This window comes from Saimiri boliviensis, chromosome 11 (genome assembly GCF_048565385.1).
Source record: "Saimiri boliviensis isolate mSaiBol1 chromosome 11, mSaiBol1.pri, whole genome shotgun sequence".
Taxonomy (NCBI): Eukaryota; Metazoa; Chordata; class Mammalia; order Primates; family Cebidae; genus Saimiri; species Saimiri boliviensis.
This window is the reverse complement of record NC_133459.1, coordinates 92192542-92336304: the sequence shown is the minus strand read 5'-3', so window position 1 is coordinate 92336304 and position 143763 is coordinate 92192542. Positions and strand designations below refer to the sequence as shown.

The 143763-nt window shown below is 45.5% G+C and overlaps 2 protein-coding genes and 1 pseudogene across 3 annotated transcripts; 1 reads left to right on the top strand and 2 right to left on the bottom strand.

Annotated features, from left to right (window-relative positions):
* Positions 1 to 46030: 46030 nt before the first annotated feature.
* On the bottom strand, positions 46031 to 46425 carry LOC101041425 (large ribosomal subunit protein eL31-like; annotated as a pseudogene).
* A 23599-nt stretch (positions 46426 to 70024) lies between these two features.
* On the top strand, positions 70025 to 103566 carry PHGDH (phosphoglycerate dehydrogenase). 2 transcript variants are annotated; one of them, XM_039460937.2, is made up of 12 exons: positions 70025 to 70315; positions 79345 to 79496; positions 81635 to 81700; positions 85001 to 85055; positions 85154 to 85252; positions 93217 to 93349; positions 93877 to 94025; positions 95728 to 95880; positions 99185 to 99317; positions 100854 to 100984; positions 101860 to 102097; positions 103234 to 103566. In XM_039460937.2, the coding sequence occupies exons 1-12, from the start codon at positions 70058 to 70060 to the stop codon at positions 103386 to 103388; spliced, it is 1722 nt and encodes a 573-aa protein (XP_039316871.2). In that variant the 5' UTR covers positions 70025 to 70057; the 3' UTR covers positions 103389 to 103566. The 2 variants fall into 2 exon arrangements, with proteins under 2 accessions (XP_039316871.2, XP_074237280.1); XM_074381179.1 differs by lacking the exons at positions 101860 to 102097; positions 103234 to 103566 and adding an exon at positions 101682 to 101853.
* A 3957-nt stretch (positions 103567 to 107523) lies between these two features.
* HMGCS2 (3-hydroxy-3-methylglutaryl-CoA synthase 2) lies at positions 107524 to 131350 on the bottom strand. The gene is made up of 10 exons (XM_039460938.2): positions 131177 to 131350; positions 126326 to 126780; positions 122022 to 122147; positions 121282 to 121446; positions 119116 to 119281; positions 116537 to 116707; positions 114492 to 114598; positions 113460 to 113585; positions 111175 to 111286; positions 107524 to 107998 (listed from the first exon to the last, which is right to left on the bottom strand). The coding sequence occupies exons 1-9, from the start codon at positions 131278 to 131280 to the stop codon at positions 111180 to 111182; spliced, it is 1527 nt and encodes a 508-aa protein (XP_039316872.1). The 5' UTR covers positions 131281 to 131350; the 3' UTR covers positions 107524 to 107998; positions 111175 to 111179.
* Positions 131351 to 143763: the final 12413 nt, after the last annotated feature.

Here is a 143763-nt window from a genome sequence, read left to right as displayed (position 1 = left end):
CCCCACCTCCTCTTCTTTTCTCCAGGAGCACTGTGGCTTCCTCACCAGTCTTATTGTTTCTGATCAACTAAGAGGATATGGCTTCAGTGAAGGAGAAAAGGTACATCTATTTGTTCAATACACATTTATGGAGCATTTACAGTGCTAGAAATACCGCAGTGAATAAAACATGGTTCCTACTCTCAAAGAGCTTATAGACTCGAGTTGACCAAACAGGTAATAGTAATCATATTTAATAACAGAATCAGACTCAAATATTCCAGTATTTGCTGACTCTGATATTGTGTGCTAAGCCTTGTTCCATATCTTTGTACATAAAGCCTTTAGTCATTCAATACTCTTTTTTTTTTTTTTTTTTTTTTTTTGAGACGGAGTTTCGCTCTTGTTACCCAGGCTGGAGTGCAATGGTGCGATCTCGGCTCACCGCAACCTCCGCCTCCTGGGTTCAGGCAATTCTCCTGCCTCAGCCTCCTGAGTAGCTGGGATTACAGGCACGCGCCACCAAGCCCAGCTAGTTTTTTTTTTTTGTATTTTTAGTAGAGACGGGGTTTCACCATGTTGACCAGGGTGGTCTCGATCTCTGGACCTCGTGATCCACCCGCCTCGGCCTCCCAAAGTGCTGGGATTACAGGCGTGAGCCACCGTGCCCGGCCAGTCATTCAATACTCTTAACAACCTTATGAGACAGGTACTATTGTTATCACCCTCACGCAATTTACCTTCCTTGCCCATTTCATCTTCTAGTTGGCTCAGAACCCAAGCAGTGTAGCATCAGTGTCTGTGCTCTGACCTTCTTCACGTTAACTGCTTAATGACAATCTAATGTGATAAATGACCTGATATAGACACGCTACGTTACGGGCGCGGTGGCTCAAGCCTGTAATCCCAGCACTTTGGGAGGCCGAGGCGGGTGGATCATAAGGTCAAGAGATCGAGACCATCCTGGTCAACATGGTGAAACCCCGTCTCTACTAAAAATACAAAAAAGTAGCTGGGCATGGTGGTGCGTGCCTGTAATCCCAGCTACTCAGGAGGCTGAGGCAGGAGAATTGCCTGAACCCAGGAGGCGGAGGTTGCAGTGAGTTGAGATCGCGCCATTGCACTCCAGCCTGGGTAACAAGAGCGAAACTCCGTCTCAAAAAAAAAAAAAAAAAAAGAAAGAAAAAGAAAAATGTCCAGGGTGCTACCGGCACCTACCATAGTCTTAGGAGTGAGGAAGCATGTTCTGAGAAAGTTGCTAGCTGGGCCTGGAAGCGGGAGGAGTTAGGCAGGTACAGATGAAGGAGGGAAGCAATTTGGCGAAAGATCCTAAGCCTAGAAACAGCTTGTCACTCAGAAGAGCTGCAGAGCATTTTGGAAGGCCAAAACGGGGCCAGGATGAGGGGGTGAGGGTGAGGGTGGGAAGGAGTAAAAATAAAGTTGGCTGTTTTAGAACTTAACATTTTACTGCTAGAAGAAATTGCATAGACACGGCAATCGAGCCAAGTTCCAGAAAATCCTGAATTTAAATATTACATCCCTTTTAAGGCAGGCTGGCCTTTTTTCTTCAAACCCAAACCAGAATCATTTTTTGGACTTGTGGATTTACTTAGGTCATAAGTCTTACAGAAGTAGTTCTTATTAATTGCGTGGCGTTTGATATTCAACCATTCATCTTTGTTGCAAGAAATAAAAGCATGTTAAATTATATAACACTATCCCATAAATGAGTTAATAAAATGATTGAACTATCATTCTATTCGACGTATTTTTTACTGAGCACTGCTATATATCAGGCCTAGTGTATGACACTAGAGGACGCATCAGTGATGAAGGAGACAGGTAAATCCTGAGCATCTCAGTCTGAAAAGCATGCTATTCATACTTCTAGAATATACAAGAGTTTTAATCCAAACATCTAATTTTAGAAATGAAGAAAACGAAGAGGTTAAGTGATTTATCCAAATTCATGCATCTCCGTTTAGAGACTTGACCCAGCGTCACACGCTGGCGGGCCATTACTCTCTCCAGTAACATCCCACTCCCTCATGTATTATGAACCATAGATTCGAGAGAATTGTTTGACAAGAAGTCAAAGAGTCTCGTAAGTCAGAATTCTCACTGGAATATTATTTTGACAATCTCATATTATCCTTCACTAGTGAAATAATAGCCTACACGTGTCCAACATTGTCCTCTTCGAAAAAATGTTTTCACACTCATTATCTCATTTGAGCTTTGGGTGGCCCTATGAAGTAGATTCTGAAGATATTAATATCCACATTTTACAGATGCAGAGGCTGAGATTAGAGAGTTTCAGTGACATGAGCATGGTTACAAAGCGAAACCAGACTAAGGGCAGACTCAGCTTCCCCAAGCCTCAATTCATGGAGGCACTAAAACATTACTGGAATTAATCAGGGATTCAGTGTTATTTAACCCAGGTTTCTACTGACACTCGAACACAAGTGATGAAATGTAAATTAGTTCTACTCCCACTCAAAAAGGAAGTGTCTTTGGATGGAAATGTAACAACACTTCTAGGCCTACAGATTTGTCTGTGATACATACATGCCTGTTTCTTGGTGCAATTAGAGTCCTGTCCCAATCCCAAAAAGACCCAACGCTGGCAGCTGAATTCTGAAGCTGAACAATGTGTGGCATAGCTCGAGGAAGAAGACGTTTTTTAGACTATTAATTTTAATCCCTTTAGTATATCTTCTATCCAGGTCACCTAATTGGACAATTGAAATGAAAACTGAAGAGAGAACAAAAGCTACAGAACTGTGGCAAATGCTTTACTGCTGTGAGAGCGAATACATAAATAAGTAATACAGGAGAAACTTTAAAAACGTATTTCTGTGTATAGATTCTGCAAGTGATGTGTGAATACATTTTTGCTGTTAAGGAATTACCATTAAGTATTTAGATTAAAAAGTAAAGCTCACTTTGCTATTCTGTTTTTGTTTTTGTTTTTTTTTTTTTTTTTTTTTTTTTTGAGACGGAGTTTCGCTCTTGTTACCCAGGCTGGAGTGCAACGGCGCGATCTCGGCTCACTGCAACCTCCGCCTCCTGGGTTCAGGCAATTCTCCTGCCTCCGCCTCCTGAGTAACCGGGATTACAGGCACCCGCCACCATGCCCAGCTGATTTTTTGTATTTTTAGTAGAGACAGGATTTCACCGTGTTGACCGGGATGGTCTCGATCTCTCGACCTCATGATCCACCCGCCTCGGCCGCCTCCCAAAGTGCTGGGATTACAGGCGTGAGCCACTGCGCCCGGCCAGCTGGTAACTATTAAGAACGTAATATAAAGGCCGGGCGCGGTGGCTCACACCTGTAATCCCAGCAGTTTGGGAGGCCGAGGCGGGTGGATCACTAGGTCAAGAGATCGAGACCATCCTGGTCAACATGGTGAAACCCCGTCTCTACTAAAAATACAAAACATTAGCTGGGCATGGTGGCGCGTGCCTGTAATCCCAGCTACTCAGGAGGCGGAGGCAGGAGAATTGCCTGAACCCGGGAGGCTGAGGTTGCGGTGAGCCGAGATCGTGCCATTGCACTCCAGCCTGGGTAACAAGAGTGAAACTCTGTCTCAAAAAAAAAAAAAAAAAAAAAAAAAAAAAAAAGAACGTAATATATTCTAGAGACTGAGCTAAAAGTCTTAAGGGTATTTCCTCCTTTGCCTCTTCTATCAATCCAATTAAGCACTTATTACTTTGTTCATTCTACCTATGAGGACGCTGAAGCTTAGAGAGGTTCAGTGATTTGTCCAAGGCAGACAGCCAGTGAGTAGGATTTTCCGACCCGGGCCTGCCTCCAGAGCTCATGCTATCAGTCACCTTGCTGTCCTAGGAAAGGCACTGTTAGCTCACAAGGCTGAAAGGAAAGCTAATGCTACATTTTTTTTTAACCCTGTAAGTTAAAGAGTTAAAAATAGAGGTGAGATGCTTATTTCCTCACACTTTTTCTTGCGTTTGTTTTCATTGCATCACGTCTTGTACCCCCTATTCAGATGCCGGTCTCGTGCTTTCAGTTAGATGCTGAGTTGTGTGGAAGGGCAAAGCAGGTTTATTTCAACGGAAGAGTGTTCATTCATCAGATTGACCCACTATTATACAACAGCAATGCAGATGACACACTCTGCCAGGGTGTGGAGAGGGGTGTGCACAGTCCTCAGTCTCAGGAAATTTACAACCGCCTTTGAAAGGGAAAACATGCCTGTAAAAAGATCATCCAAGGCAGGAGATGATAAGCACTAAACCACCAGCTATTCATGTTGGAGGAGGGAGAGCGTGCTTCTCAGCAGGTGGCCGAGGCAGAATTCCTGGAGGACAAGGCCGGTTCGGAAGACTGAGAGAGCTGTTTATTTTGGGGTAGTGGAATCGTAAAATGAATCACAGAGAGAGGAAGTGAAAAGTGTGCTTGGGAACACCAACAGCACCAGGTTGACTTTAGCAAGGCCCGCAAGGGGAGGGGCAGGAGATGGCGCAGGAAATGCAAGCTGGAATTGGACTGTGCAGATCCTTGAAAACGATGCACAGCCGCTTAAATTCATTACAATAAATGAGATTCACAACATAAAACACCAGGCCTACAAAATAAACCGAGGAGTTTTGTGTGCAGCAATAGCAGAAAGAGCGAGAGCTTTGGAAATAAGGTCAGCCTGAGTCAAATTCTAGCTCTGCCATTGATTAGCAGTGTGACTTTAAGCTACTTAATTTCTCTGAGTTTCAGTTTATTCATCAGTAAAATGTGAATACTTCCCATCTCACACAGCTGTAGAGCGGGGATCGGCAAACCGTTTTTGCAATGAGCCAGATGGTAAAGATTTTAGTCCATGGACCATGTAGTCTCTGCCATTACATGGCGAAAGCACATTGACAATTACATCGACAAAAATGAGCATGGCTGTGTTCCAATAAGACTATTTACACAAAGTCAGCTAGGTGAATTTGACCTTTGGGCCTTAGTTTACCAATCTCTGTTACAGAAGATGAAATGAAATATCTATAAAACATCTAGCACAAAATAGATTTTCAATAGGCATTCCAACCTTTGACCGTTCCTTTTGATCCCCCTATAAAGAGGCTTCCATCTCCATTCCCACATGTTGTAGTGGAAACTTATGCATATGTTATCACTTGTTTGTCTGTGGTGGTGGCCGTAATATGCCATAAAAGTGTATTTCAAAACCAACAGTTTTCGAGGTTCTTAATAGTATTATTGGCTGGCGCTGTGGCTCACGCCTGTAATCCTAGCACTTTGGGAGGCCGAGGTGGGTACATCACCTGAGGTCAGGAGTTCAAGACCAGCCTGGCCATCATGGTGAAACCCCCACCTTAAAAAAGAGTATTATTTGCTAAAGGCATACAGAAAAGGAACGCTTGCTATTCATAACCTTATGTGAGAACCATGTCCAGTTTCTGGGCTGAGAGGCTATGAGGCAACATGCTCTGTTCCGTTTCCTCAGTTAAGAAAAAAGCACTGAAACTCCCCACACTGAATATGGAATAGAAAGGTGTAGGAAATTTGGAGTGAAAGGGAGCCCCCTCATGGAGCTTTACAAAAACTCAGCTGAATTCTGTTTCACTCCTCCAACTAGGATTAACCAAGATGAATTTACCTTGTGAGCAGTTTACTCTTTCTGAGCCTCCCATGTTCTCTCTCTCTCTCTCTCTCTCTCTCTCTCCTCTCTCGACAGGGTCTCATTCTGTCCTACAGGATGGAGTGCAATGGCATGATTATGGCTTACTGCAGCCTCGAACTCCTGGGCTCCATTGATTCTCCCCCCTCAGCCTCCTGAGTAGCTGGAACCACAGGTGTGCACCATAATGCCTAGATAACTTTTTTTATTTTTAGCAGAAGCAAGGACTCGCTATGTTGTCCAGGCTGGTCTCCAACCCCTGACCTCAAGTATCCTCCCATCTTGGCCTCCCAAAGCGTTGGGATTATATGCATGAGCCACCGTGCCTGGCCATGTTACCTTATTTGGTCAATAACTGCGTTGTGAGATAATTTTGCTCCTGAGGAAACTGAAAAACAAATAGTTATGAATCGAGCCAAGGCTGCACTTCATAAGGCAAAGCAATTGAGAGAGAGCAGGCTAGGTGTTGGAGGTGGACACAGTGGAGAGGCTTACCAGGACCAATAGAGGGATGCTTTGCCCGGCCCCACGATTTTATATAGGACCTGTTGCCAACACCATAACACACTGAAATACAGTAAGGTATCATCAGCCCTTCTCACTGAAGCCTCTTGCCCTGCAAAAGAGTTGTAATTGAGCTTGCTAAGCTCTAGACACAGCAGCCCTCCAGCTGGTAAGCCAAGCTAGCCAACAGGATGACCTAATGGCTCTTTACCAACAACACTGTCCACTGGAGTCACAGGACACTCATCTGCAACTGGCTCTTCGTCATCCCCTCTCCCCCCGCCAGTAAATCACCTCGTTAGTTGCTGAATGAGGCTTGTTGGCTATGAGACCACATCCTGGGCTCTGCATTGCAGCAAGTATAAAGTCACCCAGGAATCCTCTGTCATCACCTAGGAATACTGAAAGCATGAGGATAAGAAGTGAGCCCGACCATGCTGAGGAAGAAGAAACTGGTTTTTGTTCCATGGAGTAAAACCTCAATAAATTGGCCATCTGATTCCTCTGTGAACTGTATAAATAACAGAATTTGTAAGGTAAATTAAGAGCAAAATCAAGACTATGGTATGAAGTATTTTATTAGCTCAAGAAAACAGACAGATCTGAAGCAAACTCAAGTACAAATCCTAAGGAGTCTTGTTCCTTAAAGCAGTAATTCTCAAACTCAGCCTCTACTTATGTAAAGAGGAATTTTTTTAAACTGAATTTGAATCAAATATTGGCATTTCTCCAGGAAAAAAAAATAAATGGGAAAATTTTCTTAGTTCTATCTATAATTGTTTACCATGTACTTATACTAAATCTAATGTGAGCTGGGCATGGTGGCTCATGCCTGTAATCCTAGCACTTTGGGAAGCCGAGGTGGGTGGATCACCTAAGGTCAGGAGTTCAAGACCAGCCTGGCCATCATGGTGAAACCCCACCTTTAAAAAAATAAAAATAAATAAAAAATAAATCTAGTGTGAGCACTAAAATATTCTTTTAGTGAATATTTAACATAGCAGGATTTTATTATATTTTTATATTTTTTATTTTATTTTATTTTTGGTGAAGACTACTTTCACTTCAGACTGTTCTTTACCTGAACATGTTTTTGTTTTGTTTGTTTTGTTTGAGATGGAGTTTTGCTCTTGTTGCCCAGGCTGGAGTGTAATAGCGCCATCTTGGCTCACTGCAACCTCTACCTCCCAGGTTCAAGCGATTCTCTTGCCTCAGCCTTCAAAGTAGCTGGGACAACAGGCATGTGCCACCATGTCTAGCTAATTTTGTATTTTTAGTACAGACAGGGCTGCCCCATATTGGTCAGGCTGGTCTGGAACTCCCGACCTCCGGTGATCCACCCGTCTCAGTCTCCTAAAGTGCTGGGATTACAAGCGTGAGCCACCACGCCCAAACCTGAATGTGATTAAGGACCAGTAAGATCAACACTACTCACAGAGTGTTATCTAAGAACAACAGGCTAGCTAGTATTTCATTATTCTTGAGCTTTAATGACAAAACAAATTTCCAACTTGAATGCAGTTTTGCTAGACTAGATCAACCTCTTACTTATTTCACTCCGTAGGCCATTAGAATAAGAATTTTCTCTCCATGGTTGACACCCGTGCTAAAGAATTGGGCCTTCCACCTGGTCTCAGGATCTCTCCTGATGGCTCTTCAGAATATTCAGTGCCCAATTTCCTCCCTCTGGTGCTGATTTCTCGTAATCTTTACCATAGGGCTGACTCCCTTGTGAGTCTTGTCTTTATGTAAGGGACCTAACCTGGGAAGCCAGCAGACGAGAACTGGTTAGAATTGCTAAATATGTTGGCTAGACACATTGGCCAGGAAGAATTCGGTCTGCCATATTTAGGTTAGAATCTTCAATTGATTTGGGTCCAAGTGTTTTTTGTTGTTGTTTGTTTCTTTGTTCATTTTAATTCTCAATTTCTCAATTTTCTTGTCCAGGCCTCACCAATAGGCTTGCATGCGGACATGAGCAACACTGTCCCTGAAGGTCCTGTGTGTGCTCTGGGCATATAAGCCTCCTAACCTCTATGGAGAATTGGGAAAAATGAAATCGATGTCCAGCTGTCTCTAGTGGGGCCCATTCTGGGTCCCAGAAGCCAGATTAGTAGGGCAACCGATCATCCTGGGTTGCTGGGACTGAGAAGCTCATGGGAAACTGGTAAAGTCCTGAGTAAACAAGGCTCAGTTGATCACTTTGCTGGTTGGAAACGACTATAACCTTGTCTGTAATTGAGGTTCAGAGGTCTACTGAGGTATCTAAAGAACTGGAGAACCCTGAGGGATGCAGGACACTAGGGACTCTCAGGGGACTCTCAACTGGTCCCCCAAGAGCAGATGACCAGGAATAAAGAAACATATCGAGGTCGAGTCAACCAAGCAGAAGCATCTGGAGTTAGGGGAGCAGGCACTCCAGGCAGAATGCCCAGTGGTTGGTATCACTACCCTTCCATGCAGTCCCCCTTTGTTCCCACAGTACCAGTGAGCTCTGGGAGGGAACGGCAGTGGTAGAAACGCTATAGAATAGTATCTAAGAGCCCACATGGCACAGCTGAGGAAGTCCTCTCGGGAAGAACTGGACATGTGGAGGTACTGGCCAGAGAGAAGAGGGCAGAGGAGACTGGGAGACAGAGGTGTCAAGAGCAGGACAGGAATGGCAAGGCCAGCACCGGAAATGATGAAAGTGACAGCAGACAACAGAGGGGAGGATCCACGGAGCCCCTGATTATACATGAGGCAGAGATCACCAAAAACTGATGGCTCCCTGAAATTATGTATTTCTGGGAATTCTCAGAAATAGCTGGAGAATTGAACACTGAAAAGACAAAAGCCTACTTTCTGATCAGCAGTTATGGGCAGCATAAAAAGCTGAAATTTGAGTTATTATTGCAAACATGATCCTGGGCTATAATTACATAAAACTGCCTAGTAAACATACAGACTATAATTACATGAAACCATTTTATGTAAATTTCTATTAAAATAAAAGTACATAGAGAAAAGCACACTAATTACAGGTCCATGGCTTACTGAATTTTTTCAGAGAGAACGTACCTGTGTACCCAAGATCTAGATTAAGAAACAGAACATTGCCGGGCGCAGTGGCTCAAGCCTGTAATCCCAGCACTTTGGGAGGCCGAGGCGGGTGGATCACAAGGTCAAGAGATCGAGACCATCCTGGTCAACACGGTGAAACCCCGTCTCTACTAAAAATACAAAAAAAAGTAGCTGGGCATGGTGGCGCCAGCCTATAATCCCAGCTACTCAGGAGGCTGAGGCAGGAGAATTGCCTGAACCCAGGAGGCGGAGGTTGCGGTGAGCCGAGATCGCACCATTGCACTCCAGCCTGGGTAACAAGAGCGAAACTCCGTCTCAAAAAAAAAAAAAAAGAAAAGAAACAGAACATTAATATCATTCCAGAGGCCCACCTCAGGCCCTTCCCAGTCACTGCCCTCTCCCAAAGTCAGCAAGTATCCTGATTTATAACAACATACAATAGCTGTTGTGTTTGTCTGTTTTTGAACTTTGTATAAATGGCAATATATGCAACTCTTTCATTTGCCTTTTTTCACTCAACATTATGAGATTCATTTTTATTGTTTTGTGAGGTCGTCATTTATGTTTTGTTATTGCTGTACGGAACCCTATTATGAAAATACCACTATCTATTTATCCATTCTACTTCTGTTGGGCATTTGTGTTATCTCCAGTTTGAGGCTCTTGTGAATAGTGCTGCCGTGGACATCCTACTATGTGAAATTTGGTAAATATATGATGCATTTCTGCTAGTTACACACCTAAGAGTGGAAATGCTATGTCGTAGAGCATAGGTATGCTCAGCTTTGAAAGATACTGCCTAACAGTTTTCTGAAGTGATCATGCAATTTATATTCCCCCAAACAAAGTTTGAGAGTCTCAGTTGCTTTACGTCTTCTTCAACACTGTCTTTCTTTCATTTTGGCCATTCTAGTCAGTGTGAATTATACATAAAACTTTTAAATTTTGACCAGGCCCAATGGCTCACACCAGTCATCTTTTTTTTTTTTTTTTTTTTTTTTTTTTTTTTTTTTGAGACGGAGTTTCGCTCTTGTTGCCAGGCTGGAGTGCAATGGCGTGATCTCGGCTCACGGCAACCTCCGCCTCCTGGGTTCAGGCAATTCTTCTGCCTCAGCCTCCCGAGTAGCTGGGATTACAGGCACGCACCACCATGCCCAGCTAATTTTTTGTATTTTTAATAGAGACGGGGTTTCACCATGTTGACCAGGATGGTCTCGATCTCTTGACCTCGTGATCCACCCGCCTTGGCCTCCCAAAGTGCTGGGATTACAGGCTTGAGCCACCACGCCCAGCTCACACCAGTCATCTTAACACTTTGGGAGGCTGAGGCAGAGAACTGCCTGAGCCCAGGAGTTCAAGACCAGCCTGGGCAACATGGCGAAACCTAGTCTCTGCAAAAAACACAAAAATTAGTGGGGCATCATATCACATTCCTGTAGTCCCAGTTACTCGGGGTGCTGAGATGCGAGGATGACCTCCCTGCAGTGAGCTGGGACTACAGCCTCAACCTCCGCTGCACTCCAACCTGGGCCACAGGGCAAGAGCCTGTCTAAAAAACCGAACAACAACAACAAGCCTTATGTTTTATTTTCAGGTGTGCCAGATCCCCTGGCTCCCAATTATTAAGATTTTGTTTTGAATGTGGGCAAATGGAGTCCTCAACATAAACATCTCAACGGATTCTCTAATTCTGAGGAAGTTAAACACCTTTCTAAGAGATCTGACTTAAAGAAAAATGCATTTCCTTATTTTCAGGGTTTTAGGATGCTTTACGTTCTGAATCCAAGAGCAAAAACAAAGGTAGATATAAGGGTAGCTATACAAGAATGTTTTCTTTTCCTCCTGAACTGGTTCTTTTTTCTTTTCTTTTCTTTTCTTTTCTTTTCTTTTTTTGAGAGGTCTCACTCTGTCACTCAGGTTGATGTGCAGCAGTTGGCGCAATCTCGGTTCACTGCAACCTCTACTTCCCAGGCTCAAGCAATCCTCCCACCTCAGCCTCCCAAGTAGCTGGGATTACAGGCATGTGCCACCGTGCCTGGCTAATTTTTCATATTTTTGGTAGAGACAGGGTTTCACTATGTTTCCCAGACTGGTGTTGAACTCCTGAACTCAAGGGATCGACCTGCCTCAGCCTCCCAAAATGCTGGGATTTTGAGCCACCAAGCTGGCCTTCCTGAGCTGGTTCTTTAATACATTACAGTGAGGCTTGATGCTTGTACATTTTCTGATAGATGCATGTTGTCTCTTCAGATCTTTGGCCACAATAGCATAACATATGAACCTTTCATTTAATCTACACATCCCAAAGTAGAAAATATGATTGCTGGAGACCTGCAGGCGCTATTAGCAGGGGAATGCAAGGCTTTTCATGTATTTGATCTCAAAAGGGAAGAGTGTTTTCTCATAGACCATTTCTCTAGGGGCGGCTGTGGAAGGAATCTATCATAACCAAATTGCAGACAATAACGGAAATCTGGGGGTGGCATGGGAGTTTCTTTGATTTGCACCCTAGAGAATATGCAAAATATGCATGATTGGTTTTCTCTGTTTAATATCTCCCTTGGCCTAGGGATTGTGAATCCTGTAGGGTTATTTTTCCCTTTAAATGAATCATTGACCTAGCTGTCCCCAGTGTGTTAGTTAGCATACTTACATTGTGTAGTAGAGGACTGAAAAGATTGAAAGGGAAGGAGGGATCCTCAACTTCTATTAGTAACTTTCTCTGGTCTCAGTTGGCTTGAAAGAGAGAATCTCCCCCACTGGCCTGAAAACAACTTTTTTTAAAAACTAAAACTAAATGGTGCCTTTGCGCAAAATGGACTTTGTCCTTCAGGACTGATAACAGGTACAGAGCCAGATGCAGTATTGCATACCTATATTCCCAGCTACTCCGGAGGCTGAGATGAGAGGATCCTTTGAGCCCAAGAGTTCAAGACTATAGTGTACTATGATATCGGCTGTGCTCTCCAGCCTGGGTGACATAGTGAGACCACGTTTCTTTTTTCTTTTCTTTCTTTCTTTTCTTTTTTTTTTTTTTTTTTTTTTTTTGAGATGGAGTTTCACTAGAGTTGCCCAGGCTGGAGCGCAATGGCACAGTCTCTGCTAACTGCAACCTCCGTCTCCTGGATTCGAGCAATTCTCCCGCCTCAGCCACCAAAGTATCTGGGATTGTAGGCACCCGCCACCACGCCCAGCTAATTTTTTTTGTGTGTATTTTTAGTAGAGAAGGGGTTTCACCATGTTGGCCAGGCTGGTCTTGAACTCCTGACCTCAAGTGATCCACCCACCTCAGCCTCCCAAAGTGCTGGGATTACAGGCGTGAGCCACTGCACCTGGCCAGTGAGACCACATTTCTAAAAGGAAAAAAAAAAAAAAGAAAAAGAAAAAGAAGAAACCACAAACTAAAACACATGACTAGGTAAATGTGAAAGGACCTGAAATAAAACAGGAAAAAGGGGACCTGACAACTTTTAAGAATGTTATGTTATCATTGGTATTTTCCTCAAAATCACTTAAGTATCATAAAGCTTTGTGGGAAACTTGATTTGGCTGCAAAGAGAGAATTCAGGGCACACTCACCTCATCATTTTCTGAGGGGCTTCCTTTTAACAGCTCTTAATTTCCCCGATTATGTATCGCAGCCTTGTTCTTCAACCAGACTGTAATCCTCTGGAGGGCAGGCACCATTGATTCACTGAAACATTTTTGTTAGGCACCTGCTAGATGCTGGGGATGGTAAGATGATACTTTCTGCCATCGCACCTTCCTACGCCAGCCACCTGCCTGCATCCCTGACTAGAACCTGCTTGCCAACTCCTGGGAACTACACTCTCTTCTTCTAGAGGCTCCCTGTACTTTTTGCTGAGCCCTCATGATACCAACTATTTGTATGGACCAGCACCTGTTGCTTTCCTGAACATATGTTCTGCTTCATAGACCTTTTTTCTGACCCTTGGAACCAGTCTCCCACCCCCACTTCCAACCGCCCCTCTCCGTTAACGTGTCTTCTTTGAGGTTCTAGACTCTCTTAGGCTTCCCAGCCAACTCTTTTCTGGGCTGTCTTATTTCTGTCATATTTTCATTCCACAAATGTTCCTTGAGCTTCCACTTAGTGCCAGGGGCTGTCCCAAATAATAAAGACACAGACATGTTAACAGTTATCAGACTGCTAAGGAAAACATAGGCATGTGAATAAGTATGTATAAGAAAATGCAGCCAGGCGTAGTGGCTCACGCCTGTAATCCAAGCACTTTGGAGGCCAAGGCGGGCAGATCACCTGAGGTTGGGAGTTTAAGACCAGCCTGACCAACATGGTGAAACCCATCTTTAAAAAAAAAGAAAGAAAGAAAGAAAGAAAAGAAAATGCTATAAATGCCTCAAGAAATGTGTGTGTGAGATAGAGGGGCACCGAAGCGCAGGTGATCATGTTTTCTGTGAGATTAGGTGTAGCAGGTAAGATTTCATGATCAAACATTAGATAAAGTAGTTTCAATTAGATCTCTGCTTCTGCAACAGCTCTTGACCATTCTCACTTGACCACTCCACGTTGCTGGTCAGAGCTCTGGCAGAACTGGACAGAAGAGAGGGCAAGAAAGGCTATTTAAAGGTATCTAGCTAGGTCTTATCTCCAAATCGGGTCATTTGTTCTTGTATTGTTGAGTTTTAAGGGTTTATTATGTACCCTGGATACACACAATGAACTATTATTTTATTATGTGTTTTCCTCTAAATTAGTCTTTTTTTTTTTTTTTTTTTTTTTTTTTTTTTTTTTTTTTGAGAGTCTCACTCTGTTGCCAAGGCTAAAGTGCAGTGGTGTGACCTTGGCTCACTGCAGCCTCCACCTTCCGGGCTCAAGTTACCCTCTCCTGTTTCAGCCTCCCAAGTAGCAGGATTACAGGTGTGTGCCACCATACCTGGCTAATTTTTAGTATTTTTAGTAGAGACAGGGTTTTACCATGTTGCCCAAGCTGGTTTTAAACTCCTGGGCTCAAGCAATCCATCCTACTCAGCCTCCTAAAGCACTGGGATGAGAGGCGTGAGCCACCATGTCCGGCCCTTCTAATTTACTCTTGAGGTCTCTCTTAGAATACAGGCTGTGAACTCTAGTCTTGGGCTTTGGGGAATTTGGTCATGGCTGCCTACAGTGTACCTTCCGTGAGACACTTCTTTATCCTGGCAGATGCTTTTGTTGCTGTCTGATCTGTGTCCTGTTTATTCCTACCAAGATGGCCACTCTCTAGATGATCCCTGGCCAGTGAAGAAGTTAAATTTGGGTGTGTCAGTCCGGTGAACCAGGTGAGAGGCAGCACAACAAAATGCATGAAGTCGCAGAGGCAGTATATTACTCACAGGTCCCAAAGGGAGGCGGGCAGCACACCAATGAGAGTGGGGTGCCACCTGGTACAAACAAGCCCAACTTTATTTAAAATGGATACCAAGACAACATAAAATGATACGAATTCACTACCATCCCTTACAAACTGTGATTTGTAAATATTTTCTCCTATCATGTAAACTATCTTTTTACTTTCTTGATGAATTCTTTGAAACACACAGTTTTTTATTTAAAGAAGTCTAATTTTTCTTTTTTGTTATTGATGCTTATACTTTGAGTGTTGTATGTAAGAAGGCTTTGCCTACACCAAAGTCACAAAGATTTGTTCCTCTATATTCTCCTAAGAGTTTTATAGTTTTAGCTCTGAAATGTAGATATCTGGTTCATTTTAATAAATTTTTATAAATGGTGTGAGGAAGGGTCTAACTTTACTGTTTTACATGCAGGTACCTGGTAGTTTCTGCATCAATTTTTGAAAAGATTATTCTTGATCTCATTGAATTGTCTTGACTCCCTTGTTGAAAATAAATTGACTATAATTATAAGAGGTTATATGTGAGGATTCTGCACCATTCACTTATAAGTCTATCTTTATGCCAGCACCACACTGTCTTAATTATTATAGTTTTGTAGTAAGTTTTAAAATCAGGAAGTGAGGCTCCTCTAACTTTTCCCTTTTTTACAAGATTATTTTGGCTATTCTGGGTGCCTCACATTTCAACATAAACTTTGTGTTTAGTTTGTCAGTTTTTGCATACAAGCCAACTGGGGTTTTTAGGGATTGTGTTGAATCGATAAATCCATTTAGGGAGAATTGTCATCTTAACAATATCTAGTCTTCTGATCCATAAATGTGTTGTCATTTATTTGGATCTTCTAGAAGTTCTCTCAACAATATTTTACAGTTTTTTTTTCTTTTTTTTTTTTTTGAGACGGAGTTTCGCTCTTGTTACCCAGGCTGGAGTATAGTGGTGCGATCTCTGCTCACCGCAACTTCCGGCTCCTGGGTTCAAGCAATTCTCCTGCCTCAGCCTCCTGAGTAGCTGGGACTACAGGCGTGCGCCACCATGACAGGCTAATTTTTGTATTTTAGTAGAGATGGGGTTTCACCATGTTGACCAGGATGATCTCGATCTCTTGACCTCGTGATCCACCCGCCTCGGCCTCCCAAAGTGCTGGGATTACAGGCGTGAGCCACTGCGCCCAGCCTATAGTTTTTAGAGTACAAGATTTATCCTACTTTGGGAGGCTGAGGCTGGAGGATCACTTGAGCCCCATAGTTTGAGGCTGCAGTGAATTATGATCATGCCACTGTACTCCACCCTGTGTGACAGAGACAGACTCTGTCTCTAAAAAACAAAACAACGAAACAAAACAAACAAAAATGATTTAATTTTTTATTACTAAATTTATTTCCATTTTATAATTCTTATTTGATTGATGCTGTTGTCAATGGAATTATTTTCTAATTTTTTCAGGTTTTTTTTTTTTTTTGAGACGGAGTTTCGCTGTTGTTACCCAGACTGGAGTGCAATGTCACGATCTCGGCTCACCGCAACCTGGGTTCAACCAATTCCCTGCCTCAGCCTCCCTAGTAGCTGGGACTACAGGCACGCACCATCATGCCCAGCTAATTTTTTGTATTTTTAGTAGAGACGGTTTCATCTTGTTGACCAGGATGGTCTCGATCTCTTGACTTCATGATCCACCCGCCTCGGCCTCCCAAAGTGCTGGGATTACAGGCTTGAGCCATCACACCGGCCAATTTTTTTCAGATTTTTAATAAAGCATATAGAAGTACAATTCATTCTGTATATTAATCTTTTAATTTTTCTTTCTTTCTTTTTTCTTTTTTTTTTGAGACAGAGTCTTGCTCTGTTGCCAGGTGCCAGGCTGGAGTGCAGTGGTACGGTCTCGCCTCACCGCAACCTCCACCTCCCAGGTTCAAGCAATTCTCTTGCCTCAGCCTCCCAAGTAGTTGGGACTACAGGTGTATGTCACCACGCCCAGCTAATTTTTGTATTTTTAGTAGAGACGGGCTTTGACCATGTTGGCCAGGATGGTCTCGATCTCTTGACCTCGTGATCCGCCCTCCTCAGTCTCCCAAAGTGCTGGGATTACAGGCGTGAGCCACCGCGCCTGGTCTATTTCTTCTTTTTAGAGACGTAATCTTGCTACGTTGCCCAGGCTGGTCTCAAATTTGTGGCCTCAAGAGATATCGTGCCTTGGCTTTCCAAAGCACTGGGGTTACAGGCACAAGCTAATATACATGGCCCATTTGGTGTGTTAATCTTAAATCTTACAGCTTTTCTGAACTCATTTATTAGTACTAATAGTTTAAGTAAATTTCGTAGTATTTTCTATATGCAAGATCATGTCATCTGCAAATACAGATAGTTAGTTTACTTCTTCCTTTCTGATCTGAATGCATTTTATTTCATTTCTGTGCCTACTTGCCCTGGGTAGAATTTCCACACATTGTTGAATAGAAGTGGTGAGAGCGGACTTTCTTGTCTTCCTTCATTAAATATGGTGTTAACACATGCACACGTATGTTCATTGTGGCACTGTTTACAATAGCAAAGACCTGGAGCCAACCCAAATGCCCATCAATAGACTGGATAGGGAAAATGTGGCATATATACACCATGGAATACTATGCAGCCATCAAAAATGATGAGTTCGTGTCTGTTGTAGGGACATGGATGAATCTGGAAACCATCATTCTCAGCAAACTGACACAAGAACAGAAAACCAAACACCACATGTTTTCACTCATAGGTGGGTGTTCAATAATGAGAACACATGGACACAGGGAGGGGAGCATCACACACTGGGGTCTGTTGGGGGGAAATAGGGGAGGGACTGCGGGGGGTGGGGAGTTGGGGAGAGATAGCATGGGGAGAAATATCAGATATAGATGATGGGGATGGAGGCAGCAAACCACATTGTATGGACCTATGCAACAATCCTGCATGTTCTGCGCATGTACCCCAGAACCTAAAGTGCAATGAAACATATATGTATAAATATATATATACGGTGTTAACAACTGTGAGTTTTTCACAGATTTTTTTTTTTCTTTTTGAGTAGCTGGGATCACAGGCAGGCACCACCATGCCCAGCTAATTTTTTGTATTTTTAGTAGAGACGGGATTTCACCATGTTGACCAGGATGGTCTCGATCTCTTGACCTCGTGATCCACCTGCCTTGGCCTCCCAAAGTGCTGGGATTACAGGCGTGAGCCACCGCGCCCGGCCCACAGATTTTCTTTATCACGTTGAGGAAGTTCCTCAGTATTCCTATCATAAAAGAACGTTGGATTCTATCAAATGCTTTTCCTGCATCTATTGAGATGCCAGGGACCGGGCACGGTGGCTCACGCCTATAATCCCAGCACTTTGAGAGACCGAGGTGAGTGGATCACGAGGTCAAGAGATCGAGACCATCCTGGTCAACATGGTGAAATCCCGTCTCTACTAAAAATACAAAAAATTAGCTGGGTATGGTGGTGCGTGCCTGTAATCCCAGCTACTCAGGAGGCTGAGGCAGGAGAATTGCCTGAAACCAGGAGGCGGAGGTTGCTGTGAGCCGAGATCGCGCCATTGCACTCCAGCCTGGGTAACAAGAGCAAAACTCCATCTCAAAAAAAAAAAAAAAAAAGAAAAAGAAAAAAGAGATGTCATATGATTTTTGTACTTTATTAATGTAGTATATTACATTAGTTACATTTTGGATGTTAAACTGACTGTGTATTTCATGGATAGATCTCACTTGGTCATGGTATATAATTTTTTTTACGTGTTGCTGGAGTCAGGTTTTCAACTAAGGAATTTTGTGTGTATAATCATAAAGAATATTGGTTTAGTTTTAGTGTTGAAGAATGAGTTGGGAAGTATTTCCTCCTCTTTTTTTTTTTCTGGAAGAATGTGTAAATAATTGATACTGATTCTTTTTTTTTTTTTTTTTTTTTTTGAGACGGAGTTTCACTCTTGTTACCCAGGCTGGAGTGCAATGGCGCAATCTCGGCTCACCACCACCTCCGCCTCCTGAGTTCAGGCAATTCTCCTGCCTCAGCCTCCTGAGTAGCTGGGATTACAGGCACGCACCACCATGCCCAGCTAATTTTTGTATTTTTAGTAGAGACGGGGTTTCACCATGTTGACCAGGATGGTCTTGATCTCTTGACCTCGTGATCCACCCACCTCAGCCTCCCAAAGTGCTGGGATTACAGGCGTGAGCCACTGCGCCCGGCCTGATACTAATTATTTTTAAAAGTGTTTGCCAGACCATGAGAAAAGCTGAAAGGGAATATTCTGTGTAACCTGAAAGGGACAAGCTACCAGTGTTTCAGAAACTGATTTTTTAGTAGAAAAAAGCCAGAGTCCCAACTCAAATTTTAGGAGAATGTCTCAGCGTGTTGGGAAGGTTCTCATGAACAGTCTTTTCATAATCTGGCAAGAGAGATTGCAATTAGACATTGCAGCCCAACCCATTCATGAGCTTGTATATGAAAATCTTGACCAAAAATACCCGTGAATCAAAAGTGACCCAAAAAATCCCAAAGATACAGTAGGTTTATTTCAGGAATGAAAGGACAAAGTACTATTTTTTTTTATTTTAATTTTGCATTTAATTGACAGATCATAATTTTATGTGTTTGTGAGGTACAATGTTATGATACATGTATACATTGTGGAATGATTAAATCTGGCTAAAAACATGTTAATCACCTCACATGCTTATTTCTTTGTGATGAGAATGTTTAAAATCTACTTTTAGCGATTTTGATATAGACGATACATTGTTATCAACTATAGCCACCATTCTATGTAATAGATCACTGTAACTTATTCCTCCTAACTGAACTTGGTATCCTTTAACCAGCGTTTCCCTTTTCTCTTCCACTTCTCCTCCCTGCGCCCCGCTCTGATAACCGCTAGTCTCAACTTCTCTACTTCTATGACTTTTAGTTATTTATTTAATTAGTTAGTTTGTTAGTTTTGAGACACAGTCTCACTTTGTCATCCATCTGGAGTGCAGTGGCGCGATCTCAGCTCACTGCAAGCTTTTTTTTTTTTTTTTTTTTTTTTGAGACAGAGTCTCACTTTGTCACCAGGCGCCAGGCTGGAGTGCAGTGGCACAATCTCGGCTCACTGCAACCTCCACCTCCCGGGTTCAAGCAATTCTCCTGCCTCAGCCTCCGGAGTAGCTGGGACTACAGGTGTACGCCACCACATTCAGCTAATTTTCGTATTTTTTTTTTAGTAGACGGGGTTTCACCATGTTGGCCAGAATGGTCTCCATCTCTTGACCTTGTGATCCGCCCGCCTCGGCCTCCCGAAGTGCTGAGATTACAGGCTTGAGCCATCGTGCCCGGCTGGCTCCCAGGTTCAAGCCATTCTCCTGCCTCAACCTCCCGAGTAGCTGGGATTACAGGCACCCACCACCACACCCAGATGATTTTTGTACTTTTAGTAGAGAGAGCATTTCACCATGCTGGTCAAGCTGGTTTCAAATGCCTGACCTCAGGTTATCTGCCCATCTCGGCCTCCCAAAGTGCTGGGATTACAGGCGTGAGCCACCACGCCCGGCCAAGTTTGACTTTTTTAGATTCCACAAATAAGTAAGCTCATGTAGTGTCTGTCTTTCTGTGCTTGGCTTATTTCACTTAGCATAATGAAGAAGAAAGTACTACCAAACTATTAATATCAATAACCGGTCAAAAAAGAAAATCATACAAACTTAAATGATGCTGAAACAGCATTTGATAAAATATTCATACATATACACCATGGAATATTATGTAGCCATCAAAAACGATCAGTTCGTGTCCTTTGTAGGGACATGGATGAACCTGGAAACCATCATTCTCAGCAAACTGACACAAGAGCATAAAATCAAACACCGCATGTTCTCACTCACAGGCGGGTGTTGAACAATGAGAACATGTGGACACAGAGAGGGGAGCACTACACACTGGGGTCTGTTGGGGGGAAATAGGGGAGGGACTGCGGGGGGTGGGGAGTTGGGGAGAGATAGCATGGGGAGAAATATCAGATATAGATGATGGGGATGGAGGCAGCAAACCACATTGTATGGACCTATGCAACAATCCTGCATGTTCTGCGCATGTACCCCAGAACCTAAAGTGCAATGAAACATATATGTATAAATATATATATACGGTGTTAACAACTGTGAGTTTTTCACAGATTTTTTTTTTTCTTTTTGAGTAGCTGGGATCACAGGCAGGCACCACCATGCCCAGCTAATTTTTTGTATTTTTAGTAGAGACGGGATTTCACCATGTTGACCAGGATGGTCTCGATCTCTTGACCTCGTGATCCACCTGCCTTGGCCTCCCAAAGTGCTGGGATTACAGGCGTGAGCCACCGCGCCCGGCCCACAGATTTTCTTTATCACGTTGAGGAAGTTCCTCAGTATTCCTATCATAAAAGAACGTTGGATTCTATCAAATGCTTTTCCTGCATCTATTGAGATGCCAGGGACCGGGCACGGTGGCTCACGCCTATAATCCCAGCACTTTGAGAGACCGAGGTGAGTGGATCACGAGGTCAAGAGATCGAGACCATCCTGGTCAACATGGTGAAATCCCGTCTCTACTAAAAATACAAAAAATTAGCTGGGTATGGTGGTGCGTGCCTGTAATCCCAGCTACTCAGGAGGCTGAGGCAGGAGAATTGCCTGAAACCAGGAGGCGGAGGTTGCTGTGAGCCGAGATCGCGCCATTGCACTCCAGCCTGGGTAACAAGAGCAAAACTCCATCTCAAAAAAAAAAAAAAAAGAAAAAGAAAAAAGAGATGTCATATGATTTTTGTACTTTATTAATGTAGTATATTACATTAGTTACATTTTGGATGTTAAACTGACTGTGTATTTCATGGATAGATCTCACTTGGTCATGGTATATAATTTTTTTTTTTTTTTTTTTTTTTTTTTTTTTTTTTTTTTTTTTTTTTTTTTTTTTTTTGAGACGGAGTTTCGCTCTTGTCACCCAGGCTGGAGTGCAATGGCGCGATCTCGGCTCACCGCAACCTCCGCCTCCTGGGTTCAGGCAATTCTCCTGCCTCAGCCTCCTGAGTAGCTGGGATTACAGGCACGCGCCACCATGCCCAGCTAATTTTTTGTATTTTTAGTAGAGACGGGGTTTCACCATGTTGACCAGGTTGGTCTCGATCTCTCGACCTCGTGATCCACCCGCCTCGGCCTCCCAAAGTGCTGGGATTACAGGCTTGAGCCACCGCGCCCGGCCCCGGTATATAATTTTTTTTACGTGTTGCTGGAGTCAGGTTTTCAACTAAGGAATTTTGTGTGTATAATCATAAAGAATATTGGTTTAGTTTTAGTGTTGAAGAATGAGTTGGGAAGTATTTCCTCCTCTTTTTTTTTTTCTGGAAGAATGTGTAAATAATTGATACTGATTCTTTTTTTTTTTTTTTTTTTTTTGAGACGGAGTTTCACTCTTGTTACCCAGGCTGGAGTGCAATGGCGCAATCTCGGCTCACCACCACCTCCGCCTCCTGAGTTCAGGCAATTCTCCTGCCTCAGCCTCCTGAGTAGCTGGGATTACAGGCACGCACCACCATGCCCAGCTAATTTTTGTATTTTTAGTAGAGACGGGGTTTCACCATGTTGACCAGGATGGTCTTGATCTCTTGACCTCGTGATCCACCCACCTCAGCCTCCCAAAGTGCTGGGATTACAGGCGTGAGCCACTGCGCCCGGCCTGATACTAATTATTTTTAAAAGTGTTTGCCAGACCATGAGAAAAGCTGAAAGGGAATATTCTGTGTAACCTGAAAGGGACAAGCTACCAGTGTTTCAGAAACTGATTTTTTAGTAGAAAAAAGCCAGAGTCCCAACTCAAATTTTAGGAGAATGTCTCAGCGTGTTGGGAAGGTTCTCATGAACAGTCTTTTCATAATCTGGCAAGAGAGATTGCAATTAGACATTGCAGCCCAACCCATTCATGAGCTTGTATATGAAAATCTTGACCAAAAATACCCGTGAATCAAAAGTGACCCAAAAAATCCCAAAGATACAGTAGGTTTATTTCAGGAATGAAAGGACAAAGTACTATTTTTTTTTATTTTAATTTTGCATTTAATTGACAGATCATAATTTTATGTGTTTGTGAGGTACAATGTTATGATACATGTATACATTGTGGAATGATTAAATCTGGCTAAAAACATGTTAATCACCTCACATGCTTATTTCTTTGTGATGAGAATGTTTAAAATCTACTTTTAGCGATTTTGATATAGACGATACATTGTTATCAACTATAGCCACCATTCTATGTAATAGATCACTGTAACTTATTCCTCCTAACTGAACTTGGTATCCTTTAACCAGCGTTTCCCTTTTCTCTTCCACTTCTCCTCCCTGCGCCCCGCTCTGATAACCGCTAGTCTCAACTTCTCTACTTCTATGACTTTTAGTTATTTATTTAATTAGTTAGTTTGTTAGTTTTGAGACACAGTCTCACTTTGTCATCCATCTGGAGTGCAGTGGCGCGATCTCAGCTCACTGCAAGCTTTTTTTTTTTTTTTTTTTTTTGAGACAGAGTCTCACTTTGTCACCAGGCGCCAGGCTGGAGTGCAGTGGCACAATCTCGGCTCACTGCAACCTCCACCTCCCGGGTTCAAGCAATTCTCCTGCCTCAGCCTCCGGAGTAGCTGGGACTACAGGTGTACGCCACCACATTCAGCTAATTTTCGTATTTTTTTTTTAGTAGACGGGGTTTCACCATGTTGGCCAGAATGGTCTCCATCTCTTGACCTTGTGATCCGCCCGCCTCGGCCTCCCGAAGTGCTGAGATTACAGGCTTGAGCCACCGTGCCCGGCTGGCTCCCAGGTTCAAGCCATTCTCCTGCCTCAACCTCCCGAGTAGCTGGGATTACAGGCACCCACCACCACACCCAGATGATTTTTGTACTTTTAGTAGAGAGAGCATTTCACCATGCTGGTCAAGCTGGTTTCAAATGCCTGACCTCAGGTTATCTGCCCATCTCGGCCTCCCAAAGTGCTGGGATTACAGGCGTGAGCCACCACGCCCGGCCAAGTTTGACTTTTTTAGATTCCACAAATAAGTAAGCTCATGTAGTGTCTGTCTTTCTGTGCTTGGCTTATTTCACTTAGCATAATGAAGAAGAAAGTACTACCAAACTATTAATATCAATAACCGGTCAAAAAAGAAAATCATACAAACTTAAATGATGCTGAAACAGCATTTGATAAAATATTCATACATATACACCATGGAATATTATGTAGCCATCAAAAACGATCAGTTCGTGTCCTTTGTAGGGACATGGATGAACCTGGAAACCATCATTCTCAGCAAACTGACACAAGAGCATAAAATCAAACACCGCATGTTCTCACTCACAGGCGGGTGTTGAACAATGAGAACATGTGGACACAGAGAGGGGAGCACTACACACTGGGGTCTGTTGGGGGGAAATGGGGGAGGGACGCGGGGGTGGGGAGGTGGGGAGAGATAGCATGGGGAGAAAAGCCAGATATAGGTGATGGGGAGGAAGGCAGCAAATCACACTGCCACGTGTGTACCTATGCAACAGTCTTGCATGTTCTTCACATGTACCCCAAAACCTAAAATGCAATTAAAAAAAGAAAAATAATAATAAAATAAAATAATATTCCTGTAAAAAAAATTCATTCCGATAAAAGCTTTAAAAACTTACTCGGCCGGGCGCGGTGGCTCAAGCCTGTAATCCCAGCACTTTGGGAGGCCAAGGCGGATGGATCACAAGGTCAAGAGATCGAGACCATCCTGGTCAACATGGTGAAACCCTGTCTCTACTAAAAATACAAAAAATCAGCTGGGCATGGTGGTGCGTGCCTGTAATCCCAGCTACTCAGGAGGCTGAGGCAGGAGAATTGCCTGAACCCAGGAGGCGGAGGTTGCGGTGAGCCGAGATCGTGCCATTGCACTCCAGCCTGGGTAAGAAGAGCGAAACTCCGTCTCAAAAAAAAAAAAAAAACTTACTCATAGAAGAATGCTTCCTTAAAAATGTGAAAGAATACATACTTTAGACCAAGAGCCAACACTGTACTCAAAGGCGAATCATTGAAAGTTATCCCATTGTAATATCTATTATCGCTATTACTATTTATTGTCATTTGAGAAGTCCTGGCTAATACATTAAGATATGACACAAAAATAAAAAGGGTGACTTTTAGGAAGCAGAACACAAATAATTACTATTTACAAGTGATAGTATCCACTGGGAAACTCAAAGAAATAAACTGAAAAAAAAAAGTTAAAATTAATGAAAACAGAAAGTACAATGGCCAGATCCAAAGTAAATATAATTTAATAGTTTGTTTTACAAATAACAATACAACCCATTTTACATGATGTTGTGTGGTAGGCACTGGGCTAAGTACTTTACATAGACCATCTAATTTAACCTTCTTTTTTTTTTTTTTTTTTTTTTTTTTTTGAGACGGAGTTTCAATGGAGTGCAATGGCGCCATCTTGGCTCACCGCAACCTCCGCCTCCTGGGTTCAGGCAATTCTCCTGCCTCAGCCTCCTGAGTAGCTGGGATTACAGGCACGCGCCACCATGCCCAGCTAATTTTTTGTATTTTTAGTAGAGACGGGGTTTCACCATGTTGACCAGGATGGTCTCGATCTGTTGACCTCATTATCCACCCGCCTCGGCCTCCCAAAGTGCTGGGATTACAGGCGTGAGTCACCGCACCCGGCCTAATTTAAACTTCTTAAAGTCCTTCAGCCATTAATTGATGAAACTTTACAACAAATTTTATGAGGAATGTGTTACCATTATCTCCATTTTATAGAAGAGGAAATCGGAGCTTAGGGATACAAATTAACTTTCCTAAGGCCACAAAGCTAGCATCAAACAAAGCTAGAATCCACGAAGCCTCACTCTTCATTATATTATTTCATACCAATCATCAGTATTATTATCATGATTGATATTATTATATGGTGAAAGTGTTAAGTGTTGAGGCCATTTTTTTTTATGGGTGTTTCCCATTTCTGCTCATCTTGTGAGCAGAGGCCACACTGATGGCCTTCGTTCCTGCCTGTCTTCCAGGCTGTTTGTATAATGAATAGTCTTAGAAGCTAGAGATGGTATCTCTATCCAGAGCAAAGGACAGGTTTGTTTACTGTCCAGTATAATAAAGATACGGTCTCCCTTCAGGAAAAAAATCTTTAGAAATATTTTAAAAATAGAAAAATGCTCAGGGCTTTTCTCACGTAATGCAGGTTTCCACTGGAATAATACATTGCCAAGAATCACTAAACTTTTTTTAAAGAAGGAAAAAGAAAGTGAAGAGGAAGTACTTGCTTTACCAGATGTTAAATTAGTCATAAAGCTATAACCGCTAAAACAATAACTGTGGTTCTGGCATAAGAAAAGATAGGCAAATCGATGGAATAGAAGGAATAGCGGATTCTAAAACACAGAATCTCAGAAGCAGACGCTAAAACACCGAAATTAAAATATCATGAGGGAAGCATTGCAAATCAGTGGTGGAAGGCTGAACTACGGGATAAGTTGTGGCTCTAAAAAACGAGTTGGAGGTTTGGGGGAAAAATCAATTTCGGGATTCTAATGTATAAGACAATTAAATAGAAAGAAACACATCAAACCATTAGCAAATACAAAATACAAAAGCAACGCGTGGAAGAAAATAAAATCTCTGGATAAGGAAGAACATATAGAAATGGATTTCAGAATGTTTTAATTATCATGTTTTTGACCTAACAATTTAACTAAGAGAATGCAAACATGTTTCTTCTCCTGGATGCCATCTTTCTGGATTCTCTCACTCAGTGTGAGAGTTAGCTGATTCTTTCTCCTCCTGTTTCTCTCTCTCTTTAAATAAATCACTTTCTACGAAAAAAAAAAAAAAAAGGGGACTCCATGTTTGGGTCCCCTTCCAAGAACGTTCCCTTCATGGAAGCTGTTTTTCTCTGTCCTGGATTTCCCCTCTGGGGTCCCCTTCCACACTCTCTCGTGGAAGCCTGTCTTCCCCTCCTAAACTCCATCTCTCTCTATTCCCTTCCACTTAGTGCGAAAGCTGCTTTCCCTTCCATATTCCATCTTTCTGGATTCGCTCACTCAGTGTGAGAGTTAGCTGTTTCTCCTTCTCTTGTTTCTCTCTCTCTTTAAATAAATCCGTTTCTACAAAAGAGAGAGACTGAGAGAGAGAGAGAGAGAGAGAGAAAATGCAAACATCATCTTTATGGATCTCAGGCAACTGACTAGCTTGCTCATTGCTGCATTTGCAGATGGTGGAAAGTCAATGAATACTTATGAATTAAACAAAAAATGTTGCACCAAAACTTAAAGGTGTACGTTCAGAAAGGATGTCATAGCAGTCCCGCTGGCGTGAGTCAGCAGCCGGCAGTCACGCTGTGCCTTGAGATTTAAATGAAGGTCACCTGGGAATCCTAACCCGGTGGGATGTGCATTGCCCTGCCTGTGATGTCTGTGTTTTGGCCGTTTTACAGTTCTTTCTATCTTGCTCAGAGCTCTGGTGCTGTCTCAAGCCCACTTGCATCTCACCTCTTTTAGCCCATCTTGTCTTTTTTATTTGAACCTACCTACGTGTAAAATTTAATCCCCTTTCTTTACCATTCCATCTTCTCCAGACAAAACAAGACAAAGCAGAACAACCAAAACGGCTCCCAAACCATCGACTGTGGATTTTTACAACCACACAACTGACTCTTCAAAACTTAATATTAGACATCCTCATACATAAAGGTCCTTTGTCCACTTTCCCATGAAGACTTTCTCGCTGGCCACATATGTCCCATGGGCTCTGGTCTCCTGCTTGTCACTTGACCTTTTCTGTCCTCCTCAGGCATTTCCTGACATCTTATCAGTTCTCTGTTTTCAGGATTTTCCCATGGACTAGAGACAGTCAAAATGTCCAAGGGGGAAAAAAATCAAGCTTTTAAAGAATTAAAGTACGTTTTACTCACAATTCTTTTTTTTTTTTTTTTTTTTTTTTTTTGAGATGGAGTCTCACTTTGTCACCCAGGCTGGAATGCAATGGCTCGATCTCAGCTCACTGCAGCCTTCACCTCCTGAGTTCAAGCGATTCTCCTGCCTCAGCCTCCCAAGTAGCTGGGACTACAGGTGTGTGCCACCATGCCTGGCTAATCTTTTTTTTTTTTTTTTTTTTTTTTTTTTTTATCAGTAGAGATGGGGTTTCACTGTCTTAGCCAGGATGGTCTCGATCTCCTGACCTTGTAATTCGCCCACCTCAGCCTCCCAAAGTGCTGGGATTACAGGTGTGAGCCACTGCACCCAGCTATTCACAATCCTTATTGAGGACCACAGATTGAGGCCCATAGCCAGGGAGGAGTCTTTCTGGGTGGTGTGTAGACTCCTCTACAGCAGTGTTTCAGCCCATTGGTAGGTGTTGCAGGTTCAGTATGTGCAAACTCACATCTAAGGTTGGGTACAAGAGTACATTTGATTATAGTTTACTAAAGTACATTTGGTTCTAGGTAGTAGAAGCATTAAGACCAACCCCGAAGAGAGAGATCCAAGATGGCCAAATATTAGCAGCTCAGGATTGTAGCTCCCAGAGAAAGCGCACAGAATGAGAGGATGCCACACTTCCAGATGAATTTTTGTTGCCCACAGACCAGGAGATTCCCAGCGGACGAGCCCCATGGGTCGCCAGCACGACTCTTGTGGCTGGCATGGTGGTTTTGCCAGTGCCCCAGCAAGGCGGTTCTCGGTGCAGAGTAAATGGGACTGGATCCCCTTTTGGTCGACGTTTGGAGCTCCAGGAAGGCAAAGTCGCCCATTCAGCTGATTGAAAAAGGGACTCCAGCAGGAAGCCAGACCAGAGATTCCCGGGCAGGAAAGCACCACAAATCTTAATGCCACTGTTTTAACCGACACAGTGGGTTGCTCAGATTCTGGTGCTGGGAATCAACAAGTAGGAAGTCCAGTCAGAGACCTAATTTGAAAGTTGGCAATTACAAAGAGGACAGGTGGTTGAACTCACAATGATGCGAAGAAACCAGCGTAAAAAGGCCGAAAATACCTAAAATCAGAATGCCTCTCCCTCTGTAGGAGATCACAGTTCCTCATCCACAAGGGAACAAGGTCTGATGGAGAACGAGTGTGTTCCATTAACAGATTTAGGCTTCAGAAGGTGGATAATAAGGAACTTTTGTGAGCTAAAAGAACATGTTTTAGCCCAATGTGAAGGAACTAAGAACCTTGAAAAAAGGTTTGACGAAATGCTAATGAGAATAGACAATTTAAGGCCGGGCGTGGTGACTCAAGCCTGTAATCCCAGCACTTTGGGAGGCTGAGGCGGGTGGATCACGAGGTCAAGAGATCGAGACCATCCTGGTCAACATGGTGAAACCCTGTCTCTACTAAAAATATAAAACATGCGCTGGGCGCGGTGGCTCAAGCCTGTAATCCCAGCACTTTGGGAGGCCAAGGTGGGTGGATCACGAGGTCTAGAGATCGAGACCATCCTGGTCAACATGGTGAAACCCTGTCTCTACTAAAAATACAAAACATTAGCTGGGCATGGTGGCACATGCCTGTAATCCCAGCTACTCAGAAGGCTGAGGCAGGAGAATTGCCTGAACCCAGGAGTCGGAGGTTGCAGTGAGCCGAGATCGCACCATTGCACTACAGCCTGGGTAACAAGCGTGAAACTCTGTCTCAAAAAAAAAAAAAAAATAGACAATTTAAAGAGGAATATAAATGAATTAATGGAGCTGAAGAATACAATACGAAAACTCTGCGAAGTATGCACAGGTTTTAACCATCGAGTTGATCAAGCAGAAGAAAGGATATCAGAGATCGAAGACCAACTTAATGAAATGAAACAGGAAGACAAGATTAGAGAAGAAAGAGTAAAAAGGAATGAGCAGTCTCCCAGAAATATGGGACTATGTGAAAAGACCTAATTTACGTTTGATAGGTGTACCTGAATGTCATGAAGAGAATGAATCCAAGTTGGAAAATATTGTTCAGGATATTATTCAGGAAAACTTTCCTAACCTAGTAAGGCAGGACAATATTCAACTCCAGGTAATCCAGAGAACACCACAAAGATATTCCTCAAGTAGAGCAACTCCAAGACACATAATTGCTAGATTTACTAGGGTTGAAATAAAGGAGAAAATTCTAAGGGCAGCTAGAGAGAAAGGTCAGATTACCCATAAAGGGAAGCCTATCAGACTCACAGTAGACATCTCAGCAGAAACCCTACAAACTAGAAGAGAGTGGGGGTCAATATTCAATATCCTCAAAGAAAAGAATTTTCAACCCAGAATCTCATATCCAGCCAAACTAAGCTTCATAAGTGAAGGAAAAATAAAATTTTTCATGAACAAGCAAGCACTCAGAGATTTCATCACCACCAGGCCTGCTTTACAAGAGCTTCTGAAAGAAGTACTAAACATAGAAAGGAACAACCAGTATCAGTCATTCCAAAAACTTACCAAAACGTAAAAAGTATCTCTATAATGAAGAGCCTACATCAACTAACTGGCAAAATAGCCAGCTAGCATTAAATTACAATATTGAACTCTCAAATATTAATATTAATCCTAAATTTAAATGGATTAAATGCCCTAATTAAAGACACAGACAGGCAAATTCAATAAAAAGTCAAAACCAGTTGGTACGCTGTATCCAGATCTATCTCACAAGCAACGACACACAAAGAGTCAAAACAAAGGGATGGAGGAAGATTTATCAATCAAATGCAGAGCAAAACAAACAAACAAACAAACAAAAAAGCCGGAGTTGTAACTTTTGTCTCCGACAAAATAGACTTGAATGGTAACAAAGACTAAAAGAAACAAAGAAAGACATTACATAATGGTAAAAGGATCAATGCAACAACAGGAGTCAATGATCAGAAATATATATGCACCCAATATAGGAACACCCAGATACATAAGACAAGTTCTTAATGACTTATAAAGAGACTCGGACTCCTGCACAATAATAGCGGGAGATTTTGACCTCACATTGTTAATATTTGACGGATCAACAGATAGAAAATTAACAGGGACATCTATGATCTGAATTTAGACCTGGAACAAGCAAACTTAGTGAGTATTTATAGAATTCACCACCCCAGGTCTACAGAACATACATTTTTCTCAGTATCATATTACACCTATTCCGAAACTGACCACATAATTGGAATTAAAATCACTCTTATTTGCATAGTATCTCACAGACTTAAAATGAAGTATTGGTTGGTTGGTTGGTTGTTATTTTCTTCCCTTATTCCTTCCTGTCTCCGTTGTTAAGTACAATTATCGGCATAAAAGAGGTTTTTATTACCTATTTTTAGTTTGCATTCCAGCCTGGGCAACCGAGCAAGAATCCTTTTCTCTCTCCCCCTTTTTCTTTCTCTAGGAAAAAAATAAAAGAAAGAAAAAATAACCCCATGACATGTTATCATGTGTAAGAAAAGGCAAGGACTAGGGTCAATTAACTTTTAAGAAATACAGTGACTCAGGCAAGAGGCATGGGGGCTCACGAGCTCTATCCTGTTTTGTCTGTCAAAGTATCTTTCTGGAGAGCTGCTGGTCTCACAGCTAGGGACTTTGTGAAATGACACTGGCAAGCAGAAACCGGCAAACACTGCTCCTTCCGTTTGCTACTTTGCCTCATAGTATGCGGAACAATTCTGCTTTCTATCCCTCTCCATTCCTGGACCTTCTTTGCATTTCTAAAGCTCTGATCATATCTAGACTACTGGAAGAACCCATTAATTTGGCCTAAAGTTTTTTTGTTTTTTTGTTTTTTTAGATGAAGTCTCGCTCAGTAGCCCAGGTTGGAGTGTAGTGGCGCGATCTCGGCTCGCTGCAACCTCCGCCACCCGAGTCCTGCTTCAAACAATCTTCCTACCTCAGCTTCCCAAGTAACTGGGATTACGGGAATGAGCCACCATGCCCAAATAATTTTTGGGGTGTGTGTGTGTGTGTGTGTGTGTGTGTGTGTGTGTGTTTGAGACAGAGTTTCGCTCTTGTTACCCAGGCTGGAGTGCAATGGCGCGATCTCGGCTCACCGCAACCTCCGCCTCCTGGGTTCAGGCAATTCTCCTGCCTCAGCCTCCTGAGTAGCTGGGATTACAGGCACCCGCCACCATGACCAGCTAATTTTTTGTATTTTTAGTAGAGAGGGGGTTTCACCATGTTGACCAGGATGGTCTCGATCTCTTGACCTCGTATCCACCCGCCTCGGCCTCCCAAAGTGCTGGGATTACAGGCTTGAGCCACTGCGGCCGCCGAATTTTTGTATTTTTTTAGTAGAGTCGGGGTTTCACCATGTTGGCCAGTGTGGTCTTGAACTCCTGACTTTGTGATCCACCTGCCTCAACCTCCCAAAGTGCTAGGATTACAGGCGTGAGCCACCACACCCTTTCCCAACCAAGATTTATAAGTAAAAGGAAGCAATATAGATACTTGTTTTCCCTCTGCTATGAAATATGCCTTTCCTCTTCCAAGTGGCTACAGTTTGTGTTTTAAATGCTTTTTTTCATCAAGCTCTATTTGTAAAAGTAAGAAAATTTAAAATGGTCCAAATGATCACCAGTATAAGATACCAGGTTAAACAGATCATGATACAATCGATTGAAGAATGTAGTAGGTCCAGATGTTCTGAAACGGAAAGATGACCAAAATCTATTGTTAAGACACAACAACAACAACAAATGTAAGTTAAAAAGCAAGTTGCCTGAAGTATGCATAACATGAAACCATTTGGCAATGTTTGGATACATTGTCACAACCAGGCTGTGGCGGGGGCGGTGGTGAGGCTGCCCTCTAGTGGGCAGAGCCAGGGCTGCTGCTAATCATTTCTGCAATCCACAGAGCAGCTTTCCAAAGAATTTGCTGGCCCCAAATACCAACAGGTCTGAGATGAAGAAACTTTGTTCTAAATACACGCCAAACTCTTAACGGTGGTTATCTCCAAGAATTGAATGATAGACGAATTGTACTTTTTCTAAATTTTTAATCTATTTGCATTTCTTGTAACGAGCTTATAATCAGAAAAAAATGTGAAAAACTATGAACAGTTGGCAGAGCTTGCACATAAAAAAAATAAATATTTCTAATCAAATTACACAGAAGATGAGCAGAGAGGGAGAGAGCAGTGCCACAGAATCTAGGAGAAGAAAGACATCCCTTCCCAGGGTCAGCCAGTTGGGAGGGAACTCAGATAAGAATCAGCCCTTCATTCAAACGGAGGAATTCTTCCCCCGCCCCCCCCACCTCCCCCACCAAAGCACATCTCACCAACAGCCAGTTCATTCCTAGTCTCACCCTGCAGTGCTGTCCTCAGGAGATTATGGATGGTTGCAGGGGAGGGAGACAGGGCCTGAAAGACTGTGTTCCTCCTCGTCTGAACATCACACCCAGAGTCCAGGGGTTTGGGGAATGTAACTGTCAGGTGTTTCATAGAACATAAAAGTACACGTGAAATAGAAGCCATAGTGCTCTTTATTCTTCCTCAGGGCAAACTTCCCTTTTTAATTTTTGTGCAGCTGTTTTATTACACTGGAGTTTCTTGACTGCCATCTGGTGGACAGATTTTCGTCACCCAATCAGATGGTCTGCCTTCCGCACAAACATTTCAGTCACACTGTGCCGCTGTCTGGCAAGATCATGTCTTGTCTTCAATTCCCCAGCACTTTGTGCGGTTGACACGTGATAGGTAACCAGAGTCTGTTTGTTGAAATAGAAAACATTGGTCCATTAGAAGCTGGGAGTGAATATGGAACTCAAGTATGAATTGGCATTGGGCAGAAGGAGCTGAAAACCAGAAATAAGCTGTCCTGATTGTGAAGGGTGAGCGCAATGCCGGACTGACTAATAAAACCAACTCCAGGCCAAAGAGCGTTGGAGATTCCGAACAGGGTCCCCAAGGATACACGGAGGGCCCAGTGGAATTTTCCTGGAGCCTTCTGAATTTCTGCTAGGAGTGGACTCGGCCCTCTGCTCAGATGAGGTGCCGTGAGGTAGACAAAGGCTCTAATATGTAATTCCACACTTCCCCGGGCAAAGCAGAGAGTACAGTGGCCAGACCCAAAGTAAACTTGGGTACTTCCTCTTTACCCTCTTTTTTCTGCTTAAAAGAAATCCCAGCAATTCTTTCCTGTCATTCAGCTGTGCACCTCTCAATTCCCCAATAACACAATCCCTGTTCTGCAAAGAGTGGGACCCAGGATAGTCTGCACCTTCTAAAGGGGACAGCTGTCACCAAATGGTCCCAAGTGGGCACTTAAGGCCAGTGTTGCTGTGTTTTCAGACTTTTCAAAATAAATAGAAATCTTTACTGTCTTGTGAAATCCCTTAATTGGGAGCCAATATTGGCTCCAATTACTTTGGAAACACTCCGTGGGCCAACAGTTGTTTATGGCCAACAATTAGTGACCCATCAAAGAGGCTGTCTGGGCCGAGCGGGGTGACGGACGCCTGTAATCCCAGCACCTCCGGAGGCCGAAGTAGGAGGATCGCTGGAGCCCAGGACTTTGAGACCAGTCTGGGCAACATGGCAAGTCCCTGTCTCTACAAAATTTTAAAAAATTAGCTGAGTGTAGTGGTATGGGCCTTTGGTCCCACCTGCTTGGGAGGCTGAGGTGAGAGGATTGCTTAAGCCCAGAAGTTTGAGGCAGCAGTGAGCTCTATTCTTGCACTCCAATGTGAGTGATAGAATGAGACTGTCTCAAGAACTTAAAAAAAAAAAAAAAAAAGATTTCTAACTTCTTCCAGAGTTTCTTTTTTCTTATTTTTTTCTTTTTTTTTTTTTTTTGAGACCGAGTTTCGCTCTTGTTACTCAGGCTGGAGTGCAATGGCACGATCTCGGCTCACCGCAACCTCCGCCCCCTGGGTTCAGGCAATTCTCCTGCCTCAGCCTCCTGAGTAGCTGGGATTACAGGCACGCGCCACTATGCCCAGCTAATGTTTTGTATTTTTAGTAGAGACGGGGTTTCATCATGTTGACCAGGATGGTCTCGATCTCTTGACCTCGTGATCCACCCGCCTCGGCCTCCCAAAGTGCTGGGATTACAGGCTTGAGCCACCGCGCCCGGCTCTTCCAGAGTTTCTAACACACTGTGACTCTCACCTTGGCTCACATTTCTATATGGCTAATTTTCAAATAAGGTCAGTTGCTGATCTAGGTCAGCAAGAACCACAAGGTCAGGACTGTTCATTCTTTGAAGTTTCAGGTTAATCAATTTCTCTTTAGGAAAAGACCAAGACTTCTCTCTTTAGGTAAGGTACTTACCAGAGCAGCCCCTGCGCCCACCTGAAACTCACCTGAAAACAGCCATCTCCTGTGCTGCTTTCTGCTGCAAATCTCTGCAGCACCTTTTGTTTTATGCGTGGAAACTAGATGGACCTCCTCTGCATTCTGATCATTTCCCCATGGTGTGGTGTTTTCCCAAACTTTCTGTTTTCATAAAGTCTATGATGCTATGAGATTGATTAAACTCATTCCAATCAAGCATCATACGCTGAAGCTAGTGAATCACATTGCCAGCGGGCTTTAAAAAGAACAGGGTTGGCCGGGCGCGGTGGCTCAAGTCTGTAATCCCAGCACTTTGGGAGGCCGAGGCGGGTGGATCACGAGGTCAAGAGATCGAGACCATCCTGGTCAACATGGCGAAACCCCGTCTCTACTAAAAATACAAAAAATTAGCTGCGCATGGTAGCACACACCTGTAATCCGAGCTACTCAGGAGGCTGAGGCAGGAGAATTGCCTGAACCCGGGAGGCGGAGGTTGCGGTTGAGCTGAGATCGCGCCATTGCACTCCAGCCTGGGTAACAAGAGCGAAACTCCATCTCAAACAAAACAAAACAAAACAAAACAAAACAGGGTTGAATGTAGATCCTAAAGTATTACATAATATATTGCGAATAAGGATCGTGTTGAATCTATAAATATGAGGGATTTAACACATTGCGGTCTACATTCAACCCTGATATACACATATTTATATATGTAAAATATTTGGCTCCTTCACTTAGCCTTGCTGACAGTTGTGGGAAAGTTTCTAGAGTTGTCAGTCCCAAGTTTCTGTGAGAATCTGATCTAAGCAAATCAGCCTTGCCTCAAGAACAAAACAAAAAAAACCTCATAAACAAACAATTTCCCAAAGCCTGTACAGACACCCTTAGGCATACCTGGACCACAGGTTAAGAACTCCTGCAACGTCAGTGAGGGGCAAAGCGACTGCTCGGAGCCTGTAGGTCTCATTTGATTTGAAGGTGGCTTGTTAACCATAACCTGCTCCTACATTGCACCTTCCAGTAGACCTGAACCAAAACTCTAAAATACTATTTTTGTGCTCCCTTGGGAATTTAGGGCCCTTTTCATGTTCTCTGGGATGGTTTCTGATGCCAGTCAGTCCTCCGACACCAGCCGGGTATGTTACCAGTGGAAGATATCCTGGTTATCGGTGGCAAATTCTTACGTGTCTGCAGCAACATCAAGTCTTGCCTCCTCAGAAGAAAGAATTCAACTGAGGGGCATAAGGCAAAAAAAAAAAAAAAAAAAACTGAGGCAAGTTTCAGCATAGGAGAGGACATTTATTAAAAAGCTTTAGAGGCCAGGTGTGGTGGCTCACGCCTGTAATCCCAGCACTTTGGGAGGCCAAGGCGGGTGGATCACAAGGTCAAGAGATCGAGACCATTCTGGTCAACATGGTGAAACCCTGTCTCTACTAAAAATACAGAACAGGGGCTGGGCGCGGTGGCTCAAGCCTGTAATCCCAGCACTTTGGGAGGCCGAGGCGGGTGGATCACGAGGTCGAGAGACCGAGACCATCCTGGTCAACATGGTGAAACCCCGTCTCTACTAAAAATACAAAAAATTAGCTGGGCATGGTGGCGCTTGCCTGTAATCCCAGCTACTCAGGAGGCTGAGGCAGGAGAATTGCTTGAACCCAGGAGGCGGAGGTTGCGGTGAGCCGAGATCGCGCCATTGCACTCCAGCCTGGGTAACAAGAGCAAAACTCCGTCTCAAAAAAAAAAAAAAAAAATACAGAACATTAGCTGGGCATGGTGGCACGTGCCTGTAATCCCAGTTACTCGGGAGGCTGAGGCAGGAGAATTGCCTGAACCCAGGAGGCGGAGGTTGTGGTGAGCTTTAAAATTTTTTTAAAGCTTTAGAGCAGGAAAAGAAAGTGCTTTCAGAAGAGACACAAGTGGGCCCTGAGAAGGTCAAGTGCCCCATTTCATCATGATCCTAGGAGTGCATAGGCTGGCAAACTCTGGTATCTTGCGCTCCCTGTCCATGATTCTTCCTTAGGGTGGGTTGCCTGCATGCACAGTGCTGTCCTTACCCTTGGGAAGTGAGCACACGCAGTATGTTTAGGAAGTTGTATGCAAGCCCATCTGAGGCTTTCTTCCCTTTTCCAGTGGACTGCCTCCAGAAGGTCATACTCCACCATTTTGTCTCTTAATGCACATGTCCGGGAAGTTGCCTTTCTGGTGTCTGGAGTCAATCAACACTTTAGTGCAACAGGTGGGGACCATCAAGAAATGGCCTCTCTCTGGAGGCTGGCTGCCAAACTATCACTTTTAGAGAGGCAATGTGATAATCATCGAAGCTGACATTCCTGGTGGGTGGGGAAGAGCCCTCTCCTGCCCAACTCATGCCTGTCTAACTGCCGGTAATAGGTATCCAAAAATTCAATTATGACACTATCTGAAGTTAGTGCAGATGACACATATTAAGGTCTCAGTCCTGTAAGACTGTACCCACTTCAAACGCCAGTCTTATCTAGGCCAGGCCACGCATACTTCTGACCAACCAGCTATAAATCAAGCATTCCCAAGATCCCCTCCTCAAGTTCAATAATTTAGTAGAAGAGCTCACAGAACTCAGCAAAACAGTTTACTTACATTTACTGACTTATTATAAAGGGTAGAACTCAGGAACCACCAATGGAAGAGATGCAGAGGGCAAGGTATGGGGGTGGTGGTGAGGGTGGCACAGAGCTTCAATGCCCTCTCTGGGCGGGTCACCTCCCAGCACCTAGTAACTCTCTGAATCTGTTGTTCAAGAGTTTATAGAGCTCAGTCTCTATAATCCCATTTCCTAGAGGTCAGAGGGTGGGGCTGAAAGTTCCGACCCTCCAATCACTTGGTCTTTTTAGTGACCATCCTGTTCTGAAGCTATCTAGGGACCCCACCTTACGTTACCTTGTTAACGTAAGCTTCAGTGTGATCTAACAGGGCTCATTATAAATAATGGAGATAATCCTATCCCTCAGGAGATTCAGAGCTCTGTGGCAGGAACTCAGGAGAAAGATCAAATACATTTTAAAAATGCTATGACAGCTTCTCTGTGCCATCCAACTTGCTAAGATCACAACTGATCACTCAGCGTTCCCACCTCCAGCTTTCTGCTTGATTGCCGTCTCCTCCATTCAGGTGCATCTCCCTGTCTTCAACTGGATTAGGGTTGGGTTCAGGTCAGAACCAGGGTCCTTTTGGCATTGGCGATGGATAAACCAAGAGCGGGCGAAACCCTCCAAACCTGATCATTCTACCAGGTTGAAACCGACTCCAGTAGTAGGATGTCCTGGGAGATGCAGCAGGTAAGTCACCAGGCACGCGGGCAGTGCGGAGCCTCAGAGAAGCTTACCAGGAGAGCAGGCGGCATTAGAGAGGGCTGGAAGCAGGAACCTAGCCAGAGGACTGCAGTTCAGGGCCAGGACTTTCATCTCTGGAATTGGGAAGAGCAAGACAGAAAGCAGGGTTTGAAGCCAGGAGTTAAGGGAGGAAATTGACCCAGGGAAACAAAGCAAGCACCCAGTTACCAATGTTGTAGCACAGACGTTGTATTTGAAATAAGGAAGATGGGCATGGTAGTGAATGCCGGTAATCCCAGCTACATGGGTGGGGGGCTGAGGTAGGAAGATTGCTTGAGCCTAGTAGTTCAAAGCTAGCCTGTGCAACTCCATCTCAATAAATGAATAAATGCATAAATAAAATGTAAAATAGCCTGAGGACATACTCCGTAAACAAAGTACATCTAAGCAGAGCTAGCAGTAAGCTGGCTTGATTCCAGGTCAATGAGTTTAATCCTATAGTTCCTAACACTCTTCTTGGGGATCAAGACATCTGTGAATCAAGATGAACTAAACCTCTAGGTGAGGACGTGTTGGGTTTATTAGGGGACTTAGAGGTCTTCAGTGGATAGAGAGCCAGGCGGGAACTGAGAAGGATGCCACCACCAGCATCCTCATCTTTGTTAATATTTTAAATAACAATTAATATGAGAAGTCAGGGCTGAACATTTCCTGGGCCAGAGGCAGATAGTCCAGGAGTATTTTCTTCTTTTCCTTAAAGAAAGTAGAAAGACATCAGAGTATTGTGGTTATAACTGAATTTGGAGCCGGACTGCCTGGATTCAAATCTCAGTGCTGCTATGAGGTCAGCAGCCTAAAATTGGCTTTTTAAATCTCTTAAAATTGTCTTTAAATCTCTATATTACTCATTTAGAGATTAAATATAATTTCTATTATGTTATGGAGGCCAATAATAAAACACAGCTCATAGGGTTCTTATGAGTAATGAATGAATTCTATAAAAGTCCTTATGACAATGCCTGGCATGTAATAAACACTGTATGTGTTGAAATGTAAATAGTGATTGAAAACGTTTTATGACTCAGCCTGCCTCAATATGAGTCCTGAGTCTCAAGTGAAACCTCTGTGGACAAGGAGATAGTGAGGAAATTATCCAGAATGGAATAGTGCTAGGGTGACAGGAGGTGATAAACCCAAGACTCAGGCTCCTACTGAGACTTGACCCTAATATATTTGGGTCATGCTTTTCTGGAATTCAAAATGTGTGCCCAGGCCGGGCACAGTGGCTCACACTTGTAATCCCGGCACTTTGGGAGGCCAAGGCGGGCAGATCACCAGAAGTTCGAGACCAGCCTGGCCAACATGATGAAACCCCGTCTCTAAAAAAAAAAAAAAAAAAAAAAAAGTGTGCCCAAGAGCAAAGAATTACACTACACTCAATACATCAATGGGTAGAATCAACTATCTAGGAAAATTTATAAGGTGATGGAATTAACATTATTTGTCTCACACAATACGATCCCCTCGGACCTGCCAAATTTTAAGGAGGTGAAAAGAAAACACTAGATTTATCCCAATACCATTTAATCCCACTCGATCTCAGTTTCTCCAGGTTTAGAACAATATTCAATTTACGTTTGTATTCCTTACCAATAAGAGAAGGATTTTGATCCAACGATTCTGTGTTAAATAGCATGCCGTTAAACAGAGTAGCATTGAGTTTGTTATTAGGCAACATTTTCCAGAGAAGCAAAACCAATAAGGTGTGAATATATACATACAGAAAGAGATGATTATAAGGAATTGCTCATGCGATTATAGACTGGCAAGTCCAAAATCTGCAGAGGGGCTGACTACGTGGACATCCAGGAGAGCCAGTGGCACAGATGAAGCTGGAAGGCCGTATGCTGGAGAATTCCTGCTTGCTCTGGAAGGCCAGCCTGTGTGTTCTATTGGGCTGATTGGATGAGGCTCATCCACGTTACGGTCGGCAATATGCTTACTCAAAAGTTCATGGATTTCAATGTTAATCTCATCCATAAGCAACCTCCAAGTTTTAAATGTTAATCTCATCTGATAACATCCTCCAAGTTGACACAAAAAATGAACCATCACAGACTCTAAGCCACCTTCAAGACCAAAAATAATCTATTGTTCTTACATCCTTATTTTGAAGGAAAACAAACAAATTTAATACCTTTCCACTGTTCTTTTCTATTTTTTTAAGAGATAGGGATCTCACTCTGTCGTCCATGCTGCAGTACCACGGCATGATCATAGCTCACTGCAGCCTTGAACTCCGGGGCCCAAGTGATCCTCCTGCCTTAGCCTCTCAAGTAGCTGGGGTTACAAGTGCACACCACTGTGCCTGCCTCCACTGTTCCCTCCTAATACATACTTTTAGTGTACTTGTATTGGAAAAAGTGGACATTGTTTGGGAAAGAATGATAAATTCTTATAACAAAAGCAATTTTAATTATAAAAAAAATTTTTTTGCAATCTACCCATCTGACAAAGGGCTAATATCCAGAATCTACAAAGAACTAAAACAGATTTACAAGAAAAAAACAAGCCCATTCAAAAGTGGGCAAAGGATATGAACAGACAATTTTCAAAAGAAGCCAGATATGAGGCCAACAAACATATGAAAAAATGCTCATCATCACTGGTCATTAGAGAAATGCAAACCAAAACTATTTTGAGATACTATCTCACACCAGTTAGAATGGCGATTATTAAAAATAATCTGGAGACAACAGATGCTGGAGAGGATGTGGAGAAATAGGAACACTTTTACACTGTTGGTGGGAGTGTAAATTAGTTCAACCATTGTGGAAGACAGTGTGGGGATTCCTCAAGGACCTAGAAATAGAAATTCCATTTGACCCAGCAATCCCATTATGGATATATATCCAAAAGATTATAAATCATTCTATTATAAGGATGCATGCAAACGTATGTTCATTGCAGCACTGTTTACAATAGCAAAGACTTGGAACCAACCCAAATGCCCATCAATGATAGACTGGACAGGGAAAATGTGGCACATATACACCATGGAATACTATGCAGCCATCAAAAACGATGAGTTCACATCCTTTGTAGGGACATGGATGAATATAGAAACCATTGTTCTCAGCAAACTGACACAAGAACAGAAAATCAAACACTGCATGTTCTCACTCATAGGTGGGTGTTGAACAATGAGAACACATGGACACAGGGAGGGGAGCATCACACACTGGGGTCTGTTGGGGGAAAATAGGGGAGGGACAGCGAGGGGTGGGGAGTTGGGGAGAGATAGCCTGGGGAGAAATGCCAGATATAGGTGAAGGGGAGGAAGACAGCAAATCACACTGCCATGTGTGTACCTATGCAACAATCTTGCATGTTCTTCACATGTACCCCAAAATAAAATGCAATAAAAAATTTAAAGTAATAAAATAAATATAAAAATAAAAAACCAAGGCTGGTACTAAAGGGGATGGTACAACAGGAAGGTGCAAAGACATGAGTCCTGTATGACCTCATGGAGTAGGGCTGCCTACCAACTTCCCTGCTCATGGTGAGATCATTATGTGTCTAAGAAAAAAGTTTCAATTTTTTTTTTTTTTTTTTTTTTTTTTGAGACGGAGTTTCGCTCTTGTTACCCAGGCTGGAGTGCAATGGCGCGATCTCGGCTCACCGCAACCTCCGCCTCCTGGGTTCAGGCAATTCTCCTGCCTCAGCCTCCTGAGTAGCTGGGATTACAGGCGTGTGCCACCATGCCCAGCTCATGTTTTGTATTTTTAGTAGAGACGGGGTTTCACCATGTTGACCAGGTTGGTCTCGATCTCTCGATCTTGTGATCCACCCACCTCGGCCTCCCAAAGTGCTGGGATTACAGGCTTAAGCCACCGCGCCCGGCCTCAATTTTTTAAAGTACTAAATTTTCGAGACTTTGTTAGTAAATAATATAAACCACTGATGCCTGGGAATGGATGCTGCCATAAAATGACCTTAAATATATAGCATCGGCCGGGCACGTTGGCTCACACCTGTAATCCCAGCACTTTGGGAGGCCGAGGCGGGTGGATCACGAGATCAAGAGATCGAGACCATCCTGGTCAACATGGTGAAACTCCATCTCTACTAAAAATACAAAAAATCAGCTGGGCATGGTGACCCGTGCCTGTAATCCCAGCTACTCAGGAGGCCGAGGCAGGAGAATTGCCTGAACCCAGGAGGCGGAAGTTGCGGTGAGTCGAGATCGCACCATTGCACTCCAGCCTGGGTAACAAGAGTGAAACTCTGTCTCAAAAAAAAAAACAAAAAACAAAAAACATAGCATCTTCCAAGCAGTCAGGGATGGGCAATAAGAACAGAGAGTGTGGCCTAGAAAACTAGTGAGCCTTGTGGAAGGCAGACCACTGTCCCTTCTTTTCCCCCAGAGAAAGTTAATGTCTCTCTCAACTATGTTCCACAACACACATGAATTACTTTGGATGCCTAATTATTTCTGTATGTTTCCTCAGAACATTTACTTTATGGCGCTGTTTATCCCCGGGATCTAACAGGATGTCAGGCCCAGATACATGAATTGGATGCATAAGTGAGCAAATGCCCAGTGAATGAATGGTCAGGGAATTATTTTCTGAGACTTCACTAAATAGGATTGGCTATAAACACATGGCATCTCTAGAGATTGTGAGAACTTTTCCTTCCCTCTAAGTGGAGAGATTCATGTTAGTTGTTCATCAAGGTAAATCACCAGTGAGCCAGGGTGTCAAGACACACTGGAAATGACGTGTAATAAATTCTAACCTTTGCTTATTCACAATGTCCCTGCTGGCCAAGGGAACATTTTCTTTATTTGCTGCCTCAGATTTATTTCTATGAAAGAGGTCATAATCAAACTCCAGGAGAATGGTAAATTGCTATTGAGATGATATATAGGATACAAAAACATAAAAATAAGCCTTTGTTGAACCCCAAAATATTTTTATAATAGATCTATGTTTATTGTAGAATGTAAGAGATCCCAATGTCTTATTCTTCCTGTTCTTGTAATGCCTATGCTATGAGAACAGAAGGAATACATTATTCAGTAATTGTAGAACAAATAACTGGAGGATTGAATTCTGTATCACATTAGTTCTATTAAAACAATGAAGCTGCCTCCCTGTAATCCTGGGAGGCAGAGGCGGGAGGATCCCTTGAGTACAGAAGTTCAAAACCAATTTGGGCAACATGGTGAGACACTGTCTCTATTAAAAAAACTTTAAAAATTAGCTGTTTTTTTGTTTGTTTGTTTGTTTGTTTATTGGAACTCTCTAACCTGCAAACAAAAATAAACCAACAAAGGTTTATTTTTATGTTTTAACATGGGTGTAGTGGTCACCTCTATGGTGCCAGCTACTTGGGAGGATTGCTTGAGCCCTGGAGGTCGATGCTGTGGTGAACTGCAAAAAGCAATGATAATGTACAGAAATCAGAACAAAAGAAAAATTCATCTACAATCTTACCATCTGACAATGTTTAATTTTTTTTTTTTTCAAGACAGGGTTTCACCTATCGCCCAAGCTGGAGTGCAGGGGTGCAATCACGGCTCACTGCAGCCTCAACCTCCTGGGCTCAAATGATCCTCCTGCCTCAGTTTCCCAAGTATCTGGGACTACAGGCTGTTACCCCCATCTCAGCTAATTTTTGGATTTTTTTGCAGAGATGAGGTCTCATTACATTATGCAGGCTGGTCTTGAACCCCTGGCTTCAAGCAATCCTCCAGTCTTGGCCTCACAAAGTGCTGAGATTACAGGCATGAACTACTGCACCTGGCCTGTTTTAATTTTTATATGTTCTGTTTTACACTTTATATGTTTGTCTATATTTTTCAAACACTTAATGAAAAGAACTCATGCACACAAAACACGCACAGACAGGTTTTACGCGTATGCAGGCTAGGCCAGCCTGGGGGTAAATGTCAGGTCATACTAGCAGTAATCAGACAGTATTTCTCTGATTCTAGCCCTACTCATTCTGCAGAAATTCCAGTTCTCCTCACATCCTTCCTAACTAGTTCTTGAATTCTCAGGAACTAATCTCCCAGCGATCATGTGTCATCTCCAATTTTCCTCTCCTTTTAAGCTTCTCCCAGTTGCTCGTGCTGCTGCAGAAACCTCAAATGCTCCTGGGATCCTCTTCCATTTTTTCTTTCAGCAGCCTGGGAAGGCTGGTTGGACTCCTTGGTTAGCTTGCTTGTACTCCGTCAGCAAGTCCAGTGTTAGAGTCAGAGACCTGGGCTATCAAGCAGTGCAAACGTGGAGATTTTAATGGAGCCGTGCTTGTGGTTTTTACGGGCTTTTCATTGCAGTCCAAACTCCTTTGAGCATCTGGGAGTCCACGGTTTGAGGGAGAGCAAATTAAATGGCTGAATGGCTGACAATCTTTTTAGGATCACCTGTTTCTTTTTTGGTTGACTCTTTTCCTAAGCTGAGCTTATGATACTTGATTCTCTTCTTTTTTTTTTTTTTTTTTTTTTTTTTTTTTTTTTTTTTTTTGAGACAGAGTCTCACTCTTGTTACCCAGGCTGGAGTGCAATGGCGCGATCTCGGCTCACCGCAACCTCCGCCTCCTGGGTTCGGCAATTCTCCTGCCTCAGCCTCCTGAGTAGCTGGGATTACAGGCATGCGTCACCATGCCCAGCTACTTTTTTGTGTTTTAGTAGAGATGGGGTTTCACCATGTTAACCAGGATGGTCTCGATCTCTTGACCTCGTGATCCACCCGCCTCGGCCTCCCAAAGTGCTGGGATTACAGGCGTGAGCCACCGCGCCCGGCCCTGATTCTCTTCTTATAATGAATCTGTATTCAGTAGGTTCCTCAGTACCACATGCAAACATATGCCAGGCCTAAATGTTTAAAGACTTGCATGAACACAGTTTGAGGTGTCTGGGCATCCTAATACAATAGCATAGATAGAATTCTGGGTTTTGCTTTTTTCATTTCACATTGTGAGTGTGTTTGCAGGTTAGTGAGTTCTAATAATTATTATGTAAGTGGTTATATAAATATTATATAGCATGGACACGCCATCATTTACCTAATTGTTCTCTTAATTTGGACATTTATGTTATCGCTGATTTTTCTCTAGTTAAAAAATGTGAGTTGAGCAAGGACAAAGTAGGTGGTGTTGACTGTGTGCTTTACTTTGGAGACATATGTATTAGTTAAGGAAATCATTGCTTCTGTAACCCCTGAAATTTCAGGAGCACAAAACTCTAACCATTTATTTCTCAGCAATATGCCAATCCAGTGAGGGGTTCCTTTGTCAGCAATGTTGGGGAGAGTCTGCCCCCCACAATCATTAAGAGACCCAGGGAGTAGGGGCACCACCATCATTAGCACAGGATTTTCACGGTCTCTCTGGGCACCAAAATCAGCCAGCAGATGAGTAGGAGGGACAGCTTTGTGTGAGGGTTTTTTTAAATTAAATTCAACCATTTTAATGGTACAGTTTGATGAACTTTTGCTAATTGTGTATAGTTGTAGAAACGCCATGAAAATAAAAATATGACTTTCTAACATCCTAAAAATTTCCTGTTGCCCTTTTATATCTGATCCCCTCTTACAAACCCCTAACCCCAGGCAACTTTCTGTCAGTGCAAATGAACTTTGCCTGTTCTCTAATCTCATGTGATTGGAACACAAGATGTATTATATTGTGTTATGCTGTCTTTGTTCAGCGTAATCCATGTTGATTACTATATTCGTTCTTCATTGATTTTTATTGCTGTGTAGTATTTCATCGTATGGACACACAATCATTTATTTATTTGTTTTTGAAATTTTATAAGTTTATTTGATGTATTTGATGATCAGCCGTTAGTTCTCATCCACATTGGCTGTCTGTAGATTTTTGAAAGTGGTAACAGATACGTAGGTAAGCAAAGTATAGAGCTATTTAGTGAATCTTCATCCTCATTACATTTTCTGGACAACTGTACACAGATTCCATATGGGACATTCCTTACTCCTTTGGCCCAGACAGCTTTGTTGAGCGTGGTATCAATGTGCACATCTGGAGTTCCCATCTCCTTCAGAGCAAATTTCTGAACCTCTTTGAGTGCCCGTGGGGCACGCTTCTTAAAGTCCACTCCATGGATGCGCTTGTGAATGTGGATGGTGTCTTCTCGGGTCACCACCTCGTTGATGGCAGAACTGCCCTTTTTCTTCTCACCACCCTTTCTAGCAGGAGCCATTCTGTCGGGTCCGAGTTGGAAAGGAGCACAATCATTTATCAGTGGGTTTTGATGTTTGGATAAGCCCCAGTTATTGGCTATTATGAATAATGGTGCTATTATTTGTATATATGCCCTTTTATATACATGTATTTTAACATGCCCCGTGAGATTACCAGGTCATATTGCAAGTGTATGTTTAACTTCTAAGATGCCGCCCTACTGTGTACCAAAACTGCGGCACCATCTTGCCCTGTCACCAGCAATTACTGGGAGTTCTAGTTGTTCCAAATGTTGTCAATGCTTGAAATCGTCAGTGTTGTTAATTTTAGCCATTTCAGTGGATGTGTAGTAGAATCTTATTCATGATCCTAACTGGTGAGGTGAGCATCTTTTCACAGGTTTATTGGCTATTCGTATATTTTCTTCTGTGACATGCCTATTCAAAGATTTTGCCCATTTGAAAAATAGGGTTGTTTGTCTCACTATTCAGTTGTAAGAGTTCTTTAAATATTCTGGTACAAGCAAAGAGTGTATTCTTCTCTATTTTTTTAAAAAGCAAAATAAAGTTTTGTTCACTTTTAAGGAATATTTACTTAGAGAAATTTACATGAAATTAAAGAAACACCAAGCCCAGAGGCCTACTGGGGCTGGAATCCATGCACTATTTCTTTTGTAATTTTTAGAGCTGTTTTAGGAAATTGTTCTTGAGTCGGCTGGAGGCAAAGTGAAGAGTTATTGCTTTTTGTCTTATGTCCAGATTTGATAGGTGTTCTATATGAAACAGTTGGCCTTGCAGAATCTTACTGTATCATTACAGGAAATGTAAACTATGTTAGAGGTTTTAAGAGCCAGGACTAGAACTGGCTCTCATCAGTTCTGCTTACATCCTGTTGGCTAGAATTTAGTCACGTGACAACACCTAACTCCAAGGAAGGCTGGAAAATGTAATCTATCTGTGCCCACAGGGTCGTGTGCCCTGCAGAAGAACAGGGTTGGTGATCAGCCAGCACTGTCTGTTAGAAGGAACCTAGCTGGGTCTGGGAGGGCATAGAAAGAATATGGAGTGGCAGAAGTTTCGGCCCAGGGACATTGTAACTATTTCTAGATCCCTTTCATGATAAACAGTCATGGTATACCGATCACATTCTAGGTATTGAGCTATGATATCTGAGGCTATCATTTATTGAGCACTTACTATGTGTCAAACATAGGTAGACTCTGTAAATGTTTACTGACTGTTGAATGGACCTGATTTCTCGGAGTGGCCTGGGGAAGACTGCAGGCTATCTGATGGTGTGTTTGATGATGACTTCCCATGTTGCCAGCCCAGCAGAAGCAGGGTTGTCAGGAATGAGGCTGCTTGCAAAGCACTGCCAGGTCCCCTGAGGGAAGGGATCACCGGAGAAACAGAGCATAATTGGTGAACTCCAAACTTCAACAAACCAGTTTTTCCACTCTCTGGGTAATTATTGATGGGCTCCAAGGTTTGGGTAAGATGCTAACATGCAAGCTCTCTCTTTGTCTCTGCTCTGCGTCTACACCAAACTCATGACTATTTACAGCATTCCATTCTAGAGCTGTTCACAAATCAATGCTTCTGATTTTTAGTGAATGTCCTGCTTCCCTACATGGTGCTGCCAGATTTATTGGTAATCGTTCTTTGAGTACTAAGTGGATTGAAAACGCCGCATGTTATCATCTCTCTGTTGAAAGCAGCTAGACACAAAACATACATAATAATAACAGCCAGCACTGTTGGGCACTGTTGTTCACAAAGTGCATCCATGCACAATATTCTGTTTGGTCTACCCCCTCACATGATTCATTTGGATGACCAGCAGTAGAGCTATTTCACTTGTTCACATGCTTATTAGAGTAACACGTTCAAAGTTATTGAGCTTCCTCCCCATCCTACTCTCATTACAAAGGCAATTGACATTGAAATTGTCAAAAGACATTCAGTAGGGATGGCCAGTAAGAGAAGTAAAAGGACCAGACAATACATATAAGATAAAAGGCTGCTTAATATATTATAATGGAATGGCTATAAACACATCCACACCTGGAATCTTTCTCACATATCATAGATAAGACCTCACCACCTTATTGTGCAATCTATTCATTCATTGCTGCACTTTTATTTTTCCTGATTGTGCATACTCCTCTGCACAGCCAGTTCCTGACCTGGCTGATGTCCATTCTCCTGTATCATTAGTCATCGCTACTCCCTTAGAACTGATGCGCTGCAAATTACTAATCTTAATGCAGTTTCTTGGATATGTTGTGGTTTGTCATGTATTGATCCTTTTCGCTATCTTACTCCCTCTATACAAAGCATGATTTACTTACTAGATTGCTCAACTGGTCCCTGACATTGGAAGCTTCCTCAGCCCAGCCCTGCCTCCCAGCCAGCCAATCTGATTTCTGTTAAAGCATCTCGGAGCACCCTCTTCCGAAGTCCTTTTGACTTTCTTTTGTGATAGTGTTGTTGATTTACATGAGTATGTGATCCACCTACTGTGAGCTCCTTAAGGATGTAGATTTTTTCTTATGTGCATAATTTCTGGAATATTTTAATTGAACGATTAGTGTGAATAAACAAAAAGTTAAATAAATGTTCATACTACACACTTCAACACTTTCATTTGTTTGATTTGTATTTGAGGTACATTTTATAATCTTGTATAGATGGAGAAGCAAGAAGAGACACTGTAGCAAAGGAAAGATCAATAAATAAATTGGCGACGAGAAAAACAGGTTCGGCGACAATGGTTATAGAATAAGAGAAAGAAAATGGTCATCCTGTTTACTTCTTTTTATCAAGCATATACTCTTCAAACTTATTCAGAATAAAAAATGATGAATGGGTGTGGAATCATGTCTCTTGGTCCTCATTACTACACAATAATCACAAATAGTTGTTTAGGAAGTATGTTTTCAAAGTGTTTTCACATCTGTGTTTTTTCAGGACATGTTTACAACAACTCTGCTTTTCAGATGAAGATGCTGAGACACATAGAAGAGACGTGACAGATCAAAGGTCATATAGCCACCCTGGCCCAACTGAATGTATAACATCTCAGGTCTGTAGCTCAACATGAAGTCAAGTCATTGGAATGGTTTCTGATTACTGGATTGCCAATTTATACTTTATCTGCCAATCTAGTTTCCTCAGAGTCCCTGTTTGCCCTCTGCAGAATAAAAAACATATTGCTTATTGCTTACTGTGTATATTATACATTGTCTAATAAATGGTTATAGTTAGTTGAAGCAAGTTATTAATGAATATGTAACCTTGGATTTGATTCTAGAATTTACCAGTTATCTTGTCTTTTCTTCCCCTATTAATAGCCTGAGTCCCCTGTCAATCTCTAAATTAAAAACTTCTCCATAGCTGACTCTTCCAACCTAATCTCCTTTCTTTCCTTCTTAAACAGACAGACTAGCCTTCCTCTCTTCACTTCCACCAACCTCCTGTGCACATTGCTGCTTCCACACCTGTGCTCAGAACCTTCTGGACCAGTTCATTCTGCTTCACTGCCTGTTCTAGTCTATCCTTCTTAAGGTCCAGCTCACAGAGCCTTCCAGGACTGCTGACCCTCAGTGATCTAGCCCTCCTCTGAGCTAACCAGTTGACATGTTAGCTGGCCCACTCCACTTGGTTGGTACTTGATATTACTAATCATAAGAATATTATAGGCCGGGCACGGTGGCTCAAGCCTATAATCCCAGCACTTTGGGAGGCTGAGGCGGGTGGATCACGAGGTCAAGAGATAGAGACTATCCTGGTCAACATGGTGAAACCCCGTCTCTACTAAAGATACAAAAAATTAGCTGGGCATGGTGGCACGTGCCTGTAATCCCAGCTACTCAGGAGGCTGAGGCAGGAGAATTGCTTGAACCCAGAAGGCGGAGGTTGCGTTGAGCCGAGATTGCGCCATTGCCCTCCAGCCTGGGTAACAAGAGCCAAACTCTGTCTCAAAAAAAAAAAAGAATATTATGAGGCCAGGTGCAGTGGCTCAAGCCTGTAATCCCAGCACTTTGGGAAGCCAAGGCGAGTGGATCACGAGGTCAAGAGATCGAGACCATCCTGGTCAACATGGTGAAACCCCGTCTCTACTAAAAATACAAAAAAAATTAGCTGGGCATGGTGGCGCGTGCCTGTAATCCCAGCTACTCAGGAGGCTGAGGCAGGAGAATTGCCTGAACCCAGGAGGCGGAGGTTGCGGTGAGCCGAGATCATGCCATTGCACTCCAGCCTGGGTAACAAGAGTGAAACTCTGTCTCAAAAAAAAAAAAAAAAGAAAAGAATATTATGGCTTGTTTCAGTTTGTACATTTTCAGCATTCTTTACAGCTCATGGCAATAAATGTTTGCCAAGTGAAAGAATGGGTGTTGTGTTTTTCTTTAAATCTTCTAATACCAGACTCATCTTTAATTATCAATAAGTACCCTTTTAAGATCATCACAGGCCTTGGGCTCTTGCATCTGTAATCCTTAATGGATGAAATGGCCCTGCTCTTGATTTGAAAGTGGACTCACTTATTAGCATTCTAATTTGCAATTTTGAAGGTGGAGTTGCACTCTTGGGACATATTCAGAGTTTCCTACACTCTTCCCGAAACTTCTCTTTCCTTTTTACCACTCATTCTCCAAATAGAAGATAAACCCTTTGAGAGCAGAGCACGTACTTCATTTACTCTTAGATTCCCCGCAACACTACCAACCTTGTACCAACTTTCTATAGAATAAGAATGTGATCAGCACTTGTTAATTTAAATTAACGGCAGCGTTACATGCAGCCGCACAGTGTGGTGGGTTAAGATTGACCTTGGTGGCCGGGCGCGGTGGCTCAAGCCTGTAATCCCAGCACTTTGGGAGGCTGAGGCGGGTGGATCACGAGGTCAAGAGATCGAGACCATCCTGGTCAATATGGTGAAACCCCGTCTCTACTAAAAATACAAAAAAGCAGCTGGGCATGGTGGCACATGCCTGTAATCCGAGCTACTCAGGAGGCTGAGGCAGGAGAATTGCCTGAACCCAGGAGGTGGAGGTTGTGGTGAGCCGAGATCACGCCATTGCACTCCAGCCTGGGTAACAAGAGCGAAACTCCGTCTCAAAAAAAAAAAAAAAAGATTGACCTTGGTGTCAAAAGCCCTGCACTCAGTTCTACCGATTTCTGACTTTGGGCAAGTCATCTTTGTACTTGTTCACATGATTAGCATTACTGGGACTACTTCATTCCTTTGTATAGATCAAGATCTCCCTTTGGTATCCCTTTACTTCGCTAAAGGACTTCCTTTAAGATTGTTTTAATAGTGAAAGTATGCTGGTGGTTAATTCCTTCAGCATTTGTATGTCTGAAAAAGTTATCTTTATTTTTGAAAGGTGTTTTTGCTGGTTAGGGAATTCTTCTTGATAGACTATTTTCCCCTCTTTTCAGTACTTTAAGGCTGTTGCTCCACTTCCTTCTGGCTTGTGTTGATGAGAAATCTGCAATAATTCATCTCTTTCTTCCTCTATATTTGCCATTTTTTTTTTCTTGGTCTCTGGCTGCTTTTAAGATTTTTACTTTGTCCCTATTTTAATTTTAGATTTGATTTTCTTTTTAGTTACTTTATTATGTGATAGTTGGTATCTTTTTTCATATATTTTATGCTTGGGGTTACTGAGATTCTGGATTTGTTGATTTACAATTTTCAACACACTTGAAAAACTTTTGGCTACTGTTACTTCAATTTTTTTTCTCCTACTTTGTCCCCTGATCTCTTGGGGGACTCAATTGCACTGACATTAGGCCACTTGACATTTTCCAGGAACTCACTGATCATCTGTTTATTTTTCTCATCATTTTTTCTATGTGTTTCATTTTGGGGCATTAATATTGATACATCTTCAAATTCACCAGCCTTTTCTTCTATAATATCTAATCTTCTGTTACTCCCATCCAGTGATTTTCCATCCCAAACATTGCAGCTTCCATCTCTAGAAGTTCAATTTGAGTCTTTTATATATCTTTGATGTCTGTACTTAACATGTTGAATATTTCTTTTGGTATTTTAAATATATGAAATATGGTTTTCATAATCGTTTTTATGTTCTTGCCTACGAATTCTGTCATTTGTGTCAAGTTCTGGGTTGATTTCCATCTATTGATTTTTTTTTTCCTCATCATGGATCACATGTTCCTGCTTCTTTGCATGTTTGGTCATTTTTTTTTTTTTTTTTTTTTTTTTATGAGAGGGAGTTTCGCTCTTGTTACCCAGGCTGGAGTGCAATGGCGCGATCTCGGCTCACCGCAACCTCCGCCTCCTGGGTTCAGGCAATTCTCCTGCCTCAGCCTCCTGAGTAGCTGGGATTACAGGCACGCGCTACCATGCCCAGCTAATTTTTTGTATTTTTGGTAGAGACGGGGTTTCACCATGTTGACCAGGATGGTCTTGATCTCTTGACCTCGTGATCCACCCGCCTCGGCCTCCCAAAGTGCTGGGATTACAGGCTTGAGCCACCGCGCCCGGCCATGTTTGGTCATTTTTTAAATTGAATTCTATATCGAGAATTTTACCTTGTTGCATGATGGCTTTCATTGTATTTATTTATATGTATTTCTCATCTCAAGTTGTTCTGGGACATGGTCAAATTAATTGGGAACAGTTTGATCGTTTCAGGAATTTCCTTTAAGCTTTGTTAGACAGGAGGTAGCCGTGCTTAGCTTGGAGCTAATTTTTCCCTTTCACTGAGGCCAGGCCCAGTGGCCCATCAATGATGAGGCTTTTCGGTCTGGCTGGCGAGAATAGAAACGATTCCTGGCCCTTGTGAGCTTTAGAGATTGCTCTCTCTGATCCTTGCAGGTTTTTCCTTGGTCTCCAGTAGTGTCAATACACATGTGCCATGGTCAGTCTTAGCTGAAAACTCTGAGGGGCTCCTCTGCTGATCTCCAGAATTATCTCTGTTTTCACCTTTCTTCCCTCTGGCATTCTCTATCACACAACTTGATTTCCTTAAGTCATGGAGACCACTGGACTCCACCAGGTTCCCTCACCCCTGCCCTGTAGCCTGGAAACTCTCTCTAGACAGTAAGCTGGGGCAATCATAGGATATACCCTGTGTATTTCTTGTGATCTCAGAGATCACTACCTTTTGTCCCACAGTGACCAGTATCTCCAAAAACTATTGCTTCATGCATTTGTCCATTGTTTCAGTTGTTTTTTGTAGGAGGATAAACCTGGACCCTGTGACTCTATTTTGGCTGGAAGCAGAAGTCCTACACAGCTTGTTTGTGCCCTAATTTTCTCACTTTTGAGATGGTGTTGATATCAGTCAGTTTTGCGTGACCAAGTTAGTGAAATATATAATTCCTACATAAATATAAAATCTTACTTGAATAAATGAAATGTGCATACAAATAACTGTGAGAGAAGTTATATTAAAATTACATCAGTCATTTGTACTTTAGTGAGAACGTGTTTGTCAGAGCTTTTAGTGAAACAGATTCAAAGTTGACAGTAGAATTGCAGGTAGCCACTCATTTTTGCTCCAGGCCTTCTCAGTCCCCAAAACATGAGTGAGAGATTAGGGATCCAGTATAAAAGAGTGAGCCTAGATCATAGTAGGTTAGTCAAAGAATTATTCCAGATTGCTCTAAAATAATTCCAGATTGCTCTAAAATCTAATGTTAAGTAAGTGTGTGTGTGTGTGTGTGTGTGTGTGTGTGTGTGCATGTGTGTTTTTCAAAGTCTAACTCTATCATCAGGCTGAAGTGCAGTGGCACGATCTTGGCTCACTGCAACCTCTGACTCCCTGGTTCAAGCAATTCTCCTGCCTCAGCCTCCTGAGTGGCTGGGATCACAGTCACACAGCACTAGGCTCAGCTAATTTTTGTATTTTTAGTACAGACGGGGTTTCACCATGTTGGCCAGGAGAGTCTCAATCTCCTGACTTCGTGATCCACCCACCTCAGCCTCCAAAGTGTGGGATTACAGGTCTTTAAATGTTTTATTAAAACTCACTGAATGGGAACTGGAGCCTGGATAGAAAAGGATGTTGTCTTGGCCGGGCGCGGTGGCTCAAGCCTATAATCCCAGCACTTTGGGAGGCCGAGGTGGGTGGATCACGAGGTCAAGAGTTTGAGACCATCCTGGTCAACATGGTGAAACCCCGTCTCTACTAAAAATACAAAAATTAGCTGGGCATGGTGGCGCGTGCCTGTAATCCCAGCTACTCAGGAGGCTGAGGCAGGAGAATTGCCTGAACCCAGGAGGTGGAGGTTGCGGTGAGCCGAGATCGCGCCATTGCACTCCAGCCTGGGAAACAAGGGCGAAACTCCATCTCAAAAAAAAAAAAAAAAAAAAAAAAAAAAAAAAAAAAAAGAAAGAAAGAAAGAAAAGAAAAAAGAAAAGAAAAGAAAAGGATGTTGCCTCTTGGAGGACATGAAGGCTTGGAGAGAGGGCAACTGTGGACCTGAAAGTATGAGAAGGCAACCTAAAAAGAGAAAAGGGTAATTCCAAGATCAAGCTAAGGAATGGAGGGGAACATTTGCTGCCTGGAAAAGCAATAAATCTAGAAGAAATCGAAAAAAAGAAAGATGAATCCCTCCAGTACAATCAAAGCAAACAGTAAATGGGGACTTGGACTTAGACTTTAAAACTAATTTCATCCGTAGATATAATATTTGTATCCATATATTTGTATTCTAAAATTTCATGTGCACTGAGCTATGGAAGTATCTTGGACTTGATATGTGTTGAGGAAGCCTGTTTGTTGGAGTGGGGGTGTGGGATGCTAGAGGTTTTGCAGGAAAGCTTCTTTTGCAAGCGAGTATCTCTGTCCTCCACAGGTCTTTCTGATTCATTCTGAGGAATGACAGGAATGAACTGGGAGGACACGTTCTGCTTGGTGTCTTCTTAGAGATGCTCATTTTGTCTTGAATTCCATTTTCTATGCGAATGGCAGTTATCAAAAGAGTGATAGTACTAGGGCCCTCTTGTAACCCAGTCCTGCCTAAGATGCTAAAGGCATCAAGGGATCAAACTGCACCTTCTCTAGGCATTGATGACAATGGTTGAATCTCCAATGCTGTGGCAGAGAACGACACCTCAAACTACAGAAGATCCTTTCATCTGGATGCAACTTCCACATTCTTACATTCTATTAAGTGAAAGTCTGAATTTCCTGGTTCTTGCCCCACTTGACTACACAGCTGAGTTTGCCTCCTTTCTGTTTCTCTGAGGATGGTCACTGTGATGATACAAGGATCTCTGCCAGTGACACAGTCACCAGTCCTGGAGGCATTAGAATGACAGTCTGTGCACACCTGTGCATATCCTGCTCTCTAGATTCTGGCCACACTGGCCTTTCAGTTTCATGAACATTCCATGATCACTTCCCATTCTCCCAACCCCAAAGGCTCTTCACTCACACAGCTCTGCCTGGAGCACTCTTTCTCCCTTTGTGTCTCTTCCCCATGAAAGTTTCAGAGGGCTAGTTAATATCTCTGCTTTCTTCAGATTTCATCTGGATCTTCATTCCCTCAATGAAACCTTGATTCTCTTCTTCCTCCTTCTCCCACAAGCCTTGATTAAGTTCGTTTGTTAAAAACTCTCGAAGAACCAATTCTACAGTACATTTATCATAGATTACATATATATTCTCATCTGCATGATTATTTGATTAATTTCACTTTAGTCTGTCTCTCAGGCTCATTCATATTCTACAAGTTAATTTCTGTCTCGGGGTCCATTCATTCTCTCTAATAATCACTTACTATACCTCAAAAGAATTGCCTACAGGGCCGGGCACAGTGGCTCAAGCCTGTAATCGCAGCACTTTGGGAGACTGAGGCAGGTGGATCATGAGGTCAAGAGATCGAGACCATCCTGGTCAACACAGTGAAACCCCATCTCTACTAAAAATACAAAAAATTAGCTAGGCATGGTTGTGGGTGCCTGTAATCCCAGCTACTCAGGAGGCTGAGGCAGGAGAATTGCCTGAACCCAGGAGGCAGAGGTTGCAGTGAGCTGAGATGGCGCCATTGCACTCCAGCCTGGGTAACAAGAGCGAAACTCCGTCTCAAAAAAAAAAAAAAAAAAAAAAAAATAGAATTGCCTACATTCTCCATCTCTTCCCATTAGGTTATTGGGTAGTAATTTTCTTCCTATTTCACTGTGCTTATGCGCGTTAATGAGATGGTGTGCCTTTTTCCCCTATTACTCTTGTCTATTGTCAATTAACTTTAACAGACTTTGACTTGAACCTTCAGAGGGAAAATCTGAACTTCCCGTCAGTTGAAATAATGAATGGAGAAATAGAGACAATGCACTCCCTCACCTCTCTTCTCTCTGCTACCTAGGTGCACCTAAGCAACATTCCCGGTGTCTCAGGGACACCTCTTTAAATAGCCCTTTCAGATTTTGTGCCTATAATGCCAAACTCCAAAGACTAAATATCCAGCCTTTTGAGCTGGTTGGGGGATAGGAAACATTTCCTGTCTTGCTCAACGGTGGCCTCAGACATCCTTCATCGGTTAATCATTTCAGGAAATAGATACTTGATGATATGGTTTGGGTCTGTGTCCCTACCCAAATATAATGTCAAATTGGAATCCCCATGTGTTGGAGGAGAGGCCGGGTGGGAGGTAATTGAATCATGGGGCTGGACTTACCCCTTTGCTGTTCTCATGATCGTGAATGAGTTTTCATGAGATCTAGTTGTTTAGAAATGTGTAGTGCTTTCTCCCTCATTTTCTCTCTCTCCTGCCATCATGTGAAGAAGGTGTTTGCCTCCCTTTCACCTTCCACCATAATTGTAAGTTTCTTGAGGCGTCACAGTCATGCTTCCCGTTAAGCATGTGAGTCAAACCTCTTTTCTTCATAAATCATCCAGTCTCAGGTGTTCTTTATAGTAGTGTGAAAGTGGACTTATACAGTAAATTGGTACCAGAAGTGGAACACTGCTATAAAGATACCTGAAAACGTGGAAGAGACTTCGGACCTTGGCAAAAGGCAGAGTTTGGAACAGTTTGGGAGAGCTCAGAAGAAGATGAGAAGATGTGGGAAAGTTTGGAGCTTCCTAGAGATTTGTTGAATAGTTTTGATCAAAATGGTGATAGTGAAATGGATAATGAAGTCCAGGCTGAGATGGTCTCAGATGGAGATGAGGAACTTGTTGGGAACTGTAATGAAGGTGACCCTTGGTATGTTTTAGCAAAGAGACCAGAGACACTTTCCCCTCCCCTAAAGATCTGTGGAACTTTGAACTTGAGATAAATGATTTAGGGTATCTGGTGGAATAAATGTCTAAGCACCAAAGCATTCAAGAGGTGACTTGACTGCTGTTAAAAGCATTCAGTTTTTTTGTATTCACAAAGATATGGTTTGGAATTGGAACTTACATTTAAAAGGGAAGCAGGGCATAAATGTTCCAAAAATATGCAGCCCAACAATGTGATAAAAAAGAAAAGTCAATTTTCTGAGGAGAAATTCAAGCTGGCTGCAGAAATTTCATAATTAACGAGGAACCAAATGTTAATTGCTAAAGACAATGGGAAAAATGTCTCGAGGGCATGTCAGACATTTTCACAGCGGCTCCTCCCCTCACAGAACCAAAGGCCTAGGACACAGGGCACCAGGGCCTTGCTGCTTTGTGCAGCCTTGGGATTTGGTGCCCTGTGTCCCAGCCATGGCTAAAAAGGACCAAGATACAGTTAAGGCCATGACTTCAGAGGGTGCAAGCCCCAAACTTTGGCAGCTTCCACAGGGTGTTATACCTGAGGGTGCGCAGAAGTGAAGAGTGGAGATTTAGGACTGTCTGCCTAGATTTCAGAGGATGTATGGAAATGCCTGGATGTCTAAACAGAAGTTTGCTGCAGAGGCAGAGCCCTCATGGAGAACCTCTGCCAGGGCCATGCAGAAGGGAAATGGGAAGTTGGACCTTCCACACAGAGTCCTCACTAGGCATCACCTATTGGAGCTTTGAAAAGACGGCCATTGTCCTTTAGACCCCAGAATGTTAGATCCACCAGCAGCTTGCACCATGCTCCCGGAAAATACACAGACACTCAATGACAGCTTGTGCAAGGAGCTGCCAGGGCTGTACCCTGCAGAGCCACAGGCATGGAGCTGCCCAAAACCTTGGGAACCCACCCCTTGGGTCATTGTGGCCTGGATGTGAGACATGAAGTCAAAGGAGATCATCTGGGAGCTTTAAGATTTAATGACTGTCCTGCTGGATTTTGGACTGACAGGGGGCCTGTAGACGCTTTGTCTTGGCCAGTTTCTCCCATTTGGATTGGGAGTATTTATACAATGCCTGTACCCCCATTGTATCCTGAAAATAACTCACTTGTTTTTGATTTTATAGGCTCATAGGCAGAAAGGACTTCCCTTGTCTTAGATGAGACTTTGTACTTGGATTTTGAGTTAATGCCGGAATGAGTTAAGACTTTGCAGGGACTGTGAAGGCATGATTGTGTTTTGAAATGTGAAAAGGATGTGACATTTAGAAGGGGCCAGAGGCATGATGATATGGTTTGGTTCTGTGCCCCCACCAACATGTCATGTTGATTAGTAATTCCCACGTGTTGGAGGAGAAGCCTGGTGAGAGGGGATTGAATCATGGGGGTGCACTTCCCCCTTGCTGTCCTCACGATAGCAAATGAGTTCTCACAAGAGCTGGTTGTTTAAAAGTGTAGCACTTTCCCTTTCTCTATCTCTCTTTCTTGCCGCTATGTTAAGAAGGTCCTTGCTCCCCTTTTGCCTTCTGCCATGATTGTAAGTTTCCTGAGGCCTCCCAGGCACGCTTCCTGTTAAGCCTGTGAAACTGTGTGTTAATTAAGCCTCTTTTCTTCATAAGTCACCCAGTCTCAGCTAGTTCTTTTATAGCAGTGTGGGAAGGTGGGGAGAGTTCTCTGTTCCCAACCATGCTGTCTCACTTTAGGCTTAGCCAGGACTATCAGTATTTTTTTTGTTTTTGTTTGTTTCTTTGTTTTTGGACACAGAGTCTAACTCTGTCACCCAGGCTGGAGTGCAGTGGTGTGATCTTGGCTCACTGCAGCTTCTGCCTCTTGCCTCAGACTCACAGGTAGCTGGGACTGCAGGCATGTGCCATCATGCCTGGCAAATTTTTTTTTTTTTTTTTTTTTGGTATTTTTAGTAGAGATGGGTTTTTACCATGTTGGCCAGGCTTCTCTCGAACTCCCGACCTCACATGGTCTGGGCATCTCGGCCTCCCAAAGTGTTAGGATTACAGGCATGAAACACCACACCCAGCCTGACTACCAAGTTTTTGTTGTTATTTTTAATGCAAATTCTCTGGTTAATCACAGGTAATAGAAGAGGACTGTTCATTAATGATTTTCCAAAATTTCTGTTTATTTCACTGCGATTTAATCTTTCTGTCCTTGATGATATTTGTTCTTTTCATTTTACCTGCATTCCAGGTACATTAGTTTCTTATTGATACTATGATGAATCATCATGAATTTTGTGAGTTACAACAACACATTTATTGTCTTATAGTTCCAGAGTCCAGAAGTCTGAAATAAGTGTTACTGGGATAAAGTCAAGATGTCAGCAGGGCTGTTTCCTTCAGGAGGCTCAGACAATTCATGTCCTTACCTTTTTCAGTTTCAAGGGGCTGCCTGCATTCCTTGGCTTGTGGCCTCTTCCACTGTGTTCAAAGCACATGACTGCAGTTTCTCCTTCCATCATCATATGGATGTCTCTCTCACTCTAATTCCTCCTGTGTCCTCCTTATTAGGGTTCTTGTGATTATATCAGCACCACCCTCCTGGATAATTGCCCCCTCTCAAATTCCTTAACATGATTATATCTGCATAGTCTGTTTTGCCATATATGATAACCTTCACAGATTCCATGTGTTAGGACATGGGAGTCATTATTCTTCCTACTATACCAAGACTCACATTTATGAGTAAATTTCAATGCCTCGGATGATTTCCCAGGCAACACAAATACTTGACTTCTGCCTGCCATTAATATGACATTCAAGCCTTTTGTGTTGCTGTTTCTAAACTTAATATGTTTAGAGATCGAAGGACTTTAGATAACATTTTGAAAGAGTCAAAGAACAACACAATTAGAAGTTTAACTGAAGAGTTAAAAATGTTATAATCTCATTATAAAAAATGTTATAATCTCAACTTTAGCAGTTACCATTGTACAACTTTCATTACACCATTTTACTTCTTTAAATTGTAAAATTGGGATAAATACAACAATGTGTCTCAGATGTATCATCTATTATATGAGAATAACAATGTTGTCTACCTTATAGAGAAACTGCTTTTGCAAAAATTATAAAAGTGAGAGAATTATGCCAGTGAAAGAGATCTGATCTAACCAATTCCATCTTGCCTTTAACTTCCAAACTGCCCTTGGTCATTCCTGAGTGTGGGCCAAGCTAACTTTGGGAGACATTTAGTTTATGGTTTCCTTCCCCAAAGTAAACCACCTTTATAAAACTAATGAAAAAACATAAAGTTAGGATTTTAGAGGGACTCAGCTCACAAAGACCATTTTCCATACACCTGTGATCGCATCCCCGATCAATTAGCAACACCTGTTCCCTAGCCCCTGGCCTGCCAAACTATCTTTTAAACAGTCTCTGATTAGGAAACGGGAGGCTGTGGAAAATAAATAAATATATAACCCTAGCCTTCAAATTTTCAGAGAGACTGATCTGAGTAATATTAAAACTCTGGTCTCCTGTTTAGCATGCTCTCTACGAATTAAACTCTTTCCCTATTGCAATTCCTTGGTCTTGCTAAATCATCTCTGTCTGAGCAGTGGGCGAGATGAATCTACTGGGCGATTACAATAGAGATGTTTATTTTTTTTATTTTTTTGAGACAGCGTCTTGCTCTGTCACCAGGTGCCAGGCTGGAGTGCAGTAGCGCGATCTTGGCTCACTGCAACTTCCACCGCCCAGGTTCAAGCAATTCTCCTACCTCAGTCTCCCGAGTAGCTGGGACTACAGGCACACACCACCACGCCCAGCAAATTTTTGTACTTTTAGTAGAGACGGGGTTTCACCACGTTGGTAAGGATGGTCTCCATCTCTTGACCTCGTGATCCGCCTGCCTCGGCCTCCCAACGTGCTAGGATTACAGGCATGAGCCACCGCGCCCAGCGAGTTATTTTATTTACTGATTTATACTTATCTTGCACTTAAAAAAAGATTAGTAAATATCTGTATTATATGTGAAAGGAAAATAAAAACTCATGACCCCAATTCACTATGCCAAAGGGAAAAATTAAGCTGAAAGCCGAGTCATGCCAACTAAAGTCAGGCATCAAAGAGACTGCCTTTCTCTCTCTCTTTTTTTTAATCTCTTTAATTTTATTATTTCCTGTCTTTCTCTCATCTTATGACAGATTATCCCTTTTCACTTTTTTTTTTTTTTTTTTGGAGACTGCCTTTCTCTTTGCTCCTAAGCAGACGAGTCCAGGTGAAAGGTTAAATATCTCCACAAGTAGCTATTCTCTGTTCATTTTATCTTATGTAAAGTGCCCATTTACTGGGAGCCAAATGTAAGCAGAATTGACTCTTCCCCTCCCTGGTCCTTTTCTCTTGCAGCGTGTGGATGACCATACTCGCCCTTCTTCCCCTCCAGTCCACGTATCCCCACTAAATAGCAAAGCCCTCAAAATCATGTTGGGAGGAAGGCGCAAACTGCAGACTGTTTCTGTGATTCCATGGTTTTTCTTCCCGGCATGTCCTGAGCCTTGGCAAAATAAGCTTCGAAATTGATTGAGAACTATCTCAGATACTTTTTGGTTTACATATTATCAGGCCTATTTTGAATTTTTTGTTGTTGTTGTTTTGTTTTTTTGTTTTGTTTTTGTTTTTGTTTTTTGAGACAGAGTTTCGCTCTTGTTACCCAGGCTGGAGTGCAATGGCGCGATCTCGGCTCACCGCAACCTCCGCCTCCTGGGTTCAGGCAATTCTCCTGCTTCAGCCTCCTGAGTAGCTGGGATTACAGGCATGCGCCACCATACCTAGCTAATGTTTTGTATTTTTAGTAGAGATGGGGTTTCACCACGTTGACCAGGATGGTCTCGATCTCTGGACCTCGTGATCCACCCACCTCGGCCTCCCAAAGTGCTGGGATTACAGGCGTGAGCCACCGCTCCCGGCCTTGAATTTGTTACCATGCCTAAACCATCTAACATATGGCATTTCGATAAAGGTTCATGGAATCCTAGGAGGCCCATGAACAGGTTTCAGGAGGTATATGTGTCCTCAAAACTGAGTGTATAGCTTTGAAGGTGAGAGGGTTTGTAGCTTTCATTAGATTCTTCTTGTTGGATTCAGTGGCCATAACAGGTTTTGAGGCACAGTGTTTGAAGGGAAGAACTTCAACCTGAGATATCACAGGAAAGCTCTCTGTTTATGAGATTTCCGAGACAGCAGCTCAGTCTCCATCCTCAGATCAATAAATTAAAAAAATGTGATTCTATCAGAGGCCCTCGTGTAGAGCAGAGTTTCAGACTAACTCCCATGAGATTAGTATACAAACCAAAAAGCCCCCACATTCAGTGGTGTGGGGGTGGAGCTGCCCATCTAGCGACCACACAGCAGTTTACCTCTCCCGTACTGCCTGGCCAGGGTGCTCGAGCAGCATTTCCCTGCAGACAGGGAGACAGTAAAGCATCTTGTAGCTCTGCCTGGTTTTTCCTTTTGCCACAAGACTTAAAGACAATGGGAACTGGTGGGAAACAGATCACCCAGCAGCTCTTTACTGGCATCAGGATATCTGGAAAACAAAATAACCACTCAGAAGCGTGGCAAAGAAAGGGATTTGTAGAATCAAAAGGCATGTTTTTGCACAGATGATGATAAAAATCTGATGAATTCCCTCTGTACCACATCAAAGCACAACTCACCAATGACCACAGGACACCTGTCTGCCACGTGCATGGCCTTCCTCTCTCCTGGAACAGTGCTCAGTAAAAGCCAAGACTTTCCTTGCTTCATTTTTGCTGAATATGCTAACTAGCCCTTTCTATTAATATATTCCTTCCACAGAAACAATTATAATTCATTATGTTACAGGTTTTTTCTTTCTTTTGAATGTTCAGTTATATTTTGTTGAAACAGTCTCTTTTGATCTGCTGTCTCCTCAAACCCCCTTTGAGGCATTTGCCTTTTCTCAGGATAAGCTACTTTCTCAGATGGTTAACTTCATTCACAATTCATTCATTCTTAGTTTTCACTATCGGAGAGTTGCCTTTTCAAATTACAGATGTGCCTTATCCTGTCCCTTCATGTGCCCCACAAAGGAACCACCTCCCTGCTCACCATCTTCATCACTGTCATTGTGATAATGAAAACACTGCAAAATGTAGCTTCTTCTGTGTTAATGTAGAGTGCTCTTTAAAAAAATTTAGTATTAGTCCCCTCCTTGTAATTAACCCATACATTGTTTCTCATCTACTTAGAATTAAATCTAAACTTTTTTTTTTTTTTTTAAAGATGGGGTTTCACCATGATGGCCAGGCTGGTCTTGAACTCCTGACCTCAGGTGATCCACCCACCTCAGCCTCCCAAAGTGCTAGGATTACAGGCGTGAGCCACCACGCCCGGCCTAAATCTAAACTTCTTAATCACGGTGTGTAGTCAGTGTTGGTGTTCTTAGCCTGTCTTTCAATCCCCATTTCCCTTCTTTCAGCTCAGCACCCTGAAGTCTCCTCTGGGGACACACTCTTACTGCAATTTTAGTATGTACTTCAGATGGAATGAATTCTTTCCTTCGATCTGACACGAGTGCTTTACTCAGCACAGACAAACCTGCATATCCATCCTCCCGGGCACCGTGACTAATCCAACGACAGATACATGGTCCATGGGGATCTGATGAGGATGAGGTCTGGACATGTTGTGGCAATTCTTAGAAAACCAGTACAATCTTTTAGGACCGCCAAACTGCTAGACTATATGGCTGAATTTTTTAAAATTAATTTATTTAACTTTAGGTGCATACTATAGCTGGCATTTCTCCCCATGTTATCTCTCCCCACCCTCCCGCCCAGCCCCCACTGTCCCTCCCCTAGCCCCCTCCAACTGCCCCCAGTGTGTGATGCTCCTCTCCCTGAGTTCACGTGTTCTCATTGTTCAACACCCACCTACGAGTGAGAACATGCGGTGTTTGGTTTTCTGTTCTTGTGTCAGTTTGCTGAGAATCATGGTTTCCAGATTCATCCAAGTCCCTACAAAGGACACGAAGTCATTGTTTTTTGTTTTTTGTTTTTGAGACAGAGTGTCACTCTGTCGCCAGGCATCAGGCTGGAGTGCAGTGGCACAATCTTGCCTCACTGCAACCTCCGACTCCCGGGTTAAAGTAATTCTCCTGCCTCAGCTTCCCGAGTAGCTGGGACTACAGGCACATGCCACCACGCCCAGCTAATTTTTGTATTTTTAGTAGAGATGGGGTTTCACCATGTTGGCCAGGATGGTCTGGATCTCTTGACCTCATGATCTGCCCGCCTCGGCCTCCTAAAGGAACTCATTGTTTTTTATGGCTGCATAGTATTCCATTGTGTATATGTACCACTTTTCTTTGTCCAGTCTACCATCGATGGGCATTTGGGTTGGTTCCATGGCTGAAATTTTATATTCTTCACCAACTTGCGACATTCTTGCCACATTTTGCCTTTCTGGAAATAAGACAGAGGAAAACAGAGACAGGTGAGAGAGACATGGATTGCCAATGACACTATGTGAGCACGTTTTGTTTCTGTCCACACTTGATCTTTCTGGACACCTGGGGCAATACATTCCCTTTTTTCCTTGAACCGGTTTACACTGGGTGTCTGATACTTGCATCCCCCAAAGTCCAGACTATTCCCATGCCCTCAGTGGTCTGGCCCCTGCTGATGTCTCCCACCTCGTCTTCCACCATGTTCCCTCACCTTCTGTCAGTTCCTAGAAAAATCCATGCTCCTTCCTACCCAAGGGACTTTGGTTTTTTTTTTTTGTTGTTCTCTTTCCTCTAAATGTTCTTCACTGGCCGTCTTCACCTTCAGATCTCTGCCTAAGTGCTACCTTCTCTGAGACTTGTCTGATGCAGATCACACACATAGCACATACTCGCTCACACACTAGACTAGAATGCACTCTCCCTGTGCGCAGGGACTACGTGTGACCTTTTCAGGATTGTTACTCCAGTGCCTGGCATTGTGCCTGGCACTTAGTAAGTACTATGGAAATATTTGGGCATGTTTTTTGAATGTGCCACGTTGTTCTGCTTTTCTTTCTGCCTAGAATTCTCTTTTTCTTTAATTCTTTGCGTAGCCAGTTTCTTCTTATTTCAGTCTCAACTCAGGTTCCACCTCCTCAGGATTATGGACTTTTTGATCAGGAAGCTCTTTCCTGAAATCGACAATTCCTCTCCCCCATCCTGTCTCCCACATCATCTGGTTTTACATTAATCATTCTACATGCCCTAAGATTATCCAGTTTAGTTTTTCAGTTATTCATTTATTTTCTATCCTCAAACATAGTATAAGCTCCATGAGAGCAGAGATGGTCTTAATCAAAGCTTCATTGCTAACCCCCTCAGCAGTGCCTGGCATATTACAGTTTCAATAAATGTACACTGATTGATGGAATGGATGAATAAAGGCAAGTCAAGCACTGGAGATTACACTCACTTGCATGCTTTGCCTTATTATTATTATTTTTTTTTATTTATTTTTTTGAGACGGAGTTTCGCTCCTGTTACCCAGGCTGGAGTGCAATGGCGCGATCTCGGCTCACCACAACCTCCGCCTCCTGGGTTCAGGCAATTCTCCTGAGTAGCTGGGATTACAGGCACGCACCACTATGCCCAGCTAGTTTTTTTGTATTTTTAGTAGAGACGGGGTTTCACCATGTTGACCAGGATGGTCTCGATCTCTCGACCTCGTGATCCACCCGCCTCGGCCTCCCAAAGTGCTGGGATTACAGGCTTGAGCCACCGCGCCCGGCTGCTTTGCCTTATTTAATCCTTACAACAACCTTAGGAGCCAAGCACTCTCGTACGATTAGTTTCACATTACAGAGGAGAAAACTAAGTCTTAGGGGAGCAATGTAATTTGCCCAAAGTCACATTGTTCATAATTTGAGAAGGTAGAATTCAAGATATGCCTGTTTCATAGATGACGGTTCATTTTGTACAACTTAAAATATCTGTTTTATTTCATATGATTCGAGTTTGGGTATCACAGCTGGTCTCCAAGTAGAAGAATAGAGTTCCTACTCTCCTTCCCTTAACCCCGTTAACCTTATTCTCAGAGCTACAGGCAGAGCAGCTGGACAGCTTGCAATCTCAGGTAGGGGTAGGTCCTGCTCTCACAGATTCACTGCACACAAGAAAGCAGGAGCGTGTACATTATTTGTATGTGGGAAAGAGAGAGCCAAAGAGGGCCGGCCTGGGCATGCACTACGACCTTTTTTCCAAATTCACTAATTAGAATGGTTTTCTCTTCCCAAGGGATTGAGGCCAGAGGAAGAGAGAGAAGGAGGGGGTTTGAGGAGAAGGGCAGAACTATTTTTTTAATACTTCCAAGTGGGCCAAATTCCTGTTTTATGGAGGGATGTAATAACACAGGGAGAGGGAGAAATTTCCCCAACTCCAACCCTCAATTATCAAAGAAAAACCCTTAGTCTGCAATAGATGGTGCAGATTCTGGGGTGTAGTGGCGAGAGATATATCTATATTAGCAGTATCAGGTCTCAGCCCGGCCAGCAACACATTTAATCATATTGCTTCTAAATCACTCGGCGCAGCCTCTGTGCTAACTTTGGAGTCAAGTTTAAACTCCTCAGGGCAACGCCCTTCATAAGCAGCCCTTGGCCCCTCCGCGGTCTCACCTCCTGATGTCCTCCTGACATCCCCACATTCATGGTAGAGAAGCCATGAACATGTTGCCACTCCTCACAGCTCTGAGCCTTTGGAAATGTCACTTCCTCTCCGCCTGGCTGATTCCTATTCAGCTCTCAAGATTAGGCAGTTAACCATGAGCAGCTTCAAGCCAGGTTATGTTTTACCTGTCTCTGTATCCCTGGGCCTCTCAGAGTAGCTGCCTTGAATGAGTTTCAAAAGATTCGCTGAAAGGCAATTTTGCTTGGAAGTCTTCCTGGCTCCTTAGGTGGTGCTTCTCCTCCTTGCTCCCAAAGCACTCCAGCACACGTCTGTTCATAATTCTTAAACTATACCTTTTTGCTTTTTAATTTTTTTGTTTTTTAGAGACAGCGTCTCACTCTGTTGCCCAGGTTGGGGTGCTGTGTGGTACAATCATGGCTCACTGCAGCCTCAAACTCCAGGGCTCAAGTGATCCTCCTGCCTCAGCCTCTGAAGTAGCTAAGACTATAGCAGTGTGCCACCATGCTGGGCTACTCTTGTTAAAATATTGTTTTTCTTTCTTTTTGAGGAAAGAGGCTGTATCTTATGCATCACCATATCCCTAGGGTTAAGCCACAGTACCTGCATGTGGGAGCTACTGGATAAATTAATTTTTTTTTTTTTTTTTTTTTTTGAGACGGAGTTTCGCTCTTGTTACCCAGGCTGGAGTGCAATGGCGCGATCTCGGCTCACCGCAACCTCCGCCTCCTGGGTTCAAGCAATTCTCCTGCCTCAGCCTCCTATAAATTCATTTTTGAATCAAGTCTTTTCTGAGCCTCTGTGACGTGGAAAGCATGTGCTAGGCACTACTGGGGGGATACAAAGTTGTATCTCTGATCCTAATGAAATGAGAGTCCAGGGGGAACAAGACATGAAAAGTTCATGAATATGTTCCATACGGCACTGTGAGATAACTTGACAAAAGTTAATTCTACAGGAATTTAAAGGGAGGAAACATTTCTGTCTTCTGTAACAGTTATCACATACCCTCCTTTTCACTTGGAAATGGACTCTTACCTGTTAATTGTTTTCTTAATGGGTTTAGAAATCTCTTTTTCTTTATTTCCTTTTTTTTTTTTTTTTTTTTGAGGTAGAGTCTTGCTCTGTTACCAGGCTGGAGTGCAGTGGTGCAATCTCGGCTCACTGCAATCTCCGCATCCCAGGTTCAAGCAATTCTCCTGCCTCAGCCTCCAGAGTAACTGTGACTACAGGGGTGTGCCACCACGCCCAGCTAATTTTTGTATTTTTTAGTAGAGACGGGGTTTCACCATATTGGCCAGGATGGTCTCGATCTCTTGACCTCATGATCTGACCACCTCAGCCTTCCAGAGAGCTAGGATTACAGGCGTGAGCCACCGCGCCCAACCTAGAAGTGTCTTTTATTGTGTGGCTTGGATCTGTTTTAAAAGTAAGTGGCTCATAAATAATAAAGAAAACAGGTGATCAGGCTTAGGAGGCCTTCTGGTTGTGTGGTCAAATAGTATCCAGTAAGTTTGACTTGGTGTGAAGGGGCGGGATTACATGTTGATTTTACACTGAAAGGAAGCAGGGTTTAGATTTTACACTGAAAGGAAGCAGGCAGTGAGCCCTGGGAGAAGTTGAAGAAAAGCCGTTACAGAAACGGATGCTTCTCAGGGTCCTCCATTAAGCCTCCTGGAACAGGTCTCTTGTCTGTTCCTAGACCCCAGGGTACTGCTGGACGCCTCAAGAGAGGCAGAGAAATTGAATACTCATGAGTCTTGCAATGTAGGAATACAAATTCATCTGAACAAGTAAACAAGAATAGATTATTTTTTTTGCCCATTGGGATGATTGAGTCTAAAAATCTGATTTCTGCCTAGGAATTATCAGTCTAGAATTTTCATTACTTTATAGAATTGATATTGCATAGTTCTGAAGGATAAGGATTTAGCACTTGAGTTATGAAAAGCTCAGGACAGCACAACACACAATGGTTAATTGGACTGGATATGTCCGTAAAGCTGAATTCTAATTCAACTATGAGCATCTCTGATTCTGCTTCTGATTTTAGGTGACTTTAATCCTAGATTGAATTTTCTGACATTTCTGTAAAATGGGGCAGAAGAGAGCATGATGGTTATGGGGTTTAAATATTAAAGAGTTAAGAGCTGAGAAGTGCCTCCTTGGTCAGTGTATAAACCAGACCACACTGACATCCCTTTTTCCTTTCCTTCTTTTTCATAATTAGAGAGGAAGTGGAGGGAAAGGGAATAAAGAATTTTAACAAAGCATGCCTAGTTAAACACATAGTTCTCATTGCATCACGAATTTAGAATTAACCACAGCTCCGTGGTGTCTCAGAAAGCTTCCTATTGCTTTTCACTACGTAACTTTGCACGTCTGTGTGCTTGGTACTCTCGGATGTACCAAGGCGAGGTCGAATTCCCTTCTACATCTAGCACAGTGTCTTGCACATTTACCAATTCGAAAAAAAAAATTGCTCCTTAAGGAATCAATGAACGAATCCTTAGGAGGAAAAGTGAACGTGAAGTTTTTCTCTCACGACGAGGTCTATTCCTCCGTTCGTTTCAGATATGCATCAGCTAGTCAGCGTGCATTGTGCTTTTTATATGCTCACCAGGTGTAGGTAAGAGCTTTTTGGCTGAGACCCAGACGTTCATTGCGGGAGGGTAACAAAGTGGGCGGGGATCTGGCAAACGAAGAGCCGCGAGGAGGAGGCGGAGCCGCGGAGAGTTTGAGTATTTCCGCCCAATCCGAAGGAGGCGGCAAGAGCAGCAGGGGGAGATGAAGGGGGAGCGGGAGCTGGAGAGTACTGCCAGTTACTCCAGCGCGCCAGGCCCGGCCGCAGCTTCTCGGCGGAAGCACCTCCACTTGCAGCGGCCGATCCCGAGGCCGCCTCCAGCAATGGCCTTTGCAAATCTGCGGAAAGTGCTCATCAGTGACAGCCTGGACCCTTGCTGCCGGAGGATCCTGCAAGATGGAGGGCTGCAGGTGGTGGAGAAGCAGAACCTTAGCAAAGAGGAGCTGATAGCCGAGCTGCAGGTAAGGGGAGCCGGGGAAAAAAACCGAGGTCTCCAGGGCAGCGTCCGCGGAGAAAGGCTGGCTGCGCCTGGGCCAGCACGCCCCCTCACGTGCCCCCCTCATCAGTCAGTTCCGGGGGCCTCCTGAGATTGAGAGGTAGCGGGGAACGTGGCCGGGGAGGCAGAAAGGGGGAAGAGCAAACCGCGGCGAGATGCGAACTTTGCTTTTAGTTTGCAGCCGCGGCTCTGTCGTTGGCATGCCCCCGCTAGCCTTGCGCGCCGCAGGCTGCTCCAACTGGTCCTGCAGGCTGCCCGCGGATGCCAGCGCCGGATGCCAGCGCGGCGCCCCGGAGCTTCGGCCGCAGCTGTTCTGGCAGCCTCGCGCCGCCCTCCCCCACCTCCAACTGCCTCCGCGCGGGGGGACAGGGGGAGGGGCGCCAAAGTGGCTTCCTCTTGGGGAACCCGGGAACTAGCGATTCTTCCCAACCAAGTTCTGGGCCGCCCCCGCCGATTCCAGCCTTCCTTGGGCTGGGGGTGGAGAGGGGCTGGGGGAGGCTGGCAGGAGGTGGGGGGCGGAGGGGGTGGGGGATGGGAGGCGGAGGGGGTGGGGGGCGGAGGGGGTGAGGGGGTGGGGGAGGCTTACTCGGCGGGAGGGCAACGCTGGCGGAGTCCCAGCCAGTCTCGTGGCTGCTGGGGCAGCTGCTGGGAAAGGCGGCCCTCGCAGGGCTGCAGACGCGTACCCGCCCCTCGTCTGATGCAAGACTGCTCCGGGCTTGCAGCCCCTCTGCCTCCTGGGAGCCTTCGGAGGAAACGGGGGCCGGCTGGGGGCGCTGGGGTCCAGGTTTAGCCTCCTCCTCACCTTTGGTTTGTTGTTGGTTGGGAGTGACCGGACTGGAATAGAATCCGATCCCAAACCCTTCCAGGTGATTGATAGTCTTAACAAATTTTAGGAACGTTATCCCCGTTTGTTGTGATATATAATTAATCTACCTTAAGTCTTTGTCTACCGTGTTTGAAAAGGCCCGCAGGGCTTGGTGGCCTTGTCCAGGACATTGATTTTGTGAACTGTTCACTCCAGGGCCTGCACTTGCGACCTCTGTAGTCCACCCAGCTGCCCAGTCCCTACCTCACCTGATCCGGCTTATTCTCCCCGACTCTCCACGTTGCACAGCCGCCTTTCGCCAGCCTCAGCCCAGTCAACCTCCTCGGAGGATCCCGTAGCCCGCAGAGGCTGCTGCTGTTGCTTTAGCTGTGCCACAACCACGTGGGCCTGGAAACAAACGGCCTGCGCTCTCTTTGTCTGCCTTTGTATCTGCTGCCATGGACCCTGTCCCCATGGCATGGCACTACATCCAAGTGTCCAGCCCTGCCCTCTACTCGGAAAACTTGGGTCCCTGCCTTCAAGAAGTTTGTAGGTGGTTAGGGAACATGGCCGCCACACAGGAGACAGTTGAGCAGATGGCACAGGGCTTAAGCCCTGAATTAGACCATCCAGCTCCCTACCCTCTGCCTGCTCCCCTTGCTGGAAAAGCCAGAGAAGAGGCAGATCTTCATGCATCTAATTGGTGGGCAGTGGCTCAGGACTTGAGCAGGGTTGGTTGGGTGGCAGGCTCCTCACGTCTGTCACCTCCTTTCTTGTGTAAAATGGTATCAGTGGCTTTGGGCAACCACCTGGAAAAGCAGTGGGGTGTCCTCCAGACAATCAGGGGCTTTCAGCTCTCTAAAAGAAATTAGAAACCTTATACCCCAATGAGGGGTTGGGGATAGGGAGGGATGAGGGCAGAAAAGAGAGGAATGGGAGGCCTCATCCATAATGAGTTGTTCCATGAAGTCGGGAATCAGCTGGGTGGATGCTGCCAGTCTGGTGCTGAAACTTGGGGAACATTTTAAAGGCGCTGAAAACTCTTGGCAGGAGAGGAGAGGTTGTTGGCTAACTTGACAGCAGGGCATTGTTGGGCTGTCTGGGAGGGCTCAGCTTTCGTGTCTGCCTTTGCAACACGTTTGGTTCAGAATGCCAGTTAATCTCCTTGGTCAGCCAACTGAAGGGTTCTCCTTTCTACACGATGCCCTTTTATTCTGCACGAAGTCTCCTGCCCTCCCCCACTCGAAATCTCTTTCATGCTGAACGAAGCTTTGGCGCCATTGCTAGAACCGGGCCTGGCCTTGGTTCCCACTGCGTTGTATTCTGGGCAGGCACGGTTTCCTCTCACTCACCCCGTGGTCAGGAAGCACAATCATTCCTCCCTGCCCCTTTTCAGACTTGAAGCATGTCAGAGCTCAGTTTAATGGATCATGACTAGTATTTTTAAAAACAAAGTAGGAAATGCAGCAATGCAGATAGTAAGCCTCTTGAGTATTGTTTCATGAATTTTGTTTCAATTGTATGTGTAGTTGTTATGTGTGTGATATGTGAGTATGAAATTACAACGTAAAGATGTGTTTCTTGGCCGGGTGCGGTGGTTCATGCCTGTAATCCTAACACTTTGGGGAACCAGAGGAGGCAGATCGCTACTTGAAGGGAGGAGGCTGAGACCAGCCTGGGCAAGATGGTGAAACCCTTTCTCTACAAAAAATACAAATATTAGCTAAGCATCCTGGCACAAGCCTGTAGTCTCAGCTCCTCGGGGGCAGGGTGGAGGGCTAAGGCCCTGGTTGCTGTCACCCTTCCCAGCCTGGTGCTCTGGGGGGAGGATTGCTTGAGCCTAGGAGGTTGAGGCTGCAATGAGCCGTGATCTCACCACTGCAATCCATCCTGGGCAAAGAGCTCACTGTAAGAAAAAGATGTATTTCTTACAGTGAGTCTCAGTCAAAAAAAAGTTGGGAAAACATAGGCTTAAAATAATAAAGCATCTTGGGCCGGGTGTGGTGGCTCAAGCCTGTAATCCCAGCACTTTGGGAGGCCGAGGCGGGTGGATCACACTGTCAAGAGATCGAGACCATCCTGGTCAACATGGTGAAACCCCGTCTCTACTAAAAATACAAAAAATTAGCTGGGCATGGTGGCGGGTGCCTGTAATCCCAGCTACTCAGGAGGCTGAGGCAGGAGAATTGCCTGAACCCAGAAGGAGGAGGTTGCGGTGAGCCGAGATGGCGCCATTGCACTCCAGCCTGGGTAACAAGAGCGAAACTCCGTCTCAATAAATAAATAAATAAATAAATAAATAAATAAATAAATAATAATAATGAAGCATCTTGTTTGAAACTCACATCTTAAATATACCTAATATACAGGAAAATATTTAAATAGCATTATCATTTATTAGTGGCTTCTAAACTTTGACTGTGACCCACAATAAGAAATTTGTTTTATGTGTTAACTTACACACTCATACATACGTGTGCTCATAGACACACACAATTTTTATGAAATGATACTTACTCTTTCTACATATGATACATTCTGGTATTTTCTTCCGTTTCATTGAGTAGCATTGATAGGACCGCTAAACTAAACACTGGTAATAGTATGTAACTTACTGAAGCACATCTATATCTTTATACTAGAATTTTAAGGAGGATTAAGAAGGGAATAAATCTTTCCATCTAAGAGTGCTTTTCAGAGCCTCTTTAAATCGCATGTCCCCAGCCTTTACACACAGATTTAGTTTGCAAAAGTTACATAACCGTCCAATTAATCAGGATCACACATCTTGTGCAAAACGGGGTAGACCTGCCTTCCCTGTAGCTGAGGAAGATGACCTGGACAGTTTCATTGTCTTGCCCTGTGATTTAAGTTAGAGGCATGGCAATGCTAGAATTACCTCCTAGGCCAAGTTTGCCCTCTTGGGAAAGGAAGCATGTGTGAACTTGAGGAACGGGAATGGGTTCCCACTGCTGAGTTAGCAGTTTGTCTGGAGCAGCCATAAATCAAGCAGTTTTCCAGCTGAACAGTAGCTAAGGACAGGGGAGCGGGGGGACCTGTAGGAAATGCGGGAAGTGCCTGCTCCAACCAGTGTGGACACAGTACACAGGGCAGTGAACGTCAGAATTTGGTGCTGTGTAGAGACGGACTTCCTCACCCAGGGAGTGACAGGAGGGAGGATCTGTGGGCGCTGGAGGAGCTGTGATCACAAACTGTGGAAGATGTGAGCGGGTGTGTGCATTTGGTTAGGGCTGTATTTTGCATAAGTAGAGGACGGGAGGAGGCATCTTGAAGAAATGTCTTTGAAGGGGGTGAGTTGCGGTGTGAGGAGGGAAGGAACCTTGGGGTGCAGGGGATTTGAGGGCTTGGCAGGAGGTAGGTTGGACTCAGGTTCTCTGTGAGTATGTGTTGATTGAGCAAACAGAGAGAGTGGGGAGTTGAGGTTATAAGAGGCCTCGGAAGCTCATTGACTGACTGGTGTGGGATGTCTAGTGTGGGACCAATGTCTCCTGAGTGGGAGTTTCTGCGCTTGGGACAGGGGGGACCTGATGCTCATCTGTAGGAGTCTAACTGGGGACTCTTAGACTCCCCGACACCCAAGAAGGCTGGTTTGAGGGAAAAATCAAGAGATTACTGTGCAAATTTTCACAAGGGAGAGCCATCCAAGGAGGCCTCGCTCACGAAAGAAAGAATGGTGCTGTTTCTGTGCTGCTTTCTTTGACTGCGATAAGGAGGCATAGGTCTACTTCTAAGAGTGCTCAAGGATTTTCAAAAATCTTACGAAAAGAAGTTTTTGAAAAGCAGGAAAAACAAAACTTTGGGGAGTCTGCCTGCTCTCCAGCTAGTGCTGCCCATGGGGAGCAGGTTTGCAAGGTTTCGGGAGCATGGTGGCAGCTTGGGAGAGAGCAGGAAAGAAGGCTGGACCTTTAAGATCTAAGGAGATGATTGACTGGGGAGCCTCTGGAGCAGGGCTGGGCCTGAGATGGGAGCTCTGGAACTTGATGCGACAGAGACAAGGGGCTAAGATGATAACTCGAAGTGGTCCCTTCTCTTGCTCCGTGCCCACTTCTGGTCAGTTGAACTTTGACTTTTGGTGCCACTTGAAAGGACATTGTGTTTCCTCACTGTGTTACCAACTACCTAAGGTATCATTGCTGGCTGCAAAGAAATGCACACTAAAAACGTACTTACCCACTCACTGCCCAGTTGCCCGCCAAAAAGGCTGGGGAGTGTACACTCCTGTTCCCTCCATGCTAAACAATGTTGAATATGGTCTATTTCCTTTTTGCCAAAATAATGCCTGAAAATACCACATTTAAAAATTTGTATTTCCTTGATACCTAGTGTTGAAGCGTCTGTAAATTAGTGACACTTTGTAGTTCTTCCGTATGTCGACTACTTATCTATTTACCTATTTTTTTTTTTTTTTTTTTTTTTTTTTTTGAGATGGAGTTTCGATCCTTACCCAGGCTGGAGTACAATGGCGCGATCTCGGCTCACCGCAACTTCCGCATCCTGGGTTCAGGCAATTCTCCTGCCTCAGCCTCCTGAGTAGCTGGGATTACAGGCACGCCCCACCATGCCTAGCTAATGTTTTTTGTATTTTTAGTAGAGACGGGGTTTCACCATGTTGACCAGGATGTTCTCGATCTCTTGACCTTGTGATCCACCTGCCTTGGCCTCCCAAAGTGCTGGGATTACAGGCTTGAGCCACCGCGCCCGGCCCCCTATTTACCTATTTTTTATCGTGTTTTTTATCATTTAAAAAAGTTGATTTGTGGTGCATGCCTGTAACCCCAACTAGTTGGGAGGCTGAGGCAGGAGAATCACTTGAACCCGGGAGGCGGAGGTTGCAGTGAGCCAAGATCACACCATTGCACTCCAGCCTGGGCAACAAGAGCGAAACTCCGTCTCAAAAGAAAAAAAAGTTGATTTGTAGGAACTCCCATCACTTTTGGTGATGAGTCCTTGTTCTGTGACATACGGTAAAAGGAGTTTTTCCCTCATATCAGGAACACTACTTATCTTTGTTTACGAGATCTTTTTCCTTGCGGAAGTTTAAAATTTGAATGTAACTGAATTTGTCAATATTTTCTTCCAGGGTTTCTGGGATTTGTGCCTTGCTTATGAAAGCTTTTCCCAATCCCAGTCATAAAAATATCCCCTGACATTTTCTTCTATTGGCTGATTTATCAATTTCTGAACATATATTTCCTGCTGTTTTTCAACTTCTTTTTTTTTAAATATCTATTTTATTGTGTTTTAGGTTTTGGAGTATATGTGAAGAACATGCAAGATTGTTGCATAGGTACACACGGCAATGTGGTTTGCTGCCTTCCTCCCCATCACCTATATCTGTCATTTCTCCCCATGTTATCTCTCCCCAACTCCCCACCCCCCACTGTCCCTCCCCTATTCCCCCCACAACAGACCCCAGTGTGTAGTGCTCCCCTCCCTGTGTCCATGTGTTCTCACTGTTCAACACCCGCCTATGAGTGAGAACATGCGGTGTTTGATTTTCTGTTCTTGTGTCAGTTTGCTGAGAATGATGGTTTCCGGGCTCATCCATGTCCCTACAAAGGACACAGACTCATCGTTTTTTATTGCCACTTAGTATTCCCTGGTGTATATATACCACATTTTCCCTGTCCAGTCTATCATAGATGGGCATTTGGGTTGGTTCCAGGTCTTTGCTATTGCAAACAATGCTGCAATGAACATTCGTGTGCATGTGTCCTTATAGTAGAACAATTTATAATCCTTTGGATATATACCCAGTAATGGGATTGCTGGGTCAAATGGAATTTCTACAAGAAAAAAACAAACAAGCCCATTCAAAAGTGGGCAAAGGATATGAGACGCTTTACAAAAGAAGACATACATGAGGCCAACAAACATATGAAAAAATGCTCATCATCACTGGTCATTAGAGAAATGCAAATCAAAACTACATTGAGATACCATCTCACACCAGTTAGAATGGTGATCATTAAAAAATCTGGAGACAACAGATGCTGGAGAGGATGTGGAGAAATAGGAACACTTTTACACTGTTGGTGGGAGTGTAAACTAGTTCAACCACTGTGGAAGACAGTGTGACGATTCCTCAAGGACCTAGAAATAGAAATTCCATTTGATCCAGCAATCCCATTACTGGGTATATATCCAAAGGATTATAAATCATTATATTATAAGGACACATGCACACGAACGTTCATTGCAGCACAGTTTACAACAGCAAAGACCTGGAACCAACCCAAATGCCCATCAACGATAGACTGGACAGGGAAAATATGGCACGTGTACACCATGGAATACTATGCAGCCATCAAAAATGATGAGTTTGTGTCCTTTGTAGGTACATGGATGAAACTGGAAACCATCATTCTCAGCAAACTGACACAAGAACAGAGAATCAAACACCACATGTTCTCACTCATAGGCGGTTGTTGAACAATGAGAACACATGGACACAGGGAGGGGAGCATCACACACTGGGGTCTGTTGGGGAGGGCAAGGGAGGGACAGTGAGGGGGTGAGGAGGTTGGGGAGGGATAACATGGGGAGAAATGCCAGATGTGGGTGACAGGGGAATGGAGGCAGCAAACCACCTTGCCATGTGTGTACCTATGCAACAACCCTGCATGATCTGCACATGTACCCCAGAACCTAAAGTACAATAAAAAATAAAAATAAAAAAATTAATACGTTAAAAAAAATTTACCCACTGCTCTCCTTAAATGTACTTTGTCCAGATATGCTCCTATGCTCTAGGCTTGTGTACAGCAAACACAGCGTGGGCCTTTACCCTAGGGGCCAGCTTCTCATGGCCTTTCTCTAGCTCCAGAATCCACATGGTGGGAGGATGAAGAAGGTTTTCATGGGATTCAGCTGAGAGCTCTACTGGGGAAAATGGATCTGAGGAGCTATATGCTCCATCCCTTTTATTTTACAGATGGAGACTTGTATAGAGCTAGGTGAATTACCACAGTGACCCACCCATTGTTGGCAGGTGTAGGATTCGAACTCTGTCTTCCTGATTCCAGCTTGGTGCTTTTGCAAATACGCTTACTGCTTTCTCACCGGCCGGCCTGGTGTCTGCCACTTTGGGACAAAGTGGGGACCTGTTCACCTACCTCATTTCTTAGGGATTCTCGTTCTGTGTTTGAGCAAGAATATTCTTCTTCTGGAAAGAACCGCATACCACAGGATTCCGGGCGAGCATAAGGAAGATCGTCTTGGGGAATCTTATTTCATTCACGTAGAGTGGCTGTGATGAATTCAGTCTTATTTTTCACATGGGTATATTTTTAGTCTAATATTGCCTAGGTGTCTGAGCAAGCCTAGATGAATTTAATTGCTCTGATTCTTCCCCTGCCCCTGCCCCCTTACTTAGGTCTCTGTTTTAGGAAATGTTTTTCTTTCACCATTAGTTTCATTCCTTGTTGACTCATTCAGCCGGCCAGCATTGATTGAGTGCCTCCCCACTGTCAGGGACGGGACCTTACAAAGTAGAACTCCATCTCCCCTCTGCCCTTCAGTAGCTCAGCGTCTAATGGAGGAAGTGACGTTCGTTAAGCTTGGCCAGGTGCTGTGCCTGTTCTGTCTCGCTTTCTGTTTATGCTCTTGAGGAGGCCGAAGCTGATTCCTAGCTGGGAAGGCAGGGGCTTGGATTTTGGAACCCAAGCCTGCCCAATGGCAGAACCTGTCAGATGTGTGCACAGATGACATTGCCTTTCTTTCTTTGAATATATCAAAATCAGCCAGCATGTAGGAAGTCCCATTTTGAGTCAGCTGCGTGCAGGCATGATAGGGTTTACAGAGAGGAACAGGAAATGGCCCCTGACTGGCGGCATGTGCCTGATGGGCCTCCAGGCTGCAGGCATCACGGTGCTGTCTAGAGAGATGAGCCAGGTGCCCAGAGCCCGTGGACCAATGCTTCCCTTTCTTGGGCATGTCGAACAAAGCACTTGGTGTGTTCGAGCCACAGTCTCCTCGATTCTGAGTAAAAATCAGCCTGAATCCTAGTCCCCATTTCCCTAGCGAGATGTCTCTGAGCTGTCAGTCATCAATGACGTCCCAAGGTTCTGGGGACGCATCTCTTACTCAGGAGTAAGCAGTGACGTGCCCGAGGCTCTAGGATTTCTAGCACAATGACTCTGTGGACCCACATGTTTCTTCTGCTTCAGGACTGTGAAGGCCTCATTGTCCGCTCTGCCACCAAGGTGACCGCTGATGTCATCAACGCAGCCGAGAAGCTCCAGGTGGTGGGCAGGGCTGGCACAGGCGTGGACAACGTGGACCTGGAGGCCGCAACAAGGAAGGGCGTCTTGGTCATGAAGTGAGTTGTGGAGGCTGCGGGGGCCGAGGGGTGAGTGCAGACACTGACCACACCAGGGCAGAAAAACCTCACTCGAGAGAAAGCCGAGTCCATGGGAAGGGCTTCCAGGAGGATGCCTGGTCTAGGGCCTGCATGGTCAGATATAGCTTAGTGGTTCCAAGCTTGGCAGCTTCGTGTCAGCCCTACCATACCAGGCTTGTACAGAGGCACAACCTTTGCGAGGAGACTAGTGACTAGAATCCTTGCCCTCCCTACTTCCCTGCACCTTCGGGAGTGAAGACACCAGTTTCTCTTGTAGTGCTCCAGGGCAAGAGGAGAAGGGTCCCCTTTAGAGCTGTTTCTGCAGGAGCACAGGGCAGAGGTCATCAGCATGCCAGGGCTGTTCTCTACCTGTTCTGGCACTTAGATGGTTTGGCAAGGCCACCCCCAGGGCCTCTTTGTCCTTAAGCCTTCTCTCTTCCCCTGGGGACTTCGTTGTCCTTAAGACCTTGCCCCTCCCTTGCACTGCTCTTCCTTGCTTAGGGTAGAGGTTAATTGGTCAGCTGACTGAGGTCAGTGGTCAACAGGAGAACTGTTAAATGTAACCCATCCTGCGTTCTTGCCTTGGACCCAGAGGCAGCCAGGCCCTAACCTGCGCGCCTCTGCTGGCTCCCCCATACAGCCTGTTCGCTGCAGGAGGGTGAGAAGCCAGGTGGTTTTGTGGACAGTCTCCAAGAGTCCCTTCATTTTTTTTTTTTTTTTTTTTTTTTTGAGACGGAGTTTCGCTCCTGTTCCCCAGGCTGGAGTGCAATGGCGCCATCTCGGCTCACCGCAACCTCCGCCTCCTGGGTTCAGGCAATTCTCCTGCCTCAGCCTCCTGAGTAGCTGGGATTACAGGCACGCGCCACCATGCCCAGCTAATTTTCTGTATTTTTAGTAGAGACGGGGTTTCACCACGTTGACCAGGATGGTCTCGATCTCTTGACCTTGTGATCCACCCGCCTCGGCCTCCCAAAGTGTTGGGATTACAGGCATGAGCCACCGCGCCCGGCGCGTCCCTTCATCTTATACGGGATCTCTTGACTTTTTCTTGTAACCTCATTAACCTTCGTTCCAGAGAGAAAAAAGACAAGACCCAGTAGGGGAATAAAAGAGATGAACATGTATGTGAAATTCTTTCAAAAACCTAAAAAGCCGTTGAGAAAAGTAAAAATAGTTTTGTGGGTTACGACCCCTATTCTCCCTTCTATACAATGGGCATAGTCTGTGTTGCTCTGTGACTTAAGGTATGAGGAGGCTTTTCAGTTCAGAGCTTGTTGAGAGATAGAGCAGTCAGACGGGTGGAGATTACTAATAAAAGCTAGATTGGGGCTGGGTGTGGGGGCTCCACGCCTGTAATCCCAGCACTTTGGAAGGTCAAGGTGGGAGTATTACTTGGGCCCAGGAGATCGAGACCAGCCTGGGCAACAGAGTGAGCCTCCCCATCTCTGCAGAAATATAAAAAACAGTAGCCAGGTATCATGGCACCAGCCTGTAGTCTCAGCTACTCAGAAGGCTGAGCTGGAAGGATCGCTTGAGCCCTGGGAAGTCGAGGCTGCAGTGAGCTGTGATCATGCCAGCGCACTCCAGCCTGGGTGACAGAGCAAAGCACTGTTTCAAAAAAAAAAAAAGCCGGATTGGGTAACTTGATGAAGATCTGTAGGCAGTGGGCTGAGTGAGCCCTGAATTTGAGAGACTCGGCTTTGGTAAGATCAATGGTAGGAGCAGCAGGAAATTCGTGCTTTCTGGAGGCAGGTAGTTCCTGAAATAGGAGAAAGAAGAGGGCTGAGCCATACACGAATCTCCATGTGAGTCACTTCTCTGCCTTGGGAGAAGTGAGCGTTTGGGTAGAGAGAAACCAGGTGTGTTTCTCTAACAGAGGGGTCCCTTTGCAGGGAAACGTAGAGCCAGGGGCAGGGGGCTAAATTCCAGCCCTTGGCTTAGGCCAAGGGTACTTCAGAGAACCCTGGACAGTGGCGTGGGTCTGGGGGTGAATGCTAAGAACCGAGCAGCTTATGGAGCAGGAGAGAGCACAGCCTGCACTCAAGGCTTTCTCCTGGGGCAGGAATGAGAATACTAGGTCTGTGCCCACTGATGTCCCCGTTTTCTTTGATCTTTAGCACCCCCAATGGGAACAGCCTCAGTGCTGCAGAACTCACCTGTGGGATGATCCTGTGCCTGGCCCGGTAAGTTCCTGACTTCTCAGCAAAGCTAGTCTCTCCGATATGCCAATTATTACCACTTGCCAAGCAAATGGACCCAGAAAAACTTAGAAACGTTGCATCTTGGTGACGTGCAGACTGCTAAGAATCTTTAAGGGCCTCAGGTCCTCTATTCCACACTCATTACGCAGGTTCCCTGGTGCACAACGGTGCATTTCCCTTGACTCATGTTCTGTTCTTCACGCTGCAGACACTCTGGCTTCTGTAGCCTCCAACTGTTGCAAATGTTCTCCATACCCTGCTGCCTAGAAATAACAAAGAAGGATGCTCCAGGCAGCAGGGTATGGACAGCTTCTAGGTACCCTCTGCTTACTTTTCAAGACTAAGCTTCAGTATTAATTCATCCAAGAAGATCTCTAGCTTCCCCAGCTGGGCTGTGTCCCTCACTGATTCCCCTCGCCCTCAGGGCTTATCTCTGTCACTGCACTTACAAATCTGCATTATAATAGAATGGAATAATAACCTGCTTCAGGGTCCCTGTGTGTTCCTGTGGGCCGATGAAACTCAAATGGGCAAGACTCTTGCTCTTCCAGCGGGCATTCCAGACCCCTTAAGTGGAAGGGGCAGCCTAGAAATCAAATGGATATGGCACAGAATGTGCTTGAGTCTCAGTGCGTGGTGGTTAGTAATTTGGCAAAACGGATTGCATGGAGCACTTCTGTTGAACAGGCAATTCAAGCATTTCTGTGGTCAAAGGCAAGAACAAGGCTCCCAGTAAACAGGGCAGGAAGCTGTTCTCAGTCCCTTTGAAGCTCCGTGGAATCCCCAAATGAGGGGAATTAGGCATCAAGGACTCTCTGTTTCTCTACTCAGGCCTGAAAACTGGGACCAAGAAATTACTTTTCCCATGCAAGATCTGCTTTCCCTCCTGCTGGAGGAGGATCTTAGGGAGTTAAACTCTGCTCTAACTCTTCCCCACAATTTCCACCTGAGGTCTCTGGTATTCACTGATAGTCACTGATAGATGAAGGGAGGCCATTGGGGGAAAGGAGAACCAGGACAGCTTACACAGCAGTAGGGTCTGAGCCTAGAAGGGGCCCCCAAGCTGGCACCCTGGTTCTCACAGGACATCTAGGGGGAGTGTCTTTCTCTCTCCCTGGAGAAGTATAGAAGCCTGGTGCCTTGATTTCACTTTACCTATTACCTTCAGTGATTTTTTTTTTTTTTTTTTTGAGAAAGGGGAAAAGATCTCAGTGTGGCTTTCTACTTAATTACCTCGCTTTTTTTCTGGAGGTGGAAGGAAAGGATTAGGAGCCAGGGATACTTTCCCTCCCTTTCTAGGACCAGCTTTGTTTAAAGGAATCGGTGAAGTGCTGTTGTTTAAAAGAAGCTTTCCATTGTCCATCACTCACCGTGACCTCACTCATCAAAGAGGCATCAAAACTAGAAAACACGGCGCCCTACTGGGAAGGAATGCTTCAGTTTCATCAGCCTGTTCCCAGCAGGGAGGGCAGCAGGAAAGAATGCTGTATATCGACTCTGCAGGGTTGGCCAGTGTGGGTGGAGAGCAGGCGTGGCTGGGCCTCACGGTGGGGACTTTGAGCAGAAAGGGCTCCTGAGGTGCAGAAGAACAGCACACAGAACGGAAGGAAGGTGAGAAAGAGCAAACGTAGGTTTCACCATTTTGCCTGCTTGACCATCTCCTCCTCTAGTAAGTCAGGCCAGCAACCACTTAATTCCTGTGAGCCCCTCACCCACAGTAGGGTCCTCTCCAGTCTGGCCTGGTGAGGATTCCAAAGCGTTGAAACCTGGACCGGCTCAGCCATCAGCTGGGTGTAGCAGCCAGAGAAAGGGTTCTGTGGTGTCGCATGCAGACATCTTGATAGCCCTGTGGAGTCCGATGGGAAGAAGATAGGATGTGAGGGGGGAGAGGGGCCAGGTTGGGGGCTCGAACTCACTAGGTGAAAGGCATTTTATCAGGCAAGCTTTCCTGGAGAAGTGAACAGTTCCTCGAGGCAAGTCCCTGTCCTTACTACCTGTCTGATGGCTCAGAGCAATGAGGTGAATGCCGCTTGCCCGCCATGTGGCTTGCTAATGAGGTTCTCCTGAGTTTTCTTGTAAGATCGTGGGGCTCTGTGATGGAGAGGACCGATTCCACCCTCAGCCTTACCCTCAGAGGGAAATCGATGTCCCGGTAACGTGTAGAGATGAGAGAATGTTTTTGTGTTAGAAGTTAGTGAATTGAAAGCAGAGAAGTAGCGTCTTGAGATCTCTCTTTGCATGCTCGCTCACTCTCAGGTTTTTGGCGGCAGGTTAAAGGGCTGCATTTAAATACTCAGGAGGCTGGCTGGGCTGGGGTTGACCTTGCTGGCTTTGAATCTGGTCAGGTGTCTCCAGTTGGGTGAGCCGGAGTGAGGTCTTTAACCCCCACTGCCTCCCTCCGTGCAGCTGTGAACGTTACAGGAGTTAATGTGTGCCTGAACATTTATATTTGGATGCGTAAAATAGAGAAAAGTGCTCCTCAAACATCGTTTCTCATTTCTGCCTTTTTTTGCCTCCAGAGATGTATTGATGACCCATGGCCCACAGGACATATATTGCCCTTTGACCTTTAATGTTGTCCTAATAGCCACTTCCTCTGTGTTCTCTGAAAAACACAGATGTAGACTCAGACTTCCATCTGAACTACAGGAGGAGACAGGCTGTGAAGTGTTTGTGTGTGTGTGTGTGTGTGTGTGTGTGTGTGTGTCGTGGGACAGGAGGGTGGTGTGACTTTAAAAGTGTTGGGACCAAACATTCAGGACACAATGGAAGCGTCTGGGCTTTGGCATCCACCCACCCACTCCAAACTAGTCTAAGACCCTCAGGGTTAAGAAACTCTCAAGGAAGCATAAGTAATCAGTGTCCTCTTCATAATAGTAAAAAATGTCCTAGGTTATGATAGGAAGATGAAAATAATTCCTTGAGCTCCTGGAGCAACTTGATCAGAGCTGCCCAGTACCCCACTCAGTCATCCCTGCAGACCCCGGAGGACTGGCGATCACTTAAAGTAAAAAAACTCCCTCTGACTGATGTCTCAGTGGCCGAGGTGGAATCCGGACCTCCTCCCAGATGCCTGGCTGATCACAGGAATCCCAGCATTTCTAAGTCACATCTTCTGTCTTCCCTTTACCACCATCAGTGTTCCTAAACCTGGACCCTCAGACCCAGTTCCCGGGGGAGTGGCTGTGTTGGGGCAGTGACTGTGCAGGCCTGATGTCGCGTCTCCCTCCTGGGCTGGTGGGAGTCCGAGTGGGCCCTCTGAACCTGTGTCTGTCCTTGCAGGCAGATTCCCCAGGCGACGGCTTCAATGAAGGATGGCAAATGGGAGCGGAAGCAGGTGAGCAGCGGCCTTGACTCACCCCACCTGGGCTCAGGGCCCAGGGTGCACTCACCTTGCTGACTTCAGCTTCTTTCCTTCTGCCCGTTTGGTTGCAGTTCATGGGAACAGAGCTGAATGGAAAGACCCTGGGAATTCTTGGCCTGGGCAGGATTGGGAGAGAGGTGGCTACCCGGATGCAGTCCTTCGGGATGAAGGTAAGATGCTGCTGGAACCCTCTGATGTGAGACTGCGGTGGCAATTTTGGAAGAGGCCTGGCTGGGCAGAAGCCAGATGCTTTGTTCTAGGAGGGTCTGACCCTCTTTTGGAGCTCCTGTCTAAATAAGCGTTAAAGCCAAGGAGAAAGAGAACATTGACCTGCCGAGCGGGACTCAAAAGCTGGGAATACTTGGTGGGAGTCCTTTAGCTCTCGGAGGAGTGAAGAGCCCTGACTGCCAGTGAACCAGGGATTGATGGCTGTGTTGAGACCTTGGTTCTTGTCTTCACAGTTTGAAAGAATTTTGAAAAAAGAGACACGATACTGTATTGAGGAATGTATTGCAAAGGAAAAAGAATATTTCGAAAGTTAAGTGCACAGTAGAAAGTACACCTTGGGAGAGAGAATTCAGGTGGCTGAATTCTCATAAGGATGAGGCAGTATTGATTACTGCCGGAGAAACTCCCTTTATGGGGATTGTATGTGATTATTCATAAGGAGGGGGGAAGAGGTGTTACCAGTAAGCATGTTTCGGGTGGTGCTCTGGGTGTACATGAGTAGCAGCTGTACATGCCTGTTCACTCGGCACACCTTCAATCTCCACCCCGGAGTGTGTTTTCTTTTCTTCTTCTTCTTCTTATTTTTATTTAAGATGGGGTTTCGCCATATTGGTCAGGCTGGTCTTGAACTCCTGACCTCAGGTGATCCGCCCGCCTCAGCCTCCCAAAGTGCTAGGATTACGGGCGTGAGCCACCGCGCCCGGCGTGTTTTCTATGACAGTGAGCAGGGGGCCAGGTTGAGGACAGGAAAAATCAGTGCACAGGCTCTCCGGATGGGGAGCTCGCTACTGAAGATCGCTTGGCTTGAATGAGCTCGATTCTGATATGAATACCAAGGTTTACTGGGCTTTGGGATCACCGCGGCTGCTGCGTCCGTCTGAGAACACGGTCGCTTCCTTGACTACCTATCTTGCTTCACAGGGAGGACGCTTGTGTCCTGCCCATTCTTTCTTTCCTTCCGAGTTTTGTTGTGTCTGTTTTCCTGTGATAATTCAGAAAACAGGAACAAGTTTGTGGCCTCACAGTGCAGCCTTACATCCATTGGTCCATTTGTCCTTCTAGTTTCCTTCTATAGTCCAGAAGAGATTTAAAGGTGCTTATGTATGTATACTACGATATGATTGTAGCACCTATGGGGGCTGGGAGACCTCACACTTGTCTCAGAAATCACACCTGCCTCCTGCCTTCCCCAGGTCTCTGTGTTTTCCTGCTCTGGGAGCTCAGCAGGCTTCTGGCTAAGGGAAGGTTTCAATCAATAGCAGGGCTGCCTACTTGAGCTAATCCAGGTGACCCTGCAAATGAGAGAGGCAGTTCAACTACGAGAGGGCATCCGCCGGGCTTCCCAGACAGGCCAAAGAGATGAACCCACTAAGGCTGCTATCAGACATCTCTCTGTTCACTATCTGTTTTAGGGAATTACAGGGATTGTGGGTTCAAACTGCAGCCAGGAAGTCTTTATCAAACATTAGGAAAACAGTTTTGACAACCAGATCGTGTCAGATCTAGAAAAGTTTACATAGAACTGCTATGAGCCGGGCGTGGTGGCTCACGCCTGTAATCCCAGCACTTTGGGAGGCTGAGATGAGTGGATCACGATGTCAAGGGTTCGAGACCATCCTGGTCAACATGGTGAAACCCCGTCTCTACTAAAAATACAAAAAATTAGCTGGGCATGGTGGCACACGCCTGTAATCCCAGCTACTCAGGAGGCTGAGGCAGGAGAATTGCTTCAACCCTGGAGGTGGAGGTGGCGGTGAGCCGAGATGGCGCCATTGCACTCCAGCCTGGGTAACAAGAGCAAAACTCCGTCTCAAAAAAAAAAAAAAAAAAAAAAAAAGAACTGCTATGGATCTTTCCCTTTTTCTACATCCCTCCTACCTTCTTAGAGTTAGAAGGGATCTTATTGATTAACACTTGATTTTATATTGACATCTATAATCTGTAAGCTTATACCTAAGGACTCATAGCAAATGGACAGTAGCCTAGAGCCTGGTAGGCAACCCATTGTACCTACTGACTATCACCCTCTCCCTCCTGCCTCTACTCCCCCACCTTATTTACTTAAGTCAGGCAGACATCTCTTCTAAGCCTCTGCACTGAGAAGGGCCAGGTATGTTCTCTATCCCTGGATTCCTGAGCCAGGCGGATGCCGCTCAGCGGGATCATTGATTATGTAAACAAACCACAGCCTTGCCCCCTCTGCAGGGATGGTGGGATGCCATAAGCCACAAAGAGTGCTTCCTCTTCCATCTCCTTTTTTTTTTTTTTTTTTTTTGAGACGGAGTTTCGCTCTTGTTGCCCAGGCTGGATGGAGTGCAATGGCGCGATCTCGGCTCACTGCAACCTCCGCCTCCCGGGTTCAGGCAATTCTCCTGCCTCAGCCTCCTGAGTAACTGGGACTACAGGCACTCACCACCATGCCCAGCTAATTTTTTGTATTTTTAGTAGAGACGGGGTTTCACCATGTTGACCAGGATAGTCTCGATCTCTTGACCTCGTCATCCACCCGCCTCGGCCTCCCAAAGTGCTGGGATTACAGGCGTGAGCCACCGCGCCCGGCGCCTCCATCCCCTTTTTTAAGGGATCAAGGGTCAAGGTTTAGCCCATGGAGAACTTTGATCTAAAAGGCAGAGGTCAGGGGTTAAGTAAAACTGAAAGCACACATAGCCAGATGGGTGAGCATTTCACTGATGAAGCTCCAGGCCAGTGGCCGAGCCAAGGCTCCTGCCCTCTTCCCCAGGGGACACTCTTCCCCATGACTCCCCTTCCCTGGGCCCTCCCTCTCCGTGGCACCACTACACATGAGATTCCTGGCTCAGCAACATTCTTCGTCATGGTCATGGAGACTTCAGCAATGAAAAGCCCCACCTCCTTCCTGAACGATTAAGGTGATAGGTAAGCTTGTCTGTCCATCTGGCGCTGCCCAGCTCTCTGCCCTGGGCTGGTTCTAGGAGGCGCAGGGGTATCTGGGGCCTTGAGCTTCAGTTTCAGGAAATGGCTGACACCTCCCGGCATGTGTTTGATTGAAAGAGATGTCTACCGCCTGCTCATTTCAGTGTTAATCTGTGCCTCGAGGCAGGTCACCCACCAAATGTTTTATTCTCATTTCCAGCACGGTGTAGAGGGTGCTGGTGCCTTTACTTTGTGTTTCTTCTGTCCAGAAGTCTCTGGAGAGTCATTCTTCACTGTCTCACACTTCCAGCATAATGCTGTTTGTAAACCCCTGAAACATGATCTAGATGGTCCCGCCTCCCACCTCAGCCCCTCTGGAGCTGCCTGGACCTCATCATTCTGGAGGGCCTAAGTGGCCTCTCTTTGTGCTCAGCTGCTTACCTGGACCACATCATTATTACACTTTTGAGTCTGGATGAATTTTGTCTCAGGGCAGAGAGATCACCAGCCTGTGTCATTCGATGTTCTAGTTGCCTTGGAGAACAAGATTTTCTAAAGGGAAAGGAAGATTCTTGAACAGATTGTGAAATAGATGTATGAGCATCCACACAGTAAGGATCAGTGTTTATTAAACACAGGTTATTTCAAACTAGCCTCATTCTCTCTTTGGGAATCATTATTAAACTGGTAGAGTATGGAAATTCCTGGATGTCATATACCTGGATTACTTAAAATTATGTTTTAATCATTTAATAAAGGATTACATTCTCATATAAATTAAAACACAGACAAGGCTATGCTTGATTACCATCTGAATCCTGGTCTCCTCACCTTAACGTCAATTTAGCATTTCATCCCAGACTTTTCTATGCATTTGCACAGAATGCACATAGTTCCATGCCTGTGGATGGATACTATGCCTGCAAATAATAGACTATTGTTCAGGATGTTAAGCAAAAAACGTTTATCCCAGAACAGCTAAATCTGTCACACTTTTAAATGGTTGTGTGGAATTGCTGTGTGGATAAATTGCTTTTATTTGGCCATTCTCTCAATGATGGGCATTCAGATTATTTACAGGTGTGGATTTCGGTAAGTGCGCTTTCATGATTCCCTCGGGGTTCTGCTTAGCGCTGTTGGAGAATGAGCCGCCTCAGTTTGGAGGGAGACTGTGATAGTGCCAGGCTCTGCCTTACCCACCATTCTCGTGGTCAACAGCCTGGACCACGAGTCGTTTGTGGGTGGCAGGAAGCAAGGACAGGTAGTTAATACTTAAGGGTGTGAAATCGGGTCCGAAAGACATATGAAGGCTAGAATCGTTGGGCACCCTTCCAGGAAATTTGTCAGAAGCTTTTCTTGGGGAGCAGGGCTTTGGTTTACAAAAGAGCAGTGTGGTTATCAGCAGCATAGCTGATAGAAAAGATAATGTGACCTTCGGCCGCATTAAAAGAAGTATGTCTTTTGGAGCAAGGGAAGTGACATTCCCCACCCTCTGGCCTGACCAGCCTGCAGCCTGCCTGTGGTCTGAGTCACACAGGTCTTAGGCTCTGTACTGTTCTGTCTGCGTGAAACTTTTTCTTGACTGTGTTGCTGAGTAACAGGTCAGAGACTCAACTCATTCATGCTGATGTGTTCCTTCTCATGTGTTTCAAGAGGTGAGGCTTGTGCTTTCTTACCAAGATTTTCCAGGAGGGAACAGACAAGCATCTCTTAACAGTTTCTTTGTTGCCAGCCTTGCGACAAATCCAACTTTAGTCCAGAGGGACGGATGTTGAACCTGAGGGACCAGTCATCACTGATTCTTTCAGATCCAGCTAATGTTTGCTGAGGTCTGCGTCGGTTCCCGTGCTTGAAATGACTCTGTGGGGTCAGAATTATTATCCCAGGTTTATAAATAAGGAAACTGAGGCCCAGGAAGGTTCTATGATACACTGAAGGTAATGTGACTATGAACTGTTAGAATCCAGCTCAGCCTTCCAGGCTGATACTCTTTGCCCAATACCACCCGACTCTATTCACGATCCATTGTAGTTAAACAGTCCCTGTCTCACGTCACTATGCTGCTTAGCTATTCCAAGGACACACACTCTCCAGAATAGGCAGCTTCTATCCCACTGTGGTACCTGCAATGTTTATTGCCCAGAGCAGTGATTTTTCGAACTCAGAGCCTCAGGTTCTGGCAAGGTGCCTTAGGGACACAGGTGGGAGCAAGGAGGGACCCAGGGAGACAGCAGGCGGGGGCAATTTGAGCTTCACCTCTGCAGCTTTGAACTGATCTGTTTTTATACTGGGCCTCTGTTTAAGGTGTCATTGCACAGGTAGGGAGAGTTCCAATGCTAAATTAAAAATTCGGCTATAGGGCAGAGAGAGCGTGTGACCTTGAAGGCTCTTACTCAGAGCCTCTTGGACTGGGAGGCCTGCTTGCTCTGGTCTTTGCTCTGCTGAGCCAGCATACCCACCAGCCTCTCAGGGCTGCTTTCCGTGACCTCAGGCAACTAGGAGTCACCAGCTGCCCTGGAGTCCTGCTTAGAAAGTGAGGTTTCCTCTGTTGCCTCCACATCAGGAGTCTGTCCTGGGGCTGGGATTGAGGTGAGGGAACCCCTTCATGCTTCTCCCCAAGGCTTCTCTCCGGGAGTAGTCTTTGAATGGTGTGTACCCAGAGCTGCTCCAATTTCTGTGTATTAGGACACCTGACCCTTTCCAGGACACATCAGGACCTGACCCTGGCAGGCACGTGTGTCCTGGGCCTGATGTCACCCTTTCCATCCCCTCAACATTGTCTCCTAGTGTTGGAACCCCACCCCCTAGCTGAGTTCACCTCTTCTCTGCCCTGGTTATCTCAAATGGAAAATGAGAACAGAGGTTTACTCAGTGACATTCCTTCCCTGTAGTCATCTGCAGATAAATGAGATACTCTTCTGTGAAAGAAGGAAGCTGAGTCAGTGCTTTGCTCCTCTCCCCAGCCCCTATCCCTGCAGCCCCAGGCACCTGCCTGTGGAGGGGGCCAGGCTCAGCCTGCAGGGTCCTTCCTCCTGCCAGCCCCCAGGCTGTTCTTGAAGCAGATGTCAGCCAGTCTGGATCTTGCAATCTCTATTGGTATTCCTCTCCTCTCCCCGACTCCATGTGAGAAAAAAAAATACATCTGGATTAGAGATGAACGGGGCCATTGTTCTGCCGGCCTCAGATCCAGCAAAGAAGACTTGTGACAACGATGGCAGGAACCCCACCTCCTCCCTTGATACTTTCTTCCCCCCCACCCCCAGGAATGAGTACATTAGCTGGGCACAGTGGCTCATGTCTATAATCCCAGCACTTTGGGAGGCCAAGGTGGGTGGATCGCGAGGTCAAGAGATCAAGACCATCCTGGCCAACGTGGTGAAACCCAGTCTCTACTTAAAAAATTCAAAAATTAGCTGGGAGTGGTGGTGTGCACCTGTAGTCCCAGCCACTCAGGAGGCTGAGGCAGGAGAATTGCTTGAACCCGGGAGGCGGAGGTTGCAGTGAGCCGAGATCGCGCCATTGCACTCCAGCCTGGCGCTTAGCGACAGAGCAAGACTGTCTCCAAAAAAAAAAAAAAAAAAACCCCACAAAAAACCACCTTATAAAGAAAAAGCCCGAGGGGAGCAGCAATGTCTGAAAAAGACCACCTGCATTCTGAGCTGGCAGTTCTTACAGGGCAGTGGGAGGGGGGGCGGCAGTATCTTTCCCCAAAACCTGCCTAATCGTTAGCGTGGGACCATTTGGCTTTCCTTATTCCACAAGGCTAAAGATGAAAAAAGAGATCCAGAGGCTTCACCTTACTCATAACCATTTTCAACTTCTGCCCTAGAAGTACTGAACTTGAAGTCCTCTTCCCTGCTATGTTCTTTTTTCTCATTATTTTTTCTGAGACAGGGTCTTGCTCTGTCACCCAGGCTACAGCGTCAACCTCCGAGGTCCAAGCGACTCTCCTGGCTCAGCCTCCTGAGCGGCACAGGTGCGTGCCACCACACTTGGCTAATTATTTAATATTTTTGTAGAGGAAGAGTCTTACTATATTGCCCAGCTAGTCTCAGACTACTGGGGTCAAGTGATCCTCCTGCCTCAGCCTCCCAAAGTGCTGGGATTACAGGCATGAGCCATGGCACCCAGCTTTCCCATTATGTCCTAAAATATCTATTCTGTATCCCTAATTTCAAAAGTAATTTATGAATATGTAGTGGAGAACTTGAAAGCACAGGAAAGTAAAGGAGAAAACTAATACCACCAGCCAGGGACTACTGCTGTGAAAGTACTGTGCTGTGTGTTCTTGGCTTTTACCCAGTTCCTACATCCTCTCTCGGGGTTAAGGGGAATTTCTCTTCAAATAATTCCCAGGGACTGAATGTGAGAGTGAGGGATGTCTGCAGTTATCCGCTTGCTCCTTTAGTTAGGGTTGAGGATCCAGGTTCGCGGGGGACTGACCTGTGCCTTTCCACGCAGTGGGCGGTGACTGCGGGAGGCTGCGGGTCAGGCCTCCGGGTTGAGAGGGCACGCGCCCTTGCACCCGCTCCGCGTCCCGCCTTCCACCCCTGTGGCCCTCCTCCTTCGCTTCTGCTCACTCTGTTTTAGTACCTGGGGCACCTGTCTGTTTTCCGGACTGGCCCTTCCAGCTGCAGCTGTCATTCCTCCTCCCTTTCCTGGCTGTCTGCTCCCCACGTGACTGCCCTCCCTCGCTGCTTTCTGAGGACTTCCAGGCTCCACCTGGTCCAGACGCACGTGAGCTACTGTGGCATCTGTGTGTGGTCAGAGCGTGGAGGCACACACACACAGCTCTGGCCATGGCCCTCCTCATTGTGGAAGTCCTGCTTCCCTCAGCTCTCAAGCAGACAGGCACCGTCCCAGCACCTTTGCGCTGTCATCAGAATTAAACTGGAGAATTAATTAAGCTGAGCATGGTACTGAGTGTACTGCAAATGCTCATAAAACATTTGGCATTCTTAAAAACAGTACTCAAAATTAAGAATGACACTCCCTCCCTCTGTCTCCTGACCAGACGATAGGGTATGACCCCATCATTTCCCCAGAGGTCTCGGCCTCCTTTGGTGTTCAGCAGCTGCCCCTGGAGGAGATCTGGCCTCTCTGTGATTTCATCACTGTGCACACTCCTCTCCTGCCCTCCACCACAGGTAGGTGCGTCCGTACATTGTGGGTTGGCACAGAAGCCACAGACCAGTTAACAAATGGGCCCTCCGCCTGGGCTTTCTGCAGGCGCTGGTAACCAGCTGTGGGGAGGGGGTCCACCCAGGTCCTGCAGAGCCTGGTGCTTTGTTAGATGCCCCTGCAGCCAATAGGGGAGGTCGAGCCAGCTGGACGTGCTTGGGTTCTAGGTGACCTGGGCACAGGGATGACCAGTGACCCCCGTGGATGCTTCCTGCAGCCCCCGCAGGGCTTTCTGATTCCCAGACCCACTCGAAACAGTAAGATCTCAAGAATTTCTAAGACGTTTCTCAACTGAGTCTGGCCCAGATCCATAACAGGGACTGCTGCCCCAGCGCGTCCCCGGAGGAAGAGATGAGACCGAGGCGGCTGCCGTCCAGCAGGAGAGGCGCTCTGGGGCAGAACTGGCTCCACGGAAGGGAAGACCCTGGGAGCCAGGGGTGAGCGTGGGGACCCTGGTGCTGCCCCAGCAGGAAGATGCTTCGCTTTCTTCCAGGCTTATTGAACGACAGCACCTTTGCCCAGTGCAAGAAGGGGGTACGTGTGGTGAACTGTGCCCGTGGAGGGATCGTGGACGAAGGCGCCCTGCTCCGGGCCCTGCAGTCGGGCCAATGTGCCGGGGCTGCGCTGGATGTGTTTACGGAGGTAAGTGCCTGCGGCCTCAGCGTCAGGAGGAGGGGAGAGTTCGGGAGCAGAGATGCCTGTGGCCGGGAAAGCCTGGCGTTTTACAGGCCTCTAGCTTATTGTCTCTTTCATCCGTGGTAAACGGGGGAAAATTGTATTGCCAAAAACACACCCGTGTGGTTTGAGGAGCCTTTGCCGAGCTGGGTATTGAGGCAGCTGTGTGGTTTTCTGCAAAACTCGGGTTTCAAAGGGGACCCAGTTCCTGGTTCCAGGCTCCTCAGACTGCTACCATATTGACAAAGATAGAGGCGCAAATCAGTTCTGTGGTTGAGGGTCTGGGGCAGGGAGAGGGGGGGTTGGTGTGTTGTTAGAAGACCCTGATTGAAATGCAGCCCCACTGCCAAGCAGATGTCCTTCCCAGTGTCCATCGGCATTCCTCTTCCCTTCTTCTCTTCCTGGGTAGACAGAAGTGCGGGGATACTGGCAGGATTCCCTCAGGGTCCTCAGGGTGGGCTGCTCTCCCAGCAGGAGCGGAGGCTCAGCCGCACACCAGGTCCAGTAGGGAAGAGTGCATTTGCCCTTTAATCCTGCTGGCTCCTCTCCTGAGAGATCCTGCCCTCAACATTGGGGCTTCTCCCCGTGAGGAAGGGAAAGGGCGTGGACTTTGGATTGGGTGGTTGTGATTCACGGGTTACTAGCTATGTGTCCTGGGAAGGTCCCTGGCCCTCTCTGAGCCCCTGTAGCACTCACTGGCTACTCCCAGCCCGGGGCATACAGTGCCTTTTGGTTTGTAACCCTGCTCATCTTTCTCAACTCTGAGATTATAAGCTCCCTGAAGACAGGGCAAACCTTGTCCATCTTTGTATCACTATCCTCCCTAACACAGCACCTTCTCCTGCTCTCTTGCACCACGTGCTGGTGGTAAGGGACTCTCGGGGTTACGTGATTATGGTCTGGCTGGGATTACAGGGTTACACGATTACGCGTGGCTGGAAATCCCAGGGTTACGTGGTTACGCGTGGCCGAGACTCCCGGGGTTACACGGTTACACGTGGCCGGGACTCCCGGGGTTACATGATCAAAATTCAGTGGGACCAACAGAGCCCCCAGGAGAATGTGCAGAAGATGCCTAAATAACATTCCCAAGGGCGATCTTGTCAGTGAGCAGAGGGTGGAGAACGCGCCGCAGGGCGGGGTGGGGGAGCCACAGACCAGCAGCCTGTGCTGAGGAGAGCCGGGATGCGGTTACCTGCGTGGAGTGTCTGTGAAGAGCAGGACACTGCTAAGAGTCCAGTGAGGCACATGGACAGCAAGTGCGTGGATGCAGGGGCTGAGTTTCAGGGAAGAACCCAGAAACAACAGCAGTTTAACCTTCCATGTTAAAGGTGCATAATCCCCACAGTAATGTGAGGGAGATAGGATCAACCCATTTCACAGATAAAGAAACTGAGGGTTAGATCAAGGTTCGCCGCCAAGTACCTAGGTGGTAAGTGGTGAAGGTGAGATCTGAATCTGGTTCACACTTTCTGCTCTGTCCGCTCTGCTGAGATGGAACATTCATGAGGAAGCCCACTGTTGAGTCCAGTGACCACCCTGACAAGACAGAAGCAGAGGGCAGCAGCACCCCGACTGCCTTCCCTCCAACTGTCCTGTTCCCTGGGATGGCCCAAGTGGGTGTGAACAGTTCATGGCAGCCAACCTAGAGTTCTCTCTTTCTGGGCAGGAGCCACCACGGGACCGAACCTTGGTGGACCACGAGAATGTCATCAGCTGTCCCCACCTGGGCGCCAGCACCAGGGAGGCGCAGAGCCGCTGTGGGGAGGAAATTGCTGTTCAGTTCGTGGACATGGTGAAGGGGAAATCTCTCGCGGGGGTTGTAAGTATCACCACCTGGGGCTGGGGGCCAGGGGTCAGAGGGAGGAAAGGGAGGAAGGCGTCTTGTGGGGGCTGGTGACGGCCTGGGTGAACAGATTCAGCTCTGGGAACAGAAGATAAGGGAATCAAAAAAAAAAAAAAAAGAAGATAAGGGAATCTGCTTGAGTCAGCACTCTCCAGCGGGGGTGGGGGGGGGGAGCCTCCCATCTCCAGCCTCGACCAGAAGCTTTGTCAGCAGAGAGCCCGGCTCAGGCCTGTTACAACGTAGTCTTGCTGCAGAGATTGTGGCCCTGCCCAGGCCCAGCCTCTGGAGAAAGGCTCCTTTGTTCTCCACATGCCTTGGGAATGCAGGAGTGCCGCTTGGGTGCCAGTTAAGCGCAGCAGGTTGGGGACGTGGTGGGGGTGGCCTGTGTAGAAAGTTTGCCCTCTGTAAGCTCCCCAGACCCTTCCTTAACAGACTGCCCAATCCACTCGCAAATGAGCCCCCCATGCCGGCTGGGCCCCTTAACGTTCCCCGAATCATGGCATGAGACCCCGCTCCCTGTCTTTGCTTCCATCAAGCCCTTCCTGGCGTGTGCGTCCCCTTCGAGCTGAACCCGACTTACAAGTCCTGTGTCATTCATTCAGTCTGGGGATAGTCCTTAAATTCCACTGGGCACCAGACCTTGTCATAGCCCTTGGGAGACACAGGTGCATGAGGGAGGCGTCGCTCTGCTTCCAGGGGCTCGCCACCTCCTTAGGAAGTTTGGCTTGGCCTTTCCAGCCCCTTCTCAAATTCTGTGGTCAATCAACCGCATTTGTGTTATTAAGGTTCAGTTCCATGAGGTGATTTTTTTTTTTTTTTTAATCTTTCTACTTAACCTAAATTCTAAGTTCCCTGAGGATGAAAAAACATGACTTAAGCCTCCCTGCAGCTTGCGTGGGTGGGCCCAGGCCACAGAATTAGTACCCTCAAAGAGTCAGGGAAATGGCCTAGGGGTTCCCAACTGTCCTGGCTGACCCTCAGTCGGGGGATTTTCGCTCATGGGGACAGCACTGTGGCAGGAGAGACCGGGATGCTGGTTCCGCCCTCCCACCTCCAGATTGAGACCTCAGCCCTCCAGGCCTCTCTGCCCACTCCATGCTGAGGGAGGATGGGTGCCTACTGCAGCCCCACGCAGTCCACGGAAGTCATCAGGCCTAGGACCGGCAGCACAGGAGTGGGCCAGCAGAGACTCTGACCTGTCCGCGTCCTCCTCTGTCCTCTACGCTGTGGGGCTCCTCAGGGCAGAGCGCACTTCATTCATCTTGCACCTGGCCGGCCTCTGAGCAAGTTCATTCCTCCCAGGGGATGCGGCTCATGTTCCAGGCTGAGGTTTGGGCTCGTGACCATTGCCAGTCAATCCGGGCTTCAAGGTTCCACCCTTTCAGACTGCTCAGAAGGCAGCCGTCTGCCCTCCCCATCGCAGCTTTGCGATTTATTGCCGTTACCATTAGGTAGTGTTGACATTCCAGGGCTTTCCCTGAAAGGGACTCCCTAATGTAAGTTCCATCAAGTGGACCACAAAATGTTGCCGTCTTAGGAGGTTAAACCTCTTGGTCAGAATAACTACCCTTAGGCAGACTGAACTGTCCACCCACACCAGCAAATGGTCTCAGAGTAGCCAGTTGGAAAAAGAGACATTTTTGTGACATAGGAAGTATCTTTTCCTGATTCTTTCCTGCATTTTCTCCAGTTCAATTTTGTTCCAGCCTGACACAGAATAATAACATTAGGATCAGACTGGTGACCAAAAGCGCCTGCCTCCTCCCTGGAGTTCTCCCAACCTGTCATCCAGGGAAGCCTGTGAATCCCCCTTTTACTCAGGAGCCCTGTGACGGGCATCTCCCCAGGCATGGACTCTGCAGGCCCACACAGAGCACAGAGACACCGTGAGGTGCCTGCCTACGGGGACGCTTACTTGGCCTTGACTCTGCTCCGGGTCTCCCAGCAGCTGGCTGCCCCACCCCACTGCCCTTCCCCTCTGCATCCCCTTGGAGAGCATTCAGGGTCCCTGCAGCAAGAGGCCTGCGGACCTGCCGCCTCCCGCACTGGGGAGGCTCCCATGAAGCCCGCCTCGGCAGTCATTTCCAATACTGCGATTCTCTCTCTGTTTAAAAAACTATATTCTGGGCCAGGCGCGGTGGCTCAAGCCTGTAATCCCAGCACTTTGGGAGGCCGAGGCGGGTGGATCACGAGGTCAAGAGATCGAGACCATCCTGGTCAACATGGTGAAACCCTGCCTCTACTAAAAATACAAAAAATTAGCTGGGCATGGTGGCACGTGCCTGTAATCCCAGCTACTCAGGAGGCTGAGGCAGGAGAATTGCCTGAACCCAGGAGGCGGAGGTTGCGGTGAGCCGAGATCGCGCCATTGCACTCCAGCCTGGGTAACAAGAGTGAAACTCCATCTCAAAAAAAAAAAAAAAAAAGAAAGAAAATATTCTGGCAGTGATACCTTTATAAAAACAGAGAGAGAAGCATCTGTGTTTCCTTCTAATTACATCTTGTAGCTGCCTGTTTGAGTCACATCTTTCTCAGATGGCTGACTTTACAAGTTACCTCAATAAAAGTGGCCAGATGCCTAAATCAGAACCATAGTATTTTAAACCACAAAATGGAATTGACATTTTGGCCCAGAACAAGCTGGTTCCGTTATCAGGCCCCTGGTAGGGAGGGGGCGCACAGCCAGCCAGGTCCTAGACTTACAGCTTTTGGGGGATATGTGGCTTCTGTCCCCTCAGCGTCACTGCATGCCTCATGGTGGACTTCACGTGGGTTGATACTTGAAGCACAATCATCAAAACGTTGTGATAATTGATCATACTGTTCAGTGACAATGTAAATACTCACTTTTAAAAAGTCAAGATAGAAAATAAAAATGAAGGCAAATTGGGACTGCCCGAGAAGACCCGTTCCTCTTCATCCATGTTATCTTTGACTTCTGGGTGTTTTGTGTCAGACTCAACTTTACTGTGCTGTCCAACCCTTCCCCAGTGCAGACAAAACAAGTCTCCCATGGAGGGGCCCGGGTAGGACACAGTTCCACGAGAGGAATCATTTGGAGAGGTGGTGGCCTTCTGTATCCGTTTCTGGCTCTCCTCATCTGTAGGAACAAGTCATTGTCCTCTTGTTGGGGTTGATGGAAGCTGTCACCCACCAGGCAGCAAGGCATGAGTGACCCTAGGCTTTCTTTCCTGTGGAGCTGGGTCTTGGCAGCCAGACCTTGATTCAGGCTCTGCCATGGCTCTTCCTGACCACAGCCCCGCTCCTCCATCCTCTGCAGGTCAATGCCCAGGCCCTTACCAGCGCCTTCTCTCCACACACCAAGCCTTGGATTGGTCTGGCAGAAGCTCTGGGGACACTGATACGAGCCTGGGCTGGGTCTCCCAAAGGGACCATTCAGGTGATAACACAAGGTGAGCTGGGGAGCTTGCGGAGGGTGGGGGAGGAGGGGATGAGGGGGTGTGGGCTGTGCCCTGCTGGGTGTATCTGCTGCAGCACGCAGGGTTAGTGAGAGGCCGTGGGGGTGGCTTGGACCCTGCCCTGAGTACCACTCCCTTAGTACTGGTGGGAGGGTGGTAAAGGGAGGGGAAGAACAAGTCACTGGAAAGATATACTGAATTTTCATAAATGATGTTTATGTAGTATCTTTTTTTTTTTTTTTTTTTTTTTTTTGAGATGGAGTTTCGCTCTTGTTACCCAGGCTGGAGTGCAATGGCGCGATCTCGGCTCACAACAACCTCCGCCTCCTGGGTTCAGGCAATTCTCCTGCCTCAGCCTCCCGAGTAGCTGGGATCACAGGCACGCGCCACCATGCCCAGCTAATGTTTTGTATTTTTAGTAGAGACGGGGTTTCACCATGTTGACCAGGATGGTCTCGATCTCTTGACCTCGTGATCCACCTGCCTCGGCCTCCCAAAGTGCTGGGATTACAGGTGTGAGCCACCACGCCCGGCCTATGTAGTATCTCTAAGACGTACATGTTCTGGGTGCAAGGGAGGCCTCTACAAGATAAGAGTTTCATGTGAGAAGCTGTAGGATGGCTGGAGGGAGGACCCAGTTAAGCAACAGGATGCCGGATTCTGGTTGGTGGCCCTGCCGTTTGCCTGCTATATGACACTCTCTTCTGAGCCTCTGCCCTGGATTCTTCACCTGTAAAGTTGGAGTTAGGGGCAGATGAGTCAGGAGGCGGTGAGGACACTTTGTGCTCTGTGATTTACTAAGGTGGTCCCTTGGGCCGTCTGGCAGCCCTCGAGGGTGCTCGCTCAGCCGTGGAATGGGAATGAGCTCAGTGTCCTCTGTCCACCCCTCGGGCTGCTGAGCAGGCTGTGGCCACTTCTGCAGTGGATCCAGTACTGTGCAGATACGGTTGAGTGACCAAGGAGGGCTCCAGTTTCCTTAACTCTGTAGAGGTGTGTCTTTCCCCATGGACTGTTGAGCGCCCCACACTTGGGGGGAGATTGCGGGGTGAGGGCAGCTAAACCCCAGGCGTTGGCAATACCGGGGGTCCCCAGTGGCCTGGGTGTCCAAGCCCCGAAGGAAACGAGGTGGGGAGCTGGGCAGCACCTGCTTCGGTCGCTTCTTTCTGGTTTCATTTCCTGAGGCTGGCAAGGCTCTGAGTGCCAAGGAGGGGTAATCGTAGGGAGTTTTCCAGTGTCCCCGTGGGAAAGTAACAAGCCAGGTGTCCGGTTGGGGGAGGGGAGCGGAGTTGGGCTGAGTTTCGGGGCAGAGTTTCTCAAGGTGGTTAAAGCATCCTGGGTTTCCCAGCTTGGGCCGAGATTATGCCTCCTCTGAGCCCACTGAAGGGCACGTGGACCTGCCTGGGGCAGGCTACCCTTGGGGTCCCCAGGGCAACGAGGAGCCCAGAGTCCAGAGCTAGATGCCAGCGGCTTCCTGCCCCGTCCTGGGGTGCTTGACAAGCAGTGACCTCATGGCAGCTTCTCTGTCGGCAGGAACATCCCTGAAGAATGCTGGGAACTGCCTAAGCCCTGCGGTCATCGTCGGCCTCTTGAAGGAGGCTTCCAAGCAGGCGGACGTGAACTTGGTGAACGCCAAGCTGCTGGTGAAAGAGGCTGGCCTCAATGTGCGCCCCCCTCCCTTGTGCTGCGTCCCCGTCCCTGTCAACACCACCCCTCTTCCCCACACTTCCGGAGCCCATTCACTGAGCAGAGGCCTAGGTGCCAGTCTTGTGCCACCCTGTCCACCCATGAGGGGTAGCTGGTTTCTTCCTCTGCAAAATGGAGACACTGCCTGGCCCCGAGTGTGGCTGGTGACAGTGCTTTGTGTGTGACTGCTATGGGAACGAAGCCAGGAGCAGTAGCAGTGTCCCCATTCTCACGGCCAAAGAAAATGAGGGGCCAGTGTGTTTGACTCTACCCGACTGCCCTCGGGGATCCTCATGCCGTAGCACCCGGGTTCCCGACGCGCTTGCAATCTCTGCGAGCAAGCAGCGCCTCCTGCTCCCTCGCACGGTGTCCCATCGGTGCCTTTCCCTCTGGTTCTCTGTTTAGATCAAAGTCTGTGGCTCAGCCAGTGGGAGCTGGCAGAAGGGATAGGCATTAGAGCTGCCATGTCCTCACCCCTCTGCTCGCCTCCACTCCTGCCTCCCCGTCATGCCACTGATGCTGTGCAGGAAGCTGTGTCAGGGCAGGACGGGCCAGCGTCAGTCTCTTCACAGCCCTGCCTCCCTCCTTTTCTTTCCCCCCTGCTCCCCTCCAAGCCTTTGCCTGTGCCTGGCCGATTCCTTTGCCCTCCCTTTAAGGAGATCATTGGTTTTCCAGGAAGCTGATGCCCAGGGGCCCACAGCTTGGCCCATTTGCCCTCTCCCTTCTGGTCCTGAATTACTGAGCACGTTACCCAAGCTGGAGCCCTACGTCTCGCATGTGGGTGACTCGGCCGAGAGAGGAGGGTGGACGCGGCGCAGCCAGGAGGGGTAACTGTCACCTCGCCTTCTCGCAGGTCACCACCTCCCACAGCCCGGCAGCACCAGGGGATCAGGGCTTCGGGGAATGTCTCCTGGCTGTGGCCCTGGCAGGCGCCCCTTACCAGGCTGTGGGCTTGGTCCAGGGCACCACACCTGTGCTGCAGGGGCTCAATGGAGCTGTCTTCAGGCCGGAAGTGCCTCTCCGCAGGGGCCTGCCCCTGCTCCTATTCCGGACTCAGACCTCCGACCCTGCAATGCTGCCTATCATGATTGGTGAGGAGGGCCCTGGAGGGCTGGCTGGTGCCCTAGAGGCTGGGGTGGGGTCTGCCCTGGGATTGAGCTCTAGACCACCTTCCTTCAGCCTCTCTTCATGCCCTAGGGTGTGTCTGTATCTACACCATGCAGAGGGTCTGTCCTGCCAGTTTTCAGAACATTCAGGGAGTGGGTACTCAGTTCAAAGAGAGAAGGTGCCTTATCCAGGGTCACAGAGCAGCGTGGCAGGGTGGGCCCAGAGCCTCTACTCCTGCCCAGCTGTGGGTCCCGAGCTCGCCATGTTAAATACACTGGACCTGGCTGGGCACGGTGGCTCAAGCCTGTAATCCCAGCACTTTGGGAGGCCGAGGCAGGTGGATCATGAGGTCAAGAGATCAAGACCATCCTGGTCGACAAGGTGAAACCCTGTCTCTACTAAAAATACAAAAAAAAGTTAGCTGGGCATGGTGGCGTGTGCCTGTAATCCCAGCTTTTCAGGAGGCTGAGGCAGGAGAATTGCCTGAACCCGGGAGGCGTAGGTTGCAGTGAGCCAAGATCGCGCCATTGCACTCCAGCCTGGGTAACAAGAGCGAAACTCCGTCTCAAAAAAAAAAAAAAAAAAATACGCTGGACCTGCCTGTGGAGCCATAGCCCAGGAGCTCAGGGACATTGAGTGCAGGTTTCTTACTCCTCCTGCCTGTGGCCGGCCCTGGTGGCCAGCCCAGCTGCAACAAAGCCTACAAAGCCTCCAGCCATGGTGGGCATCTTGGACCTGCCCCAGTGCCCTGGGGCTTGGGCTGCTGTTTGGCAGAAGGTGTGCCTTCAAACGCTGAAGGGCCTGATTTCACCATCCTTGCTGGCTGCCCAAGGGACCTTTCCTGCTTTTTTTCCCTTGCTGCTGGATAAAACGAGCGATCAGCAAGTCGACAGCGACAGCTGACGGTCCTGGCGTTTCCGGAGAGTTGGGAATATCGGTGGAAGCTGGGCAGATGCCCTGTTGCTCTCCCATCCCAGCTCTTCGAGGCTGAGACCATCGTCCCCTCATTACACCTTTGATCACAGAAGCCTAGAACTTGTAACTCTGCTAGCAATCCCTCGCTCCTCCCCCCTCTCCCCCGCCATGCCCTGTGCCAACCAGGAGCTTCTTCTATTTCCAGGCCTCCTGGCAGAGGCAGGCGTGCGGCTGCTGTCCTACCAGACTTCACTGGTGTCAGACGGGGAGACCTGGCATGTCATGGGTATCTCCTCCTTGCTACCCAGCCTGGAAGCGTGGAAGCAGCACGTGACCGAGGCCTTCCAGTTCCACTTCTAACCTTGGGGCTCACGGGTCCCCGCCTCTGGGGCTTTTCTGAAGAAACCTACCCACTGTGATCAACAGGGAGAGAAGATCCACTTTCTTGGGCTGAACAAAGGCCTCTGACATTGCTTCCGTGGCGCTCTTCTGACCCTGTAGTACAGCAATAACCATCTAATAAAGACCCTACCAGCAACTCCAGTCTCTGTGTGGACATTACCCTAAAGCACCACCAGAGGGCGTTCACGGGCAGGCGTAGGGCTTGGTTTAGACCGCGGGAGGGTAGCAGGGATGGGGAGATCCGGAAGAGCAAATGGCTTGGGTGTGGATTCTTTGAAGACCATCCCTCTCTTGTCTATTACTCAGAGGCACTCTTACAGGAATAAAGCTCAGTGTATCTCCCAGGGCTACAGTATTTCAGATCCCTTCCATCTGGGAATATACATGCACATTAATAATTAAGATTCAACAGACGAGCCCAGCATTGTGTACCAGGCACTGGGCTAGGTGCCTTAAGAGGAGATTTCAAACCTGACCCTTTCTCCGTAGAAGTCTGTAGGAGAGACAGAGCATACAGAGGTCGCTGGAAACAGTGAGGGATGATGCTACAACAGAAGTGTATAGGGAATTCTCTTGAGTCCAGAGGAGGAAGTAATTTGAGCTAAGGATGTGGATGTCTCAGGAGGTGTTTAGAAGGATTTCATAAGGGAAAGAAAGTGTCAAATCATGGGGGGCATGAGAATATTTGGCAGGTTCACCCAGCAAGTTCAGTGTGGGTTGGGGTGAACGTGCCACTTTTCTTTGAAAGATGATTTTCATGAAAAATAACGGCTGAATGGTACTCTACCCAAAATGTTCACTTCAGGGAGCTTTTTCCCCATTAATAGGGGATGATGATCCACTCTTACTGTGTGCCCAGTAGTGTCTGTTTCAGAGATTCCGGGCCTGGCTAAGAAGGCCGGACACCGGGCAGTGCTTGGAGTCCAGCACTCTGGCCTCCTTAGTTCTGCGATGGAGCCAGGTGTCGATAGGAAGTACAGCACTAAAGGCGGTGCTAGCGTCGGCAGCGAGCTCAGAGGGACTGGCCTGGCTGTAGCTGAAGGGAGTGGGCCTGGGAGCGAATGCCACGGTCAACTTTGGACAGCTGTCCTACTGGGAACACAGTGTTGAATTCTAAGCCTCTGTTTCCTCGTCTGTGGGAGGGCTGATGGTGCTTCTCACAACTGCAGTGAGAATTACGGCATTAAGAAGTGCTTGTTGGGGCCGGGCGCGGTGGCTCAAGCCTGTAATCCCAGCACTTTGGGAGGCCGAGGCGGGTGGATCACAAGGTCAAGAGATCGAGACCATCTTGGTTAACATGGTGAAACCCCGTCTCTACTAAAAATACAAAAAAAAAATAGCTGGGCATGGTGGTGCGTGCCTGTAATCCCAGCTACTCAGGAGGCTGAGGCAGGAGAATTGCCTGAACCCAGGAGGCGGAGGTTGCGGTGAGCCGAGATCGCGCCATTGCACTCCAGCCTGGGTAACAAGAGCGAAAAAACTCCGTCTCAAAAAAAAAAAAAAAAAAAAAAAAAAAAGAAGTGCCTGTTGGGACGTGCCAGAATCACTTGGCGAACATTGGTTTCTTCATCCTATGCACTCCTGAGAGCAGACAAGCAGGTCGCTATTCCTTATATGGAGCCAACCCCATGAACCGAAGAGCTCTCTATGAGGCTTCATTGCAGTTACGTTCAGCCAGATCTAGACACCGGGTGTCCTGACAGCAGACAACCCATTCTCTTCCATTGGAAAAACACCTGTGTGCCTCGCATGGCATCTGCTGAGGTCACTTGAGTGCACTGGTAGCTAGAAAAACAGGCTGAAATTGATAAAGTTAAAAATTCAGTTAAAAATTGAGCTTATGGGGCCGGGTGTGGTGGCTCATGCCTGTAATCCCAGCACTTTGGGAGGCCGAGGGGTGGATCACGAGGTCAAGAGATCGAGACCATCCTGGTCAACATGGTGAAACCCCGTCTCTACTAAAAATACAAAAAATTAGCTGGGCATGGTGGTGCGTGCCTGTAATCCCAGCTACTCAGGAGGCTGAGGCAGGAGAATTGCCTGAACCCAGGAGGCGGAGGTTGCGGTGAGCCGAGATTGCGCCATTGCACTCCAGCCTGCCTGGGTAACAAGAGCGAAACTCCATCCCCCCCCCCAAAAAAAATTGAGCTCAATTTTCAGCCTCTCAGCCTCCTTCCTCATAAACCCCTAGACAAAACATGTTCTCTGCACTGAGGTAGTCAGAACAGTACTAGAAACCCAGATTACTTGAGCAACTCTAAATATCTTCCTAGACCGGGCCATGGAAGACGGCATGGGATGATGTCATTGCGTCACGTGTCCCATGGCCGTTCACATGACCTCTCCCAGACTTACATGGCAGGATTAGCTGTGAAATTCTGCCGCTTTCTTTAGGAACCACCGTAATACTTCTCATAGTCACTGCATTAATTTGCATTCCCATCAACAGTCTAGAAGGATTCCCTCTTCTCAACATCTTCACCAATGCTTGCTATCTCTCGTCTTCTTTGGTAACAGTCATCCTAAGACGTGTGAAGTGGCATCTTACTGTGCTTTGGATTTGCATTTCCCTGATGACTAAGTAAACAGGCAAGACGCGGAAAGAAAACTTGTGTTCAAATGCCTTGCTAGTGGAGGCAGGCCTGGCCTCTGATGCAGGAAGTATGGAAGGTTCTGGTTGCTGAGGCCGACTGAGGCTGACGGAGGCAGTTTCAGCACCCACACTTCACAGTGAGCTCCTGTGTGAACAGCAGCCAGGCCCGATACCTCCTGTCTCCAGAGCTAAGATCACTGCTGGATTTTCTCCCCTGCACACAGACACCGCTCCAGAGATCCTACGAAGGGCACATGTTGTCGTGCCAGGGATGCGAATCAGGTTGAGGGCCCCGAACATCCTGCCGGGGTTCAGGCAGCAGGAGGGTAGCAGAGAGGGGCTACCCTGCAGCGGCTGCAGCCGGTGTGATGAGCAGCATTTGGCAGGCACCTTCAGAGAGGCCTGGGAAGGCAGTCAGCTGATTCTAGATTCGCTGCACAAATCAGGGCCGATCTGGGATTTGCTGGTGTCGGTCGTGACATGAACAGCCTTGAGCAAAACCGTGAAGGGACCAGGCCCACCCATCTTCTCATTCCTGTGGGGCCCCCTGCCCGGCCCCCACCACCTCTGTTCCCCACCCATGGAAAGGATCCCCTCTCTTTTCCAAGGTGCCCTTTCCTCATGGGGTGGCTGGGGAAACTTTCTAAAAGGAAATGAATTAGGATACCCAAATACTTTCCCTCTCCTCCCCCTTCCCTCCTCGGCTCAATGCCCATCCGTGGGAACCATTGCTATTTTATAAGAGGACCCTAGAAGAAGGAGTGCCCTCACCCAAGGGGGAAAGACCTTCTCATGGAACAATTTCCTGCCATCAAAATTTCTTTCTTTCTTTTTTTTTTTTCCGAGATGGAGTTTCGCTCTTGTTACCCAGGCTGGAGTGCAATGGTGCGATCTCGGCTCACCGCAACCTCTGCCTCCTGGGTTCAGGCAATTCTCCTGCCTCAGCCTCCTGAGTAGCTGGGATTACAGGCACACGCCACCATGCCCAGCTAATTTTTTGTATTTTTAGTAGAGACGGGGTTTCACCTTGTTGACCAGGATGGTCTCGATCTCTTGACCTCGTGATCCACCCGCCTCGGCCTCTCAAAGTGCTGGGATTACAGGCTTGAGCCACCGCGCCCGGCCTCAAAATTTATTTCTTTAATTTTTGGCTGCAGAAGGCGAAAACTTGTGAACCTTCGCCCTTTGTTTATTTGTTCAAATGGCAGTGGTAAGAAGTGACCAAAAGATCTGAACTACAGCTCCCGCTGGCCCCTGCGTGCTGCTCTCTGTGCGGTGTCTTTAGATCAGGGAAGTGGGCTAGGGAAGCTGTGTTCTACCATTCCGATTTGCCTTGTATCTGTCATAGTACTTGGCCTGTGGCAGAAACAGAATGGAATTGCGAAGGGATAGAGGCAGCCTGCGAGGCGAGGACCCAGCCCTCCGATCCAGGAGGTCTCTAGCAGGGCTGCCGAATGTTACCTGGCTTTGTATTCTGAGTTTCAAGAAACACAGGAGTCATTTCCTCTTTCTCTCTTTTTAATTGCCATACATTTGCTTAGAACGAGACACAAAATTTGGAGATTCACAGAAAGCCGTAAGAAATGAACAGAGATATAATAGCACAGAAATTTAATAATATTAGTAATAATAAAGTTATAACACGTGACAGGAAAGTTTATCTGGATCTTGAAGGCAACAGCTGAGCTGCACATTTCTGGAGGCCAGTGATTCAGGAAGACGACTTCTCTCCATTGCTCCACCTTGCTCTTTCACAAAGGACCCCTAGTCCGTAGCACTATAAGCCCAGGACAGTGATCACAGCAGGGAAAGGAATGAAGGGCCACTAGGGATGGCTCCTCACTCTACAAGGCTGATGCTTATCGGGCTGCTATGTCGATTCAAATTCATCTACCAGCTAAGAGTGAGATCTTAAAAATATGACGCACGAGCAGAGCTTTGCTAGCATACGTTTCCCAGGAACCTTTCCACGGATCTGCAGAACATAAACAAACAAAAGATCATTCAATCAAGGGGCTCCTCGTGGGCACCCTGCCCCCAGTACCTGCGTCTTGCCCTAGGTGTGGTTGTACAGAGGGCCTTCCTAACGACCCTGAGGGTGCTCCCACGCTGCACCTAGTGCCAAGCCTGGACACCTGAGGGATCCATGCCCAATGCTACTAGAGCCAAGGCTGGGCTGGGCAGGGTCTCCGTCGCACATCTTCCTGTGATGGGAGAGCAGGAGGGGCAGGCTGGCACGGTGCAGAGAGCCGCAGAGCTCCACAGAGCGCTGCATCGCCATCAGCCCTTCATGTCTGCTAAAATATCATTGTTGGAAGTTCACTGCTCATATTAACAAGAATTATGAGCATGAAAAAAGTTCAAAAGTTTCTGCTTTCCTTTTCAGGTATAATGCTGCCCAAGCACTTAGAAGGTTGTCTACCATGAGAGGGAGGGAGCCCGACATGGAAATCCTCCCTTAAAAACCCCAAATTCGGCCGGGCGCGGTGGCTCAAGCCTGTAATCCCAGCACTTTGGGAGGCCGCGGCGGGTGGATCACGAGGTCGAGAGATCGAGACCATCCTGGTCAACATGGTGAAACCCCGTCTCTACTAAAAATACAAAACATTAGCTGGGCATGGTGGCACGTGCCTGTAATCCCAGCTACTCAGGAGGCTGAGGCAGGAGAATTGCCTGAACCCAGGAGGCGGAGGTTGCCGTGAGCCGAGATCGCGCCATTGCGCTCCAGCCTGGGTAACAAGAGCGAAACTCCGTCTCAAAAAAAAAAAAAAAAAAAAAAAAAAAAAAACCCGAATTCCTCTTTCTCTCTTCCCCTCCCTCTGACTTTCTCCCCAACCTCTCTCTCTCCCTTTCCCCCCCACTCCCTATTTCCCTCACTCCTCTTCTGATGACTGAACTGAGTTGACACACTTAACAGCCCCTCTTTGCCTCTGATCTGCCCTTCAGAACTGTATTTCCAGCATGCACACTGGCTCCGAGGCAGTGCCACAGTCCTCGGAGCCTGCTAAGTGAGACTCGTCCTCTCCACGGCATCCTGGGGCCCTCAGCCCGCCTGTCCACCTCTCCTAGCCCTAACACCACCTACCTGCAGCAGCCTCGAACCTGCAAACGTCCCAGTGGTGAGGGATGAAGCCAGGGCCCCTCCCCCTGCACTTCCGCTTCCTCTCAGGTGGCTGCATCTGTGCATGGCCGTCACCCACTGACTTCTCCCCTCCCTTCCTGTGCTCCTTTTCTGCCGCGGCATACCTTTTTCTTCTTCCCTCTCCATCTACCAAAAGGAGGGGGAAACTTTAAAAACTTGAACACGGCCGGGCGCGGTGGCTCAAGCCTGTAATCCCAGCACTTTGGGAGGCCGAGGCGGGTGGATCACGAGGTCAAGAGATCAAGACTGTCCTGGTCAACATGGTGAAACCCCGTCTCTACTAAAAATACAAAAAATTAGCTGGGCATGGTGGCTCGTGCCTGTAATCCCAGCTACTCAGGAGGCTGAGGCAGGAGAATTGCCTGAACCCGGGAGGCGGAGGTTGCGGTGAGCCGAGATCGCGCCATTGCACTCCAGCCTGGGTAACAAGAGCGAAACTCCCTCTCATAAAAAAAAAAAAAAAAAAAAAAAAAACTTGAACACGGAGACTGTACCGATTAAGATTCATAGGTTGTAAAGTGAATTTCTTCTCACTCTATTATTCTGCTTATCCTACCTAATTGGTCTACTGAGGGCAGCTGAGTTCCTACAAGATTTTATTTATTTATTTATTTATTTTTATTGCATTTTAGGTTTTGGGGTACATGTGAAGAACATGCAAGATTGTTGCACAGGTACACACATGGCAGTGTGATTTACTGCCTTCCTCCCCATCACCTGTATCTGGCATTTCTCCCCATGCTATCTCTCCCCAACTCCCCACCCCTCGCTGTCCCTCCTCTATTTCCCCCACCACCAACAGACCCCAGTGTGTGATGCTCCCCTCCCTGTGTCCATGTGTTCTCATTGTTCAACACCCGCCTATGAATGAGAACACGCGGTGTTTGATTTTCTTTTCTTGTGTCAGTTTGCTGAGAATGATGGTTTCCAGGTTCATCCATGTCCCTACATAGGACACGAACCCATCGTTTTTTATGATTGCATAGTATTCCATGGTGTATATGTACCACATTTTCCCTGTCCAGTCTATCATCGATGGGCATTTGGGTTGGTTCCAGGTCTTTGCTATTGTAAACAGTGCTGCAATGAACATTCATGTGCATGTGTCCTTATAGTAGAATGATTTATAATCCTTTGGATATATACCCAGTAATGGGATTGCTGGGTCAAATGGGATTTATTTTAAATGTTCGCTTTCCTTTTAAAACTATCCTAAAGAATCCTCCTATTTCTCCTCTCACCGCAATCCTCTTTCTTTTCGCTCTCTTCTCCCTATCCCTGTTTCCATGAACTTCCTGAACCTCACTGCTTCTCCCCAGAAGGAATCCCATGACATAAGAATTGCTACATGACCCTGAGCCTAAAACTCCCTCCAGCGGAGGTGCCTGGCTTTAACAGAATCTTCAACCACCCTGTTTCCATATGAATCAGTCTCCAGCACATTGATGTGTATCATTTCCAAGGTTCTGGGGCTGCTCATCTTGGTGGTTCTGTTTTTCATTAGAATGGCTGCTCTCATCCCCCTAGAGTAATGAGTGCTATAGATTCAGGTTCACAGCCTGTTCACTCTCTGGGTGCTCTGAAAGCCCATCTGTCAAGCTTCTAGAGCTTCCTACCTTCAGCAGATCAGGTAAACACATCTGACTCTTTCTTTTTTCACATTCAAGATTTCAGAACATGTTTCTCCCCAGAGCTTTTGCCTCTCCAAGGCAAAGAGCCCCAAGAGTTTTAATTGGTCCTCATGACACAAACCCCCACTTCTGATTAGTTTGAAAGCTATGAACCCTCCCTGGCCTAGTTAATGTTTCCAGACTACAAGATTCCTATTCTGAGTATTTGCTTTTCCTTTTAAAAATACCACACACAATTCTCCCATTTCTCCGCTCACCCCAATCCTCTTCCACTGAACTCTCTTCTCCCCACGCCTGTGCCCACCCTCTCTCTCTGTGTCGTGACCCAGAGGAAGACATTAGGGTTTGAGGCCACCAACTCTGCAAACCCTCACTCACCATGTTTAAACGGGACGCCGGGCATACGTTCGGCGGTGCAGCTCGTCCACCCGCTCCAGGTACCAGGTACCGGGGAAAAGGCTGCTTGTGTCACCAGGTGGGGAGTAGTTCACTGCAGAATGAGGAGAAGAGGCAGTACTCACAGAGTTACATGAGTTGTTGGAGGAGAAAGTGGTCACGAAGATGTCTGCAGCTCACAGTGAAGCTCTCCTGGCTGTGCTGCAAGGAGCTACCGGGTCACACTTAGCCCACCAAATAAAACACTGGACCCGCAGAACTGGAGGTACAGCCCTCAGAACTGGAGGTACAGCCGTCTTGAATCTAGCATTTAAGGCCTTAATAAAAGGCTTTAAGACTTTTATTATAAGAGTACGACATTTCCCTATGGTAAACATAGCCTTCTGCCACGGGGCTTTTGCCAATAGTTCCTGCTTTGAAATGTACTACCCAACTTCCTGTTTCAGACACTTCCTTCTGAATTCTAAATTTTCTGGTTCTGATTCATTGCAGTATTTCAGTGCTTTATCCATTAATGTTTGTCTCAGAGGTCCTATTTTTCTTTTCCTTTTTTTTTTTTTTAAGACAGAGTCTTGCTCTGTCGCCAGGCGCCAGGCTGGAGTGCAGTGGCGCGATCTCGGCTCACTGCAATCTCTGCCTCCTGGGTTCAAGCATTTCTCTTCTCCTGCCTCAGCCTCCTGAGTAGCTGGGATTACAGGTGTGCGCCACCACACCCAACTAATTTTTGTATTTTTTAGTAGAGACAGGGTTTCACCATGTTGGCCAGGATGGTCTCGATCTCTTGATCTTGTGATCCTCCTGCCTTGGTCTCCCAAAGTGCTATGATTACAGGTGTGAGCCACCGCGCCCGGCCCCTATTTTTCTTTTTTCTTTTTTTTTGAGACGGAGTTTCGCTCTTGTTACCCAGGCTGGAGTGCAATGGCGCGATCTCGGCTCACCGCAACCTCCGCCTCCTGGGTTCAGGCAATTCTCCTGCCTCAGCCTCCTGAGTGGCTGGGATTACAGGCACGCGCCACCATGCCCAGCTAATTTTTTGTATTTTTAGTAGAGATGGGGTTTCACTATGTTGACCGGGATGGTCTCGATCTCTTTTTTTTTTTTTTTTTTTTTTGAGACGTAGTTTCGCTCTTGTTACCCAGGCTGGAGGGCAATGGCGCGATCTCGGCTCACCGCAATCTCCGCCTCCTGGGTTCAAGCAATTCTCCTGCCTCAGCCTCCCAAGTAACTGAGATTACAAGTGCACACCACCACGCCCGGCTAATTTTTAAATTTTTAGTAGAGATGGGGTATCACCATATTGGCCAGGCTGGTCTTCAACTCCTAACCTCAAGCGATCCACCTGCCTCGGCCTCCCAAAGGGCTTATGTTACAGGCATGAGCCACTGAACCTGGGTCTATTTTCATTTTTATTGTTTTTTCTTTTTCTTTTCTTTCTTTCTTTTTTTTTTTTTTGCTATAACATATCCACTGGTCCAGAAGAGATCAATGACCACTAGGTATAGGTTTTCTGGAACATTTCCAATTCCATCTACTGTGTCTCCTTTTGAAACTATGCTGCAAAACATATATCCCAAGTTTTGCTTGAGAATATACATAAAACCGATATAAACCATGGTAAAACTATATCAGCATGGTTTTAAAACCACCCACCAATCTCTCTAGTATTCCCTTTGGGTTTTATTTCCCCTCCATTTGCTGCTTTAGGGGCAATATTTTGTTTCTATGTTTGGTGGCGAAAGAGGGCAATCTGGAGGAGACAGTAATATTCATCAATAACATATTTACAGAGAGTAATTCATTTAATTTGTTTGGAAATTCTGCAAAATCGGTATGATTTTAAAAATAAGACAACGAAGAAAAGTTCAACAATTTTCGCAAAGAAAAACAGCTAGTAAGTGGCACAGCTCAGAGTTAGTTTTGGGTATCTAGTTCTAAAGTCTCCACTCTTTCAACTGTTGCAGACAGCATTTTCAAAGACTGCTTTTCCAGTTCCCACGGTACTACAATATTCGGAGAGTTTGGCTGTATCTATACCGGGAAGCTGCATTCCGCCTACCTCTTCCCACCTCTGCCTTCTGCTTCCCCACCCACTTCCTGCCCCTTTGAACAACAGATCTTCTAGAAGTCTTCTTCCAACCATATCTCATAAAAGTCTTGACCCTGGACTACTATATTCTAGATTTCTGAAGAATTCCCGGCTCCCGGCTACTGGAATGGGATCTGAGATGAGTTACCTTCTCTTTCTCTCTTCCCGCCCTTTTTCTTACCCTTATGGTAGAATTGCTCTCTTTGGTTCATTACTTCTGTGAACTCCTCAGCAGACACACGCTTTCGGGAGGCCAGGCGTTTTGGCAGGTCTGATGTGCTGGACACCAACTTGTCCAAGGGAGAGCCTGGGAAGCCAAAGCAAGACTGTTACACCTTCTTCATTGTCACTATCACCATGGCCAATCACGAGTCCAGCAGAGAGCCAGGTTCTGTGGGGCGCTGCACCCTGGAGGGAAGTGCTGTGTGTGTGGCTTACCCAGAAATGATAAGTAAGCAGCATTATCAGCAAAACATACAGGCAAGACACACTGATTTGGCCAAGGTGTATGCCACCTGGCACGTCTTTGATAACATGAATCACAAAATAATCAACAGATTCTTACCAGGCATCTCAAATCCATCAACTTCTCTTTAATCAGTTGCAACCAAACCACCATTATCTCTTGCCTGAACTACTTACTGGAACAATCTAAGCGGTTCCCCATATCCACCTTTGTTCCTTTTCAATCTAGTCTCTAAGTAGTAGCCAAAGAAATGCTTTAAAAACATAAATAAGGCCAGGCACGGTGGCTCAAGCCTGTAATCCCAGCACTTTGGGAGGCCGAGGCGGGTGGATTACGAGGTCGAGAGATCTAGACCATCCTGGTCAACATGGTGAAACCCCATCTCTACTAAAAATACAAAAAATCAGCTGGGCATGGTGGCACGTGCCTGTAATCCCAGCTACTCAGGAGGCTGAGGCAGGAGAATTGCCTGAACCCAGGAGGCGGAGGTAGCGGTGAGCCGAGATCGCGCCATTGCACTCCAGCCTGGGTAACAAGAGCTAAACTCCGTCTCAAAAAACAAACAAACAAACAAAAAAACACAACATAAATAAAATAAACTCACTCCATACTTAAATCCCTTCAGTGCTTCACTTTGCTCTTACATAACTCCGTCAAGATGGCAGCCTCAGGAATGGTGGGGAAGAAGATGGTTTATTCTACCAGATGAATGTTGTCAGGAATGCCTACTGGAAAGATAGGACTCACCTGGAGAAGCATCTTGGGATACTCGAAATGAAAAGAAACTTGCTGCTAAACCAGAGCCATAAGAGAAGGCACCAATCCTGGAACCAGCCAGCTCTTGGGCAGAGTGGCTGGGGGGAAAGAAATCACATAAAAAACATATTGGATTATATTCTGCACTTCAAATAGGACATCACCCTATCACCCCAATCTCCTTCCTGTTTATCTCATGTCTATCTCCTGTCTATCTCCTTCTTGTCTAACTACATCCACAGGGATTTCTGGTAGACACCAGGGACAGGTCTAGGAGTAGGAAAGCTTGCCAAAAGGAAAGCAGCTAAGATCCAAGATCAACAAGACACAGAAAACACAAGAGAATTTTTGGTGTACATAGAGCTTCTCCCTTCTCGTGGGGACAAGATAAATTCAGTGCATTCTGAAAGTGCTTCCAAATGAGGACCAGACCACTGGACTCACCCTCCAGGCTCCCATGCTGACAGGTAATGGTTCAGCAGTCATAACTTTTGATCATCCCCTATAAGTAATATGATCAAGTCCACCCAGAAGTACTTTTTCCTGCCTTTTTTTTGGGGGGGGGGCAGAGTCTTGCTCTGCTGTCCAGCCCGGAGTGGCTGGAGTGCAGTGGTGTGATCATGGGTCACTGCAGCCTTGATTTCCCGGGTTTAAGTGATTCTACCACCTCAGGATTCAGGATCCTTGGTAGCTGGGACCACAGGTACAAGATAATTTTTATTTTTATTCTTATTATTTTTTTGAGACAGAGTCTCACTCTGTCACCCAGGCTGGAGTGTAGTAGCATAATCTCAGCTCACTGCAACCTCCACCTCCTGGGTTCGAGCTATTCTCATGCCTCAGCCTCTCGAGTTGCTGGGACTACAGGCGCCCACCACCACACCCGGCTATGTTTTGTGTTTTTAGTAGAGACGGGGTTTTGCCACATTGACCAGGCTGGTCTCAAACGCCTGATCTCAGGTGATCCTCCCGCCTTGGCCTCCCAAACTGTTGGTATTATAGGCGCGAACCACCTCTGCAGCTCACACACATCCATGGCTAATTGTTCTAAAAAAATCTGTAGAGATGGGGTCTCCCAATGTTCCCCAGGCTGTTCTCAAACCCCTGAGCTCAAGAGATCCTCCTGCCTCAGCCTTCCAAAGTGCTGGGATTACAGGCATGAACCACCTCCCCTAGCCCCTTCCTATTTATATGCAGTATTTCCTTATAAAGCCCACAAAACAGAAAATGAATAGAAATAGCATCTAACATTTGAGCACCTGCTAAGCACTGCTATTTTAGATACTTTATGCTCATGAAAACAGTAGAATACAGGTGTTGTGACTGCACATGATCTACAGATGGGGCAAGTGGGGCACTGAAGTGAAGTATCGTCCAAGGTCAACACTCATACGTGATTTTAAAAATTTGGACCCAGGTTGTGGGCTCTAAGGTCAGACCCATTTAACCACCATGCTCTACTAAGGATAGAGATTTTAAAGAAATGAGACAAAAATATGCATACAAATGCTACTGGTTTTTTGCTGCACCCGAAAGATCTTGCCCGTGCCTTGACACCATGTACTTTACTTTGGTGACCACTGTCTGATCCAGATTGTAAATCTGCCTCTACGTACACCTTTGATAATGAGTGTCTCATCTTCCTTCCTTCTTGTCCTGCCTTATCCCTCCATTCCTTTATTTATTTATTTATGACAGGGTCTCATTCTGTCATCCAGGTTGGAGTCCAGTGGCACAATCACAGCTCACTGCAACCTTCCACTCCTGGGCTCAAGCCATCCTTGAGTAGCTGGGACCACTTATGCATACCACCATGCTTTGTAGAGATGACGTTTCACGGGTCTCGAACTCCTAGGCTCAGGTGATCTGCCCGCCTGAGCCTCCCCAAATGCTGAGATTACAGGCATGAGCCACCACACCAGGCCCCTTCCTTTCTTTTAAATGTCTGAACCAGAAGAGAAACTCCACTTGGTTGACCCCTCAGACCATGGGGGTTGGGGCTGCATGGAGGACATGGAGCCAGACACAGTACTCACTGGGACAGAAGCGAGGCCAGACACCCGTACAGGGATGAGGTATACATATTCCCATTGTGCGTGGAGAGGTACAGAGACGCCTTGGTTTTCTTGTTGAACATGTCCTGAGAGGCCTTTACAAGTGCTTTATCCAGGTCCTTGTTGTTGTAGGTGTCTTCCAGCTTTAGGCCCCTGTGAGGCAGCCAGAGGTATCCAAGTGAAAGGCCACACCAGGTAGGGAGGGAGGGGGAGGGGAAAAGTAACAGCTTCTGGGGAGAAGACTTTCGGGGCATGTTTTTTTCTACAATATTTGGAAATACAGAAGAGCACAAAGGCGAACATACCACAAATAGTCTTACTATTCAGAGAGAGCACTTAGGGCATAGTTTTCTTGTGAAATCCATCCCTACTTTTATACAGTTTACTGGAAAATTAAAAAAAAAAAAAAATCTGGCCGGGCGCGGTGGCTCAGCCTGTAATCCCAGCACTTTGGGAGGCCGAGGCAGGTGGATCACGAGGTCAAGAGATCGAGACCATCCTGGTCAACGTGGTGAAACCCCGTCTCTACTAAAAATACAGAACATTATCTGGGCATGGTGGTGTGCGCCTGTAATCCCAGCTACTCAGGAGGCTGAGGCAGGAGAATTGCCTGAACCCAGGAGGCGGAGGTTGCGGTGAGCTGAGATAGCGCCATTGCACTCCAGCCTGGGTAACAAGAGCGGAACTCCATCTCAGAAAAAAAAAAAAAAAAAAAAAAAAAAAAAAAAAAAAAAAAAAATCATGCTATGTGTTGTGGTCAGCATACTTCCTTTTTTTTTTTTTTTTTTTTTTTTTTTGAGACGGAGTTTCGCTCTTGTTACCCAGGCTGGAGTGCAATGGCGCGATCTCGGCTCATGGCAACCTCCGCCTCCTGGGTTCAGGCAACTCTCCTGCCTCAGCCTCCTGAGTAGCTGGGATTACAGGCACGTGCCACCGCGCCCAGCTAATTTTTGTATTTTTAGTAGAGATGGGGTTTCAACATTTTGGCCAGGCTAGTTTCGAACTCCTAACCTTGTGATCCACCCGCCTCGGCCTCCCAAAGTGCTGGGATTACAGGCGTGAGCCACCGCGCCTGGCAATAGGTGTTCTTTTAAACGTGGGATTACTGAGCTCAAAGGTTGCACATCGTTAAGGCTTTTGCTTCATGTCCTCCTATTACTTCTTAAAACATCTGATCCATTTATACAGCCACTACTGCCCGTTTACCCATAGCCTTGACAATTCTGGGTATTCCCATTTTAAAAAGACTATGTCGAGAAAATGGTAACTTAAATAAACTTTTTATTAATGAATCTTCACATTTAAAATGTGATTACATACATTTCTTCTTTTTCTGTTTGTATCCTTTGCTCGTTTTTCGACTAGGGTATTTATTTTTTCATTGATAATATCTTTATATATTAAAGATATTAAGCTATTAACTTTGGTGTATGTTACACTTTTTGTTTCGATAGGGCCAGTCCTATAAAGGATGTTTGTGCTAATTTCGACGTTTTAGTTAGTGTCAGGTTTAGTAGTACTAGTTAGTAGCAGTGGCTACAGTTGGTAGCCTATTATACTGTTGACAAAATTGACCACAATTTGAAATAAAAAGATACTGAGAAGAAAGGGAAAGATTCCTTTCCTAGTGTAAACTGTATGGAAGACATTTCCTTTTAAATATTAGTGTATTCGTGTAGAATTACTAAACAGCATTCTTCCTGCTTTTTCATGTGTAAGCGGGTGAGATGGACTATCTCCATTTTACAGATGGGAGAAACTGAAGCAAAAGCAGCGCATGAATTCAGACAACCACAAGTGAGAATGAGACCTGATGCTTCTCAAACTGCTGCCCTCTAGTGTGATCATTTGCTTCTCTGTGTTTGTGTCTGGATCGACTGTGAGATCCTCTAGGGCAGGGACCATGGAGTCACATTCATCCCAGTATCCTGAGAGGTTAGTACAATGTCTGGCACATAACATGTTCAGAAAATGTTGATTGACTGAATAATTTAGCTACCCTCCTTTCCCTCCTTCCTTCCTTCCCTCCTTCCTTCCTCCCTCCCTTTCCTTCCCTCCCTCCCTCCTTCCTTCTCCTTCCTTCATTTCTTCTCCTTCCTTCCTTCTCTTTCCTTCCTCTGTCCCTTCCTTCCTTCCTTCCTTCCTTCTCCTTCCTTCCTCTTTTCCTTCTTTCCTTCTCTTCCCTCCCTCCCTCCTTTCCATCCTTCCTCCCTCCCTCCCTCCCTCCCTTCCTTCCTTCCTTCCTTCCTCTCTCTTTTCCCTTCCCTCCCTCCCTCCCTCCCTCCCTCCCTTCCTTCCTTCTTTCTTCTCTGCAGTTTCTTACAGTCCCTTGATCCTGCACTGCTGGCATGTCCCCCTTGTTTCCCTTCAATAACACATGCAGACCCCTACCCAGGCAATAACCCACTACCCCGCGGAAGGACTTGGGATCATTCCTGTTGTGGTAGAGGATTGCTATCTGTCCCCCAGAGGGATGCTGGTGGTCCAGACTCAAGGCATGAGGGAGCCTCCTTCTTGCTCATCCCCTACTAGCCTCTAGGCTCTCTGAGAAGAGGACTCACCTGAAATCCTCCAGCCCCTTATATAAGCTGCTCTGTGTGTCCCTGCTGGCTGACAAGAAGTCATTGAACATCAGGCGAGCCAGAGACTTCTGGACCATCTTGCAAAAGGGTGTGTGAAAGATCATGTACTGTAAATCGTCAAGGGTGAAGGGTCGATCATTGCCAGCTGGAAAAGGAAACATGAATGCAAGGATGGCTCAGGAGGAATGAGCCATTTAGATCTCTTCCCTGAGATTTAACTGTGCTGAGTTTCTCCAGGCCTTCCCGGGAACTACTTCCCACCTCCGACAAACCCATATCAGCTTTGTTTATTCATTTTACATGCTCTTAGTAAGCATTCACTACTAACAAGAAGGGAAAAAAGCGAAGTATTTGTATCTACTACTGCCAGCCTGTAGGATGCTTGTCTCATATCAGCCTTGTGTTATATAATTTTTTTCGCTGTCCAGAGGAGGAACCAGCCTCCAAAACACTCTCATCTGTCCCAGGTCATCCAACTTTAAAAAGGCTGGCTTTGGATTCAGGTTCAGATGTCTCGGACTCTGCATTACAGACTGTCTCTCTCACTCTGAAGAGGAGAGTCATGTGATCTCTGCCCTTGGGAAAGTTTACATTTTAGTGCTGGGATTCAAAGCAGCATCTGCCACACAACATATGCAGATAAGGAGTAAAACTTAAATGCCACAACAGTTCAGAGGCGTTAAGAGCAAATAAGAAATTACAGTGACAGACAGAGGCAGAGAGGCCCAAGGCAAATTCTTACCCATGAGGCTCACATCCGGCAGGCAGGTGGCACCCCACCCAGTGCAGAGGAAAGGACAAGGGGCAGCTCTTTATGCTGTCCCCAAGGCATCCACACCTTCTCCCACACTGCCATCTGTCTTCTGCAGATGCCCATCTGGGCATGCCTGAGCAGGTAGGAATACTATTTATTTCTTTAAAGTGAGTTTAACTGTATTTTATTTTCTCTTATTTATATGTGTTTTTAGAGACAGGGTTTGTTTCACCCTGTAGCCCAGGCTGGGGGCAGTCACTTTATCATAGCTCACGGCATGGGCTCCTGGTCTCAAACTATTACCCTCACCTCAAGCCTCCTGAGGAGCTGGGACTACAGGCTCATGCCTGGCTAATTTTGTATTTTTTTTTTTTGTTTTTTTTTTTTTAGAGAGAGGGTCTTGCTTTGTTGCCCACATGGGTCTCAAATTCCTGGGCTCAAGAGAGCCTCCTGCCTCAGTTTCCCAAAGTGCTGAGATTACAGGCGTGAGCTACCACTCCCTGCTTCTCTGTATTTTAAAACGAAGATTCATTTGCTTATTTTCTGCTTATAGAAGCAGTACATATTTCTCAGCAGGGAAATTCCAAAACTAAAGGTGAAACTAAAATCAACCTGTATACCATCACTAAGAGAAAAATCACTGATCACACTTTAGCATATAGAAAATACAGGTATGGCCAGGCGCGGTGGCTCACACCTGTAATCCCAGCACTTTGGGAGGCCAAGGTGGGTGGATCACGAAGTCAAGAGATCGAGACCATTCTGGTCAACACGGTGAAACCCCGTCTCTACTAAAAATACAAAAAATTAGCTGGGCATGGTGACGCGTGCCTGTAATCCCAGCTACTCAGGAGGCTGAGGCAGGAGAATTGCCTGAACCCAGGAGGTGGAGGTTGCGGTGAGCCGAGATCGCGCCATTGCACTCCAGCCTGGGTAACAAGAGCAAAACTCCGTCTCAAAAAAAAAAAAAAAAAGAAAATACAAGTATGATTTCTCAACATCAGACTTTAGAAAATGGGCAAGTATAAACCAAGAGCCAAACCATGCCTGACTTAAACAGAAACAAATGCCAACCCTGTAGAATGTTGTTGCCTGGCCTCTTAACACCATTTCCCCAGGTGGCTGACACCCCTTGGTTTCATAGTGGGGGCCTTGCCCTGGATTGTTTCCGTTCTTTTATTTAGCTCAAGTTAGAAGCAATTTTACACCTGAACTTGAATGATGTCCCACGGGATTTTAGCGTAGACCCAGGGAAGAGTGTAAGAAAGAGAGGAAACAATTCTCTTGACATTATCTTCAGGGAAGGAAAGAAGAGACCTTGTCATAGCGTTTGGGTACAAACCCTTGGCCTATAAATAGAGCCCCCACTTTTTGGCCTGTGAACTCCATACCTTGCTTCCACTGATTCTGGATTTTTTGACGGTATGCTGCGTAACATCGGTCCAAGGCCCGCAGGTAGCACTGGATGGAGAGCTTTCCATCCACCATTGGGTACTCCGAGGCCAAATTTGGTTTGTAGAAGTCATACACATTCTCCATATGGGTTCCCCTCAGCCCTGGAAAGGCACACAGAGGCTTTCAGAGACTACACAATGCACCCTACCTTGAGCACAAAGGATGAGAGAACCACGTAAAAAGAGCTTTCTGGTCATTATCTGTGTCCCATGCCCAAGTGCAAGACCACTCGACATCCCTCGCGTATTCAAAAGGAGGTGGACAGGTTGTTAACATCACACAAATAAGTTGTCTGTTTCCCTTTCCTCACCTGCATGGGCTTAACAAAAACTGGAATGGAAACCATCAGTCTCAAAGGAAAGAGTGTCACTTTACACCCAGTTATCTTCCTGAACCTTCGACTGCCAGAAGAGTCCCTAAGGCCCCTCACCAGCACCCGCACCACTCATTCCATCACTGTCCCAATGCCTGATGATGCAAGACAGAAAACCTTGTGGATTTCCCTCCCTCATTTCTCCTTTCCTCCCTCTGCTCCTTAGATCAGCCTTTTGGAGGCAAGCAATACCATCTTCAAACCCATACCTCAGCCCTGCATAGTAGATGTGCCAATGTGGGATGAGGGTGAATGTTCCTGGCTATGCTATGCACAGCCTTTTGGTAATGGTTTACTACAAACCTTGCTCCAGGGCCAGAGGGGCCTTGGGCCCAATCAGCATGGCCACAGCTCCGGCCCCACCTGTGGGACGAACATTACCACTGGGATAGACGGCGATGTCTCCACAGACCACCATCGCATAGCGACCTGTAAAGAGAAACAAGAAATAATTAGCATCACTACCACATCTAGAGTAGACTGAGTCTGTACTGTATACCAGGCACAATTCTAGGTGCTGGATATACAGTGGTAAACAAAATAAAAAATCCCAGTCCTGTGGAGCTTATGTTCTAGTGCATTTCATGATACATTTGAAATGCAAAGTCAAAATTTAGTGTCCTGACACTCTAGCTGTAAAATGCTCATTTATTCAGAATTCTGTCTCTGACTTCAGTGAAAAATGTGTTAATTTGCACTTTTAGAGACAATTCAGGTCTCCTTCTAGCGCTCCATGATCCTGAAATTCTTTCCCAAATCATAGAAGGTAAAGGACAGGGAGGGAAACTGAATTTAAAACACTGCATTTAAAACACTAATAGAACACTAGTTATCCTTAAACAACTCTTTTTTTTTTTTTTTTGAGACGGAGTTTCGCTCTTGTTACCCAGGCTGGAGTGCAATGGCGCGATCTGGGCTCACCGCAACCTCCGCCTCCTGGGTTCAGGCAATTCTCCTGCCTCAGCCTCCTGAGTAGCTGGGATTACAGGCACGCGCCACCATGCCCAGCTAATGTTTTGTATTTTTAGTAGAGACGGGGTGTCACCATGTTGGCCAGGATGGTCTCGATCTCTTGACCTCGTGATCCACCTGCCTCAGCCTCCCAAAGTGCTGGGATTATAGGCCTTAAACAACTCTTTAAATAATCCGATGGGGCAGGTAACAGCCACATTCATGAGTGAAGACCTTGCCTTCCTGAGAGACTGAGTAACTAGTGAAAGGTCACATACCCAGTGAATATGGATTTTGATATTCAAACCCAGTCCTGACTGGGTCCTGAACCACATTCCTTGAATTGCTTGGTACTACATTCATTGTGAAAAGAGTTTATGTTTATTAATGATCCATAGTCAATAACTATATGATACTCAGACAAGGATTCGATAAATAGTTGGGGTCTTGACTATTATTTGTTCTGCTTTTATCCGTCAGAAGTACTGTCCCCAAAACTCAAGTCTGTGGGTAAGATATGGTAGTAATTTTAGTATTCTGACCTGTGAGGAAGCTCCCAGTATTCACCCACAGCACTACATTGGGAGTCATATTTCCATATAATTTAATCCTCGTGATAAATCTATATAGTAGATATAGTTATCCCCATCCTACAGATGAAGAAACTGAGGCCTAAAGATTTTAAGCCACTTGCCCAAAAACCACATAGCTAATAAATGGTAGGATAAGGATTCAGAGTCAGGACTCCAACCCAAATTCACTGAAATCCAGGGACCTTCTCTTAAGAATTATAACAATCCCAACTCCAACATCAATGAAAAAGTATTGTTTTCTTCCACAATGTCATCTGCACATGTGTATTTATATATATGTAATATATAAAAAATTTATATCTGTATAAAATATAGATATGCAAGTAAATATTTAGTTATACAACTATATTAGTATAAGTAAATTGGTATATTTAATACATATAAATATATATTTAAGTATATATAATTTTTATATGCATAAAATTAAGGGAAAAATGATACTTTTTTACGTGTATACACACACACACACACACACACACTCACACACATTTTGAAAACTTTAGAAACTACAGAAAAGTATTTAGAATCCATTTAGGAAAAGAACAGTAAATTTGATTACCTAAATATCAAAGCCTTCCATCGGAAACAAAGTCAAAAGACAAACTGGGGAAGTATTTGCAGTATTTCCAATCAACAAAAAGCAATTTATCTTCTTTTATAAAAGTTTCATTAAAAAGGCAAGCTATATAATAGAAAAATGGCCAATAAATAACATAAAAATATTCAATATTTCTTATAATAATAATTTCTTTTTTTTTTTTTTGAGACGGAGTTTCACTCCTGTTTCCCAGGCTGGAGTGCAATGGCATGGTCTCGGCTCACTGCAACCTCTGCCTCCTGGGTTCAGGCAATTCTCCTGCCTCAGCCTCCTGAGTAGCTGGGATTACAGGCATGCGCCACCATGCCCGGCTAATTTTTTGTAGTTTTAGTAGAGACACGGTTTCACCATGTTGACCAGGATGGTCTCGATCTCTCGTGATCCACCCGCCTCGGCCTCCCAAAGTGCTGGGATTACAGGCGTGAGCCACCGTGCCCGGCTATAATAATAATTTCTTAAAATAAGAAAGGCAAATCAAAAACATTATAATTTTACTTGTTAAACAGACAAAGATTAGAAAGCTTAATGATATATACATTGTAGGAGTTTAAGTTAGTACAACATTTTGGAGAATTTTGCACATTTTCTCAAACTTTTAAATCAACCTATTCTGATATTCCACTTTTAGGAATATATTCTTATAATACAATGCCACAAGTGTACAAAGCTATTGTACAATGTTCATTAAAACCTTATTTATCATTGCAAAAAATCTAAGTATCCATCAATATGGGACTAATTAAGTAAAATTTTGCATATGCATCAGTAGAATATTGTGGTTTTTAAAAAGAATCAGATGGACCTTCTATATATTGATACAGAATTGTCTCTAAGTCAAAAGAGATGGGAATTATTTTGTACAATGTTTAAAACAGAATAGATATGTGTATACTTGAAGGAACCTAGAAGAAATATTGGAAGAATACATAGCAGCCATTGTTGAATTCTGGAAAGTGGTAATGGGGACTCAAATGAGAAGTTTTCTTCGCTTTCTATACTTTTGTGTATGTGTACGATTTTTTAATATAAATTTTAATTACTTTCATTTTTTTTAAGAAAATGACAAGAAAACATGGGGACTCCCAGCCAATCTGTGCCAGAACGCCTCTTCTCTTTCTTCATCCCCTCCTCTTTTCTCTGGAGTGCTTCAGTATTCCCTGAGTCTCAGAGCCACCCCGTCCCACCTGAGGGTCCCCAGGTGAATGACTGGCTAAGTCAGAAGGAGAGTTTTCACTCACGCTGGCGTCCTTTGGTCCTGGTGGTTGCTGTCACCTGCAGGGCATGTAGTCCGAGTGTTCAGGCTAAGCTTAAGTGTTTTTGTTTTAAATATCAACTAAAAATTCACATTTTAACAACTTGTTTTTTTTTTTTTCTTTTTATACCAAGATACCATATTAAACAAAAAATGTATTTGCAGCCCCCATCTGTGGAATACCCAGCCCCTCAGAAGAGTCCACTCATTTGAAATGACATGCTTAAGATTGGGCCAGGCATGGTGGCTCACACCTGTAATCCCAGCACTTTGGGAGGCCGAGGCGGGTGGATCACGAGGTCAGGAGATCGAGACCATCCTGGTCAATGTGGTGAAACCCCATCTCTGCTAAAAATACAAAAAATTATCTGGGTATGGTGGTGCGTGCCTGTAATCCCAGCTATTCAGGAGGCTGAGGCAGGAGAATTGCCTGAACCCAGGAGGCGGAGGTTGCGGTGAGCCGAGATCGCACCATTGCACTCCAGCCTGGGTAACAAGAGTGGAACTCCATCTCAAAAAAAAAAAAAAAAAAAAAAAAAAAAAAGATTGACAATGCTCCCAAGGATAGGCTCTTTGATTTTCGGTTAAAGGCTGGTAATGTCCCTTATTTTTCATCTCTATTCCTCAACTAAACAATTGTTTGGACATATCAATGGTGATAATGGCAGTAGGGGCTACTAGAGAGTAGAAATACAAGTATCAAGTAGGAGAGGCACTTTAAGAACAGATTTGATGATGTAGACGGGATCATTCTATGTCAGTGGAACTGTTAATGATGGAGCCAGGTAGGGCAGTTGGAAAAGCACAGAATGGACTTCCGGAATTGCACTGTCTTGCTGCATGAACAGAGAGAAACTGTTCAACTCCTCTTGACATCTCCAATATATTGAATATGGTTTGGTGTTTTTGCCTCTGCCATTCATTGTGTGTGATATCAGATTTCCATGCTCTCATCTATAAATCTGGAATAATCCATACTTCCAAGGCTATTGTAAGAATTATGAAATGAATGGCTGTGTGGACATGCTACCTAACTAACTGTGTAAAGCTACGTATGTCTAAGTGGTTACTGCTGGATGATAACAGCAGCTGTGTGAATATATTGTCCTTCCCTCACTGGATGAGGCCACCTGGGGAACTGAAAAGCAAAACTGATAATATTCAGGCTCCAATCCCAGCACCTTTCTTACGTAAGGCTCGTGGCAGTACATACCATCCCAGGCACTGGATTCCATCCAGTTGGCAGCATTGAAGAGGGAGGCAGTACCACCATAGCAGGCATTGGTGGTATCTATCCCCTCAATATCAGTATTGCCCGAATCCTGGAAGAGTTCCATGAGCACTGTTTTGACGGCTTTGGACTTGTCAATGATGGTCTCAGTGCCCACTTCCAGCCGGCCCACGGAGTCCCAAGGGAGCTGCATGCGTTCCATCAGCCGTTGCACCACTGTCAGGCACAGGGAGTTGATATCCTCTTGGACTGAGCAGAAACCCATATGGGTCTGACCCAAGCCCACTGTATACTTTCCTGCTTCCACATTGTTATACTTCTCCAGGTCAGTTTGGTCCACATATTGGGCTGGGAAGTAGACTTCCAGGGCCAGGATGCCCACGTCCTTTGGCCAAGTATCTGTTTTGGCCAGGGGGACAGCAGAGACTGTAGAAAACCTGTGATGGAGATAAATATCAAACTCCCGCTAATGGTCTTTAGACAGTTTTCTCAAAAGACAGTAATATAGCCATCCTTTAATTCATTTTTTATATATTTTGAAGCTATGTTATCAGATGATTACAAATTTAGTATTGTTATAGGTTTTCATTGAATTGACCCATTTATCCTTACTAAATACCCCTTTTTACCTTTGTTATATTCTTGGCATAAAATTTCCTTTCCTGATGTTAATACAGCTACATTAGCTTTTGGCTATTTGCATGGTGTATCTTTTTCATCCCTTTTTACTTTCAACTTCTCAAAGTCTTTATCTTTAGCATATGTCTCTTGCAATGGGTGTATGTTTTTAGTCCTTAAAAAATTTTAGTAAGTCTTACAATAGTGATGTTTTAATTGGAGTATTTAATCCATTTGTATTTGTTGTAATTACAGATATAGTTGGAACTAAGTCTATGTTCTTTTGTTTTTATTTGTCTCATTTGTTCTTTGTCATTTATTCCTCATTTTTGATATTCTTTTTGATTATGCAAATATTTATTATTCATTTTATACCCTCTTTTCCTTTTACTGGTGACCTTAAAGATTATAACATGCATAACTGGCTTGTTGCAATCTCACTTAAATTAATACTTCTTTTACTTTTTGAACACTGCAAAACTTTAGGTTGACTTCATTTGCTCTCTCATCCTTTTGAGCCATTATTGTCATATACTTTACTTCTACATGTTATAAGCCCTTATAGGGCATAACTGTACAATCTGTACACATTTTTAAAGTGTACCTCTAATTTTCTCCTTCTTCTTTCTTTTCTCTACACAAGAACATATCCACAGCCTCCTGAGTAGCTGTGATTACAGGCACGCGCCACCATGCCCAGTGAATTTTTGCATTTTTAGTAGAGATGGGGTTTCACCACGTTGACCAGGATAGTCTCGATCTCTTGACCTTGTGATCCATCCGCCTTGTCCTCCCAAAGCTCTGGGATTACAGTCGTGAGCCACCACGCCTGGCCTCACTTTCCTACCTTTTAAGTAAATTTTTTGCTAGCTGATTTTTCTGATTGGGCCTTCCAATGTTTATTGAGCACACCCAACAAATCTGGATTTGAGTTCAAATCCAGATACACAATAGTGAATAAGGCATGCATTATGCCCATAAAGAGAGCACAGCCCAATGGTGGCGTGTGCCTGTAATACCAGCTACTCGGGAGGCTGAGGCAGGAGAATTGCCTGAATCCAGGAGGCGGAGGTTGGGGTGAGCCAAGATCGCGCCATTGCACTCCAGCCTGGGTAACAAGAGAGAAACTCCGTCTCAAAAAAAGAAAACAAACAAAAAAAAAAAAGAAAAGAAAAGAGAGCACAGCCCAGTGGAAGAGGGAGATGTTTTAACAGCTAAATATGCAGGGAACACAGAGAGCATAAATAGCAATTCTATGTGACAGCAGAGAAAGAAAGAAAGGAGAAAGAGTAGGATAGGAAAGAGATGATTTATTTCTTTTCTGGACCCATCTGCGTCTCTTCAACCCAGACTCTTAATAGCCCTGGCAAAAATCTGGAGTTTCTTCTCCCAGCTACAAGGACAGAGATCACCAAGTTCACCTCCCATATGAATGTACTTTATACCTCCTGTTCACTTTAGCAACATTCTTCATTTTACAGATAGTGAAACCAAGGTACACACTGGTAAAGTGATGCACTCAGAGTAACTTCACGGTTCCTCACGTGTTAGAAATATTCTGTCCCTTCACTGCCTTGGGTGCCAGGCTTATAAATTTAGCTCCATTGTACAGGAGCTGGAACTCATTAAATGCGTCTTCAGTCATCTTCGGGATTCTGAGCCTCTGTTATCCCCAGTTCTCCCATCAGGAAGGTCACTTTTAAGGTCTGCTGTGAGGCACAAGTGGATCATATGATCACAAGATAGCAAGTAAAGTGATAAATAATACGTTATATCTGACAGGAGAGGTTTGGAGTTTATTTATCTGCCCTATTTATTTGATGCCCTCTAGATATCTGGAGTTCGCACCCTCAAATATTTACGGAGGAGCTCCCCCAACACCGAGGAGCTAATGATTAGCCCGAGATTGTCCTGCCAGGGAGCCTGCCTTTCTCCCAACCTCGTTCTTCCTGTGCCTTCTCTGGGCTGACTCCCCCGCTTTCTTCCCAGTTAGAAATCTACGCTTGCAAGGAGACACTTACAACGGGTCAGCTGGTCACTTCTGTAGCTGTCTTGGTGGAGAGCTGTTTCTAGAAATGGATTGTAAAGCCTTGAAGAAAGTTAACATGTAGAGGCTTCCAGAAGCATCATAGTTAAGACTATCCTTCTCTTCTGGTGCTTTCTCTGAAAAATGATCACTTTGTGTAATTTGAAATCATTTTTCTACTGGTGTTGCCTACTTCAAGAACATTCACCATGCCTTTACTTCTGTATTCTATCCTGACTCCTGCCCTTGTGTTTCAAAATTAATTGCTACATTTCAGGCACCGTGCTGGGGAGGGGTTGTGAGCGTTGAACAAAGAAACGAGGGCAAGGTTCTTGAGACCTCTCTCATCAGTGTGAGGAATGATAAGCACACATGGTCAGGGCCACGAGAGGGATATGGGCAAAATCCACACGGGTTCAAAGGAAGCAGAGATTTCAGTGTGTTGGAGGATCGGGGAAGCTTCATGAAAGAGGCTGCATTTGAGGCCAACCTTGATGGATGACAAACTTCTGCCAGCAAAGAACTGGAGGGAACGAAGGGGCGGTGGCCACAGCAGGGGGTGACTGAACAGGTAAGGAACCCTGGAGATACAGGTGTGTGTGTGAGAAATAAACGAAGTGGCGGGCACAAGTCTTACTTAATTTTGAAGGCAGCAAAGCAGATGCCGAGATGGAAGTCACTTTTAGGTTGCAGTTAGAGCCCATGTGGATTGGATTAAAGGCGATAAGACATATAGAGAAAAGATGACTCATATAAAGCAATATTAGTTCAAGCCATGCATAATGGGATTAACTGTGAATACCCCAGAAAGGAAATGTGAATGAGGATTCCAAGAGTCTGAATAAAGTAAGTCAGAATGTTGGGGAGGATAGCTGTGTGTCTTTTGGCTGATGGCCAGCTATTGCTATTGAAACAAGCAAACCCACATCCATCTCTTCCTCGCAAATATCGAAACAGGCTAAATTCAGAGCTGGGACATTTAACCCACATGCAGTGGTTTGGCAGTGGGTAGGAAGAGTGAGATGACGGTGGCATAATGAAGAAAATGAGAAAGCTACACGCATCAGCCATGTACCATGCACACTTACTACCCAGGTTCCCTGGGTACTGGGCAAGGGAAGACATTAGATCAAAATCACTTTGCTAAATATTTAGTAGTTGTAGGATATAGAGTAAAAATATAAGGAAATAAGGACTCGGTCCAATGTCTAGCAGATGGTTTGGGGACTAGACAGCAACTCATAGGTGGGGGGAGCCTGAGGCACTAACAGTAGCTGTGGCGCCATCATCACTGATGATGGAAAACATAAGAATCTGGACCCCATTCAGGGAGTATTTACAAAGGAAAGGAATGTGTGTGTTCTTGCAAAGAACACATGTGCATATAAACACATAAACACACACTTCCCCTTTTCTTCTCTTTTCTTTTTTCTTTTCTTTTTTTTTTTTTTGAGACAGAGTTTCACTCTTGTGACCCAGGCTGGAGTGTAGTGGCGTGATCTCAGCTCACCGCAACCTCCGCCTCCTGGGTTCAAGCAATTCTCCTGCCTCTCAGCCTCCTGAGTAGTTGGGACTACAGGCGTGCGCCAGCATGCCCAGCTAATGTTTGTATTTTTAGTAGAGACAGGGTTCCACCATGTTGACCAGGATGGTCTTGATCTCTTGACCTTGTGTTCCACCCGCCTCGGCCTCCCAAAGTGCTGGGGTTATAGGCGTGAGCCACCGCACCTGGCCACACTTCCCTTTTTCATAAAATTGGAACACAAGGCAAACATAGCTTCTTATCCCTAGTCCATTTCTGATCTTGCTGCTGTGATTTAAAGGTTTTGCTAATACTGTAGTTAGCACAGAGTCCTGGGGTTCTTGGCAGAGGCTGGCGGTAAAGGTGGGAATGGTGGTGGAGACAGAGGAGCTCTGGCCCTGGTACTGGTATTTCTGCTGCGTCATGCAGCTGGCAGAGTAAAAGACGCCATTGCTCACAAACACAGCATGTGTCAGAGATTTGGGCTCTTATTCTCTAGCTGAAAGGGACCGTTTGTTTAGACGTGAGGTCACCGAGATCCTGTAAAGTTAACTTGCTTGTCTAAGGCTGCCGTGCACAAGAGTGGGATTCTAGTGAGTTTTCCCCAATAGCAGGCCCTCTGCCTATCTTTTACTAGTTGCAATATGCATCTCAAAAAGGGACTTACCTTTGGTGGGCTGCTGGGAGCAGGCGAGCAGGTGTGAGGGAGGCTTCCTGCATCACTCTTGTCAGCTGCAGGATGCGCTTCACTGGAGTCAACAGACGCTGCATCTCCAGAAGATCAAGCAGAGAGCCAGCAGTTCACAGACGTTGAAAGAGATGTCCAGCAGTGCCCAGCAGGGCTTTATAATGCCCCAAGACTCCTGCCTCCCTAAGCCCCACCTCTGCTCACTGTGGTTTGACCTGCTTCTGAAACTGGGCCAAAAGGCTCACTCAGAACATGGGTGAGTCAAAGACAAACAGCATTTCTCCAACACGTACCTAGCTGCCCTGCTCCTGAGCCTGTGTGGGAATGGCTGGGCATGGTTCCTCCTCCTCCATCAGGCTCTTGTGGCAGCTTTGCTTATGCCGGCCATCTAAGCAGGGAGGTTATGATGTTTCTTGTTGTATGGCATCCCAAGGTCACCCTATGTGGCCTGTCTTAGACCTTGCTTCCTTATCTGTGTTAATCTCACTGGGTGTGCCACATTCCTCTCTATGCTCTTAGTTGTTATTATTCTAATGCACTATGCATTATAAAAAACATCTTTCAAAACCAAAGGGAGCCAGGCGCGGTGGCTCAAGCCTGTAATCCCAGCACTTTGGGAGGCCAAGGCGGGTGGATCACGAGGTCAAGAGATCGAGACCATCCTGGTCAACATGGTGAAACCCCGTCTCTACTAAAAATACAAAACATTAGCTGGGCATGGTGGTGCGTGCCTGTAATCCCAGCTATTCAGGAGGCTGAGGCAGGAGAATTGCCTGAACCCAGGAGGCGGAGGTTGCGGTAAGCCGAGATCGCGCCATTGCACTCCAGCCTGGGTAACAAGAGCGAAACTCCATCTCAAAAAAAAAAAAAAAAAAAAAACCAAAAGGGAAACTCTTTTAATAGTAGCTCTTCAAGGAGTTGGGAGGGGGTGCTGGCACACAGGCCAAGGGCTGGGCATTAGAGAATGTGGAACCCACTGGAGTTCTCCTTGTTAATTACCCACACTTTTATTTGTACAGCTCTACACAGTTTCCAAGTGGGATGCAATTAGTGTTGCAATAAAGCGACAGAAGCCTCAAAGAGGTGACAGTTTGAAGCTCAGTCTCCTAAGGAGGAAAGGCTTACTTTACGGGTGAGGTCAGAGTTATGTAGTCATTTTCCCAAAGACCTACAGCTAGACAGTTGCTCAGAATGAGAACTCAACCATGTCTTCCGACTCCAGATTATGGTCTTTCTGCTTTGCTCTTCTACCACCCAATAAAAAGGTGCCTGCCATCTGATCTTCCAAATGAATGTCTCCCTCCGCTCCTCCCACAGCAGTTATCTTTTTTTTTTTTTTTTTTTTTTTTTTTTTGAGACGGAGTTTCGCTCTTGTTACCCAGGCTGGAGTGCAATGGCGCGATCTCGGCTCACCGCCACCTCCACCTCCTGGGTTCAGGCAATTCTCCTGCCTCAGCCTCCTGAGTAGCTGGGATTACAGGCACACGCCACCATGCCCAGCTAATTTTTTGTACTTTTAGTAGAGACGGGGTTTCACCATGTTGACCAGGATGGTCTCGATCTCTTGACCTCGTGATCCACCCGCCTCGGATTCCCAAAGTGCTGGGATTACAGGTGTGAGCCACCGCGCCCGGCCAGTAATCTGTTACCTTTTATGAGGATCACGCATTCATTCAGTTCATTCCATTATCCCCACCTCCACCCTGACTAATATGAGTCTGCAGCGGACACACAGAAGAGCTGGAATGGTCCCTGCTTTAGAAGGGATATAGTTGACTTCGTGTTCCTACACAGAGAATGTCAGAGGTCCTGGATATCTAGATCTTCCACCTTATCTTTAGATTCTCATCTTCATGTATCTTGGTGCATTTGTGTTCTAACTCAATCTCCTACCTTGCTCTGTCACCTCCTACTCTTTTTTTTTTTTTTTTTTTTTGAGACAGTCTCGCTCTGTTGCAAGGCGCCAGGCTGGAGTGCAGTGGCACAATCTCCGCCTCCCGGGTTCAAGCAATTTTCCTGCCTCAGCCTCCCAAGTAGCTGGGACTACAGGCACACACTGCGACGCCCAGCTAACTTTTTGTATTTTTAGTAGAGATGGGGTTTCACCACGTTGACCAAGATGGTCTCGATCACTTGACCTTGTGGTCCACCAGCCTCGGCCTCCCAAAGTGCTGGGATTATAGGCGTGAGCCACCGCACCCGGCCACCTCCTGCTGTTAACACTGAGCTTTTTGCAAACTTGTGTCATCCATGAAATTCATTCCCAGTCTCTTCTCTGAAATACCTGTTGCTTCTTGTCAATCTGAGGCACTTTAAGTGCTTACAGTAAGGCCTGTGTCCCCTTTGCTTCTCACTATTACTTCCGGAGTATTTCTCCCCTTTTTCCTCTCAAAAACCCTGCTGTCTGAAAGCACATGCAGCAGTCTGTGCCACCCAGTGCCTTTTATTCATGCAGTCAACTCACTGGTCGTGTTCCACTGTCCCCCATTCATAAAATTTAAGCACACAGATCACTGCTTTCCTCTCCTCCATCAGTCCTCTCAATGGATTTGAAATGTCGATCTCCGTCTAAGATAATTGACCTACCCTAGCCTCTCACTGAAGCTCCCACGTCCGTGTACATGTCCATGGACATGACTTCAGCCTCCCACTCCACAGTCATAACCTGGACTTTGTTATTACAGGGTCTATGCCACCTCCAACATTTTAATTTCGTGATCCCAATGTTCAACCACCTCTATCTTCCCAGCTCCTGCTTAAAGTACCCCACCTCGGCCGGGCGCGGTGGCTCAAGCCTGTAATTCCAGCACTTTGGGAGGCCGAGGCGGGTGGATCACGAGGTCGAAAGATCAAGACCATCCTGGTCAACATGGTGAAACCCCGTCTCTACTAAAAATACAAAAAAACTAGCTGGGTGTGGTGGTGCATGCCTGTAATCCCAGCTACTTAGGAGGCTGAGGCAGGAGAATTGCCTGAGCCCAGGAGGCGGAGGTTGCGGTGAGCCGAGATCGCGCCACTGCACTCCATCCTGGGTAACAAGAGCGAAACTCCATCTCAAAAAAAAAAAAAAAAAAAAAGTACCCCCCCACACCGTTGTCTCCCAGAGACCATCACGGACTCCTCTACGTTTTTACCATTTATTATACATCCTCACCACTTTTCTCTTTTCACCCTGCTCCGATTACCCATGGTGTCTCTAGCAAACCTTCATCTTTGGTTAAACCCAACTCTTAATCTACTCTAGCAGGTAAACATAGACGAAGAAAATCACAACATTGTACTGACTTGTTAGCTTTAAAATTACAAACACACATCTCCAGCGGACACTCACCGTGGCCCGGTAACTCTACTTAACCTTTTCCCAGTCCATTTTTCTCTCCCAGTCCCAAAAGGCTAAGTCAGAACTCTTCTGCCTTAGCCTCTTTCTACTAATTCTCAGCTGATCTCTTTGACTTTTACGTTCACTGAGAACATAAAAACAATCAGAAGAGAACAACAACGTGATTCCCCATTGGCAAATTTGGCAAATTGCCTGCCTTGATAGCCCACACACTGCCTTCTCAGGAACTGTTCCTTCTTCAAGGAACAGTCTCTCCTCCGGCCTCAGGCCAGCACCACCACGTACCCACTGCTTCTACCGCTTGTTTTTCACACCAGGCTGTGCTCCTGCAGTGTTCCCCTCTCTTCCTCATGATCAATTTCCCCTTCCTACTACATTCTCCTTATCTTAATTGTTTTTTATACAATCCCATCTTTAAATTCCTCCTCTTGACCCTGTATGTCTTACTGAGTGCCACCAAATCGTTGCCTCCATCGATAGCAAAATGCATTGAAAATCTCTGCTCCCAGTGTTTTACATGCTTACCTCTCACTCTCCCTTTAATTATCCACTTAGACTTTTGCCCCCTGTGCCCCAAGGAAATTCATCAAGGTTACCAGCGGCTTCCTTATTGCCAAACGCAGTGTTTGGTCTCGAATCTTCAGTCTACTAGACTCCTCAGCAGCAAATGGCAAGACGGCGCTCTCCCTTCTTCTCAAAGCACCTTTTGTATTTTGCCTTGGACCTGACAATCTCATAGTTTTCCTCCAGATCCCTGGCCACTCCCTACAGGTGCTCCCCTCTCTGATCCCTAAATTTTCTAGCAATCCAGGTAGTCTCCACATATTCCTCATTCCACTAAGACAGTGGATAAAACTAATTAGCTGGGCTTGGTGGCGCGTGCCTGTAATCCCAGCTACTCAGGAGCCTGAGGCAGGAGAATTGCCTGAGCCCAGGAGGCGGAGGTTGCGGTGAGCCAAGATCGCGCCATTGCACTCCAGCCTGGGTAACAAGAGCGAAACTCAGTCTCAAACAAACAAACAAAAAAGCCCTCATTGTCTTAGTGGAATAAGGAGTATGTGTTAAGGTAAATTTAATGTGGCCTAAAACTTCCTACGTAGGTAGGGTACTTAATCTAACATATAAACAAACCGCAACCTAACTTGAGAGTATATTCATGTAGCAGGCAGCTGAATCTCTGAGAGTATATTCATGTAGCAGCCACACTTTCAGTTAATCACAGGCTGCAAACTGCCAAAATATGCTCATGTAAAGCAAATGCCAGCTGTAACCAATCAAGCCTTTTTCGTCTCTAAATACTGACAGTCCAGTATTTATATAGGAGCTCTCTGGATCTTTACTAATTCAGGGTGCTGACTTATTCATGAATGTTTTTTTTCGCTCAAGTAAATTCAGCTAAATTTAATTTGTTTAAAGTTTTTCTTTTAACAATAGAAGCATTAAACTACGCAAACATCACACGGGATTATGGATACATAATGGCTCAGTTTGATAGAATTGAAGACCAAAACCATCCAATCCAATACAAACTTTATTTAGCGTATATAACAAATTAGGCAGGGTCGTAAGCACTGGGAATACAGATAGATGGATCAACTTTATTCCCTTCTTTCTTTTAAGCTGACATGTACTAAGTAATTACTGTGTGCTAGGCACTGTGCGTAGTACTTTCTGTGCATTATCTCATTTAATTTTTATAACTGTCTGAGGTTGGTACTATTGTTAAGCCCATTTTACAGATGAGGAAACTGAGGTTCAGAAAAATTACATAACCATTTGTGGTCTTAAACCTAGTAAATGGCTTGAATGGGCTTTGAATCCAGGTATCTGGCTCTACACATAACCTGAGTCCATCATGAACCATTTTTGACTTGGAAAGGTAGCAATTTTATATGGCCAATCTATTAAATTGTTCCTTTGGGATAAGGGAACTTGTAGATTGAGGAAGCAGCAAGAATGCATTCTGTAAAGTATAAATTGAGGAAAATAATAATAAATTGAGGATAAAACACCGTTAGGTGTTAGTTTTTCATAATGAAGGAAATTTATTTGACTAGTCAACTAATTGTATTTAAGTACAATCAAGTAATTGGTTTGTCTATTAATTGCTCAAAGTGTTGAAGAAAATGGAGCACGACATTTGTTTCTGAAGAAAATACTGCCTCCCAAATACTTAAATAAACCCACATTTTGATACTTCTTAAATGAAAACAGATGTATTTATTTTTGCTTTGAGACTCTGGGGTGCTTCAATTCCTAGACTTTAGCTTTTCAGCTGAAGTGTTGATAAAAGGATGAATTTAAAATGCATGTTACCTGCTAGATAAGCATTAAGAGTCACAAAAAATGATTATTAAAGATTTTAGAAGTTTGAATATCTAGGGTTAGGTCTTGCAAAAACAATGTTTTTAAAGCAATTCTGACAAAAGAGCTGGTGTAGGAGAGCGAAACTATAAACAAGATTTCCAGGCACCTGAATTTGCCTCTGTTAGCCCACATTAAGATTGCAACTCTTCTACCTCAGAAGCCCACTGTTCTCCTTTCAATACTTGCTGTGAAAATGCATTTACCCAGGTTCCCATGACTGATACATTGAAGCAATCTTTTCCCATGCAGATTTGCCCTTTACATCTCAACCTAAAGGAAAGAGCTTTCAAAATCCTTGGCATCAGAAAGGGCGTAGGAAAGCCCTTTCGTCTAGACCAAGGAGAAGTCTTTATACTTGAAGAGTCTTTGTACCTTTGGAAATGAGCCCTGTTTATTTCATGATACTAATGCAGTAAGTACTAGCCTATCTGGTGCTTTATCAGTTTTCAATTGCTTTCACATACAGTCTTTTCTCTTGAAAGTTCTGTGGAGTTAACCTGAATTATTAGCCTCATTTGGAAGATATGAGCATTGAAGCTTTGAGAGATTAAAGTACTTCACTTCTGGGTATGTGATTAGTGACAATGGCTGGGAGGGCATTTGACGGCTTTGGCTCCAAATCTAGGGCTCTTTCATTGCACTTCGTTGCAGATTTCTGTAGTGGAAGAAGAGCAAACATTGTCTGTGACTTTTTTTTTTTTTTTTTTTGCATTCTTTAATCGTAATTTTTTTTGCCTTTTTTATGGTAGTAAAGTATATGGAACATAAAATTTACCATTTTCCCTGTTTTTAAGTGTACAGAAAATTAGGATCTGTTTTACACCTAAAATACCTTTGAGATTCTCCAGTGGGTCCCTTGGGGACCGGGGGTGGGGAGTTGGGGGAGATGGCACGGGGAGAAATGCCAGATATAGGTGAAGGGGAGGAAGGCAGCAAATCACACTGCCATGTGTGTACCTATGCAACAATCTTGCATGTTCTTCACATGTACCCCCAAACCTAAAATGTCTGTGATTTTCTTAGCACAATCTCTTATGTGCCACGGCTTGCCTTTTCTGATTGCCTGGGGAGAGAGTCAGACCTTTGATTCAAAACCTGCAGAGTTTGGTGAGGGAGGAGTCCTGAACCCTGTCATTCGTATATATAAATTCCTAGCTAACTAGGTGAAAGGTCCAGAGGAAAGTAGGGGAAAGGGCATGGAGTCTGATGAGGTCTCCGGAACAAAAACCATGAGCACTGGTGTTTTGAGCTTCTCAAGTTTCAGCATTCCAAGTGTTTCCTTCCTGTATGCTCATGTTCTAGGGAGCACACCTAACAAACTGGAGTCTCAAGTGGGCATTAAGTCTTTCCATGTGGAGACCTAGTGTACAGTTACCCTTGGCTCTCAGGGAGCTGACCCCGCCGTTGCCACGTGTCAGCCCTTCTTGGTGTCCGACGGTCAAGCTCTCATCTTCACAGACACTTAAACAGTTTTAAAAAATTCTGCTCTCGGCTGGGCGCGGTGGTTCAATCCTGTAATCCCAGCACTTTGGGAGGCCAAGGCGGGTGGATCACGAGGTCAAGAGATCGAGACCATCCTGGTCAACATGGTGAAACCCCGTCTCTACTAAAAATACAAAAAATTAGCTGGGCATGGTGGCGCATGCCTGTAATCCCAGCTACTCAGGAGGCTGAGGCAGGAGAATTGCCTGAACCCAGGAGGCGGAGGTGGCGGTGAGCTGAGATTTCGCCATTGCACTCCAGCCTGGGTAACAAGAGCGAAACTCCATCTCAAAAAAAAAAAAAAAATTCTGCTCTCACAGCCATTTTATGTCAAACAAATAATATGTCACAAAAATATCCGTAAGTAACTTCCTTTTCTTTTTTTTTTTTGCTTTTGAACTCTGGAGGTTTATTGATAGGTAATTATTAAGTATTTGTCTTAGTTCTTATCATAGTTCATGTTTGCATAGCACTTCATCATGTCATTACTTTTCTACTTGGTGATATGGGAAACTGTCATAGGCTGTGGAATGCTTCTTCCAAAATCCACTTGGAAGGCACTTAAAAAACAGTAGAAAAGAAAGTATAATTTTGAAAAACAACTTCTAAAAAAATCTGAGAGAAATTGCACCTGGACCAAACCAAGGGTGAGGTTGCTTATTCTTGTGTTGCGATTACAATATGCATATGAACTGGGAAAGAAGACGGTTTATTTCTGTAACTAAGTACGGGGAGAAGGCCTGGAAAGTATCACCAAACCAACTCAGAATTACAAAATTTTCCAGGGCTTATATACCTTCTAAGCTATGTGTCTACATGTGCGTGTGCATTCATCTACAGCAGGCGTCCCCAGACTTTTTACACAGGGGGCCAGTTCACTGTCCCTCAGACCGTTGGAGGGCTGCCACATAGTGTGCTTCTCTCACTGACCACCAATGAAAGAGGTGCCCCTTCCTGAAGTGCGGCGGGGGGCCAGATAAATGGCCGCAGGGGGTCGAATGCGGCCCGCGGGCCATAGTTTGGGGACGCCTGATCTAAAGACATTAAGTGATGAACTTCTTCTAATCTATAACTAGGTCTGAGTTTTGAAAACCTTCCTATGGAGCCTCAGTACATTTACTTAATCTAAACGGGTCCAGGTATTGGGGTGATTACCCTTATCTCCTGCTAAATCATGGAAACTTGGGGAGTTCCTTCAGACCAGTAAACTTGTTTGTGAAGGCCTGGGATGTTTTTTTCAGACTCCCAATAAAACTTGTTTAATCCTAAACAGGTTCTGTTACGAATTCCTTGGTTACTTTGTAATGCTTCAAGGTCCAGGAGAGGCCTGGGTAAAAAGCTTAGTGGGCTTTTGTTATAATCTAGCATTTGTATAAGGGTAGTGGCTCGATCAGCTTTTAATATTTAATTTCACCACTCAGTCAGTACTGAAACAGTCGTTATGGAGACCTGTGTTAGTGAGCCCCGACCTGCCACAGAATCTCTGAGGAGTTGGATGTGTGCAGAGCAGAGGTGGAGGATGGCTGAGGTGGGGGCAGGGAGAGGATGCGCATTGTAAAAGCCCTACCATGGTGCCTAGTTGATGACAAGAGTTGTGGACTGAGCAATCACACTGTGACAATCACTCCAACAAACCTCCATTTCCAGCCCCCAGAAGGGTGTCCCAGCAATATTTCCTCCTGGTTCTGTTGCCTTCTAAATGTGAAACCTTGGTCACACGTGTCTCCAGGTGAAAAGGCAGCAAACAGGGATGATCTTCTGCCGTGTCCAGGGCTCTCCACCATGGGGCTTCTCCCCATCCCTCACCTTAAATATACCTGGACAGAGACAGGCTGGGACCAGGCCTCGGTGTTTCCCCAGAAGCACCAGCCATGACCACCAAGGAACATGAAGTCAGACACCAACATAATCAGACATCTGAGGATTAGAAAAGGAAGGCAGCACCCTGAACAACAGGCACCACCTGAAACAGACCAAGAATGTAGAAGAACCCAGTACATGTACTCAAGGAGACAAAGGAAGATTTCATAACACCCTAACAAGTAATCCCAACTACAAAACATGTATAAATACTTAAATATAATGTTGAAATGAAGAATCCGCTAGATGAGAAATATTACAGGATGGACATAACTGAAAGTAATTAGGGAGGAGGCATATTTGACTGGGGAGCTCTCACCAAAAAGGAAAGAGCAGACAGAGAAAACATTTAGAAAGATGCTAAGATATGAGGATGCTAGATATAAAAGTATAAAGAATATTTGAATACTGGTATCCCCGCTGGGGAAATATTAGAAGAACTAATAAAGTTATAAAGATGTATTTCCACTTTTTTTTTTTTTTTTTTTTTTTTGAGATGGAGTTTCGCTCTTGTTACCCAGGCTGGAGTGCAATGGCACGATCTCGGCTCACCACAACCTCCGCCTCCTGGGCTCAGGCAATTCTCCTGCCTCCGCCTCCTGAGTAGCTGGGATTACAGGCACGCACCACCATGCCCAGCTAATTTTTTGTATTTTTAGTAGAGACGGGGTTTCACCATGTTGACCAGGATGGTCTCGATCTCTTGACCTCCTGATCCACCCACCTCAGCCTCCCAAAGTGCTGGGATTACAGGCTTGAGCCACCATGCCCGGCCTGTATTTCCACTTTTAAAGAAAAACAATACATCTCATTTAAAAAAAAAATGCTGCAGGCAGTGGCTCAGACTGTAATCCCAGCACTTTGGGAGGCCAAGGCAGGCGGATCCCTTGAGCCAGGAATTCAAGACCAACGTGGTCAACATGGAGAAACCCCAGCTCTACTAAAAATTCAAGAAACACCCTGGTGTGGTGGCGGGCACCTGTAGTCCCAGCTACTTGGGAGGCTGAGGTAGGAGAATCGCTTGAACAAGGTGGAGGTTGCACTGAGCCAAGATTACCCCACTGCACTCCAGCCTGGGTGACAGAGTGAGATTCAGGAAAAAAAAAAAAAAAAAAAAAAAACGGACCTAGAGTACACAAAGACAAAAAAGACATTCTAAAAGCTGCTGGAGAGAAAGATCAATCTGAAAAGAAAAAAGTCAGGTGGCCTTGTACTACTCATCAGCAACACTGGACTCAATTAGACAATGACGTAACATATTTAAAGAATTGAAGATGACACATCAAATTGTCATTTAAACAGAGGACATTTAAATATCTCCCCAGGTATTCAAAGACCCAGAATGGAAACTGAATCAGAGGAAGAAGCTAAATCTCTTTACATTTGTAAAGAAAAATTCAGGAGGATGCGGCAAAGTGCAGAAAAAACACAGGTGATCAAATACTTTGGTAAATGCATTGTCCATTCAGCAAAGCTGCCACAGACGACATCAATTTAAAAAAATCAGTAGGGTTTCCTTACTTTCACGTTAATCAACTAGAAAATTTGATGAAAAAAATGAACCAACAATAGCAATTCACAATAGCAACAAAAACTAGTGTCTAGAAATTAATTTAATCAAGACTATAAAAGACCTTTACAAAAAAATTTTAAACTTGAACAAATAATATAGAAAAAAAATATTTTATTTGTAGAGACAGGGATCTTCCTATGTTGTCAAGGCTGGTCTCGAACTCCTCCTGGACTAACACGATCTCCCACCTCAGCCTCCTAAAGTGCTGGGATTATAGGCATGAGCCACCGCGCCCAGCTGATTTTAAAATAATAGAAAAGCATACTGTGCTCTTGGATGGCACAATTTACTATTATAAAGGTATTTGTTCTTGCCAAATAAAACCAAAAATTCAATGCAATTCCCATACACATTCTAGTTGGATTTTTTGAGGAACTTGAGTTATTATTCTGAACTATGGAGAAAAGAAATAATAAATATTCAGAAGTAACTAAGTTAAAATTGAAAAATAAGAACAATAAGGGAGATTTCTTTTACCAATCACTGTAACTTAATACAAATCTCTAGTAATAAAAACAGTGTGGTTTTGGTGAAAATATATCATTAGGCCAGATGCAGTGGCTCATTCCTGTAATGTCAGCACTTTGGGAGGCTGAGGTGGGTGGATTGCTTAAGGCCAGGAGTTTGAGATCAGCCTGGCCAACATGGAGAAACCCCAACTCTACTAAAAATTCAATTAGCCCAGTATGGTGGTGGGTGCCTGTAATTCCAGCTACTTGGGAGGCTGAGACACAAGAATCACTTGAACCCATGAGTCGGTGGTTGCAGTGAGCCGTGATAGCACCACTGCTCTCCAGTCTGGGTGACAGTGCCAGACCTTGTCCTTGTCCTCCCTCGACCCCCCAAAAAGAAAGACCATTGGAGTCGAACGGAGAAATCGAAAGGAAATTCATGTACAGATGGACATTTTAATGACAAATATCGTACCCCAAGTCCATTGGCAGAAAATCAGATGGATTATTTTGAACAGACACTTTTCAAAAGAAGACACATATGAAGCCAACAAACATATGAAAAAATGCTCATCGTCACTGGTCATTAGAGAAATGCAAATGAAAACCACATTGAGATACCATCTCACGCCACTTAGAATGGCGACCATCAAAAAATCTGGAGACAAGAGGATGTGGAGAAACAGGAACACTTTTACACTGTTGGGAGTGTAAATGAGTTCAACCACTGTGGAAGACAGTGTGGCGATTCCTCAAGGATCTAGAAATAGAAATGCCATTGGACCCAGCAATTCCATCACTGGGAATATACCCCAAGGACTGTAAGTTGTTCTATTATAAAGACACGTGCACACGAATGTCCATTGCAGCACTGTTTACAATAGCAAAGACCTGGAACCAACCCAAATGCCCATCAATGATAGACTGGACAGAGAAAATGTGGCACATAGACACCATGGAATATTATGCAGCCATAAAAAAACAATGAGTTTGTGTCCTTTGCAGGGACGTGGATGAACCTGGAAACCATCATTCTCAGCAAACTGACACAAGAACAGAAAATCAAACACCGCATGTTCTCACTCACAGGCGGGTGTTGAACAGTGAGAACACATGGACACAGGGAGGGGAGCTTCACATACTGGGGTTCGTTGGGGCGGGGCTATGGGAGGGATAGTGGGAGGGAGGGTGGGGGAGGGAGAACGTGGGGAGAAATGTCAGGTATAGGTGACGGGGAAACTGGTAGCAACAAACCACCTTGCCACGAATGTAACTATGCAACAATCTTGCATGATCTGCACATGTACCCCAGAATCTAAAGTACAATTAAAAAAAAAAAACTTAAAAAAAAATAAATGATGTAGATAAAAATAAAATCAAGATCAAACAAGGAGCTGGAGGTAATTGGGTGTCCATTTTTGGGGAAAGATGTGTAAGATGTGGTTGGAGATATGACATGGAGTACTACGAAATGGTTAGGAAAAGCACATTA

Excerpts from the sequence above, each read along its gene's own strand:
- PHGDH (XM_039460937.2), top strand. The coding sequence starts at position 70,058 with ATGAAGGGGGAGCGGGAGCTGGAGAGTACTGCCAGTTACTCCAGCGCG. Across the intron at positions 85,056-85,153 it reads GCAAATGGGAGCGGAAGCAG|TTCATGGGAACAGAGCTGAA; the intron begins GTGAGCAGCGGC and ends GTTTGGTTGCAG. Across the intron at positions 102,098-103,233 it reads AATGCTGCCTATCATGATTG|GCCTCCTGGCAGAGGCAGGC; the intron begins GTGAGGAGGGCC and ends TTCTATTTCCAG.
- HMGCS2 (XM_039460938.2), bottom strand. The coding sequence starts at position 131,280 with ATGCAGCGTCTGTTGACTCCAGTGAAGCGCATCCTGCAGCTGACAAGA. Across the intron at positions 121,447-122,021 it reads CCCTCTGGCCCTGGAGCAAG|GGCTGAGGGGAACCCATATG; the intron begins GTTTGTAGTAAA and ends GTGCCTTTCCAG. Across the intron at positions 116,708-119,115 it reads AAGGGGCTGGAGGATTTCAG|GGGCCTAAAGCTGGAAGACA; the intron begins GTGAGTCCTCTT and ends GCTGCCTCACAG.